The 144,179-nt window shown below is 43.5% G+C and overlaps 2 protein-coding genes across 2 annotated transcripts; both read left to right on the top strand.

Moving 5' to 3' along the window:
- Positions 1–36,850: 36,850 nt before the first annotated feature.
- Positions 36,851–94,026, top strand: HPSE (heparanase). The gene is made up of 12 exons (XM_049790258.1): positions 36,851–37,111; positions 50,762–50,907; positions 57,227–57,352; positions 68,805–68,978; positions 70,388–70,556; positions 71,684–71,731; positions 72,903–72,996; positions 74,801–74,907; positions 76,427–76,541; positions 78,088–78,206; positions 80,322–80,468; positions 93,838–94,026. Exons 1-12 carry the CDS (start codon positions 36,915–36,917, stop codon positions 93,995–93,997), a joined length of 1,602 nt encoding a protein of 533 aa, XP_049646215.1. The 5' UTR covers positions 36,851–36,914; the 3' UTR covers positions 93,998–94,026.
- Positions 94,027–103,534: 9,508 nt separating this feature from the next.
- On the top strand, positions 103,535–124,500 carry COQ2 (coenzyme Q2, polyprenyltransferase). The gene is made up of 7 exons (XM_049790278.1): positions 103,535–103,802; positions 109,290–109,456; positions 111,342–111,463; positions 112,675–112,760; positions 114,904–115,037; positions 119,231–119,419; positions 124,333–124,500. The coding sequence occupies exons 1-7, from the start codon at positions 103,535–103,537 to the stop codon at positions 124,480–124,482; spliced, it is 1,116 nt and encodes a 371-aa protein (XP_049646235.1). The 3' UTR covers positions 124,483–124,500.
- Positions 124,501–144,179: the final 19,679 nt, after the last annotated feature.

Here is a 144,179-nt window from a genome sequence, read left to right as displayed (position 1 = left end):
GCTGGGATGGATTTCAATACACTGTAGAGCCATGCGAATCTGCTTTGCTGTAATATTTGCAATAAACTTCATAAAGCACACACACAATACAAAACACACATTGGATCTGTTTCATGCCCAGCAGAGATTGAGATGTAACCACTTATACACATTCTAGTTTTTCAGGAACTTACACATAGTTGAGGAAGAGAGAGTCAAATCTGCAAAGCTGAGGAACATACAAAGAACATAGGTGGTATGTACATAGAGTAGCAAAGAAACATAATCTGGGTGTATTTTTTATTCATTTTTCTTCTTTTCATTTTGGGGCCCCACCCCACTGAGTTCAGGACCTAGTTCTGGCTCTGCACTCAGGGATCTCTTCTGGTTTAGGGGACTCTACGGGATGCTGGGGATTGAACCTGGCTCAGCTTAGAGGAAGAGTACATTTTCAGCAGTGGGAGAAAAAGGACTAAGTTACAAAAAGATTTGACACTTCTCTGACAGCAGAAAAGAGGCTAAGGTAAGTTCTTTGTTGGGCAAACATCCTCCTAAGAGGCTGACCAAGATCAAAACTACTGCACATCCCCTCAATAGGGAACTACTTCACACAAGGCCACAAAGAAGGCCAGGCACCTTCATGAACAACTGAACTAGCTCATGCTCTCCTAAGTACCCAATTGTCTCTCTCTTTTTTTTTTTTTTATGGTTTTTGGGCCATACCCGGTGTTGCTTGGGTTACTCCTGGCTATGCACTCAGAAATCGCTCCTGGCTTGGGGGACCATATGGGCTGCCAGGGGATCAAACCGCATTCCATCCTAGGTTAGCGCCTGCAAGGCAGACACCCTACCACTTGCACCAACACTCGCCCCCCACCCCCAGTTGTCTTGACTGATTGGGATATGTACTACATATGGTAGTGCGTAGGTACTATTCCTGCCTCAAGGTTTGCATTCCTTTAGTGGTGGTCCTTACGCACGTGCTTGCTGTGTGGTCAGTCTTGCAGAGGTACACAAGATAAGATCATGGTTCACCCTTTCTTGTGGTACTTGAACATACCTGACTGGGGAAGCTGGAACGTGCTTATGGGGACAGTGATGGTGGCCAGTAGTGCTACTAGATTGTGCTTGGCACATATGGGAACCAGTGAATTTGTATTCATGACCATATATTTGTGAGGCAGACACTTTGAAGCTTCTGTGATAACCCCTTTAGCCCCATTTTATTACTTTTGTGCGTGTGTGTTTTGTGTTTTTTGGTCACACCCAGCAGTACTCGGGTTATTCCTGGCTCCATGCTCAGAAATTGCTCCTGGCAGGCACGGGGGACCATATGGGACGCCGGGATTTGAACTGATGATCTTCTGCATGAAAGGCAAACGCCTTACCTCCATGCTATCTCTCCGGCCCCCCCCCATTTTACTACTTTAATAAATGTTTTCCTTTTTGGTGTTGTGAGGGGACAGGAAGAGTTGAACCACACCTGGAAGTGCTCAGGACTTAATCCTAGCTCTATGCTTAGGGATCCCTCCTGGTGGTGCTCAGGGAGCCATATGTAATATCCAAGAAAGAACTGGAGTCTGCCACATGAAAGGAAAGTGTCTTAATCCTTTTGCTATCTCTCCAGCCCTGTTTAGATTGGGGTGGGGAAGTGGCACGACTTATATGTGGCAGGCTAAGGTTTGAATCTCAGCCCATGCTTCTCCACTCCTGTGTGGCTGAAAAGCAGAAAACATTTCCTGACTGTTGAGGTAGTTCGGGTCTAGGTATTTGCCTTGCATGTGGTGGACCCCACTTTGATCCTTGGCACTGCAGAAGGTCTCAACCCTGATCATTGCTAGGTGTGGCTCAAAGCCCTACTTCACCTGGGATCTTATGTGAGAATCAAACTGTTTTTCCTGAAACAGGTTAAAAGCAGTTCTTCAGGCAGGTTAAAAGGTTAGGTACTTTTCCACTCTTAGCCAAAGCTTCCACTCTGAGCCAAGGCGTAGGGAGTTAACTTAGAAATAAAACCACACAGGGGCCAGAGAGATAACACAGAGGTAGGGCGTTTGCCTTGCATGTAGCCGACCCAGGTCGGATGGTGGTTCGAATCCTGACATCCCATATGGTCCCTGAGCCTGCCAGGATGCCAGGAGCAATTTCTGAGCACAGAGCCAGGAGGAACACCTGAGCGCCGCCAGGTGTGACCAAAAAAAAAAAAAGAAGAAAAGAAATAAAACCACAGAAGGAATGCAGGGATGTCAAGACCCTTCCTATTCTGTTAGAATAGAAGAACTAGATGGGGGGGGGGGGGCAGCGAGGTGGCGCTAGAGGTAAGGTGTCTGCCTTGCAAGCAGACAAGGAAAGGACCACAGTTCGATCACCCGGTGAGTAACCCCTGAGCATCAAACGGGTGTGGCCTGAGAAATAAAAAAAAAAAAAAAGAACTAGATGGATCTGGAATGTCCCACCTGATAAGGCCCCCTTCAACCAAAGTTAAAGTTAGATGAGTCAGAGAAAGTAGTTAAAACATCAATGCTAAGAAAAAATGTGCTTTGTGCGGGGAGGTGTTCAGGAGGCTATATGAAGTGCCATATTGAATTCAGATTGGTCATGAACAAGGTCAATGCCCTACCCACTGCACATCTACTCATCCCTATTTGCTTCTTTGTATTTATTGTTATTCCTATTTGTTTCTTATTTTAACTTCTTTTCCTTTTTTAACTTGCTTTCCTTCACTAAAAGGAGTTGTGCACAATATGTAGAATTCCCATAACTGAGCTTGGGGAAAAAGTAATGATTATCTGGGCTGGGTTCTTTTCCCTTTGGATAGGTACCAAAATTAAATAAATAAAATTAACACTGATAGCACACCTTAAGAGGCAAATATTGAATCCTTAGATAGACTGCAAATCCTATAGAAAATGACTTTACCTTTAGCATACTCTGTAACTGTCCAAAGAGAAAATGGGGCTGAAATCTTGCAGCTTTAAATTTAAACCTTGCAGGGTCAGAGAGATGGAATGGAGGTTAAGCATTTGCCTTGCATGCAGAAGGAGTTTGAATCCTGGCATCCCATATGGTCCCCAGAGCCTGCCAGGAGCAATTTCTGAGCATAGAGCCAGAAGTAATCCCTGAGCACTGCCGGGTGTGACCCAAAAACAAACAAAACAAAACAAAACAAAAATTTGACCTTGCGATTTAAAATACAGCTTTAAATTGAACTAAAGGCAAAGGAAGAAAGCAAGAATGATCTGGAGAATAATGTCCTTGTTGTAAAAAAATTAATTATTTTTCTTTGATTTTTGAGTAATATTTATTTAAGAGTAAAAAGCTTTCTTATTGCAAAACCAATATTCACTGCTGGTAAGTTTAAAAATAAAAGCCAAAAAAAAAAGGGGTATCGAAAAATTTTCCACCCAAAAGTAATTCATGTTGACACTTTCTGTGAACTCCTTCCTTCTTTTTTGCAAACATACATTTTAACAAGATAGTTCTGTACAGGCATAGAAGGTGTTATGTCAATCTGGGGCTCCACAGTTCCATGAAGCTTATGAAAACAATGGGAAAACAATGGGACTTTTTGTGCAGAAAATCCATCCAAGTCAATGTTCCAGATGTTTTCATTGTATATAGTCAATTCACAAGTGATAAAGGAAAAAAAATCCTTTTAAAGCCTTTATAAAGGCAGGATTGTTTTTTTTATTTTCCATTTATGTAAATGGAACTTTTATCAGAGGACTGAAGCAATAGTACTGAAGGTATGGCATTTGCTTTACATGCAGCTGACCCAGGTTCAATCTCTGGCATCCCACATACCAGGAGCATAGCAGGAGTGATCCCTGGGAGCAAAACCAAGAGTAATTCCTAAGTACCACCAGGTATGGCCCAAAAACAAAAAATTAAACAACCACCAAAAAAAGATTTACGTACTTATAAACACCAATTAAAGAAGTAGCTGGGGGGCCGGGAAGGTGGTGCTAGAGGTAAGGTGTCTGCCTTACAAGCGTTAGCCAAGGAACGGACCACGGTTCGATCCCCCGGCGTCCCATATGGTCCCCCCAAGCCAGGGGCGATTTCTGAGCACATAGCCAGGAGTAACCCCGGAGCGTCAAACGGGTGTGGTCCAAAAACCAAAAAAAAAAAAAAAAGAAGTAGCTGGGTCAGGGGCTCAGGAGAGGTAGATAGTAGGGGTTAAGCCAAGAGTTAATCCCCTGTGACCCACAATCAAACAAAAACAAACAAAAAGCAAACAAGAAGTAGCTGTTTCAATCAATGGTAAGGATCTACCTACCTAACAGCTTCTGTGGGAAGAAGAAATAGATTTTTTTAGGAAAGATAGAAGAATTTGGGGGAGAACTGGAGCTAGGACATTTTAGGAGGTTTGGTTATGCAAATGTGAACTGTCTTTGTATCTTCTCAGAGCCAGTAAACACCTCTAGCAAGCAGATACCTGAGAAGCAGAGGTCAGTGTGCTGTGTCCAGACACCAGGCCTGACCCTGAGAATACCTGGATCTTGGACTTTCAGCCTCCAAAAGAATGAGAGAATAAATTTGTTGGCTTAACTTACTCAACCTGTTGTGTTGATTTTGTTACTGCAACCTAGGAAAAATGACACAATACTTAATTTCTAGAAAATTAGTTGTTGTTGTTGGGTTTTTTTTTTTTTTTTTTTTTTTTTTTTGGTTTTTGGGCCACACCCAGCGGTGCTCAGGTGTTATCTGCTCAAAAATAGCTCCTGGCAGGCACGGGGGACCATATGGGACGCCGGGATTTGAACCAACCACCTTTGGTCCTGGATCCGCTGCTTGCAAGGCAAACACCGCTGTGCTATCTCTCCGGCCCCTTGTTTTGTTTTTTGGGGGGCCACACCCGGCAGTGCTCAGGGGTTATTCCTGGCTATCTGCTCAGAAATAGTTCCTGGCAGGTACAGGGGACCATATGGGACGCCGAGATTCAAACCAATCACCTTAGGTCCTGGGTCGGCTGCTTGCAAGGCAAACACCGCTGTGCTATCTCTCCGGCCCCTCTAGAAAAGTAGTTTGATGCAACCAGAGAGATAATGCAAATGGCAGAACATAGATTCAGCATATGCAAGGCCCTGGGTTCAATCCTCATCTCCTTGACCCTCAAGTTCTGTGGGGGTTCCCAAACAGGGAAGGAGTTTTCCAATGTTCCCTTGGCGTCCTGAGGCTTTGAGCACCAAATGTTGGGCAGAATCACTAAGGTGATTCTGGATGTCCAGGATCTCAAGTACTGCTGGGTGTGTGGTCCCATAAACAAATCACAACACTATTGGCCTTGGCTCCCCTTCCTCATGCTTGGCCTTTTAGCCTGTACAGGAAGGAACATGTGTCCTGCTCTTTCCAAACAGAGCCCAGGGGGAGGAAAAGGGGGAGTCAGGAACCAGCCCCCGGTGAACAGGCCTGACATGGGGAGATGGGGGTTTATAAGGACGGAAGGATTAAGAAAACAAGACACACACACAAAGAAAACCATGGGCCCAAGAGAGCTAGTACAGCGGTAGGGCGTTTGCCTTGCACCCAGCCAACCCAGGAAAGATGTGTTTGAATCCTGGCAACCCCCCGCCCCCGTACCTGCCAGGAGCGATTTCTGGGGGGAGAGAGAGGGGGGGAGGGAGGGAGGGAGGGAGGGAGGGAGGGAGGGAGGGAGGAAAAGAGGGAGGGAAGGAGGGAGAGAGGGAGGGAGAGGGAGAGGGAGGGAGAGAGAGAATATGGGAGAAGAGGCTAATAAAAATTCTCTGTGCATTGCTTTGTAGTAGACAGAAGTCTTACAGGACCCCCACCTATATCCTTGTGAAGTGTGTATACTCTTTTGTCCACTAACAATGGCTCCATGCAAGGAGGGCCTTCAGGCTGCAGAGTTCTTCAGTCCTGTACTTGAGAGCCAACCTGGCAGTGCTGGTTGGATTTGTATTCATAGATCTGACTGCAGTTTTGGTTTTTGCTTTGGTTTTTGGGCCACATGCTCCAGGGTTACTCTGGACTCTGCACATAGGAATCACTCCTGGCGGTGCTCAAGGGACAAAATGGGATTCTGAGGATTGAACCTGGGTTGGTTGCATTTCCCTATCACTGTACTTTGGCTATCAAAGGTCCTGCTTTGGAAACCTGGAATCTGTTTTAAGATTGTCAAAGGAGGGGCTGGAGAGATAGCACAGCAGTAGGGCATTTGCCTGGGAGGAACCTGGTTCGACTCCCTGCATCCCACATGGTCCCCCAGCCTTCCAGGGGCAACTTCTGAGTGCAGAGCCTGAGTGCCACTGGGTGTGGCCCAAAAACCAATCAATCAATAAATAAATAAAGTTAAAAAAATGATTTTGGGGGCCGGAGAGATAGCATGGAGGTAGCATGCTTTGCATGCAGAAGGTCAATGGTTCAAATCCCAGCATCCCATATGGTCCCCGGAGCGCAGAGTCAGGAGTAACCCCTGAGTGCTGCTGGGTGTGACCAAAAAACAAACAAACAAAAAAGATTGTCAAAGGAAAGCCAGAGAGAAATACAGCTGGTGTTAACGCAAACTTCGGACTGTTGGGTCCAAGCTAGCAGCCCAGGGATAAGACAAAGAGACCATCTGCAATGCAAGTCACAAAGTTAGGTTTTTTTTGTTTTTTTTTTTTTTTTTTTTGGTTTTTGGGCCACACCCGGTAACGCTCAGGGGTTACTCCTGGCTATGTGCTCAGAAGTTGCTCCTGACTTGGGGGATCATATGGGACGCCGGGGGATCGAACCTTGGTCCATCCAAGGCTAGCGCAGGCAAAGCAGGCACCTTACCTTTAGCGCCACCGCCCGGCCCCACAAAGTTGGTTTTTATTTGCTTAGCTAGCTAAGGGTCCAAGACTTTCACCGGGGAAGAGGCTTCCAGTCAAGGATCCGAGTCTAGGGGTGTGAGGATATATATAGTCATGGCCAAGCATGTCAGTGCTGAATGTACAGCATATAAAAGAGGTACACAATTCAAATGCCACAAGATCCTTAATTCATATGTTACAAGACTGACCTGTTAAAGCTTACCCTGAGTGCACGGACATGGAGTCTGGACGTGGGTGTGTGTTCTGGATCTTGTATCACCCTTTGTCTCCAACTCTTATTTGAAGAGCACGTTAACAAGCTAACAGAGAGTATACAGAAGCAGTTTTAGCAAAAGCAGAAACTTTCATGGGGAAAGCAGAAACCTAAGCTTCTATAGGACCACAGAGAACCAGTAGTGTTGGGACCTGGTTTCTGAACAAGGAAGGACACCATTTTGTAAAGGTCACATAGCAGGCTTCTTCTTAGGTTCTAAGCCATTTTGTAATGATCACATGGTATAGGTCTTCACAAGCCTATTTCCATAGACACTGCCCCAAGCTACCTGGCCATACCAGGTAGCCTATCAGGGAAGGACAAGGAAGCAGTAGGAAGATACCCCTAGACAATAGCCCATCATTTTAATGATTATCAGAAAGCTGGAACCTCCCTATATCCTTTTCCTATATAATCTTCCACATGACCTTGGGTGGCCTAAGGCCTTCGGGAGATGGCCTTAGCTGGCCAGTTTGGCCTTTTTTGGTAGATGCTTTAAAGTATTAAACATTATTCCAGTTGTATGGCCTTGTCCTTCAAGTCTTGGCTCTAGCAGTTGAATTGAAGAAACAGATGAAAGCCTGTTTTCAAATGTGAAGTGGCTTTTTTCAGGCCTTTTTAAAATATATTATCGTTGTTGTTGTTGTTGTTATTATTATTATTATTATTATTATTATTATTACTGTTATTGCTGTTCTGTAATGTTCGAGTTGCACTTGTTTTGTGGGGTGATGCTAGGGTTCATCTTGAGACATGCCTGCCCCTGAAGGCTTTTGAAAATAATATTCTTGGTGCTGAGGTGTTAGTCCAGGGATTAATGCTTGCCTTGCTTGTGGCCATCACTGATTACCGTATTTTCAGGTGTATAAGATGACCCCCTAATTTTACAGTCTCGGACCATCTTTTCTGTTACTCCATAATGTCTTGCTGCAGCACGGTGATTGTGTTCTTTGGCAAAGTTTACAACGTTCCTGTGCTGCAACTGTATGTACCACAGTGAGCCAATCACAACAAGCAAAGGTTCAAAGGTTATACTGTCATAGACTTCCTCTCCGACTCTGGGCAATCTGAGCAGGCTTTTTACAGTGTAGATTTGGGTGCAGAACATTGTATAATTTGCATGCATCAAAAGCCTGCTTGGATTGACTGAGTTAGAGAGGCGGTCCGAGCAGCCTTGCAGGATTGGTGCAGGATTGATTTGGAAAATTTGTTTTGTGGCAATATCCAGACGATTTTCGTTTAGCAGCATATCGAAACATTTTTCAGGATATACTCGGCGTATAAGATGACCCTGATTTTCGGTTGACTTTTTTTCATTTCAAAAGTCGTCTTATATGCCGGAAAACATGGTAATTCCCCCCCCCCCACACACACACACACACATACACACACTGCAAGTCCTCACCACACCAGAGGGCTTGAGACAATGCAGTCAACTGGCAAAGAATCACCAGATCATTCAGGGAATTGACCCCCAAGTTCTCTGAGTAGAACTTCTTATTTTCTTATAAGAAATAAGAAAAATTTTTATTTTTTTTCTTTTGTCGGAGAGTCTTGGTGTCTAGTGCAAGTCCCATGGTTCTGTAAAATACAAGTAGTAGAGGGGCCGGGGGGCAGTGGCGCTAAAGGTAAGGTGCCTGCCTTGCCTGCGCTAGCCTTGGACGGACCGCGGTTCGATCCCCCGGTGTCCCATATGGTCCCCCAAGCCAGGAGCAACTTCTGAGCGCATAGCCAGGAGTAACCCCTGAGCGTTACCGGGTGTGGCCCAAAAACCAAAAAAAAAAAAAAAAAAAAAATACAAGTAGTAGGAACCAAGGAATATTCAAGACAAATAAGTTGGTGTTAAATTAACCACAAGGAAAGTAGACCCCTCCTTTTCCATGTAAGAAAGGTTAAATAATTTTCTCCCTTAGAATTAGAAATCTTTGGATTAGACCTAAGACTTAGGTCAAATAAAGAAGGGGTAATAATATGGGTGATTATGGTTATCATACCTAGGACTGGGTGTTCTGGTTTATTACAGAATCCCTTTTTCTTCAGCATCAACTCTGCTTGTTGTCCTACTCTACTTTTTAGTATGTGCCTAACTCTAAAATTTTGTTACTTTTTTATTTGTTTGTTTGTTTGTTTTGGGGTCACACTCGGCAGCACTCAGGAGTTCCTCCCGGCTCTACGCTCAGAAATCGCTCCTGGCAGTCTCGGGGGACCATATGGGATGCCGGGATTCGAACCATCGTCCTTCTGCATGTAAGGCAAACACCTTGCCTCCATGCTATTTCTCCAGCCCCATAAATTTTGTTAATTTTTAAATAAATTGTAATTTAATCACTGTGAGGTACAATTACAAAGTTGTTCATGATTGAGTTTCAGTTATCCAGTGTTCAACATTCATCCCTTCACCAGTGCACATTTCCGGCCATCAACATCCCCACTTTTTTTTCCACCCTCCCCACACACTCTTTTTTTGCCCACCTTTTTCACTTCTAAACAACACTGTTTGCATTATGGTTACAGAAGGGGTATCATGCATATCACTTTACCTCATTTCAGCATCCAGTTTTTGTCCAGAGTGATCTTTTTTAACTATTGTTGTCGTAATGGTCCCTTCTCTGCCCTAACTGCACTCTCCTGCTCTTTGTGGCAAGTTTTTTTATCATGGACCAGTCCTCCTGACCCTCATCTCTTTGTCTTGGATATTATTACCAGACTATTTCTTTTTTTTTTTTTTTTTGGTTTTTGGGTCACACCCGGTGGTGCTCAGGGGTTACTCCTGTCTGTCTGCTCAGAAATAGCTCCTGGCAGGCACAGGGGACCATATGGGACACCAGGATTCAAACCAACCACCTTTGGTCCTGGATCGCTGCTTGCAAGGCAAACGCCGCTGTGCTATCTCTCCGGGCCCCAGACTATTTCTTTATCCACCCATCTGTTCTTAGACATTTGAGTTGTTTCTAGATTCCAGCTATTAGGAATAGTGCCGGGATGACTGTACAAGTACAAATGCCTTTTCTGCATTGTGCTTTTGGTTATATATAGGAGAAGTATTGCTAGATCTTATGGGATCTCAATTTCCAGTTTTTGAGAAATGTCCATATTGGCTTCCAAAATGGCTGGACCAGTTGACATTCCAACTAGCAGTGAATAAGATTCCCTTTCTCCCCACATCCTGCCAGCACTGATTGTTCTTGGTCTTCTTAATGAATAACACATTTCTTTACCATTCCTCCAAATGAAAACCACTGTGTTCTTTCCATATATATCAAATATAGCACTGTCCTGAACATAAGAGATCATAAATGCTTTTGAGTTAATGTTTTTATATTCTCTGGATAGATACCAAGAAGTGGAATTACTGAATTATATGGTGTCAACTAGAATATTGATTGTTTTAAATTAAAGAAATGGTGACTGCATGAGATCTTAAACATCTTTCCTATAAGGAGGAATTTTCTCTATTCCACCTTGAACCCACTGAAAGCATAAAATATATCTCTATGTCTAAGATCCTCCTCATACAGAGAGCTAGAAAGAAACCTTGTTGACAGAAGGGAACAAAAAAGCTGTGTGAACAAACTCTTAGCTCACTCACTGTTTCCAAACTTTTAAGAATTTCTTTATTTTGGCCCAGAGCAATAGTACAGCAGGTAGGGCAATTGGCTGACCTGGGTTCCATCTCCAATACACAACCAGAAGTAAGTCCTGAGCACTGCTAACTATGGCCCAAAAACAGTTAAAATTTTATTTGTTTTGTCTCTTCTTCTGATATATTGCTTTTTTTTGTTTAACATCTATATTAAAACTGCAGCACTATTTACCATAGCAAGACTCTGGAAACAACCAAGATGCCCTTCAACAGACGAATGGCTAAAGAAACTGTGGTACATATACACAATGGAATATTATGCAGCTGTCAGGAGAGATGAAGTCATGAAATTTTCCTATACATGGATGTACATGGAATCTATTATGCTGAGTGAAATAAGTCAGAGAGAGAGAGAAAAATGCAGAATGGTCTCACTCATCTATGGGTTTTAAGAAAAATGAAAGACATTCTTGCAATAATAATTTTCAGACACAAAAGAGAAAAGAGCTGGAAGTTCCAGCTCACCTCTGGAAGCTCACCACAAAGAGTGATAAGTTTAGTTAGAGAAATAACTACATTTTGAACTGTCCTAATAATGAGAATGTATGAGGGAAATGGAGAGCCTGTTTAGAGTACAGGCGGGGGTCGGGTGGGGAGGAGGGAGACTTGGGACATTGGTGATGGGAATGTTGCACTGGTGATGGGTGGTGTTCTTTACATGACTGAAACCCAAACACAATCATGTATGTAATCAAGGTGTTCAAAAAAAAAAAATAAAACTGGCTTCTTTGTTTTGTGGTGATTCTGTAGATCCTAAATGTTATGGCCTCTATGAACACAAAATTTAATTTTCTCTTGCTAATTTCTCTCATGTCCATTTTTTATTGAGTCATAAAAGGACCCTAAGAAGATAAAGAAAAGACCCTAGATGATTCTCCTACAAGTTCCAATCTGAAGAGCTTCAGGATGTGGCTCTATTTAGAGATCAGATCTTCAAAGAGGCAATTTAGTTGAAAATGGTCATTAGGGTGGAATTTTTTTGTTTGTTTGTTTTTGTTTAGAGGACACACACATTGGTGCTCAGGGGTTTCTCCTGGCTCTGAGTTTAGGGATCACTTCTAGTGAATTTAGAGGATCATATATAAGATGCTGGGTATCAATCTGTATTTGCTGTGTGTAAGGCAAATGCTATACCATCACTCTGGCCTCCAGGGTGGATTATAATTCAACAGGCCATCCTTACAAGAAGAGCAGATTAGGACAGACACACAAAGTAAAGGGTTGTGAAAACACAGGGACAAAGAAAACAAACTCCTACAAGCTGAGTAGAGAGGTAGCAAAAGAACCAATATCTCTCAGCTCTTTCCCCTCACACTTCCTGTCTTACATACAGTGTAGGAAGTAAGTTCTATTAGCGTAAGACATGGACTATGATATAACAGTCACAGAAAACTAGAACAGATAGACACATCACTTACAGTACAGAATACAATTCATACACAAAGCATTTAAAGTCAGAACGAAAATCCTCACAAAAGAAATGATGGGGGGGGGGGGGGAGAGACAGAGATAGAACAAAGGGTAAAGTGCTAGTAAGCCCAGACACCCCATACTCTCCCTATGCCAGGAATGACCCCTGAGCACAGAGCCAAGGTAAATCCAGATCACTGGATTCTTATGGTTTTTATGGTCCCCAAATAAAATGACCTTTGAGTTTGGTCCAAAAAAATGAAAGAGAATATATTTGGGGGGGCCCACACACAGTGATGCTCAGGGATTACTCCTAGTTATGCACTCAGAAATTGCTCCTGGCTTGGGGGACCATGTGGGATGCCAGGGATCAGACCCAGGTGTGTCCTGGGTCAGTCCTATGCAAGGCAAACGCACTATTGCTGTGCTATCGCTTTGACCCCCAAAATAAAAGAGAATTTTTGACATTCAATAACTAAGCTTTCAACCATTGTTCGGTTGATTTGCTGATTTTTCAGGTATTTTATGGAGCAGGGGTTGAAGCCACACCCGCTGGTATCCAGGGCTTACTCCCAGCTCTATCCCTGGACTCATTCCTGGTGATGCTAGAGAACCGACAGCCATGTGCAAGGTCAGTGCCTTACTCTTCCACTATCTCTCCAGCCTCCAATTACTATTCCTTATCTATTAATTCTTTATAGGACCCATTTACAGAAGTGATCAGGGGTCACCACCTTTATCCTTGAAGGCCATGTGGTGCAGGGGACTGAACTTGAACTTAAGGTTACACACGCACACGCACATGCACGCACGCATGCAAAGGAACACACACACAATTGTTTTACTAAAAATTGGTAAATTCAGAACACCAAACTTAAATATTATTGTTTTTTCTCCCCAATATAACCAGATGCAATAAATAATTTGGGGTATTGTTTGTTTCTTTACTTTTCTTGTTTTGTTTTGTTTTGTTTTTGGATCACTTCCAATGGTGCTCAGGGGTTACTCCTGGCTCTGTGCTCAGAAGTCACTCCTGGCAGGCTCAGGGGAACCATATGGGATGCTGGGATTTGAATCACCTTCCGTCCTGGATCGGCTGGGTGCAAGACATGCCCAACCACTGTGCTATCTCTCCGGCCCCTTTCTTTTTTTGAGGGGCCACACCCGGCTATGCTCAGGTCTTACTCCTGGCTCTAGACTCTGGGATAACTCTTGGTGGTGCTCAGAGGACTCTATAGGATGTCAGGGATCAAACACAGGTCTGACACATGCAAGGCAAGTGCCCTAGTCACTATACTATCTCTCCAGCCCTGACAATAAATACTTAACCCTTATTCACACAGGAACATGTGTCAAATGCAATCTAAAAATTGTGTTGTTTGGCTAGCTGACCTGGTCTGAGTTGAACAATGACAAATAGACCTGACTCATTTACACCCATTCACTGTTTTGGTGGCATTTTTACTACAGTGAGTGGTGTTTGTGACTACTTCCTGGGAATAGATAATGGGACAACCATGCAGCACCATACTGACCACCTTTTTTTGTGTCTTAGAAAGCCACAGGGGAAAAAAAATAAATTAAAAAAAAGATAGAAAGGGGCCCGGAGAGATAGCACAGCGGCGTTTGCCTTGCAAGCAGCCGATCCAGGACCAAAGGTGGTTGGTTCGAATCCCGGTGTCCCATATGGTCCCCCGTGCCTGCCAGGAGCTATTTCTGAGCAGACAGCCAGGAGTAACCCCTAAGCATCACCGGGTGTGACCCAAAAACCAAAAAAAAAAAAAAAAAAGATAGAAAGAAAGCCACAGAGATGGCTTTGTTTCCTGCACTTTTGCAGCAGGTGTTCTAGACACTGTATGTATGATCCAAAGGTACATGCTTATCATTATCACCATCTACTCCTGCTCTGATCTGGATGTGCTTGCCATTTCTCTCTATTCCAGGGTCCTGATTAGTAGTGAAGCTAATAACAGTATTTACCTCAGTAGGGTTTTATGAGAACTAAGTTAAAGTGCTATCAATAGTCTGGCACTTATCAGTGTTAGCTGTATAATAATCAGTGTTGAGTGTTTAAAGACAGAGGTGAGGGCCAGAGAGATAGCACAGAGGTAGGATGTTTGCCTTCCACGTAGCCAATCCGGGATGGATGGTGGTTCAAATCCTGGCATCCCATATGATCCCCGGAGCCTACCAGGAGCGATTTCTGAGCACAGAGCCAGGAGTAACCCCTGGGGGTTGCTGGGTGTGATCTAAAAACCAAAACAAAAAGAAAAAAAAATAGACAGAGGTGAGTGGGAGTCATTTTCTATGCTGAGTTCATGAGGTTCTGCAACTTTAGCTTCATGGATGTCCAGTGGTTTTCTTTTTTTATTTATTTATTTATTTTTTTTTTTTTTTTTTTTTTTTTTTTTTTTTTTTTTTTTTTTTTTTTTTGGTTTTTGGGCCACACCCGTTTGATGCTCAGGGGTTACTCCTGGCTATGTGCTCAGAAATCGCCCCTGGCTTGGGGGGACCATATGGGACGCCGGGGGATCGAACCGCGGTCCTTCCTTGGCTAGCGCTTGCAAGGCAGACACCTTACCTCCAGCGCCACCTACCCGGCCCCTATTTTTTTTTTTTTTTTGGTTTTTGGCCCACACCCATTTGACGCTCAGGGGTTACTCCTGGCTATGCGCTCAGAAGTTGCTCCTGACTTCTTGGGGGACCATATGGGACGCCGGGGGATCGAACCGCGGTCCGTCCTAGGCTAGTGCAGGCAAGGCAGGCACCTTACCTCCAGCGCCACTGCCCGGCCCCTCCAGTGGTTTTCATTATGAGTCTAGCTACTAAAAGACAGTCACGTTTCAGTTTCATTCTCTGATACCCTGGAAACTCCATCACTCCTAGAGACGTCTCTTCCAGTTTCTTCAGCAAAATATTTTTGGGGGAGAGGGCTTTGGATTACTCTTGACAGTGCTAATGGCCACTCCCATATCTGTATTCAGAAATTGTTCTGGGTTTCTCAGAGGAACATGCAGTGTCAGGAATCAGACCAGGGTTGACTGCATGCAAAGCTGACATCTTTAATCCTTGTACTGTATAAATATCTTCAACAAATTTTAAGAGATTGAGTGCTTTTATAAAAGTTCTTTAAGTCAGAGAAATAATACAATGTGTAGAGCACTTGTCTTGGATGCAGCTGATCAAGGTTCAGTTTCTGGTACCCTATTTGATCCCCTGAACCCCATTACGAATGATCTCCGAGCACAAAATTAAAAGTAAGCCTTGGGGGCCGGAGAGATAGCATGGAGTTAAGGTGTTTTCTTTGCATGCAGAAGGACGGTGGTTCAAATCCCAGCATCCCATATGGTCCCCTGAGCCTGCCAGGAGCAATTTCTGAGCGAAGAGCCAGGAGTAACCCCTGAGTGCTGCCGGGTGTGACCCAAAAACAAACAAACAAAAAAAAAGTAAGCCTAAACCATTACCAAGTGTGGTAATTATTATATAATTATTACATAGTAATAATAATAATGATAATAAAATCCCTTTCTGCATAATTATGTGGAGAAGTGACTGAATTGGTATGAGCTACCTCCCTGAGCCCTGTTTTCTGTGAGAGCAACAGGAGAATTCTCTTACTGAAAAAAGTGATTGTTTCTTTGTCCTTGTCTTTTAGAGAAAGAAAAATTAACTTAGGAGACTCAAGTCAGGAGACTGACACTTTATTTCTTTAATAAATTTATTTAGGGCCCAGAGAGATAGCACAGCGGCGTTTGCCTTGCAAGCAGCCGATCCAGGACCAAAGGTGGTTGGTTCGAATCCCGGTGTTCCATATGGTCCCCCGTGCCTACTAGGAGCTATTTCTGAGCAGACAGCCAGGAGTAAGCCCTGAGCATCGCCGGGTGCGGCCCAAAAACCAAAAAATAAATAAATAAATTTATTTTTAAAAATGCATCACATAGTTGACATAACTGATCATAATTCATTTGTTTCAAGATGTCCTAAAGCAAAGTTATTATTTAAAAAAAATGGAAAATATGGGGCTGAAGAGATAGCATGGTGGTAAGGCATTTGTCTTTCATGCAGAAGGTCATCGGTTCAAATCCCGGCCTCCCATATGGTCCCCCGTGCCTGCCAGGAGCAATTTCTCAGCATGGAGCCAGGAGTAACCTCTGAGCACTGCCGGGTGTGACCCTAAAACCACACACACACACACACACACACACACACACACACACACACACAAATGGAAAATATAAAGAAAAACTAAAAAAATGGAAAAGAAAGGAAAAAAGAAAACATTCAGTAGCAAGTATATTTGTGAAAATTATTGTGGCTCCAATGAACTCATTAAAACAATAGCAGAAGGTTTAGTAAGCTCTTTTTTTTTTTAAGTATAAGAGTTAAAAAAAAATACAGTATAAAAGGGATGAGAGTAGCAATTGTTGCTGTTTGCATAGGCTCAGCAAAATATGGGGGAAATAGAAAGGAAAAGCCTTGGCCTAAATACAAGGAGACCTTACCCCTGAAATATTCTGGCATAAGACCAACTCTGGGCACCAGACATACTCGGTTGTCCAACCCCTGAGTCATTCTCTGTGGTCCCAGTAAAAATTTTTTTGCACAATCATTGTTATTGGTGTTAGGTTTTTGTAGTTAGAGATCCTGGTTTCTGTGCATATCCTGCATCAAAATCAGGATGATGTAGAGCATTGTTTAGTTTCACCTCAGCATTAGAGGGCAATGCAGAGAGCCTTGCCCTGAAAGCAGGTTGTTGCTGTTGCTAAAGACTGACACTTTGTTAGAAGACAATAAGGAAGGGCCCAGAGAGATAGCACAGCAGCGTTTGCCTTGCAAGCAGCCGATCCAGGACCAAAGGTGGTTGGTTCGAATCCCAGTGTCCCATATGGTTCCCCGTGCCTGCCAGGAGCTATTTCTGAGCAGACAGCCAGGAGTAACCCCTGAGCAACGCTGGGTGTGGCCCAAAAAGCAATAAATAAATAAATAAATAAATAAGGACAATAAGGAAGAGGAAATAGTACATTCCAGGAGCTGCTGAGATGGTTAGCCTGAGAGTGGGGGCACTCACTGGTTTTTTTCTTTGTTCTCGTATTGGGCATCACCATCATCCCCTGCCATTGTATTCCTCCCCAAGCCTAGTTCTACACTGTACGTTGGTATCAGTGGGCTTCATACCTACAAATGAAGGACACAGAGAAGCAGCAGCTGAGACCGTTGGGCTAGACTCCTTTATGGAGCCACTGAAGAAGCATCTTAAACTCAGATCCCACATCCAGAGTGTTTCAGGTCCAGGCAGTTCCCTTATCTCTGTTGACATTCCAGAATTTCCTGGCAGGTTCCTACGGAGTGCATATGTCCTCCTCCTCTTCTCTGTGAGTCACTGTGACCTGCTATGAAAAGGTTCCTAGCCCGAGACAGGGTTGTTGTGAGGACATCAGGCCATAGAGTCCTCAGAGCCCACACACAAAGCTGCAGATTGCTGGAAGAACATGAGAAATGTGAGAAAAATTTGTTGATATCTGTAGGAGTCACATAAGGGCCTTGTTTTTTACCGCTTACACACACACACACACACACACACACACACACACACACACACACACACACACACACAAGTTATGACTGGGCTCATAAAGAAGTTGTTGTATTTTGGAGGACTACACCCAATGGTACTCTAGGATCTGTTTTCAGATCTTCCTGGTGGCTCAGGGGACCACATGGGGTGCCAGGATCAAATCCTGGCTGGCTGCATGCAAGGCAAACATCCTACATACTGGACCATCAGTTCTCAAGGGGCCACCTCGAAGTCCTGCATTGTAGACTTTCTTATGGAAGTGGCAGTTGTCTGTTGGCACCGTGAGAGAGTGATGCCATTCTTCTCCCATGCACAATGATAACTGAACAATCCCACAGAAACCACAACCAAACCTCTAAAGGTTGAGGACAGTTCCTCAGAAAAGTAGGATGGTTCTTTCCCTGGGCCTAGATCTTCAGTAATCATTTGAAAATTCATTTTGGTTTAGTTTGTTTGGTGGCCATACTTGGCTGTACTCAGGGATCACTCCTGATTATGGCTCATTCAGTCACTACAAATGAGTGAATCCAGCCCAGAACATGCAAGGCAAGAGCCCTACCTACTGTACTATCACTCTACCTCCCTGAAAAGAATGTTTTTAATTATTTTATTATTTTTTGTTTGTTTTATTTTGTTTTTTGGGGGCCACACCCAGTGACGCTCAGGGGTTACTTCTGGCTATGTGCTCAGAAATTGCCCCTGTCTTGGGGGACCACATGAGATGCCGGGGGATCGAACCGCAGTCCATCCTAGGTCAGCCATATGCAAGGCAAATGCCCTACTGCTGCGCTATCGCTCTGGCCCCGTAATTGTTTTATTTTTGTTTGTTTGTTTTCTACTTGCTTGGTTTGATGGGACACTCAAGAGTTGTTCAGGATGCCCGGATGGCACTTCTGGTGATACTCAGCCCACCAGAGCCTTAGAATGTGGTGCTACCCAGGGCCCTTTGGTGTCAGAAGCTCCCAGCCAACTCCTCAGTGTTTAGGAGCCTCCAGGGTAACACTCAGACATATTGCAGAAAGGTGGAATGTGGAGCCATACATCAAATTATGGTCAACCACAGGCCAGCACCCTAACTTCTATATTATTGGGCCCTGGGTTCTGAACAAGGAAGGAGGCCATTTTGTAAAATAAATAAATAATTAAAGCCACATGTTGTAGACATTTTAGGCTTTTCTTTCTCAAGCCTAAGTTTCCCTGCCCCCAAGCTACCTAATCATACCAGGTAGTCTTTCTGGAAAGGACACAGGAAAGTGGTAGGAAAGTACCCTAGACAATAGCCAATCAACTTAAAGATCATCAGAAGCTCAAACCCTCCTCACCCTCTCCCTATATAAACTGATTTGTGACCTTGAGTGGGGTCATCTCCTCTGTTTTTTTTTTTTGTTTTTGTTTTTGTTTTTTGTTTTTTTTTGGGTTTTGGGCCACACCCGTTTGACACTCAGGGGTTACTCCTGGCTATGCGCTCAGAAATCGCCCCTGGCTTGGGGGGACCACATGGGACACCAGGGGATCGAACCGCGGTCCTTCCTTGGCTAGCGCTTGCAAGGCAGACACCTTACCTCCAGCGCCACCTACCCGGCCCCATCTCCTCTGGAAAACGGCCCTGACTGATCAGTATGTGTTTTGTGTCTATTGGAATTATTGGAATAAAGTTTTTTTTGTTTTACTCCATTTGTATGACCTCACCCTTCGACACAGACCCTAACATTACTATATCCTCTACTCCCAAATCTGAACAACCTCTTTTTTGTTTGTTTGTTTTGGTTTGGTTTGTTTTTTGGGCCACACTTGGTGACGCTCAAGAGTTACTCCTGGCTATGTGCTCAGAAATCGCTCCTGGCTTGGGGGACCATATGGGATGCCAGGAGATTGAACTATGGTCTGTCCTAGACTAGCATGGGCAAGGCAGACACCTTACCACTTGCGCCAATGTTCCAGCACCTGAACAATCTCTTAAAGTTCTTTTATTAAGCCTGATCTTCCCTTCAAGCAGTGATTACTGGATCCGCCTCAGCTTCCCTTTGCTCATTTTGATTGGTGACTCTAAGGCTGGTGGAGGACAAGAAGGATCTCAGAGTACTAAGAAGAAAAAGTGGGCCCAAAGGCTGCTATGCAGAGCTCCTTAGCTGCTACAAAGCAGAGAATCCAGCTAGCTCTCTGGGGCCACCCTTTCCAGCCCTGATAGCAGAGAGAAACAAGAAAGGACCTTCACCATCAACCCTCTCCATTCTGACAGGGTGCTCCTCTAAAAGCAAGAGACCCTGACTGTTTTACTTCGTATCCCGGATATTGGCACAAAATCTCTCAAGTGTCAAAGAGGTCTATGAAAAGATCTGAACTCTAAACTGGATAGCTGAATAGGGATGTTACCAAATCCATACATCTCCATGGGAGGGTAAAAGGGTGTTTTGCTTTTTGTGTTGCTGTTGGGTGGAACACAGGCTCTCACACATATCAGGCACTGTTGTCTTAATATAAATCAGTGAGTCCTCATGTTGGTGTGGGAATGGTGAGGCCTTTCTCGGCTCGGCCTAGCTCCTGCTGCCCTTAAGCCCAAGGGTCTGAAAGCTGCAGGGTAATGGCGGAGATACTCACAAAGCAGTCCGATGAAGTTCCAGGAGTCAGCCAGCTTTATTTCACGGTCCCAACCTAACATAAACATTTCCTCACATGGCTTCTATACTAAGCCTTTTCCTAGCAGCTACTTCTCTATTCCTTCTGGCTCTCTAGGCCTCTGTCTCCCTTTCAGCGGCTTCTTCAGGATTCCTTGCTGACAAATTCCCTTTGGTGATGCTCAATTGCTGATGCGGAATCTGATACTGAGTCTCTCTGTTGATTCTCGCTTCTGCCACACTTCTCTAACTCTCCTTCTTAATCCCTCTCTCCCCCCCCATGCAGACTCCTCTACCAGCCCATTCCAGGGGTTGGGCAGTTCTGATCATTCAGGTGGGATAAGAAGTTGCGGGATAAGGATACCCACGAGGCACATGTGTGCTATTCCAGGAAGTTAATTCCCAGCCTCCAATAAGAGTTTTTAGTAAAATCAAAAGAAAATGATAATACGGTTCTATCTGCATATTCAATCGGATATATTTAGACTGCAGTGTCTTGTTTGCACTAGTGTTAATATTAGTGTTTTAGGAACACGATGTTACTTTCCTGTTCCAGATCCAAATGTCAGAGTCTCTCCACCACTGCCCCTAGGTGGTGGTGTCCCTTCCCTTCCACCTTCCAGTCAGTTTATACTGAGGTTGGTGGGAGAGGTGTGGGTGAGGGTAAGAAGCTGAAGTAGAGGCTGCTACTATCTTCCTGCATGATCCATGCCCATCTTCCAGTCAAGGGGAGGAGTAGGACTGGCAAAGTCGCCATTGGCACCTCTCATCGTGAAATTAATGTCCCACCAGCCCCACAAGGCAGCTGACAGGCTGCATTGAGGTTCACTTGGTCTGCAGGGAGAAGTCTTGATGGGAGTTTTGGCGAGTCAGAGCCCCAGGCTGGAGCAAGGACTCTTCACAAGAAAAGACAAGTCAGTCCTGACCCCCCACTCAGGGTTCCTGGCTTCATCTCTACCCCTGCAGAAGAAAAGTTTTGGGGGATGGGGCCGGGCGGTGGCGCTAAAGGTAAGGTGCCTGCCTTGCCTGCGCTAGCCTTGGACGGACCTCGGTTCGATCCCCCGGTGTCCCATATGGTCCCCCAAGCCAGGAGCGACTTCTGAGCGCATAGCCAGGAGTAACCCCTGAGCGTTACCGGGTGTGGCCCAAACACCAAAAAAAAAAAAAAAAAAAAAAAAAAAAAAAAAAAAAAAAAAAAAAAAAAAAGAAAAGTTTTGGGGGAGACAAATAGTGAAGTAAAGTAGTTTTATTTAAGAGAGAGAAGAGGAGATGGAAGAGGGAGATAAAAGAAGAGAAGGGGCAAAAAGAAGAAGGAAGAGGATATGGGAGTAGAGGGGAGAAGAGGATGTAGAGGAGAGGGGAGAAGATGAGGAAAAAGGAGAGAGAGAAGACAAGAAAGAGAGAAGGGGAGAAAGGGAAGAAATACAGGCATCTCCCAAGGGGACAGAACCTCTTGAAATGAAAGAAAGAAATGAAACATTCCAAGTTGAGATGTAAGTGACCCCCAGAGGAAGTGCATCATTTGCCTTGCAGTTTTTATTTTGTAGTTTTTCCTAAACTGTCCCTATTTGGGGTTTTCTATGTAGATAAGAGTCCGTTGCAAGAACATAGTCAGGGGAATAGTGTGCAGCTTCTGGAAGAGTCTTCTTTTATTATCTTCTCAGGTTTTTATCCTTTTGAAACTATTGAATCCTTTCCTTTCCTGAAGGGGTTCAATCTTCTCTGGTCAGTGCTTGTACCATTAGTCTCATCAGATCCTAGTTTCTGAAGCCATGGAGGGGGCCTGTAGGCCTCATGCCTTTATACTACTTTACATCACTCTGCTATGATCCTTCGTTTCATTTTGTTCATTAAGTTCATTAAGTTTAAAAATTTCCTCTGACTTTTGTTGCTGATACTATTTCTGTCATAAATTGGGGTCACACATTCTCAATGCTATGCTACATAGGGACTGCATGCTTGGTGGTGGGGTTCACTAGCTTTTAGGTATGGTAATAACAAAGGAGTCACACACACTTTTTGAGTTGCATGTTCACTCACACTGGGTTGCAGTGTGCCTGTGACCACACACTTTTGTCATGCTCCATGACATGTGGGGTCAGGAATTAATTTATGGCCTAATGGCCCTGTGTTTGCAAGGCAGGTACTATATTGCTTTGTTTCTGAGAAGTGCCAGGCCCTCTATGATTAAGGTCTAAAGAATGAAACTTGGGGTGCAGAGATATTATAGTAGGTAGGGAATTTTCTTTGCGCATGGTTGATGCTAATTTGGACCCTGGCACCTATATAGGGTTCCCCGAACCCTGCTAGCCATGATTCCTGTGCAGTGCAGAGTCAGGATTAAGTCCTAAGTATAGCCATGTGTGCCTCATAATGAATGAAGAAAGAAAGAAAGAGCGAGAGAAAAAAAAAGAAAAAGAAAGAAGAAAAAAGAAAAAAGGGAGAAAAGAAAGAAAGAGAGAAAGAGCAAGTAGCCTAATCTACAATGACAGAAGGAAAGTCAGTGGTTGCTTGAGTCAGGGTGGTAAGAAAGGATCATTCCCGCTATAACTAGAGTTTTGTGGGTGGCGAATAGGCATGCTATTTTGCTGTAGGTTTCTTACATATATAGATACCAGAATGTCATATTGCATATTGCAAATGTGCATCTTACATTTTGTCATTGACACTTCAATAAATGTTTTTTTGTTTTTATTGTTGTTGTTGTTGTTTCTTGGGTCACACCCAGCAGCGTTCGGGGGTTACTCCTGGCTCTATGCTCAGAAATCGCTCCTGGCAGGCTCGGGGAACCATATGGGATGCCGGGATTCAAACCACAGTCCTTCTGCATGCAAGGCAAATGCCCTACCTCCATGCTATCTCTCTGGCTCCCTCAATAAAGGTTTTTTTAATTTCTTTTTGTTTTTTTTTTTTGGTTTTTGGGCCACACCCGGTGACGCTCAGGGGTTACTCCTGGCTATGCGCTCAGAAGTCGCTCCTGGCTTGGGGGACCATATGGGACACAGGGGGATCGAACCATGGTCCGTCCTAGGCTAGCGCAGGCAAGGCAGGCACCTTACCTTTAGCGCCACCGCCCGGCCCCAGGTTTTTTTAATTTAATTTAAATTTAATTCTTAGAGCTAGAAAAAACCCAGGGGCCGGAGAGATAGCATGGAAGTAAGGCGTTTGCCTTGCATGCAGAAGGTTGGTCGTTCGAATCCTGGCATCCCATATGGTCCCCTGAGCCTGCCAGGAGCGATTTCTGAGCATAGAGCCAGGAGGAACCCTAAAAAAAGATGGAAACAAAAATTAAGTAGAAAATATAAAAATGGGGCCAGAGAGGTAATAACTTACTTTGCATTTAGCTGACCCAAGTTTGATCCCTGGTACCCTACGTGATCCTCCAAGCCTACCAGGAGTGATCCCTGAGCTCAGAATCAGGAGTAAGCACTGCACACTGTCAGGTGTGTCCCAAAACAAAACAAATTAAAATGATGCTATTTGCATGCAAATATGTCCTCCTATTGCAACTTAAAATAACCTACATTAAGTCAGTGGGGTTGACATTTCCCTTAGCCAAGCAGGATGATATGGCTACTTTGAGAATAGTTACAAAAATAACTAGAAAGCCCACTAATGAGATAAATAAAAAATAGAATTCTAGATGTCGTCGGGAAGCTAAAATCCTGCTCGGGATGCAAATTGGGCAACTTGAAAGAAAACTCAACTTATTCAAGCCTCCAGGGCACCATTTCAAGAATGATAATTCTAGTAAAAGAGGGCAAACAGGATTTTAGTAGATGGAAATTTTTAGACTGCTTTCAAAAGCTCTAATCTGTGCTCAGGGAGTACAAAGAAGAATCCAGATAGAAGAAATAGGCAGGTCGATAGCGAAGAAGCAGCTGCCAGGTAAGTCTTAGAGCTCAGTTTCTGAGGCAGGTCTTAAAAATCGTCATTGTAGGAGTGAGCCTAAAGCATTGATTGAAATGAGGCGCTGATAATGGTCAGTCAGTAATGGGACTTTTGTGGGTTTCCAAGATACTTTCCTGAGCTTGGAACTAAAGTCCCAAAGCTGCAGAAGTGAGGTTTGGGCAGAGATGCTCACACCCAAACCTTGTTCATCTGGAGTCCTCCTGTTCCCAGCTGTCCTCACTGCTGACTGAAAGGTTTTCCCACCATTGAGGCACTAAGAATGGATCCACAACACCCTTCAGGCAGAGAAAGTCCTCGTTTGTGCAGAAAGGTCTTAGGAGAGAAGGAGAACATTTATTTATGTATGGAGAATGTTCATGACTGTAAATCCCAGCTAAAAGGGACTAACTGGGGCCAGAGCGGCAGGTAGGGTTTTTGCCTTGCCCACTGGCCAACCCGGAGTCGATTTCCAGTATGGCCCATGATCCCCTGATCACAGCCAAGAATGACCCTTGAGGACAGAGCCAGGAGTAACCTCTGAGCACTGCTGGGTGTGACCCCCCCATACCAAAATATTTAAAAAGAAACTGACCTTAAGTTTATATCCTGAACTGGAATCAGGAGACTGAGGAAATGGTGGTGGGGGGGGGGGGCTTCCATGGCAAGGAGGGCATGACTTTGTATTTGCTCTTAAAGTAGTGATGGGCTTCTTAGAAAGGGGGGAATTGCTATAGGTCATTGATGAAATTAATTTTGAGAAATTAGTATTCAACTCTATCCAGCTAGATTATCACTCAAACTTGATGATAAATTTGTCATTCAAACAAATTAATCAGAGCTTCAACCGCTTAGGGAATTCATAGGTTTAAACCAGGCAGTGTTAATAGAGTTCTTTTAAAGGAGAGGAGAAACCTTCCTACCATGTGTCATTGAGTATAACATCTTGTTTGTTTTGTTTTTGTTTTGGGGCCACACTGGCAACACTCAGGGACTACTCCTAGATCTGAGCTCAGAAATTACTTCTAGCAGACTCAGGGGACCATGTGAGATGCCAGGGATTATACCCAGGTCAGCCATGTTCAGGGCAAACTCCCTAATAACTGTGCTATTGCTCCATCCCTAGAGTGGCACTTATTAATGATGTATATGGCTGTCCTCTACTTTTTTTTTTTTTTTTTTGGTTTTTGGGCCACACCCGGCAGTGCTCAGGGGTTACTCCTGGCTGTCTGCTCACAAATAGCTCCTGGCAGGCACAGGGGACCATATGGGACACCGGGATTCGAACCAACCACCTTTGGTCCTGGATCGGCTGCTTGCAAGGCAAACGCCGCTGTGCTATCTCTCCGGGCCCCTGTCCTCTACTATTTTAAGAAAGGTTAAAAACATAGAATTAGTTATCACAAGTTGACCTTTATTGATGTATTTTTGATAATTCTATTTTTCATTATTTTGTTTTATTAGACCAAGTAATAGACAATTAATTGGCTAACCCTGCCCAGGGGCAGGCTGGGGGTGGAAGGGAATCTGGGGATATCAGTAGAAGGAAGAGGACATTGGTAGTGGGATTGATGTTGGAATATTGTACACCTGAAACAACTCTATTATGATCAACTTTGTTAACCATGGTGTCTCAATACGCATTCCTGAAAAAATATTAGTATAAAAATGATCAAAAAGCTAAATATTTCCTAAGCTTTTAAGAACTTAGCCACAGCTTTGAAAGCATGCCTCTTTACAAACATTACACAATGTCAACACTCACCTCAAGGAAGAATTTTTTTCTGGAGTAGGTGCCTTTAAAACAGGGGTCCTTAAACTACAGCCCAAGGACCACATGCAGCCTGCAGAGGACATTTCCCCAGCCTGTATGTTGTTTTTGCCACCGCTCCCTATCCTGCTTAGCAGCCAACTAGTTCCAGGTCCATAGTGCACAGGTATGTGTGCCTCACTTTCCAACTCCCCTCCTTCTCTCTGTCTCTTGACTCCTCCTCTCAGTCTCAGGTAGGGGGTCCTTAAACTATGGCCTGCTGAAAGCAGACCATTAAAGTACTGGTTCCCATTAAAATACTAGTAAGTTTGTTGATTTAACTTTGTTATTCATTTCAAATATTGTATTTCATTAAACCCTGTTTGGGTATTTTTACTTCAAAATAAGATATATGCAATGTGGATGCCCAGGGGTTACTCCTGGCTATGCACTCAGAAATCGCTCTTGGCTTGGGGGACCTTATGGGACATTGGGGATCGAACCTAGGTCCGTCCTGTGTCAGCCGCATGCATAGCAAATGCCCTACTGCTGTGCTATTGTTCCAGCCCCAGTTTTGTTGTATTTTTAATAAATAAAATAGTGGTTGATAACAAAAGAATATAGATAGAAGAGACCACTGGAAGTTGTGTATAAGTCAAATATTTAACAAACACATACTTGGTATTTTTTCTTTTCTAATTATACAACAATATTATAGAATTAATTTTTCTGCCAATCAAGGGGATTCCCTCCAAAGCACTAATTTTCCCCAAAGTGCTCTATAAATGCCATTATTTTCAATGTATGTCAAGAAGTATACGAAGATGGAAAACTGCACTGTGGTAGAATGCTACCTCCGATTAACCTCACATAATTTCCTGAATGGATTTGGGTTTACGTTTTGGAAATACAAGCTTTCTTCTTCTTTAAGAAAAATACATCCATTCTCTGAGGTTTTGAGCTGGGCTGCTACTTGTTTAAAAGGAAAAGGCGGGGGTGGTGGGAAGGATGTGGTGAAGTTGGTGAAGATACAGACCTTCAACTATAGAAGAACAAGTTCTGAGGTGCTAGTGTAAAATATGGTGATATATACATAGTTGATATCACTATATGTTATCAGTAAAATTTGCTTAAAAAGTAGAATAGAAAGGAGGGTAGGATGGAGGAAGGAAGGAAGTTCTATCATATCACCCCAGTGTACCTTTTGATTGTCTTATAATTTTATTTGTTTTTTTTGTTTTGTTTTGTTTTGTTTTTTTGGTTTTTGGTTTTTGGGCCACACCCAGTGGTGCTCAGGGGTTACTCCTGGCTGTCTGCTCAGAAATAGCTCCTGGCAGGCACAGGGGACCATATGGGACACCGGGATTCGAACCAATCACCTTTGGTCCTGGATTGGCTGCTTGCAAGCAAACGCCGCTATGCTGTCTCTCCGGGCCCTTATAATTTTATTTACTTATTATAGTCATGGTTTACTTAATTGTTATTTGGCAACAGCAGCCTGCATATAGTAGTAGTTCCTATCAACAATATCATATAGCCTGGGTTTGTAATAGATTATATTAGTGTTTCTTAAACCATGCTTAAACCTTTTTCGACCTTATTTCTTTTCTTTCTTGAGACACTCATGTCTGATTAATTGACCCTTATTTTGTGATGTGGTTTTCTAGTTACACTTTTTTTTTTCACCTGTGTGCCCCCACATAGTATCCTGGGAGTCAGAGAGGGTTTTATGGCCCCTCATTGAGAATGGCTAGTTATATCATCTACCTTTCTATTAATTATATTCCAATGTTTGCACAACAGTGGCATTGTCTAACTATGTACTTCTCAGAATATCACTGTTGTTAAAAAGCTGTGACTATCTGTCTCAATAAAGCTGAAGTAAAAAAGATGTAGAGCAGTATTTCATTTGGGGAGCACAGTTAGTGCTACTCAGGGGTTACACCTGGATCTAGACTCAGTAATCACTCCTGGTGCTCTGGAGACCATTTGGGATGCTGAGCATGAAATCTAGATGGGCAGATTGCATATCCTCTGTGCTATCACTCTCGTACAATTTTAGTACTAGTACTTAAGTACTAGTATATTGTTCCTGAAGTGTACTGGACATTTTACAAAGGAATCAGTGAGACTAAAACTCTTCATAATAGTTATTTGTTTCTTTCACTTTTATCATCTCATGAGAGTATAGTGTAGTTTTTCAGTATAGTGTAGTTTTGCATGAAGTGTCATAATGGAATGTCCAAAGAAGCTGATAGGAGATCAACTATCATCTAGTAAGTCATACAAGATATTTATAGTATAAAACAATGCTATTTTATTACTCATTTTCTTGTCTTATATAGTTATTTTTCATAAAGATGTCTTATTGGGCCCGGAGAGATAGCACAGTGGCGTTTGCCTTGCAAGCAGCCAATCCAGGACCAAAGGTAGTTGGTTCGAATCCCGGTGTCCCTTATGGTCCCCCGTGCCTGCCAGGAGCTATTTATGAGCAGACAGCCAGGAGTAACTCCTGAGCACCGCCAGGTGTGGCCCCCCCCCCCAAAAAAAAAGATGTCTTATCGTTGGTGCCGGAGAGATAGCATGGAGGTAGGGTGTTTGCCTTACATGAAGGACGGTGGTCCTGCCAGGAGTGATTTCTGAGCATAGAGCCAGGAGTAACCCCTGAGCGCTGCCAGGTGTGACCCAAAAAATCAAAACAAAACAAAAAAAGTCTTATCATTGATAGGAAATATGCTTATTATAGTTATTTTTAAATATCACAGAATAAACAAAAATTTTGAGATCCTAATAGTATTTTGGTGGTTTTTGGCAGGCTGCATCACAGCAGTGCCTAGAGTCCACTCCTAGCTCAGTACTTGGGGTCATTCCCAGATGTGCTCAGAGGATTCTCAGTGCCATTGAAAATCAAATTCAGGGCTCCTGTATGCAAGCCATATATGTTGAGCTCTGTCTTTGGCCTGAGATCCCAATAATTGGGTGGAGGGCTGGGTCACACCTGTGATGCTCAGGGGTTACTCCTAGCTATGTGCTCAAAAATTGCTCCTGGCTTGGGGGACCATATGGGATGCTGAGGGATCAAATTGCAGTCCCCCTGGATCAGCCATGTGCAAGGCAAACGCCCTACCACTGCGCTATTGCTCTGACCCATGAGATCCCAATAATTTTTAATAGACTAATGGGGTAGTTAAATTTTTTTCTTTTTTTGTATTTTTTGGCCACACCCAGCAGCAGTCAGAGGTTACTCCTGGCTCTGTGCTCAGAAATTGCTCCTGGCTGACTAGAGGGACCATATGGGATGCTGGAGATAGAACAAGGGTCAGCCATATGCAAGGCAAATTCTCTCTCTGCTATCACTTCAGCTCAGGTAGTGATAGTTTTAAAAAATTTAGCAAAACTATCAAGATTTTATTTTTCGGGGCTGGAGAGATAGCACAGCGGCGTTTGCCTTGCAAGGAGCCGATCCAGGACCAAAGGTGGTTGGTTCGAATCCCGGTGCCCCATATGGTCCCCCGTGCCTGCCAGGAGCTATTTCTGAGCAGACAGCCAGGAGTAACCCCTGAGCACCGCTGGGTGTGGCCCAAAAACCAAAAAAAAAAAAAATTTTTTTTTCACACATATAATTTGGTGGAGGGGTTAGGCTTAGAGACTACTCTTTGTTCTGTATTCAGGGATCACTCCTGGTAAGCTCCATGAACCATATAGGATGACAAGAATGAAACTGAGGCTAAGTGCACATACTATCTCTCTGACACCACACTCGACAAATTTTTGGAAGAAACTACAGCCAGGACTTGAGAGATAATACAGTGGGTAGAGTGCTTTCATTGCATATTGCCAACCCAGGTTTCATCCCTAGCACCCTATAAAATCCACTGAGCATGATCAAGAGTAATTTCCTAGTGTAGAGCCCGGAATAAACCTTGAGCTTATTGTGGCCCCCAAACAAAAACAAACAAAACATAAATAAATGAAACATTAGACCTAGTTCTACTTAAAGCATGGGATGCAAAGTATTAAATTTAAAAATATAATAACTGTCAGAGCCAGAGCAGTGACGCAAGCAGTAGGGCATTCATCTTGCACGCGCTAATCTAGGACGGACTGCGGTTCAATCCCTGGTATCCCATAGGATCCCCCAGGCCAGAAGTAGTTTCTTTTTTTGTGGGGGGGGGGCACACCCGGTGATGCTCAGGAGTTACTCCTGGCTATGCGCACAGAAATCGCTCCTGGTTTGGGGGACCCTATGGGATGCTGGGGGATCGAACCGAGGTCCCTCCTAGGCTAGCACTGGCAAGACAGACACTTGACCACTCCGTGACACCGCTCTGGCCCCCAGGAGCGATTTCTGAGTGCATAACCAGGAGTAATGCCTGAGCATCACTGAGTGTGGCCCAAAAAGCAAAAAAAAAAAAAAAAAATATATATATATATATATATAAACACATATATATATAATAATTGTCAAGGCATTTAGTTGGAGGGTGGGTGGGATAGGGTCACAAGATGGTGGGAATGCCTAAAATCCTATTGCACATAATTTCACATTATTATAGATTTATATATGTCAGATATAAAATAAGTTTCATATATATTTTCTAGCAATGAATGCCCATTTGGCCTGATGTAATCTGAAGAGCATCAGTTTGCAAATACAGATTTGTCTCTAGAATCTCAATGAATGATTTCCCTCCTGGTTGCAAATGAAGTAAGTTAACTAGGCCTATATTTCTTTCTTTTTTTTTTTTTTTTGGTTTTTGGGCCACACCCAGCGGTGCTCAGGGGTTACTCCTGGCTGTCTGCTCAGAAATAGCTCCTGGCAGGCACGGGGTACCATATGGGACACCGGGATTCGAACCAACCACCTTTGGTTCTGGATTGGCTGCTTGCAAGGCAAACACTACTGTGCTATCTCTCCCGGGCCTAGGCCTATATTTCTAATCAGTAATATTTTCCAATTCATATTCATTATGTAAAATAATGACAAAGTTTGATGTAATATTTAAATAATTACTAGATTAGACTCTCAACCAACTACTCAGTCATGGTGCTGAAACAATCACTCATCTAGCTGGCTGATCCCTATCTGTACCCCAATATGTGGTGGTCTGGATGCTAACTAGAGCCTCCACAAGGTCTTGGTCATCAGGGCTAAAATCACCTCTTCCATAAGGACTCTTTGTGACACAAGGAAGGCCAGTTCTATATTATTCTTTATCCAGAGTTCACAAAAAAACAGGAAACGCTCTCATTTCTTCTTCATAGTGTTTATTTTTTGGTTTTGTTTTTGTTTGTTTGAGGGCCACATCTAGCAATGCTGGGGATCAAAGCAAGGTCATACTTGTGCAAGGCAAATGCCTTACTAGCTATGCTATCACATAGTGTTTATCTTCTGAGTGGTTCCAAAACGACCTGGCAGTAGTCAGGAACTAAGAACACAAGAACCAGCCTACATCTACTATTCGACCGGAACATCTGCCTAGCCATTTCCTTACTTCTGGGCATTTCTGGAACTGTCTGTTATCTGCTGAGTTCATATTATTTACACCCTTTTAAAAAAATATAAATTCTTTTTTTTTTTTTTTTGGTTTTTGGTTTTTGGGCCACACCCAGTGGTGCTCAGGGGTTACTCCTGGCTGTCTGCTCAGAAATAGCTCCTGGCAGGCATGGAGGACCATATGGGACACTGGGATTTGAACCAACCACCTTTGGTCCTGGATCGGCTGCTTGCAAGGCAAACGCCGCTGTGCTATCTCTCCGGGTCCTAAATTCTTTATTTAAGCACCATGATTACAAGCATGATTGTAGTTGGGTTTCAGTCATAAACAGAACACCCCCCTTCACCAGTGCAATATTCCCACCGCCAATGCACCCCCTTCTCAACCCCTGCCTGTATTTGAGACAGGCATTCTACTTCTCTCACTCATTAAGATTGTCATGATAGTTGTTAGTGTTATTATTTACGCTCTTTATAGACTCTGGAGGTAAACATATATAATTGTTCCTTTATTGGGCTTTTAGAGGGTTGTTTGTTTTGTTTTTGGGGCCACACCTGGCAGCGCTCAAGGATGACTCCTGGCTCTGCACTCAGGAATCATTCCAGGCAGGCTTGGGGGTTTGGGGGACCATATAAAATGCCGAAGATCGAACCCGGGCCCTTCCCAGGTTGGTAGCATTCAAGGCACAGCCCTAGTGCTGTGCTATTGCTTTGGCCCGTGTTGTGCTTTTCTTTTTTTTCTTTTAGGATCACACCCTGTGACGTTCAGGAGTTACTCCTGACTAGGCATTCAGAAATCGCTCCTGGATTGGGGGACCATATGGGACACTGAGGATCGAACAGAGGTCGGTCCTGGGTGTGCCACGTGCAAGGCAAATGCCCTACTGCTGCACTGTTGCTCAGGCCCCCCCGTTGTGCTTTTTTTTTTTTTTTTTTTTTGGTTTTTGGGCCACACCCGGTAATGCTCAGGGGTTACTCCTGGCTATGCGCTCAGAAGTCGCTCCTGGCTTGGGGGACCATATGGGACACCGGGGGAATCAAACCGCGGTCCGTCCGAGGCTAGCGCAGGCAAGGCAGGCACCTTACCTTTAGCGCCACCGCCCGGCCCCCCGTTGTGCTTTTTTGACATGAGTATCATTAGTAAGGTTTTCATCATGCCAGAGACAGGTGGTCAGAACTGGGTAGCTGACTTTCCTCTTAGGGAATTAAAAGGAATCCCTCAGCAATTCTCCTCCTTGCCTATCTGGTTATTGTAATAGCCGGGATAGATGAGTGATAATTCTAAGAATACTCTCCAGTTTCTCTGACATTCTTTGACTCATTTATTGGCTTTCTTACAGTCACAGAAAAGGGTGCATATTTGTTGAGTATGCACAAGCTGAGTTTAATAGAAGAAAATTAAATGGGCTGGAGCGATAGCACAGTAGTAGGGAAAATGCCTTCCAAGCGTTAGACTCGGGACCAACCCGGGTTCTATCCCTGACATCCCATATGTTTCCCGGAATCAGCCAGGAGTGATTTCTGAGCATGGAGCATGGAGTAAACCCTGAGTAGCTCCAGGTATTAAACCCGGGTCTGCCTCACTTAAGGCAAATGCTTTACCTGTTGTACTATTGCTCTGACCCCAAATAAAGTATTGATAATAAAAAAATCTCACCTATAAGGGCCGGAGAGATAGCATGGAAGTAAGGCATTTGTCTTGCATGCAGAAGACAGTGGTTTGAATCCCGGCATCCCATGTGGTCCCTCAAGCCTGCCAGGAGTGATTTCTGAGCATAGAGAGCCAAGAGTAACCCCTGAGTGCTACTGGGTATGACCCCCCCAAAGCAACCAACCAACCAACCAAACATAAAAATCTCACCTATTGAACAACTTAGCCTTATATTGCACAATGAGCTCGATGTGTTACAGATTCTAAGATGGTAAAACAAACAAACAAAACACAGGGTAAGATCTGGAGACCTAGAACAATGGGTAAGGAGCTTGACCAATCTAGGTTTGATTCCTGGTGCACATATAGTCCCTACCAGGAGTGATGTCTCAATGCAGAGTCAGGAAGGAGTAAGCCCTAAAATGCTGGGTGTTCAAAACAACAAAGGCGCCAGAAAATATGCACCTTACGGATGAGGAAATTAGGTATTACTCAGCTGTAAAGTTGAGGGAGGTTGAAAATGATTTTCACACAGACATTCCACACCATTTCCAAGCTGTAAAACTAGGATGTATGCAAAAGGGTTCTAGCTAGATGTATATAGGTCGGAACTTGTTATAAAAATAGAAGGTGTGGTCTGAGGATATTTATTCAAGGGCTGGAGCACACTATATATTCTAGGCTCCAAGTTCAATCACCAGCATTTCATGGCACCACAACATCTATCAGGATTGGTCCTGGCGACCTCACAATCCCACTGAGGAAGGCCTGATAGACTCCAACATCACTGGACCCAAGCACTGAATTGACTAGCCCCACACAAGTAGACTGAGCATCACTGGATGTGATCTCTGGGTTCCCTGAGTGATCTCTGGGTGTCCTTGGTATGGACACCAAGTTTCCCCCAAATGCAAGGCATCTACAATCAGTATTCCATTGTGGGAGCTCCCCAAATCCTTGCAATTTTTTAAATTTCAGACAGCTAATTTGTTTAGGTATATTTGTCTTTGGGTCTTAAGAAATGGATGGAGTTTAGTATCTATCATTCAGGCACCATCTTGCAGTATAAATCAAAATCTCTTTCCTTTCATTGTGAATTAGTAATGGTTTGAATGTGCCACTGTCAATTTATAATTAATCACTTATTAAAGAATATCCTGGATGTTTATATACTTGGCAGATTTGATTACAACTGAGCCTAGAGCAGAAGGGACTCCATTTTGTCACCCAGTTTTAAGGGTTCCATTTCCTGCTTCTAGGCTGTTTCCATTTGGAAACTCTCACAGTTCTCTCTCAGCTCCCAAGCCATTAGAAATCCTAAATACTGCCCCAGGACACCAGGTCACAGCAAATATCTTGTTAGGGCTAAGATAGCAAGAACTGTGGAAAGTCCCCTAGACATCAGCCAATTAGTGCCAATAACAGGATAACAGAATGAATATGCCTTTTGTGCAAAACCTTATATAAACTTGTAGCCCAAAGGGGCAGGGTTGCCTCCTGCGAGAGGTGGCCCTGATAGGTCAGTCTGTAGTTTGTTGATAGACAGGAATAAAGCTTTTCTTTGCTTTGTTTCCATTGCATGGCCTCATCCTTCAAATCCCCGACCCTCACAAAAACAAAGTATCTAGTTATAGCATCTCTCTGAAATGGCGATTTCTCTTGTTACCACCTATTCCTACTTCCTTTGTTATCCGGACATAGTCAATTAGAGCAATTTACATCCAGGATTCAGAAAATCGTTTGATGTCAGTCCCCAGATTACCACCCATGCCAGCTGAGTTTTCTCACTTCCTCATCTCTGTTCTCCCAATTTCCATATTAGGAACTCACATGAGGACTACCCACGCTGACTGTTCACTTCTCAGGATGCCATGAGAATTCGGGACTCAGGAACCTTGCACTGATCCACTTTCCAAAATACTCTGAAAAAATTAGTGTGCTCTTTGTCCCACAACAACAGGGACCAGGAGCCTGTACACTTTGGATGTGATGAATAAGCCCTAGGCATTGAGTATAACCCCTGCTCGCCACACCCAAATCAAGTAAAAGAAAGAGAAGTTCCAAGGCTTTGGCTCTTTCACCTGCTTTCATGTCTGCTGCCATGTGATGTCCTGGTGGTGATTATTTTGCTTATTAAATGAATTTTTTTTCTCAACTTGCAAAATAGTAAAATACACAGAACAGTTCCCCAACGATGGCTTGCTTCTTCACCTAACTCTACTTTAAGTTTCAAGATGTTTTAAACAGAATGGTGAGAATTAGCTACACATTCCAAAGACCTCTATTATTTTTTTTTGGGGGGGGGGCCACACCCGGCGGTGCTCAGGGGTTCCTCCTGGCTGTCTGCTCAGAAATAGCTCCTGGCAGGCACGGGAGACCATATGGGACACCGGGATTCGAACCAACCACCTTTGGTCTTGGATCGGCTGCTTGCAAGGCAAACGCCTCTGTGCTATCTCTCCGGGGGCCCAAGACCTCTATTTTTAATTGTCGCTTTATTGGTAGCACAATCATGGAATGTCCTAACATGGCTTCTTTTTGTGGGCTGAGCCCCAATCTGTAATGTCCATGGGCTTTGGGTTCAGGAATCAGTATTGGCATGCTTCAGGAGCCAGGCATGAAACCAGATTTGGCCACATGTAAGGCAAACTCCTTAATCCCTATATTAAGTTAAGGAGCATCTACAAGTTTTGCGTGTCATCTAGTTAGGGAGCAAATGTTCACTAGATGACTTCTAAGACCATCACCTCTGCGTCTACAATATTTGTATGTAGGGGCTGGAGTGATAAATCGGTGGTAGGGTGTTTTCCTTTTCCAGGGTCAACCCGGGATGGACCCGGGTTCCAATCCCCGGCATCCCACTTGGTCCCCTGAATCTGCCAGGATCAATTGCCAGGAGACCCTGGCTAAGCGCAGCTGGGTGTGGCCCAAACACAAAAAACAACCAAAAATTTTTATATCTAGCATTTGAGGGCAATATGAAGCAATAGTCAGTCACGGGGACAGTCAAACAGTGCTGAATTTTAGCAAATTAGCTGTGAGAGGGGGTCAGAGGGAACCTCAGTAAGTCCGGAGGAGATGAAGGCAAAGTTGTTGGGGGGTAAAGTTTGGCATTATTTTACCTGAGACAGGCTAGGATCTGGGATCACAATCTTCACCGCCCTAGTAAGGACCTCTGAGTGTGTTCACAGCTGCAGAACTGGGATGTCAAAAGAGAGTCACAGGCACTTCGCAGAGAGTGTGGGAAAGGAATGTGGGAGAATACAGATAAGACACCTCTTGAGTAAGCCCCGAAGTGCAAGGTGCTTGTTCCAAATAGGGGAGCATCCAAGGAGAAAGGGGGGGAAGCAAATCTAGGTGGGGGGACCCTGTTCCAAATAAGAGGGACAATTCCACATCAAGTCTGCATCAAGGGCTCCGCGTCCTGCATTTCAGAGGTTAACCTAGTAAAAAAAAAAATTGACACCTGATAAATGATTGAAGAAGTCGGGGGGGGGGGGGGTTGGTGGGGGTTAGACTCCCTTGCGGGGTCCGGCTGGGCCCGGGTGGGCAGGCCCGTGACCAGACGGCGCCTGCGGGCTCCAGGCTTCTGCAAATTTGGGGGGTCACCCGGTTCCCGAGCAAACTTTCGCTCGACGGCTTGCAAGTCCCCCAGATCCGGAGTCCACGCTGGGAAGGGGAGCTCAGAGCCTCTCCCCAGGCTGCTTGCACCGCGCCCGGGCCGGAGGATTTCGCAAGCGGGCGGGCCGGGGGCGGGGACGCAGGGCGGTGCGGACTCGCGCGCGCGGGGGGCCCTGGAGCGCTCCCGGGCCCGGGAGCGCCTGCAGGTGGGGCCGCGATGCCGCCGTCGCTGCTGCTGCTGCTGCTGCTGCTCGAGCTGCCGCCGAGCATTCGGGCCGGGAGCCCCGGGGCCGAGGATGCGGCCGAGCTGGACTTCTCCACCGCCGGGCCGGTGAGCCGCGTGAGCCCCGCGTTCCTGTCCGTCACCATCGACGCCAACCTGGCCACGCACCCGCAGTTCCTCGCCTTCCTGGGGTAAGCGCGGACCCGGCCCAGGCGCGCCTTGGCACTCACTCCATCGCGGAGCGCACTCTGTGTCTGTCCGTCTGTCTGTCTCTGTATCTGTCTGTCTATCTCTGTCTGTCTGTCTCTGTCTATCTGTCTGTCTATCTCTGTCTGTCTGTCTCTGTCTATCTGTCTGTCTCTCTATCTGTCTGTCTGTCTCTGTCTATCTGTCTGTCTCTCTATCTCTGTCTGTCCCTGTCTATCTGTCTGTCTCTCTATCTCTGTCTCTCTATCTCTGTTTCTGTCTGTCTCTCTATCTCTGTCTCTGTCTCTATCTGTCTGTCTCTCTATCTGTCTCTGTCTGTCTGTCTCTGTCTCTATCTGTTTGTCTCTCTATCTCTGTCTGTCTCTGCCTATTTGTCTGTCTCTCTATCTCTGTCTGTCTCTGTCTGTCTGTCTCTCTATGTCTGTCTCTGTCTGTCTGTCTCTGTGTGTCTATCTCTGTCTGTTTCTGTCTTTCTATCTCTGTCTGTCTCTATCTGTCTGTCTCTCTATCTCTATCTGTCTGTCTGTCTGTCTCTCTCTGTCTGTCTGTCTCTATCTCTGTCTCTCTGTCTCTCTATCTCTGTCTGTCTCTGTCTGTCTGTCTCTCTGTCTGTCTCTCTGTCTCTATCTGTCTCTGTCTCTCTGTCTGTCTGTTTATCTCTGTCTCTGTCTGTCTCTCTGTCTCTGTCTCTTTATCTCTGTCTTTCTCTCTATCTCTGTCTCTGTCTGTTCTCTATCTGTCTCTGTCTGTCTGTCTCTCTATCTCTGTCTCTCTGTCTGTCTCTGTCTGTCTGTCTCTCTGTCTCTGTCTGTCTGTCTCTCTATCTCTGTCTGTTTCTGTCTCTATCTCTGTCTATCTCTGTCTCTCTGTCTCTGTCTGTCTGTCTCTCTATGTCTGTCTGTCTGTCTCTCTATTTCTGTCTGTCTGTCTGTCTCTCCTTCCCACCATCCCACAGTGCGCTGTCTCTGTGGGTCTCTGTTTCTCTCAGTCTCCTTCCTCCTCTATCCTGCATCACATCTTCCCTCCTTTCATTCAACCACCTTACCTAATTCCTGTTAAGATCTGGGGGTACACTTATTTGAAACTTTCCTGTGCATGCGTTGTCAGCGGGGCCTCCTTAAAAGGGAGCTCAGGAATTTGAGGGAGGAGATGATTAGAAACAGACTTGGAGTTTCTTAAACCCCATTAGGAAGATGGGGGGAAGGGTTGATTTAGTTTTGTGGCTATCCCTGGCGATACTCAGAGGTTACCCCACGCTGGCTCTGAACTCTGAGATCATCCCCTGTCTGGGCTCGAGGGACCCTGTGGGGTCCCAGGACCGAACCTGCGTAGCTTTCAAGGTAAATGTCCTATCCGCTGCACTATCATTAGGGCCCAAGATTTTTTTTTTTTTGATGTTAAATGGAAAGGGCCTCGGAGGAGAATAAACATTACTGCATAGCTGTATGATTATACATTTCTAAATGCATGATTTTTTTTTAACGCAATAAGGTTTAAGAGCAGTTTGAGGTTCACAGTAAAATTGACTGAGTTCCCATCTTACCCATTTATTCCCATCCTGGTTTTTAGATCACACCCTGCAGTGCTCAGGGATTACTCCTGGCTCTGCATTCACACTCCGGGGACCATATAGGGCTTCAGGGATTGAATCCCCTTTTGCAGCATGCAAGGCAAGCACCATGCCCCTGCACTATCTCTCTGGCCCCCGTGTTATCCAATTTTTAAAAAAGCAATCCGAAAACCCTTGGGGCTGGAGATATAGTACAAAGATTAAGGTTCTGTCCTTGCATACTGAGATCCCAGTGAGAGGTGGGATTTCCTACACCCCTACCATCCCCAACTCCTAACACTGCTGGAAGAGAGTAGCTAGAGGAGAGAAAAGGAGAAAAATGTGAAGTTTGCAATGACTCACAGAACCTTAAGAAAATGATCACTGGGGTCTAAGTGAGAGTACAGCGAGCAGGGTACTTGCTGGCATGCAGCTGCTTCCTGGATTTCATCCCCAGCATCCCTATGGTCTCCCAGTCCTGGCAGAGTAATTCCTGAGTGCAGAGCCAGGAGTAACCCTAGAGAGCATCACTGGGTGTAGCTCGAAAATAAAAGCAAAAAATTAGTCACATGTAACACACAAAACCAAAATATGATCACCTCCAAATAAGATACTCTCTAAAAAGATTGAACGTGGTTAGATCCATGGAGTTATGGTGCCTGCAGGCTGAACCCAGAAAGGAGACTGGGAGCTGCAGGGTTCCAAGACGCCACACCTCAACTCTTTTTTTTTTTGTTTTGTTTTGTTTTTGGGCCACACCCGGTGACGCTCAGGGGTTACTCCTGGCTATGCGCTCAGAAGTCGCTCCTGGCTTGGGGGACCATATGGGACGCCGGGGGATCGAACCGCGGTCCGTCCTGGGCTAGCGCAGGCAAGGCAGGCACCTTACCTCCAGCGCCACCGCCCGGCCCCCACACCTCAACTCTTAGATGGAAAACTGGCCATTGGCAAACACCTCCATAAAGTCTCTTCCGAGCCCACATGCTCCATTTCAAGGCTTATTTCATAACCTGAGTCTGCCAATAAAAGCAGGTAGCTGGATATTGAAAAGATCGGCATCTGACCACCCTACTTGTTTACCAGGTCTGCCAAAGCTGGGCAGCTTGGTGTTTATAGGCTGTGTGGCATTACCAAGCCTCTGTGTCTTCTCCATAGAATGAAACTTCAAAAACCTTTCGATGGGGTTGTTATGTAGGTCTGATGAGGCGATTAATAAACATTGTGCTGAGCGCTGTGTTTTTGACACAGAAAGTGTTTAAATAAATTGCTGCATCCTGGGAAATGACATCTGGTGTGTGTGTGTGTTAGTTAATCTCCTGTGGCAGGAAAGAGAATTTCCTGGTTGGGAGGAGTCCCAACTTTTTGTCCTTCCTCTTTAGCTCTTTGGGAATGGGAAGCTGAGAGAAAGAGTGAAAGATACTCTGGAGAAAGCTGGGTGTGTCTGGGACCCCCACCCTTCTTTGGCAGTGATTTACTGAAAATGGGGATTAAATAATCTTTGGGATTTGGGCCACACCTATAGTGACTCCTGACTGTTTAGGGATCATAGAGGTCATTCTTGGGAATACCTGGGAACCATGTGCTGTGCTGGAAACAGGTCAGCAATTTGCAAGGCAAGCTACCCCTGAACTGTTTCTCTGACTGGTCCAGTAGGTGAACGTTTGCGAAGTGTAAGAACTTTGGGCCGGGCGGTGGCGCTGAAGGTAAGGTGCCTGCCTTGCCTGCGCTAGCCTTGGACGGACCGCGGTTCGATCCCCCGTGTCCCATATGGTCCCCCAAGCCAGGAGCAACTTCTGAGCACATAGCCAGGAGTAACCCCTGAGCGTTACCGGGTGTGGCCCAAAAACCAAAAAAAAAAAAAAAAAAAAAAAAAAAAAAAAAGAACTTCTATGCAACTCTGTTTTCTACCAGTTCCCAAGGAAGGAAGGGTATTTGGGGATCCCTATCTAAGCAACAAGCCCAAAGGAAAGTACCCTCAAAAGTACCAGCACTGATAACCAGCCAGTTGAATCAACTAATTAACTAGCACCCACATCTGACTACACAGGGGATCTTCAGTCTATAATAGTTAGGATATTCTTTTTGCTTTTTTTTGTTTGTTTGTTTTTGTTTTTGGGTCATAGCCGGCAGTGCTCAGGGGTTCCTCCTGGCTCTACGCTCAGAAATCGCTCCTGGCAGGCTCAGGGGACCATATGAGATGCCGGGATTCGAACCAACGACCTTCTGCATGCAAGGCAAACACCTTACCTCCATGTTATCTCTCCAGCCCCCTTTTTTGCTTTTCTTAAACAAAGTCCTTAATAGAACTCTTCTGGCCCAACCTAGTCTACCCAACCCTGCCCATGGCCTTTTTGTTAATGCCCGAAGGATAATAAAAAACAAAAGATGGGGGCTGGAGAAATAGCATAGAGTTAGGGTGTTTTGCCTTGCATGCAGAAGGACAGTGGTTTGAATCCCGGCATCCCAATATGGTCCCCCGAGCCTGCCAGGAGCGATTTCTGAGTGTAGAGTCAGGAGGAACCCTGAGTACTCCCAGGTGTGACCCAAAAACCAAAAACCCCCAAACAAACAAACAAACAAAAAGATGCCTGGAAACAGCTATTTTGTTTGTTTGTTTATAAATCACAAGTGGGATTCTCTCAGTCTATCCCTCTGTTCACAGACCTTTGTCCTCAATGCTCCTCCAGAAATCTGCAAGCATATTCTAAAAGACCTTGACACCTTATTTGAGACTTGACTGAATTAGGATCTGAGCTCCCTCTGTCACAGCTCTGGGTAACTGCCAGAGTGAAGGGTGAGACGGGCTTTATTTCAAAATAGTTCCTCAAAAATAAGGATGCTAAGGCAAAAAAGGCACGAGCTGAACAGATGAAAACGGAAGTAAGAAGGGAAAATAAAAAGAACTGATACCAATTGAAGCCTTGTCATAAGTCAGGTCCTGTTTTATTGTTTGGTTTGGTTTGACTTTGAGGCCACACCCAGTTGTGCTCAGGGCATGCTCCTGGCTCTCCACTCAGGGATCACTGCTGGCAGAACTCAAAATCGTATGGAACTTGGGTTGTCCATATGCAAGGCAAGTACCTTCCCCACTATACTCTCTTCAGTCCCCAGGCCCTGTTTTAAGCATATCCCATTTCATCCTTGCTACACCACAGTTCTAATCTCAATATTAAAAGTAAAGAAGTTTCTGCTCAAGCAGATTCAATAACTTGCCCAAGATCAGCCAGCTAGTACACGAAGGAGCAGATTTTGAGCTCAGATATAAACTCTAAAGACAACAGTACACAAAAAGAAAGTGACATGTTCTATACAAAAACTTATATTTATAAGTAACATAACATTGTGTATATTTATGTCATATAGCATATTGTATATATACATATTTGGGGATCAAGGATCAAATGGAGAGCCTTACATGTGCAAGGTATATGTTTTACTACTGAGCTATTTCTTCCACTCTTCAGTTTTAAAGAAAACAGGGGGCCCGGAGTGTGATAGCACAGTGATAGGGCATTTGCTTGCATGTGACTGACCTTGGACGGACCTGGGTTCAATCCCCAGCATCCCATATGGTCCCCCAAGCCTGCCAGGAGTGATTTCTGAACGTAGAGCCAGGAGTAACCCCTGAGCCCAAAAACCAAAAACAAATAAGTTAAATTAAAAAATAAAGAAAATAGGGCCCGGAGAGATAGCACAGAGGTGTTTGCCTTGCAAGCAGCCGATCCAGGACCAAAGGTGGTTGGTTCGAATCCCGGTGTCCCATATGGTCCCCTGTGCCTGCCAGGAGCTATTTCTGAGCAGACAGCCAGGAGTAACCCCTGAGCACTGCCGGGTGTGGCCCAAAAACCAAAAAAATAAAAAATAAAAAAAATAAAGAAAATAGGGGGTGGGGCCGGGCGGTGGCACTAGAGGTAAGGTGCCTGCCTTGCCTGCGCTAGCCTTGGACGGACCGTGGTTCGATCCCCCGGCGTCCCATATGGTCCCCCAAGCCAGGAGTGACTTCTGAGCTCATAGCCAGGAGTAACCCCTGAGCTTCACTGGGTGTGGCCCAAAAACCAAAAAAAAAAAAAAAAAAGAAAGAAAATAGGGGGTGACATGGTAGAAGATTGATTGTCCAGAAGCAAATTGAGATTGCTGTTATAGAAGGAAGCATTAGCCTGAAAGTACAAGAATTAGGGTCCAAACCTGATTAAATGTCTAAAGAAACCTAAGCCAATTTGATCAGATAGCATAGTTCCCATCTCCCATGAATGCAAACATACATGTTTGGTTTTTTTTTTTCTTCACATTTTTTAGTAGCGAGCACAGCACAGGTAAAGAGAGGGTGGCATTGGCATTTTTGCAGGTTTCTTTCTCTGAAGAAGTGACTAATTACAGTTCTTTTAGAGCCCTATTCTGCTGAGTGTTGAGCACTGGGAATTGGAGACACTGCATGACTGTCAGTTTTATCTGGGAGCTATATACGGAGTCTTAAATTTTCTTTTTTGTTTTGTTTTGTTTTTGAGCTAGTGCTTAGGACTGACTCCTGGCTCTGCACTTAGAGATTACTTTTGGTGGGATCAAAGGACCCTATGGAGCCAAGGATTGGACCTAGGTCAGCTACATGCAGGTCAAGCACCCTAGCCATTGTACTATCTCTCCAGCCAAAAAGTTTGTGGGGCCCAAGTGATAGTTCATGCATTTGCCTTGTATGCAGTCTACTCAGGTTTGATTTTTTTTTTTTTTTGGTTTTTGGGCCACACCCTGTGATGCTCAGGGGTTACTCCTGGCTATGCGCTCAGAAGTTGCTCCTGGCTTCTTGGGGGACCATATGGGACGCCGGGGGATTGAACAGCGGTCTGTCCTAGGCTAGCGCAGGCAAGGCAGGCACCTTACCTCCAGCGCCACCACCCAGCCCCAGGTTTGATTTTCAACATCCCATATGGTCCCCTGAGACCACCAGGAGTGATTCCTGAGTGCAGAGCCACGCCCCAACACAAAATAAAAAAGCTGGGAAAAAGGGGTTTTTTGTTTGGTTTTGTTTTTATTATTTTATTTTTGAGTTTTGGGTCACACCCAGTGGTGCTCAGGAGTTACTCCTGGATCTGCACTTAGAAATCATTCCTAGCCGACTCGGGGGACCATATGGTATGCCAGGAATTGAAACGGGGTCTGTCCTGGGTTGGCCTTGTGCAAGGCAAACACCCTACCGCTTTGCTATCGCTCCAGCCCCTGGTTTTGGTTTTAAAATCAATCTGGTGATGCTCAAGACTACTACTCGAGGATTGATTATTCATGGCAGGCTAGGACAAGACTAACTACTCTTAGTGTTGGGAGCTCGTCTGAGCACTGCCCTGAGTCAACTCTGAGCACTGCTGGGGTGTGGCCCCAAAACAAAACAAAATGAAAAATGATTTATAAGTAGCATTACCATGTTCATAAACAAAGTTGCTTTTTCTTTGTTTTCTTTTTGGTTTTTGGGCCTCACCCGGCGTTGCTCAGGGGTTACTCCTGGTTGTCTGCTCAGAAATAGCTCCTGGCAGGCACAGGGGACCATATGGGACACCGGGATTCGAACCAACCACCTTTGGTCCTGGATTGGCTGCTTGCAAGGCAAACGCTGTTGTGCTATCTCTCCGGGCCCGCAAAGTTGCTTTTCATGTTTGAGAAGATACCTATTACTGATGTCAATGCACATTTTTTATTACAAGTGTTAGAAAGAACCGCAGGCCTATCATATGGGCCCAAGAGACAGAAACCCAAATCCTAGGAGTAAGAGACATAGAGAACTACCATCACATAGATTCACAAGGAACCTGGAGATAAATTTCCTATGGTTCCCCATTTTTCCCAAACCTTTCTTTGCATTCCCAAGAACCTGCAGGTGGTAATTCTGCTCCTCTGTAGGATCCTGCTATCTCCCTGCACAAAATAAGACCAACCCTCCTTGAAGCCCTAATCTAACCACTAGAGTAGCCTTTTGTGGAAAATTTGTCCTTCCTCCTAAAACTTTTCCCCATCCTCAGTACAGCTGCTGGATGGAGGACCCTGCATGCCTGAACTTCAGACCCCTATTCACTCCCGTATGGGCCTCTTTTTTAGGGCCAATTTCTTGGTCTCCTTTTGCTCGAGCTCTTCATCAGCAAAATGAGGATGATGATGATGACATTTACTTAACTGAATTGTCATGGGATTAAGAGAAATCAGTTATGCCTAGTTTTTTATGCCAACAATACCCAGTTGGTAAATCATGACGCCTGGTGTGTGGTTCATGGCCACCGTGTTTGGCTTTATTAAACCTCCCAGTCACTTGACCCACTGTTCTGAAGCCCCAGAACATCTCACAGCTTCTTCTGCACTCTTACAACATCCAAGATGACTTCAAGTTCACTTGAATAAACGATCTCCCAATTCCTTCACTCCTACCGTTTTAATTTTATTTATTTTTGAGGGGTAAAGTAGGCCACGTAGCGGGCTACTCCTGTGCTTGTGTTACTCCCAGAAATGTTCATAAATCATAAAGAGCTGGTATCCAACTGGCTTTGACTGCAAGACAAGTGCCTTAACCGCTATGCTATTCTCTGGCCAGTATATATATTTGTAACTTCTCAGGGCTTATTTCTGGCTCTGCAGTCAAAGACCACTTCTGGTAGGACTCAGAGGACCAAATGGGGATTGAGCCCAGGTGGACCACATGCAAGGCAAGCATCATACTTGCTGTAATATCTCTCTGGACATAAACTAAAAAAAAATTTTTTTATAGTTTTTCGGTCACACCTGGCAGCACTCAGGTTTACTCCTGGCGCTGTGCTCAGAAATCGCTCCTGGCAGGCATAGGGAACTATAAGGGATGCCAGGATTCAAACATCTCTCCGTCCTGGATTTTTTATTTATTTATTTTTTTTTTTTGGTTTTTGGGCCACACCCAGCTGTGCTCAGAGGTTACTCCTGGCTGTCTGCTCAGAAATAGCTCCTGGCAGGCACGGGGGACCATATGGGACACCGGGATTTGAACCATCCACCTTTGGTCCTGGATCGGCTGCTTGCAAGGCAAACGCCGCTGTGCTATCTCTCCGGGCCCTCCGTCCTGGATTGACTCTTGCAAGGCAAACAGCCTACCACTGTACTATCTTTCTGGCCCCTAAACTAAAAATTTTAATTAAATGGTTTTGTTTCTTACAATTTCAGAATCAGCACAGAACCCCTCCTCTTTTCTTTTCTCTTTTTACTTGGTGCTATCTTCTGAGTGGATTTGCCCACTTGCCTAGCTCAAATGGCTCCTCCTCGCTGCAGCTTCAAACTTAAATCAATGGCTCTTTGGGAGAACAGAAGATGAATTTACGTCCTCTGCTGGATTCTGTGGGGTGAATTCTTCTGCTCTGGCCAATTTCAGCGTGCAGATAGTTATAGTTAGTTCACAGAATTCCTCACATCTTAACAACTGGCTCTCACAAACCAGTACCAGCCCAAACTTGTCTACCAGCACACCCTGTGTTAGAGCCAGACATAAACCTCACTCACTTTTGCACAAAAGGTAAAATAAAATTATTGTAGTCCCCTCCCCCCACTGTTATAGAAATGAACTGTCTGCAGCTGTTTTTAAGTATTTGTTTTTTATTTCCATGTCTTGTGCTGATGGATTGTTTTTCTTTCCTTTTCCTATATATGCCTTTGATCACCGGTGGGTTTTGTTTTGTTTGTTTGTTTATTTTGCCATTTTATTACTGTTTAAAACTAGTTTTTGTCATGTGAGGGTAACAGTGGTTATATTTTCACAACATGAAAATGTTCCACTGCACAGGAGATAACAAGAGAGGTCTTTAATTCCAATACTTTGAAACAAACACACGATTGTCTTCCTTTGGCAGGCAAGAACCATAGTATTGCATTTTCATTTTGAACAGAAAACAGTCTTTGCCCTCACTTGCCCTTTCAGCTGCTGGGCCCCATTATTCAAATATACTTAACAAATATTTATTAAGCACCGACTGTGTTCTCAGTATTTACCTAGTTGCTTATCGACTGAAATAATTTGCTAGACAGACCAGCCTTGTCAACTTTCACTGAGTCCTACTAAATAAAGAAGCTTAGAGCCGGAGAAAATAGGACTTGCATGGATTGTGGGGCACTCCTGTTCAGTTCCCAGCACCATATGTGGTCCCCAGAATCTCACTAGGAGTAATCCCAGAGTACGGAGCCAGGAGTAAGACAGGCATCAAGTGTGGCCCCAACATCCCCAACCTGGAAAAAAGAAAACAAAATAAGGAACAAGAGCAGGAATGGAGGATACCTGGGATGGTTCAGACACTGCTTCTGGAAGTGGACCAGCATCGTTGTTCCTGTGTGTCCCAAAATCTTAGCCCTGATGCTGGTTCCCCCCAGAGCCTGCAGAATACCAGTCTTCTCCTCATTGCTGACCACAAGCATGCACTAGATATGCCTAAGTAAGCTTTCTCTGTTATCAGATACTATGCAATGCAAGGGCAGAAACTCAGTGCCTCGCCTAGGCTGTGGGACAGGACCTGCAAAGGGGATCTTCCTGAGAAACTGGGGAAGGGGTGACTAGTCTGGCTCTTTTCTTTCTTTAGGTTTTGGGCCACACCCCTAGTGCTCAGGACTAATTCCTGACTCTGTGCTTAGGGTCCTCCCTGATAGTGCTTGGGGGACTACAGAAGGTGCCAGGGATCAAACCAGTTGAATGCAGGCAGCAAGTTCCTTAACCTTCGTGCTCTCTAATTCTCAAGTTTCAGTCACTGGCATGGGTCTGGATCTCAGGGACCACAGGGAAGTAGAACAGAATGAAACATCTGCAGTTTCAGAGCCAGCGACTGCTGAAGACACTGCACTCTGCTTGCTTCCATGGTCTCCTGAGCTACAAACACAAAGACCTGTTCCTGCTGCCACTGGCCTCCCAGATTTCCACAAAACAGCCCAGCCTTTTCCCATCCATCTTCATTCCTTGGTCTTTTTATCATCTCAGTCAGAGGTCACCATCTTCCCAGAGTAATGGGAAAGTAATCACCCAAAATCACCTAAACACCAAATCTGTTATTTCTTCTTTTGTTTTTCTTTGGGTGAGGGAGGGCCAAACCCAGCAGTACTCAAGGTGTGGCCCCCTGGCTCTGTGCTGAGGGATCTCTCCTGGTGGTACTTAGGATGCCATATGTGGTGCCAGGGATTGAACAAGGGTTAGTTTCGTGCAAGGCAAGTGCCTTATCTACTGTATAATCGCTCCAGCTTTGGTTTTATGACTTGAGTGAGCCATAGAATATTGTGGCCAGCTGTGTGATTTCAGAAGCGTTATGGCAGGTGTCCCTGTATCTGGGTTTCTGTTTGCTTACTTAAAATTTTTTAAATTTATTAAAGATAGTGATTTGTAAAGTTATGGATGGTTGACGGTTTTTTTTGTTTTTTGTTTTGTTTTGTTTTGTTTTTTTTGGGGTCACACCCAGCAGCAGTCAGAGGTTGGTTACTCCTGGCTCTATGCTCAGAAATCGCTCCTGGCAGGCTTGGGGGACCATATGGGATGTTGGGATTCGAACCACCATCCTTCTGAGTCTAAGGCAAATGCCTTTCCTCTATGCTATCTCTCTGGCCCCGATGGTTGAGTTTTAACATATGTTCTCACACCAATCCTACCATCAGTGCCAACTTCTCTCCACTAGTGTGTTTGCTTTTCCTTTCACTTCATGACATCTTAATCTTTCTAGGAGAAAGGAATATAAATCATCATTCAAATTTCAGTCCATAATACTTAGTACTATTCTGAGCACATAATAGGTTGTATCTAGGGAGAATTGAAAATTCTTTAAATTCAGGGAATTAGGATTTTCTATAGTTTTGTCCTCTGATTTACATTTAAAATGGTTTTCCTTAAGAGGGTGAGAAAGAATCATAATATTTTTTTTGTTTTTGTTTTTGGGTCACACCCAGCAGTGCTCAGGGGTCACTCCTGGCTCTGCACTCAGAAATCGATCCTGGCAGGCATGGGGGACCATATGGGTTGCCAGGAATTGAATCTCCGATCGTCCTGGATTGGCTGCGTGCAAGGCAAATGTCCTCCTGTTGTGCTCTCTCTCCAGCCCCAGAATTCTTTTCTTTTTTTTTTTTTTAAACTTTTGGGCCACATCAATGGTGCTCAAAAGTTATTCCTGACTCTTAGTTATCCCTGCTGCTTAGGAGTGACCCCTGGCAAGTTGGTACCATATGGAGCTGAGACTGAACCTGGGTTGGCCCAATCCTAAATTATTTATGTCTCTGGAATTAAAATTTTGAAGATAATTTATTTTTCAAAGAGACAGTATTATTTTGCCTCTATTTTTTAATTTGTTATCTCTTCTGTCAATCATAAAGATTGAGACTTTAAAAAACATTTTCTTTCAATCTCCTTTTTATTTTTCCTCATTGTTGACATTATTGCAATGAATGGGATTGTACAAGCTGTGGATCTGACAGGTGTCTCTCTCTCTCTCTTTCTCTCTCTCTCTTTCCCTCCCTCCTTCCCCCTCGCCCTCACTTTCCTCTTTTACTCCTTCCTCTCCTTTCTTTTCTTCCTTCTCTTTTTCTCTCTTTTTTTCCTTTTTTTTGTTTTTCTTTTTTTCTTCTTTTTCTCTCTTTTACTCTTTCTTCCTCCCTCCTTTTCTTTCTCACTCTTCATGTATTTATTTATTGTTTTTTGGGCCACACCCAGCAGCACTCATGGGCTACTCCTGGCTCTGCACTCATATAAATAGCACCTGGCAGGCTTGGGGGACCATATGGGATGCCGGAATTCAAACCACCGTCCTTTTACATGCAAGGCAAACACCCTACCTCCATGCTATCTCTCCGGCCCCTCACTCTTCTTTTATTTCTTTTGCTCCCTCCTGTTATTCTTTCCTTCCAAATATCTTATATGCAGGTAATACTATCCAACAGAGCCACAACCCAAACTCAGATTGCTCATGCCTTGCCTTTTCTTTTCCTCCCTCCCTCCCACCCTCCCTCCCTCCCTCCCTCCCTCCCACCCTCCCACCCTCCCTCCCACCCTCCCACCCTCCCTCCCGCCTTCCTGGATCATATGGGATGCCAGGGATCAAACCTGGATCAGCTTTGTATCTTTTTGTTTGTTTGTTTGTTTTTGGGCCACACCCGGTGACTCTCAGGGGTTACTCCTGGCTATGCGCTCAGAAGTCACTCCTGGCTTGGGGGACCATATGGGACACCGGGGGATCGAACCGAGGTCCATCCTAGGCTAGCGCTGGCAAGGCAGACACCTTACCTCTAGCGCCAAGGCGCTGGCCCCCTGGATCAGCTTTGTGTAAGGCAAATGCCCTGCTTGCTATTCTATCCCTATGGCTCCACTCACATCCTGAGCACCACCAAGAGTGATTCCTGAGGAGAGCCCTGAGCAACACCAGCTGTGACCCTAAAATCAAATAATAGTAATAGTAAAAATATAAATAAATTAGTGGCTAGAGTGATAGTACAGCGGTTAGGGCATTAGCCTTGCTTACAGTCGACCTGGGTTCTATCCCTGGTGTCCCATATGGTTCCCCAAACCTGCCATGAGTGATTTCTGAGTGCAGTCAGGAGTAACACCTGACTGCTGCTGGGTGTGGCCCCAAAAGCTTAAATGTCTAAGAGGATAGGAGAGGAGGAGGAAGGAAGGGAAGGAGAGGAAAGGATTTTTGAAAAAAAAAAAAAAAAAAGGTCCCGGAGAGATAGCACAGCAGCGTTTGCCTTGCAAGCAGCCGATCCAGGACCAAAGGTGGTTGGTTCGAATCCCGGTGTCCCATATGGTCCCCCGTGCCTGCCAGGAGCTATTTCTGAGCAGACAGCCAGGAGTAACCCTGAGCATCGCCGGGTGTGACCCAAAAACAAACAAACAAACAAACAAACAAACAAAAAAGTTCCTGCCAGATTTAGAGCATCAAATTACTTTTTGTGTCAGAAACAAGCAGCCCATTAGCAAGAATCAAATGGAGACCAACTGATTCCCCCAACCCAGCATTTGACTTCTCCCTCTACCTACTTGTACAGCTAGATATTAAAAATCTGTCTCTCAAGAGAGTAACTGAATTCACCGGAGAAAATTAATTTTAATTTCTTGATTACCTCCTAACAGTTCTCTAAGGCTTCGTACTTTGGCCAGAGGTTTGTCTCCTGCATATCTGAGATTTGGTGGTACCAAGACAGACTTTCTAATTTTTGATCCCAAGAAGGAACCAACCTTTGAAGAAAGAAGTTACTGGCAATCTCAAGTCAACCAAGGTGAAACTTTATTTTTTAATTAAAAATATTATCTGTGGGCCGTAGCGATAGCACCGTGGTAGGGTGTTTACCTTGCATGCAGCCAACCTAGGATGGACCTGGGATCAATCCCCAGCATCCTATATGGTTCCTCTGCCCCTGCCAGGAGTGATTTCTGAGCACAGAGCCAGGAGTAACCTGAGTGCTACCAGGTGTGGCCCAAAACCCTAACTAGCTAACTAGCTAACTAACTAGCTAACTAACTAACTAACTAACTAACTATTTTTTAAAAATATATTATTTGTTAACTCTTACATAATATTGATGCCTTCTAAAATTCTCCCCAGCCTCTGTGCCTCTCTGCCTGTCCCTGAAGCCTTAGTTCTACTGTCAGAGTTCAAGGATTTATTTTCATGCGTGTCATTGTGCTCTCCCTTGCTTTTGTTTCTTTATTGACCGCAGATGAGGGAAGTTATCCAGCATTTTTTCTACTCTTTTGACTTACTTCACTTAACATGACACCCTCCAGTTCCACCCATGTGGTAACAATATGCAAAAGTTTGTCTTTCCTCATAATTGGGTCATATTCCATTATGTCTATGGACCACAATATCCATACACCAGTTGTTAGTCACTGGGGTTGTTTCCGGATTTTAGCTCTTCTAAGTAGCACGGCAATAGAATACAAATGAGCCTATTTCTGTATTTTTATTTAGATTTTATTTGTTTATTATTTGTTAATTTATTTACTTTTAAAAATAATTTCTTTATTTAAGCACTGTGGTTACAAAAAAAAGAAAGAAAAGCATATTTTATTTGGAAGTACTAAGGAAGGGGAGGGGAGAAAATAGGAAAGAGAGAGAGTAATGAATTATGTGCCCAGAAGAAAGCATGGGCTTCTCCATAGGTGGAGACTTCCCCAGGACAGAAACAGGCATCCAAGTATAAAGACATGAAATTACACTTGTCAAGGGAGGAGATGTGGGCAACGTGTCCTCCAGCATTATGTATCATGTCTATCTAAGCTATTTCTCTGTCCCTTATACCTTATCCTGTTTCTGAAAATCATTTTTCCTCCAATTCTTATCATTGTTATTTACAGTAGAGTTAACAATAGAGTTCCAGGCATACACTGTTCCAACCCCAATTCCACCAACAAAATGATAGCGTCTCTTCACCAAAATCTCAAATTCCCTCCATTCCCAACTCCTTTCCACACACACACATACACAAAGACACACACACACCCTTGGCAAACTTGGTCCTCTTGGCTGGTTCTCAGACTTTACTATTATTTTTTTCTTTTTTGGTTTTTGGGTCACACCTGGCAGTGCTCAGGAGTTAATCCTGGCTCTGCACTCAGAAATTGCCCCTGTCAGGCTCAGGGGACCATATGGGATGCCTGGGAATTGAACCACCATCTATCCTGGGTTGGCCGCATGCAAGATAGACGCCCTACTATTGTGCCCTACCCATTGTGCTATCTCTCCACCCCATGCTTTACTATTATTAGCCTTTGTTGCTCCATTTATTATGTGTCTTTTTTATATTCCACATATAAAATAGATCATTTTTGTATTTGTCATTCTCTCTCTGACTGATTTCATTTAGCATCATACCTTCTAGTTTCTTCTGCATTACCACAGATTACATGATTTTCTTTTTCTTTTTGTTTCTTGCTGCTGAGTAGTATTTTCTTGTGTGTATACGTGCCACCATTTCTCTGTCCATTCATATATTGTTGGGTACTCGAGTTATTCTAGGTCTTCGCTATTGATTGAATAGTGATACCATGTATGTAGGAAGGCAAATGTCTTTTCAAAATAGCAAGTGGAATTTTGGTGGTAGAGCAATAGAGCAGCAGGTAGGGCATTTGCCTTGCTGATCCTGGTTTGATCTATGGCATCCTGTAGTCCTCCAAGAGCACTGTCAAGAATGATTCCTAGGGGGCCGGAGAGATAGCACAGCGGTAAGGCGTTTGCCTTACATGGAGAAGGACGGTGGTTCGAATCCCGGCATCCCATATGGTTCCCCTGAGCCTGCCGGGGGGTGATTTCTGAGCATGGAGCCAGGAGTAACCTCTGAGCACTGCCCGGTGTGACCCAAAAACCAAAAAAAAAAAAGAATGATTCCTGAGTGCAGTCAGGATTGACCACAGAGAATCTCCAGGAATGGCCCAAAGCAAAAATAAAAAGGGATGGGACTCTGGGTCATGTGGAAGCGCAATTCTTTCTTGCTTATTTCCCAAAGTCTCCATTCTGTTTTCCCTAGAAGTTGAATAAGGGTCCCTTTTCATAATGCATTTTAAAAGCTGATGGGATGACAGGGATTAAGGCTTATGCCTTGAAATCAACAAACTCCAGCTGGATTTCCAGTACCATAGTTTCTCAAGCACCCCTAGGTGTAGCTCTAGATGAGAATTGGGCATGGTGAGCCTCAGCATGGCAGGGCACACGCAATGCATAATCTTCAGGTCTTCTGTTGAACTCCAGCCCAGTTGGCTGAGTAGAGCACCAAGCCTGTTTGGGAGTCCCTCCCTAAATGAATGCATTTTAAAATAAATTATTCAATGATACTAAAAATTTAGGGGCTAGAGAAATATACAGTACTTGCGTGTATATAGTTGACCTGGATTCAATCCTGACATCTTGTATGGCTCTCCTGATCCAACCAGAAGTTATTTCTGAGCACAGAGCCAGTAATAAGTCCTAAGAACAGCCATATATGGCCTCAAAACAAAACAAAAAAATTTTATTACTTACAGATGAGTACCTGGCATGAATTTCAGTATTCAGATTCCTGGGCCCCAATAAGAGATTCTGATTTTAGAATAAGAGTCTAAATTCCTGAGGTTCACAAAAGCTCTTTAGGTGATTATAACATTGGTGTTCTCTGAGCTTCCTTAAGAAACCTGCCATAGGGAGCTAGGAAGATTTTTTCATGTGTATTTTTAAGTATACAGAAATCAGATAGATGTTACATCAATGTCTTTGTTAACTGACATTGAAGGCCTAAGCAATAGTAAGTAGGTAGAGAATTTGCCTTGCATGCTTCTAATTTAGGTTCAATCCCCAGCATCCAATATGGTCCCTTGACACTGATCCATGAGCCAGAAGTAAGCACTGAGCACTGATGGTTGTGGCCCCCAAAATAAAACAAACACCCAACAGTGTCCAGAGAGATAGTACTAAGGATTAAGGCACTTTCTTTGCATGTAACCAACCCAGGTCCCAGCCCTAGAACTATATATTATCCCTTGAGTCCTGCCAGGAATGATCCCTGAGCATAGAGCTAGGAATAAGCCCAGAGCAAAGGTAGGTGTGACTCAAAACAAACAAACTCATATACACACACAACCAGCTGTATACATCCTTGATTTATAATCATGTGTATACTTTTATATTTATGAGCAATATTTAATTTCTCATATATTACATGTTTTTCTTGCTGGGGATCGAACCTGGGTCAGTCACGTGAAAGGCAACTGCTCTATCTGCTGTACAAGGCAATTGCCCTGTCTATTATGCTTCATAAATATGCTTCTCTGGCTTCATAAATTACTTTATTTAAAGACCATGTATGACATAGTAGATCGTAATACATTTGTTTCCAGGTAAGTGAGAGTGGAATTATTAAAAAAAAATAAGAAAAGAAAAAAAGTACAAGAAAATGTGTGAAAATTATTGTCTCTTACTATAAGGTCATTAAGTCATTGTCATAAGGTTTAGTAAAATCTTGTTACTAGTTGGTTATTTTGTTACTTATTTTATTTCTGAACATTACCTGGGTTCAGATATACATGGCATTGAAAGCAGTGTTTCTACGGAGATGACAGTACTTAAAAAATTGGAGTTGTGGGGGCTGGAAAGTGGCACAAGTGGTAAGGTGTCTACCTTGCCCTCGCTAGACTAGGACAGAAACAGTTCAATCCCCAGTGTCCCATATGGTCCCCCAAGCCAGGAATGATTTCTGAGCGCATAGCCAGGTGTAACCCCTGAGCATCTCTGGGTATGGCCCAAAAACAAAACAAAAAAAAATGGAGTTATAGGGCCAGAGCAATAGCACAGTGGTAGGCATTTGCCTACCTGGTTTGATCCCCGGTGTCCCATATGGTCTCCTGAGCCAGGAGCGATTTCTGAACACATAGCCAGGAGTAACCCCTGAGCGTTACTGGGTGTGGCCCCAAAACAACAACAACAACAACAATTGGAGTTATGTGGCCATCAGTGCAGCCACATGATTTGCAAAGTCCAAGCACTAATCATGATACTGTGACTTTTGTGGGCCATGTTTTCAGCTACCGTATCTTCCAGAAGTACAAGGAGGAAGAGGGTACCTGCATCAAAAAAAAAAAAAAAAATTCTAGTGATGTCATCCCAAATACCAACAGACCTGAATTTTGGTCAGAGTGTTATCTTTACAGAGAACCATGGATTAGTGGTGAAGCAAAGCCATTGGCAAAGTGGTAATTGTGGGTGTTCGGTGCAGCAGGCATGGTTTCGGCAAGACAGGGACCTGGCCTGCCCTCTCCTTCTGAGACTGTCAGTTTAAGCTGCATGGCTAGTGTATCCATGATTTTTGTATGGCTTGATTTATATCTCTTTCAAGAAAAGAGTGAGTTTGTGGATCTGGCTGAATGCAGACATGGAGACTGCAATTCCAAAGTAATTTCTTTTATAGAGAGGAAGAAAACAGGAGAATTCTCCTGTTTCTGAGTCAGAAATTAGAATAATTTATGTTTAGACTTGGCCCTTTTCCACCAGTGCTATGGGTTCAAAGGGTCAGGTAGGTTTAGGCTGGAAGTAAACCTGCTCCTGGATTGATTTCTCCCTCATGTGGCCAGGATGAGGATGGGACTTGCATTAACCACGCGCCTCTGAGGCATCCTTTGTGGGCACAGGGATCAATGAGGTCCCTGTGCCAAGAGCCCTGCCAGGCAGCTTTCCAGGTAGGAAGTCATTAGCAGGGCAGCCAGCAAGCTGTCTGTTGTCTTATGATAAAAGGCTCATTTTGCTTAACATGTCACTGGTGGGGTTTCCACAAGCATGTGCTGTGGTCACCACATATGTGGATGCCAAATTGGAAAGAAAACAAGTCAGCATTTCCTCTCCTATCCTTAGGGCCGAAGGAACTCAGGCCAATGTCAAGAGAGTTCATTGCGGGCCCGGAGAGATAGCACAGCGGCGTTTGCCTTGCAAGCAGCCGATCCAGGACCAAAGGTGGTTGGTTCGAATCCCAGTGTCCCATATGGTCCCCCGTGCCTGCCAGGAGCTATTTCTGAGCAGACAGCCAGGAGTAACCCCTGAGCACTGCCGGGTGTGGCCCAAAAACCAAAATAAATAAAAATAAATAAATAAATAAATAAATAAACAAAAAGAGAGAGAGAGAGTTCATTGCATCAAGAGTCTGTATATGTTGAAAGTGGATCTTTTTTTAAATTTTGGTTTAGTTTGGTTTTGGTTTGGGGCCACACTTGATGCTCGGGTTACTCCCGGCTCTGCCATCAGGTTGTGCTCAGGAAACCATATGGGATGCCAAGGATTGAACCTGGGTCAGCTTCATGCCTGCAAGGCAAGTGTTCTACCCGCTGTACTATTGCGCTGTCCCTAAAATGGAACTTTTTTTTTTGACGGGGGGGGGGGGGGGGGGACACCCAGCAGTGCTCAGGGATGACTCCTGGCTCTGCACTCAGAAGTTGTTCCTGGCAGGCTCGGGGAACCAGAGCCTGAGACTGAACCTGGGTCTGTCCCAGGAGGCTACCTGCAAGGCAAACACCTTACTGCTGTGCTAGCACTCCGGCCTCCCTAAAACTGAACTAATGATGGGTTCTTCCGTGAGGTTCTCAAAGGTCAGTGTTTAAAGAACTTTCTGAATTGTTAAATAATGTGGTTCCACCCTGCATGTGTCTCTGTCCCTAGCATATGCATCAAGTTTCTCATGAAGCCTAGCCCTTGCTGAGGTTCTAGTAGTGGGTGGTGTATCAGCAAATGTGACACGAGCCATATAACATATTCTCTGGGGCTGGAGAGAGAGTACAGCTGCTTAGGTTTTTGCCTTATATGTGCCTGACCCGGGTTCAATCTTCAGCACCCCCATATGGTCCTGAGCATTTTTTAGGAGTAATTTCTGGGGGCAGAGCCAAAAGAAAGCCCTGAATATTGGAAAGGGGGAGAAACAAAAACGGAAAGAAAAAAAAAAAGAATGTAATTTCTCTTTAATCCACTTTCCAGAATCTTCATGATCTTATTTTGGGCTGATAAAGTTGCTAACTCAAATATATGAGTTTTCATATATATGATTTGTGACCATAGACTCTCACAACCTTTTCTTCCATTTTCAGATATTTGCAACTCTCAAGCCCTCCCATCTGAAGTGGAGAAGAGGTTACAGCTGGAATGGCCCTTCCAGGAACTATTGCTGCTCCAAGAACAGTATCAGAAAAAGTTCAAGACTACCACATACTCAAGTAAGAAATATCTGGAAGCCTGGGGTTGTTTAGCTCCCAAGCATATAGACCTTTTGGTTTTTTGTCTTAGAGCCACACGTGGCAGTGCTCAGGACTTGTGTTCAGCGGTTATTCCTTACGGATTCAACAGGCCATATGGGATGCCAAAGATTAAACCTGGGTCATCATGCTCCGTACCCTGTCCCACAGTTTGACTTTTAGAACTTGCACCTGACTTAAACGAGCCTTGCAGTGGTTGTGTAAGTTGCTTGATACCCAGATAGTATCAAGGGTAAGTGGGATATCTAGAGCCTCAATCTTCTTTTTGGTGCTGATTTATAATATTTGTTTGTTTTTCCTTATTTATTTATTTATTTATTTAGGTTTTTGGTTTTTGGGCCACACCCAGCGGTGCTCAGGGGTTACTCCTGGCTGTCTGCTCAGAAATAGCTCCTGGTAGGTACGGGGGACCATATGGGACACCGGGATTCGAACCAACCACCTTTGGTCCTGGATCGGCTGCTTGCAAGGCAACTCAACTGTTTTCCTATTATTTAACTGATTTTGCCTACATGTCACAGAGTCAAATAGGAATCCAGTATAGAAATCCTTCAGTTCTATGCTAACAGTGATCTTTCCTGCTCTGAACAACCAGCAAGTTGAGGACAATAAGAATGCATTACTTGTGTAAAATAGAGGGTGGCATCAGAGACGTGGCTCATCTGTAGATGACTTGCCTTCCATGAGCATTTTAGCCCCAGCACCAGAAAAAAAATTAGGATCCAGAGAAATTGTTCTCTGAGTGAGTCCAAGTTTGGCATGTGCAAGACCTGAGTTCAATCCCCAGCACCGCAGGTTATAACCCTGATCACCCCAGCATTGCTAAGCCAGAGGCAGGAATGATTGGGCATGGGACCCAGATTCTCAAGCACCTCTACAAAGGCCCATGGAAAATAAATACTAAAAAATTAAAATAGGAGGGGCTAGAGAGATAGCACAGTGGTAAGGTGTTTGCCTTGCACTCAGCCAATCCAGGATATACAGTGGTTTGAATCTCTGCATCCCATAGGATCTCCCGAGCCTGCCAGGAGCGATTTCTGAGTGCAGAGCCAGGAGTACGCCTTAGTGCCACCAGGTGTGACCCAAAAAAACAAAAACAAAACAAAACAAAAAAGAAAGAAAAAGAAAAAACGGGGGCCGGATCGATTGCACAGCGGTAGGGTGTTTGCCTTTTATGCAGGTGATCCAGATGAGCCTTGGTTTGATCCCCAGTGTCCCATATGGTCCCTCAAACCAGGAGTGATTTCTGAGAGCATAGCCAGGAGTAACCCTTGAGCATCACTGGGTGTGACCAAGAAAGGAAGGAAAGAAGGGAGGGAGGGAGGAAGGAGGTAGAAAAAAATGAAAATACGAATAATGAGGGGCAAAATGTGAGGCTCCTTATCCTTCTTTGTTCATTTCTAGGAACTTCTATGGATTGGATTCTCTGCAGGAAGGAAATCTTGGGCCACACAGTTTTCTCCTTTTCTTTCCTCTGTGCTTTGCAAACACAGGAATTTCTTGACTTTCTTAGGAAAGTTTTCAGTCTTCTCAATGGGACATTGCCACATGGCGCTTGATTCAGTTTTCATTTCCCCTTTCCCTTCCATCAGTACCACTGTTATGACCTGGGTTGCACCCACTTTAGCCTAGGTGTTTCCCAAGGTTGGTTGCAGTGCTCCTGATTGCCTACACTTGGCTGTGACACCAGGGTTCCTGAATGCCAGTGCTGGGATCGCTCTCGAATGTAGGCGTGTGTGGTGACACTGGGTTTTTTGGACTCAGGGCCTTCTGTGTTCATAGCAGGTGCTCTACCGCTCTCACTGTTGCCCAACACCAGGAGTGTTTGTGTTTGTTGGTTTCTATTTGGGTGCCACACCTTGCTTTGCATTTAGGGTTTGCTTCAGCAATGCTCTAGGGACCTACAAAATGCAGGGATTGAGCCCAGACCTCCTACCTGCAAAGCTTGCGCTCAGCTCTTTGAGCTCTCAACCTGGCATAGTGATTTTTATTTTTAGCCATTGTCAGAAGCAATTCTTATTTAAATAAGCTTTTACATGAAAGTATGTTTGTACCCAACTCAAGGATCACATTGTCCCAGATCTCAGTTAGAAAATAGTCTGCTTATATATACCCTGTACTGCTCTTAGAATGAGACTTTCGAAAATCAGATGTTTTGAAGCTAATTTGGATTAGTTGACATTGCTAAGAGCTTACTCTTAAGTTAAATGGCCTGTTTACTATGTATTAGTTTTCTATTTAGTAAACTCAATAATTTACTATTGAGTTAATTTGCAGAGGAGGGGCTATGCCTAATGTGTTCAGAACTTATTCCTGGTGGAGCTCCAGGGATCCTGTGATGTGTGCCGATCTCTGTGATGATACCTCATTGTTGTTTTGATTTGCATCTCTCTGATGACTGGTGATGTGGGACATTTTTTCATATGTTTAGGCCATCTTTATTTTTTTTCTTTGAAAAAGTTTCTGTTTATCTCTTCTTCCCATTTATATATAGATTTTTCTCTTGTTAAATCCTACCAGTTCAGGGCTGGAGAGATAGCATGGAGGTAGGGTGTTTGCCTTGCAGGCAGAAGGATGGTGGTTCAAATCCCAGCATCCCATATGGTCCCCCATCCCCTCCCCCCCCCGAGCCTGCCAGAAACGATTTCTAATCTTAGAGCCAGGGGTAACCCCTGAGCGCTGCCAGGTGTGACCCAAAAACCAAAAAAAAAAATTTATCATGCTCCGTACCCTGTCCCACAGTTTGACTTTTAGAACTTGCACCTGACTTAAACGAGCCTTGCAGTGGTTGTGTAAGTTGCTTGATACCCAGATAGTATCAAGGGTAAGTGGGATATCTAGAGCCTCAATCTTCTTTTTGGTGCTGATTTATAATATTTGTTTGTTTTTCCTTATTTATTTATTTATTTATTTAGGTTTTTGGTTTTTGGGCCACACCCAGCGGTGCTCAGGGGTTACTCCTGGCTGTCTGCTCAGAAATAGCTCCTGGTAGGTACGGGGGACCATATGGGACACCGGGATTCGAACCAACCACCTTTGGTCCTGGATCGGCTGCTTGCAAGGCAACTCAACTGTTTTCCTATTATTTAACTGATTTTGCCTACATGTCACAGAGTCAAATAGGAATCCAGTATAGAAATCCTTCAGTTCTATGCTAACAGTGATCTTTCCTGCTCTGAACAACCAGCAAGTTGAGGACAATAAGAATGCATTACTTGTGTAAAATAGAGGGTGGCATCAGAGACGTGGCTCATCTGTAGATGACTTGCCTTCCATGAGCATTTTAGCCCCAGCACCAGAAAAAAAATTAGGATCCAGAGAAATTGTTCTCTGAGTGAGTCCAAGTTTGGCATGTGCAAGACCTGAGTTCAATCCCCAGCACCGCAGGTTATAACCCTGATCACCCCAGCATTGCTAAGCCAGAGGCAGGAATGATTGGGCATGGGACCCAGATTCTCAAGCACCTCTACAAAGGCCCATGGAAAATAAATACTAAAAAATTAAAATAGGAGGGGCTAGAGAGATAGCACAGTGGTAAGGTGTTTGCCTTGCACTCAGCCAATCCAGGATATACAGTGGTTTGAATCTCTGCATCCCATAGGATCTCCCGAGCCTGCCAGGAGCGATTTCTGAGTGCAGAGCCAGGAGTACGCCTTAGTGCCACCAGGTGTGACCCAAAAAAACAAAAACAAAACAAAACAAAAAAGAAAGAAAAAGAAAAAACGGGGGCCGGATCGATTGCACAGCGGTAGGGTGTTTGCCTTTTATGCAGGTGATCCAGATGAGCCTTGGTTTGATCCCCAGTGTCCCATATGGTCCCTCAAACCAGGAGTGATTTCTGAGAGCATAGCCAGGAGTAACCCTTGAGCATCACTGGGTGTGACCAAGAAAGGAAGGAAAGAAGGGAGGGAGGGAGGAAGGAGGTAGAAAAAAATGAAAATACGAATAATGAGGGGCAAAATGTGAGGCTCCTTATCCTTCTTTGTTCATTTCTAGGAACTTCTATGGATTGGATTCTCTGCAGGAAGGAAATCTTGGGCCACACAGTTTTCTCCTTTTCTTTCCTCTGTGCTTTGCAAACACAGGAATTTCTTGACTTTCTTAGGAAAGTTTTCAGTCTTCTCAATGGGACATTGCCACATGGCGCTTGATTCAGTTTTCATTTCCCCTTTCCCTTCCATCAGTACCACTGTTATGACCTGGGTTGCACCCACTTTAGCCTAGGTGTTTCCCAAGGTTGGTTGCAGTGCTCCTGATTGCCTACACTTGGCTGTGACACCAGGGTTCCTGAATGCCAGTGCTGGGATCGCTCTCGAATGTAGGCGTGTGTGGTGACACTGGGTTTTTTGGACTCAGGGCCTTCTGTGTTCATAGCAGGTGCTCTACCGCTCTCACTGTTGCCCAACACCAGGAGTGTTTGTGTTTGTTGGTTTCTATTTGGGTGCCACACCTTGCTTTGCATTTAGGGTTTGCTTCAGCAATGCTCTAGGGACCTACAAAATGCAGGGATTGAGCCCAGACCTCCTACCTGCAAAGCTTGCGCTCAGCTCTTTGAGCTCTCAACCTGGCATAGTGATTTTTATTTTTAGCCATTGTCAGAAGCAATTCTTATTTAAATAAGCTTTTACATGAAAGTATGTTTGTACCCAACTCAAGGATCACATTGTCCCAGATCTCAGTTAGAAAATAGTCTGCTTATATATACCCTGTACTGCTCTTAGAATGAGACTTTCGAAAATCAGATGTTTTGAAGCTAATTTGGATTAGTTGACATTGCTAAGAGCTTACTCTTAAGTTAAATGGCCTGTTTACTATGTATTAGTTTTCTATTTAGTAAACTCAATAATTTACTATTGAGTTAATTTGCAGAGGAGGGGCTATGCCTAATGTGTTCAGAACTTATTCCTGGTGGAGCTCCAGGGATCCTGTGATGTGTGCCGATCTCTGTGATGATACCTCATTGTTGTTTTGATTTGCATCTCTCTGATGACTGGTGATGTGGGACATTTTTTCATATGTTTAGGCCATCTTTATTTTTTTTCTTTGAAAAAGTTTCTGTTTATCTCTTCTTCCCATTTATATATAGATTTTTCTCTTGTTAAATCCTACCAGTTCAGGGCTGGAGAGATAGCATGGAGGTAGGGTGTTTGCCTTGCAGGCAGAAGGATGGTGGTTCAAATCCCAGCATCCCATATGGTCCCCCATCCCCTCCCCCCCCGAGCCTGCCAGAAACGATTTCTAATCTTAGAGCCAGGGGTAACCCCTGAGCGCTGCCAGGTGTGACCCAAAAACCAAAAAAAAAAATTTACTAGTGCCTTATTTGTCTAAGATATTGACCCCTTATTAGATGGATATTGAGTGAATAATTAATCCCAATTTGTGGATTGTAGCTTCACAATATCTTTGTGTCCTGGTCATCATTTCCTTTGAGGTGTAGAAGCTTCTTAGTTTTACGTTGTCCCATTTATTTATCTTTGTTTCCATTTGCTTGGTCATGCTTGGGTCTGGTGTTTTAGCCTTGAAAATTCCTTTAGCATAAATATCATAGCAAGTTCTCCAATCTTTTAGCCTGAATACCTACATATTAGAGTGGCAAGTGTCTCAGACTAAGACAGGCATCTTAGTCAAGTCTTAGTCAAGATTGGTAATTCCTGAGCCACTTGAAGTAGCATTGAACGATGGAAGAAACAGCAAACCTGTCTTGTGGCAAGAGCACACTAATTGCTTAGTGTCCTGCTTCCTTAAAGCAGGTGTCCCAGAAGAGGTAGTTATGTTTTCTAATTATAGAACTCCTTTGTGCATTGTACATAAATAGAAGATAGCAAAGCTATTTATCAGGAGAATATAAATGCATACTATAAACTTGTCGAGCAGGAAAAGGAAGCTATGTTACAGCATAATTTCTGTAATTCTGGGTGTGGCTTCAGGAAGAATTATTATTATTATTATTATTATTATTAATTATTATTAAAGTCATCATACTTAATGAGCTTCTTCTTTGCTCTCTTTTCCCACCTCTCCTCCTCCTCCACGCCAATACCCACTCTCATGCAAATATGCCCTGTCTAATGTCTGAGAGAGAAGCAGGGACAGCATCTAATGTGTCCTTTAGAAAATTTTCATCCCAAGGCTTTCTCTATCTTTTTAGAGTCAGAGAGAAAAGACTGGATGGTGATGGGGAATCAGATAATAGTTGGGAGATTTTTTTGTTGTTTTGTTTTTTTGGTTTTTGGGCCAGGCTCAGTGATGAGTAGGTATTACTCCTGGCTCTGCGCTCAGAAATCACTCCTGGCATGGGAGACCATTAAGGTCACCGAGAACCAAACAGAGATCTGTCCTGGGTCAGCCGCGTGCAAGACAAACACCCTACCACTGTGCTACCTCTCCGCTCCCTAGTTGGGATTTTTTATGTTCACATTTTGAGAAGACAGAGGCTAGATGTGTTTATTTATTTGTGTTTATTCCCTTCCCCCTTCCTTCATTTTTGGTGTTGAGTTGTTACAAAGATGACTGGCTTTCTGGCACTTATTTTTTTTTTTTTTTTGCCACACACCCCGCAATGTTCAGGGATTATTTGTGGCTCTGTACTCAGGAATTACTCCTGGTAGGTTTCAAGGAACCATACAGGGTGCCAAGGATCAAACCTGAGTTGGCCACATGCAAGACAAGTATTATGCCTACTATATACTATCTAGCCCTTAAGCTTAGAACATTTTTTGTAGGGGAGGAGGGCATACCTGATGGTGCTCAGGAGCTATTTCTTTTGTTTTGTTTTGTCTTTTGGGCCACACCCGGTAATGCTCAGGGGTTACTCCTGGCTATGTGCTCAGAAATCCTCCTGGCTTGGGGGACCATATGGGACACCAGGGAATCAAACCACGGTCCGTCTTAGGCTAGCGCAGGCAAGGCAGGCACCTTACCTCTAGCGCCACCACGCCTGCCCCTCAGGGGCTATTTCTGATGGTGCTCAGGGGCTAGCCAAGAGAGACCTTGGCTAGTGCTCAGAGATCATATGGTGCCAAAGATGTGGTTCACTGTGGTTCACCACAGTTAGCGTGGTATAAAGCATGCACCTTATCCCCTGCTCCTCCCTACGAGGGGTGAGTGTTGGTCACATTTAGCAATAAACTTTGAGTTTATTCAAACATTGAGTAAGGCAGTTTACTCCTGGCTCCGTGCTTGGGAATTGATCCTGGAGGGTTCTGAGGATTGGGGATTCAACATAGGTTGACAATTGCAAGGCAAACACCCTACGCACTATGCTATTGTTCTGGCCCATGCCCCCTGTTTTTTAAAGTGAGCTTGAGCTCAAAACTATATTGTTCTTATTTTTGGTGCTGTTACTATATATGCTATAGGGGCATATGATAGAATTCAAGCTGTGTAAATGCTGACTACAATGGAAAAAATGAAGCAATGCAGGAAGAGTAAATGGTATAAATGGTATAAAATGCAATACATGGCATAAAATATGGTATAAAAATAGTATAAGAATATAAAAATGGTATAAAATGCAAGCATTCTGGGTGTTTTAAAATTGTTATAATTTTATACAGGAGTCAGGAAATAACAGTGCTTTAGATTTATAAGGATTTTTTTGGAGGATGGATTTGAGCCACATCTGGCTGTACTAGGCTTACTCCTGGCTCTGCACCCAGGAATTACTCTTCCTACCTGATATCCTATATAACTATATAGCCCCAGATTATTTTGTTTGTGTTCAGAAGATACTCTTTGCTCTGTGCTCAATAAACACTCCTGGTGGTCCTTGGGGGACCATATGCGATGCGGGGGAACAAACCTGAGTCGGCTGAGTATAAGGCAAACAGCCTACCTACTGTGCTATAACTCCATTTCCTCCAGCCCTAGATATTTGTTTTGTTTTATTTTGGTTTTATTTGGGGGTCACACTTCGCAGTGCTCAAGGGTTACTCCTGGCTCTACACTCAGAAATCACTCCTTAAAATAAAAGATATTAAAATAAAAAAAATCGCTCCTGGCAGGCTCGGGGTACCATTCGAATCACCGTCTTTTCTGGGTTGGCTGCATGCCAGGCATTACTACTGTGTTATCTCTCTGGCCCTTAGCCTGGGTTTTTGAGGCAGGATGGGATGATGTTGGATGTGTCACTGCAGGTTCATAGCTGAAGATTTTGTAGAGTAGAATAGGGGTCCCTTCAATCATACAGTCTGAGAGGGTGGACCCTGAAATCAGACTTTAGGATTCCTGTTTCAGGACACTTTCCACACATGTTTTGCCATATGCGAGCCTAGAATGTAGCTGTGATTGTAGCAGTCAAATTGCCTGTCAGCCAGAGCCTATGAACATGAATGCCATCAAATAGCTGTGTAATGTCGGGCAAAATACTTCACTTCTATTCCTTGTAGGAAAATGAGAGTGGAGATTTGGGATGGACTCAGTCCTAAGAGTGCATCAGACCCTGCCTCTGAGATCTGGTGGATTGTTGAGCCACAGGACTCAGCATTTCCAATGTTCATAGCAACAGACTGGTGAAGGTGTTAACAGCCAACAGGAAAAGTACTGAGAAGGCCTGGTTAGAAGGCAGATCTCCTCAGCTCTTATCAGCAGCATCAAGTCCCAGGGTTTCACTCCTGGGACCAGCCAGGTAATTCAGGCTGAAGACTGAGCTAAGCAAGTGCAGTTATTTTCAAGAAGAAAGGGTCTACATTGCCAGAGTGACAACTAAAGCAAGGGCTTTTTGTTTTTATTTTAGCTCAGAAAGTTTGGATTTCAGAATGGATTTCTGCTTTAAAAATGACAAAACAATGCATGCTGGGAACAGGGGTGGAAGGAGGACAGCACTGGTGGTGGGAATGGCCCTGATTCACTGTCATTGTATACCTTAAATATAATGTGAAAGACTTGTAATTCACATTGGTCACAATAAATATTATTTAAAAAAGATGACACAACAGGGGCCAAAAAGTTAGCACAGTGGTAGGGTATTTGCCTTGCATGTGACCGACCCGGGAGGAACCCTGTTTGATTCCTGGCATCCTATATGGTCCCTCAGCCTGCCGGGAGTAATTTCTGAGTGCAGAACCAGGAGTAATCCCTTAGCACCTCTGGGTGTGGCCCCCAAACTAATCAATTAATCAATAAACAAATAGAAGCAGTAGGTTAGCAGGCAGGATGTTTGCTTTGCATGCAGCTGACCAGGTTAGATCCACTGCACTTGCCAGGAGTAATTTCTGAGTGTGAAGCCAGAAGTAACCCTGAATTTCTCCAGATGTGGCCTCCTGCCCCCAAAATAAGACTAAACAGGAACTGAAGAGAGCTCAATGGGCTGGAGCACTTGCTTTGCTTGCAGAAGGCATGATTCCACACCAGCTTCATATGGTTCCCCTCAACATTGCCAGCAGCTGTCCCCCATCCCCAGTAAGCCAGTGTTGGTGCTCAAGTACTGAGAAATCAAATGTAAACAAATGACAAAATATGTTTAAAGACTTCAGAGCTGTTATATTTGTAACTTTCTATTTCAACTAATGCTACATTAAAAATATTAAATTAGGGGCCGGAGAGATAGTACAGCAGTAGGGTATTTGTCTTGCATGCGGGCGACCCAGGATGGAACCGGTTTGATCCCCAGCATTGCGTATGATCCCCCAGCCTGCTAGGAGTGATTTCTGAGTACAAAGCCAGGAGTAACCCCTGACTGCCGCTGGGTATGACTCAAAAACCAATCAATCAATAAAGTTAAAAAATTAAATTACTTTCTGAAATTTGACTGTTTTAACATTAAGATTGTTATTGGGCTGGAGAGATAGCACAGTGGTATGGTGTTTGCCTTGCACACAGCCTATCCAGGATGGATGGCAGTTTTCGAATCCCAGCATCCCATATGGTCCCCGTGCCTGCCAGGAACGATTTCTGAGTGCAGAGCCAGGAGTAACCCCTGAGCGCTGCCAGGTGTGACCCAAAAACCAAAAAAAAAAAAAAGGTTATGTTATTGGACCAGAAAGATAATACAGAGGTTAAGGCATTTTTTGTATGTTCCTAAAGATAACCCAAAGTCACTCCTTTGCACAGAGCCCCTGAACTCTGTTAGACACTTCAGAACCCCCTAGACCAAAAATAAAATAAAATTACATCGTTGTCACTCTCAGAAATTAACCGTAAACTAGAATTATGATGAAAAATCTCTGTGGAAAATTTCCCAGGTTTTTTTTTTGTGTGTGTGTGGGAAGTATTTTTTTGGTGGTGGGGAAAGGGGCATATCCAGCAGTCCTCAGAGGCTACTTTTTTTTTTTTTAGCTCTGTGCTCAAGGAATTACTCTTACCAGTTCCCAGGGGATCATACTTGCTTTGAGAGATCAAACTGGGGCTAGTTGTGTATAAGACAAGCACCTTGGGGGCCAGAACGATTACACAGCACAGTGGTTGGGCATTTGCCTTGCACATGGCTGATCCAGGTCGGACCTTGGTTCGATCCTGGCCTCTCATATGGTCCCCCCAAGCCTGCCAGGATCGATTTCTGATTGCATAGCCAAAGTAACCCCCGAGCGTCAGAGGGTGTGATTAAAAAAAAAAAGCACCTTAACAACTATGTATTATCTGTCTCCTTGGGTTTTTTGTTTGTTTGTTTGTTTTTTGTTTTTGTTTTTGGGTCACATTTGGCGGCACTAAGGGGTTACTCCTGGCTCTATGCTCAGAAATAAAATCTGGAAGGCTCGGGGGAACATATCGGATGTCGGGATTCAAATCACTGACCTTCTGCATGAAAGGCAAACTCCTTACCTCCATGCTATCTCTCCAGCCCCTCCTTGTTTTATTTTTATATATTTATTTGGCTTTGGGTCCACTCCTGACAGTGTCTGGGCTTATTCCTGGCTCTGCACTCTGGAAACAATCGTAGCAGGGCTCAGGGGAACATACTGGGGATCTAACCTGGTCAGCCTAGTACAAATCAAGCATCATACCTGCCATACTATCTTTCTGGCCCCCTTGTTTTATTTTTAAATTTATAAGTTACATACATTAATTTGTAGGATTTATTTGAAATAGAACTAAATTTACAAAAATAAGTGTGATAGCATTTGTGAGCAGAGTTATTGGGTTATGAAAAATAGAGCTTATGTCAGCCAAGGGTGAGATGAGCACTAAGGAAGCCATGCAATTCTTATTCTTCAGAGCCCCCTATTCTTCAGAGCTCAATACCTGTTTGCCAAACGAAAATTTCTAGAATGGTCTATCCACAGTTAAAGCAAATGAACTCACAATGTTGTATGTTTTAATTTCCCAGTCTAATTTTATTGTATTCATTCATTAGGACTGGGATTCCTTGATTAAATAACAGAAATGCTCGTTCTGACAGATGGGGCTGGAAACTCTTTCTTCTCAGAACTGTGGCCTGATGATTACCCCACCATTGAATGCAGCCTTTTCCTTTCAGAGAGTGCAGTGGACATGCTGTATACATTTGCAAATTGCTCAGGACTAGACTTGATCTTTGGTCTAAATGCACTACTGAGAACCACAGACTCTCGGTGGAACAGTTCCAATGCTCAGCTGCTCCTAGACTATTGCTCTTCCAAGGGTTATAATATATCCTGGGAGCTCGGCAATGGTGAGTACTTCTGGGATCAATTTGTTAATAAAGTTTCCCTTTAACATTGCTTCTTTCTATTTATGATCTTTTTTAATATTAGGAAATGTACTTCTGTCTCAGCACATTTGAGCCAGTGCTGGGCAATGCAACTTTGGGTAAGAAAATGCCTTCTGTAACCCAGATTCTGGCTAGTCCCAGGTTATGTTATGTTTGCACTTAGCGCAGCTCATTGGAACCAACAATTTCCATAGCTCCCAGACTCCATGTGGAGTTTCAGGGTCTCCTTGGGCCTCTTTTGCCTACCAGGCTAGACTCAGCGAACTGTCCTCAGTTCACTTTGACCATTTCCTTTCTCTGTCAACTTGTCAATGAATCTCAGCACCCACTGATCCCAGCTCCCAGGAATTGCTCCAGCTGGCTCCCCCATGGGGTTCTATTTGGGTCAGGTTTCTGATGGTCTCCTTTATAAGCTGAGTCTAACTAAAGTGCTAGTGATTCTTTCAAAAAAAAAAGATATTTATTTCTCCCAAAGGGAGTGACCTCTATAGCATTTGTGACATAAGCATATAAATTTTGCAATGATGTATATTATACTTCTGGATAGAATAGCCACAATATAAAAACTGCTTTGATTTTTAAAGGTTTGGGGGTGAGGGACATGCCTGGCATGCTCAGGGCTTACTCCTGGCTCTGCACTCAGGAATCACTCCTAGCAGTGCTTGGGAGATCGTCTGTGGTGCAGCATATTAGGCAAGTCTCTTGACTGCTGTACTACCTCTTGGGCTACCCACTTTTTTTTTTTAAGAATGTAATGTTCTTTTCTTTTTCTTTTCTTTATTCCTTCTTTGCCTTTTGTGTTGTAATGGTTTGTTTCCATGCTTTCCACTCAAGGTTGATGAACTTGGTTGTGGAAATCAGCTTCATGTAAGGCAAAAGCCCTACTGCTGTACTATTGCTCTAGCCCCCATATTTGTTTTTCAATAAAATTATTTTTTTTCTAGGAGCTGAGAAAATAGTCAGCTTTGCACATTGTCAGCCTGGGCTCAATCCCTGGCGTCATTTGGCACCCTGAGCATTGCCATGAGTGATTTCTTTTTTTCTGTTTTTGGGCCACACCAGGCAGTGCTCAGGGATTACTCCTGGCTCTGGGTTCAGAAATTGCTCTTGGCAGGCTTGGGGGGACCATATGGGATGCCAGGGATCTAACCTGGGTCCATTTCAGGTCAGCTGCATGTAAGGCAAATGCCCTACCACTGTGCTATCACCCTGCCCCATCGCCCATGCCATGAGTGATTTCTGAAGCAGAGCCAGGTATAATCTGTGAGCATTGCTGGTTGTGATTCAAAAACAAAATAAACAAGTAAATAAATTTTAAAAACTTTTTTTGTTCTAGGCAAATGATTATTATGCAAATTGCTCTTTTCCAGAACCAAACAGTTTCTGGAAGAAGGCTGGTGTTTCCATTGATGGCTCACAGTTAGGAGAAGATTTTGTTGAGTTGCATAAGCTTCTAGGAAAGTCCACTTTCAAAAATGCAAAGCTCTATGGTCCTGATGTTGGCCAGCCTCGGGGAAAGACAGTTAAGATGCTGCAGAGGTAAGAGCTGAAAGTAGCAGAAGCATTTCTCTTAAAAACAATCTCTCCCCACCACCTGATGGGGCCAGAGTGGTGGCGAAGTGGTAGAGCATTTGCCTTGCGTTTGCTGACCTAGGACTGACTGTGGTTCGATCCCCGCATCACATATGTTCCCCCAAGCCAAGAGCGATTTCTGAGCGCATAGCCAGGAGTAACTCCTTAGTCACCATGTGTGGCCCAACTCCCCCCACTAAGTGGATGGTCTTTTCTTTGCTTATGGAGGTCTCTAGGCAGTGCTCAGAAGGTCCAGGGCTTTGGAGGGAGGGGGTTCATGGAGATTCTTTGCCAACTGGTCAATAATCAATACAAAAATCTGAGGATCTAATGCTACTGGGACTCCTCAGTATAGGGGATATCAGGGTCATCCCCCTGGTGCTGAGTCTCCAGGGTCATACACAGCTTTGCTCAGGAACCTCCAAACCTGTATCCCATTGGTGCTTGGGGGAGTGAGTCATGTGATGCAAGGACTAGAAGCTGGGGAGGGTGCATGCCTGCCAGGTACCCAAATACTTTGGGGCAAATGGCACTCAAGATAAAAATGTATGGGCCCGGAGAGATAGCACAGCTGCGTTTGCCTTGCAAGCAGCCGATCCAGGACCAAAGGTGGTTGGTTCGAATCCCGGTGTCCCACATGGTCCCCCGTGCCTGCCAGGAGCGATTTCTGAGCAGACAGCCAGGAGTAACCCCTGAGCACCGCCAGGTGTGACCCAAAAACCAAAAACCAAAAAAAAAAAAAAAAAAAGATAAAAGTGTATACTAAAATGAAGAAGTTGGACTAGGGAGAGAGTATTTCACAGGATTTGATCCCTGGTACCCCATATGGTCCCCAAGTCTGCCAGGAATGACCCCTGAGCGCCGAGCCAAAGAATAAGTCCTAAGCAGCACTGGCTGTGGTCTGAAAAGAAAACAAGCAAACAAAAAATATAATGAGGAAGTTTGTGTTGGTCTGACCTTAAAGGAGTAAGCAGTCCATTTCTAGGGAATGCAGATTTTGTGCACATATCTTGTATGTATTGTGTGTATGTATACACACACACACATATATTCTGTATATATTGAGCACTGCTAACATGAGCACTTCTTCCTAGTTTCCTAAAGACTGGAGGAGCTGCGATCGACTCCATCACATGGCATCAGTAAGTCAGTATCCTTGTCTGAGTTCCAAGAATACTTTTACTTTTTCCCTGTTTTCCAAAGTTTATATCTCTCTGGCCCCTTCCCAAAGTTTATTTCTAATTCACTGCCAGTTGACCTAATAATCCAAATAGGAAATACAATCTCAAAATTAGAATTGTAGGGGCCGGAGAGACAACATGGAGGTAGGGCATTTGCCTTGCATGCAGAGGGGTGGTGGTTCAAATCCCGGCATCCCACATGGTCCCCCGAGCCTGCCAGAAGCGATTTTTTTTTTTAGATTCCAAAGGATCCTTTATTAAAATATCTAAAAGAGGTCTGTAAATATTTCATTTTCTTTTCTAAAAGAGTTTGGAGTTTTCAGGTGAGAATGTGGCGCCACCTTCAGCCCCCTGCAGAGGCAGTGGCGGTGGGTGGGTGGGTGGCACTGGCTGGGCTGCACCCCCTCAAGCACAACCTGGGGACCTTGGTCACAGCAAGGAAGGCAAAAGGCTGCCAGGCTGTCCCCGCACTCAGAACTCCCACTCCAAGGCCTCCTCCCTGTTGGCCGCCCGCTCCAGCCGGTACAGAAGCGATTTTTGAGCATAGAGTCAGGAGTAACCCCTGAGAACTGCTGAGTGTGACCCAAAAGCCAAAATAAATTTAGAATTTTAATATTAATAAAGCAAAAGTTTAACATTATATGGTGCCAGAGCAATTGCACAGTATGTAGGGCATTTGCCTAGCATGTGGCCAACTGAGGTTTGATCCCTGGCATCCCATGTGGTACCCCAAGCCTGCCAGGAGTAATTTCTATGACAGAGCCAGGAGTAACCCCTGATGGATACCAGGTGTGCCCCCAAGCCAAATAAAAGCTTGACATTATTTTAAGTAATGTGGGAATTTCTACAAGAAACATATACCATATAATTTAGCTCATGGAACAGTAAGTGGCTAAACTAAGTATTCTTGACCAAAAAAATGGTAAACTTGTGCATGGGGGACTGTGTTTGTTGCTGCATATTCTTGAGGCACAGAACGGACACCCCTACCCCCACCTGGCTCTCTTCTCAGTAGAGTCCCTACTTTATCTACCAAAGGAGTGGGAGGAGGAAGAAGAGGAAGGTTGGCCATTCAAGGTTAAAAGCAGAAAGTCAAACTTGTTTGTTTTCTCCATTTTTCCGGATAATTTAGCTACTATGTGAATGGAAGAATTGCTACTGAAGAAGAGTTTCTAAATCCTGATGTTTTGGACACTTTTGCTTTATCTGTGCAAAAAGTTTTCCAGGTAATATTCAAATTTTTTCTTTTGATTAAAAAAATAAGAGTCTCTCTTATGTAGTTTAACTTCTAACTTCTAAGTCTAACTTTTAAGTTCTAAGTTCTCTGTGCAAGTTTCCTAATTATGCCAAACCCACTCTACCCACTAGCAGTGGTCTGACCTTCGCTATTGACAAGAAGTAAAGAATACTTCTAGGTTGGATTTTTTTTTATTTTCTTGGTGTTTTGTTTTGTTTTGTTTTGTTTTGTTTCCTTTGAGGCCTCACCTAGTAGTGCTCAATAACTATTCCTAGCTCTGTACACATGAATGACCATATAGATAGAGCGTAAGGGATTTGAACTGTCAGTGAAATGCAAGACAAGTATCTTACCCCTATGTTCTGCACTACCTCCAGCTCTAGAAATTAGCCATACAATTGAGTTGGTAGGGGAGATAAGCCAAAATTGGGGGGGTGTAGGGGCTGGAGATATATCATGGTGATAGGGCACTTGCATGCAAAAGGACGGTAGTTCGAATCCTGGCATCCCATATGGTCCCCTGAGCCTGCCAGGAGGGATTTCTGAGCACAGAGCCAAGAGTAACCCCTGAGCACTGCCGGGTGTGACCCAGAAACTAAAAAAAAATAATAATAAATTGAGGGATGGAGATGGTATACTGGTTGGTGTTGAAATTATGTGCAAGGCTTTTATTTATTTATTTGTTTGTTTGTTTGTTTTTGGTTTTTGTGCTCAGGGGTTACTCCTGGCTATCTGCTCAGAAATAGCTCCTGGCAGGCACGGGGGACCATATGGGACACCGGGATTCGAAACAACCACCTTAGGTCCTGGATCGGCTGCTTGCAAGGCAAACGCCGCTGTGCTTTTTATTTCTCCAGGCCCTTGCAAGGCTTTTTTGTTTGTTTTGTTTTGTTTTGGTGCCACACTCAGAAATACTCAGTGGTTACTCCCGGCTCTCCACAAAGGAAATACTTCTGAAATATGTGCATGAAATACCAGCACTAAGAGTATTGCAAATCAGGGGGCCAAAGCTATAGCACAGTGGTAGGGTATTTGCCTTGCATGGGGCCAATTCAGGACGAACCCAGGTTTGATCCCTGACATCCCATATGGTCCCCCCCAAGCCTGTCAGTAGCAATTTCTGAGTGCAGAGTCAGGTGTAACCCCGGATCACCGCCGGGTATGGCCTAAAAACTAAAACAACAACAACGAAAAGAGTATTGTAAATTACAGAAATGCAACCAATTAAAAATACTTTTTTTTTTTTTTTTTTTTTTTTTTTTTTTTTTTGGTTTTTGGGCCACACCCTGTGACGCTCAGAAGTTGCTCCTGGCTTCTTGGGGGACCATATGGGACGCCGGGGGATCGAACCGCGGTCCGTCCTAGGCTAGCGCAGGCAAGGCAGGCACCTTACCTCCAGCGCCACCGCCCGGCCCTAAAAATACTTTTAATGGACTTGCAGTAAAATAAAACCTCTTATTGGCTGTAAGGATGGGCTGATATACATTCCACCTACACTTGGTTTTTTCTTCAGTTAATTTGCCTGAGGCCAGGTTGGAACAATAGTACAGCAGGTAGGGCAACCAGAGGTCTATCCCAGGTGAACCTTAAGAAGGAACCAGCAAGGTGTGGCCAAAAAAAAGGGGTGGGGGAGGAGTGAGGAGGAGGGAAAGAAAGAAGGAAGGGAGGGAGGGATCTGAGACCTAAGACTAAGAGACCCGACACCTTGACAGGTGCAGATACGGGGTTCAGGTTGCCAATTTTTGTAATTGGCTAACTTGCTTGCAATTACCAGAGATTTTCCTGTTCTGCAGGTTGTGGAGGAGATCACACCCCACAAGAAGGTTTGGTTGGGGGAGACCAGCTCTGCCTATGGCGGTGGAGCCCCTTTGCTGTCCAACACCTTTGCTGCTGGCTTTATGTAAGTGATGGGTCCTTGCCTCAAGACATGACCATAGGGTCTCTGATCCTTCTGATCCTCTGAAATGCCTGATCAGCCAAAAACTGGGTCAAAATCTGGTCTAAAACCCTACCAGGTTTTGTAAATAATCATTTTCTAGTAAAATGCTTTACTAGAACTTGGGCATTTTGTGTACCCCAAATTGATCAATGGATGAATGTTTTTAGAGGTTTATTTATTTTTCTTTGTTTTGGACCATACCCAGCCATGCTTAGGCTCTGTGTTCAGAAATCACTTTTGGCAGGCTCGGGGTACCATATGGGATGCCAGGAATCAAATCTGGGTCAGCTGCCTGCAAGGCAAGTGTCCTACCCTGCTGTTCTCGTGCTCCATTGCTCTGGCCTTTGAGGCTTTGTTCTTTATGATGCATAAATATGTCAAGGATGCCTTTCCCCTAAAGAAGTTTGTTGTAAAATGTTTAAATAAAGAGAAAAAAAAAAAAGGCAGTATCTCAAGTTTTGCATCTAAGAAGGAAACTACACACAGAGACTCTCAAGAAGCTACGAATGGATTTAAAGAGTCACTATATTACCTCATTGTCCAACCACCCCCAAATCAGTTGCTTTTTTGGGGGGCCACACCCAGCGGCACTCAGGAGTACTCCTGGCTCTGTGCTCAGAAATTGCTTCCAGGGGCTGGGAAGGTGGCGCTAGAGGTAAGGTATCTTCCTTGCAAGCGCTAGCGTAGGATGGACTGCGGTTCCATCCCTCGGCATCCCATATGGTCCCCCCAAGCCAGGATCGATTTCTGAGCACATAGCCAGGAGTGACCCCTGAGCATGAAACAGGTGTGGCCCAAAAACCAAAAAAGAAATTGCTCCTGGCAGGCTTGGGGGACCTTGGGTTGCTGGGAATCGAACCCCACCTGTCCCAGGTCGACTGCATGCAAGGCAAATGCCCTACCACTGTGCTATCGCTCCAGCCTTAAAACCAGTTGCTTTAAACATCTGGTCAAGCTACATTTCTTTAACTCTATTAACGTGCTTAACCCCAAACATTCTATATCCTTTTATTAAGACTTATTCTACCCTCATTCTTACAAACCCGGAATAATTTCGTTTTGTTCATGGGAACATGAGGATTGGATAAAAGGATGCAGGTGTTTATTTTGCCTTTTGCCATTAACTAATGCTAGGTGTGGAGTTACATAAAATAGAACCGTGACTTCACTTACTTCATGTCTACTACTACTGACTATGCACAGCCTTTTCTTCAGACCTCTCATGAGATGTGGATGGGAGGTCTACGGGGATGGGCATATATCTATGCCTCGTAGTAGAGAGTATCTCTGAGCAGAACACTGGGGTGGTGGTGTTCTGGGAACTGTTTTCATGTAAATGTGGGAAGAGGTGAAGGAAGGGATAGTTTTTTTTTGAAGGACTCATTTTCTGGTATCCACACACATATATAAGTCAGCATAGTGAGTAGTTACATGATCCTCTTTTCCAAATTTGAAGAAAGCTGGCCTCTCTCTGTTCCAGGTGGCTGGACAAATTGGGCCTATCGGCCAGAATGGGCATAGAAGTGGTAATGAGGCAAGTGCTCTTTGGAGCCGGGAACTACCATCTAGTGGATGAAAACTTTGAACCTTTACCGGTGAGTAAGCATTGTTTTCCTGTTTCTGTAACCCCTTGTACTAAACACCTAGAATAGGCAATTCTCTCAATCACATAGCCAGGAGTAACCTCTGAGCGTCACTGGACATGGCCCAAAAAAATAAAAACAAAAACAAAAAATAATAAGAAAAAAAAAAAGGCACTATGAGGACCAAAGAGATAGTACAGTGGTGTAAGGCTTTGCACATGGCTGACCTGGGTTCGATTTCCGGCATCCCTTATAGTCCTCTGAGTCCACCAGGAGTAATTCCTGATTGTAGAATCAGGAGCAACCCTGGAACACAACTGTGTATGGGCCCCCTCACCAGATTGAACCCACATCAGCTGGGGACCAAAGTCAGTTTGGCTGCATTAAAAGCAAACATCCCACCCTCTGTACTATGGGTCTGACCCCCATAAACTTAAACTTCAAGGAAAACTGGTACTGTGCATTAATGGTTTAAAATCTCACTGTAAGAAATGGCTAGCTTTTGATGCTGGAGAGATAATACAGGGTCAATTTTGGTTCAGTCCTAGCACTGCATATAGTCCTCTGAGCCCTGCCAGCAGTGACCACTGAGTACAGAGCCAGTAGTAAGGCCTGAGCTGGGCCGGGCGGTGGCGCTAAAGGTAAGGTGCCTGCCTTGCCTGCGCTAGCCTTGGACGGACCGCGGTTCGATCCCCCGGTGTCCCATATGGTCCCCCAAGCCAGGAGCAACTTCTGAGCACATAGCCAGGAGTAACCCCTGAGCATTATCGGGTGTAGCCCAAAAACCAAAAAAAAAAAAAAAAAAAAAAAAAAAAGTAAGGCCTGAGCTGTGCCCGATATGACTCCAATCCCCCCCCCTAGTAATTGGCTATTTTGTTAATAATACTCAAAACTTTTATTAATAAAGTTTCATTTCCACCTTGCCTCCAATTATACCTGGTAATAAATCAGAAAATATAGTTCGGGACTAGAAAACAATACAAGGGCTAAGGCTCTTGCCTTGCACAAGCTGACTTGCATTTGATCTCAAACACTGCATAGAGTCAGATATAAACCCTGGACATAGCAATGTGTGTCCCCAAACCCAAAAAGAGGAGCAGGAAGAAGAGGGTAAGAAAGGAGGAGAAGGAGGAGGAGGAGGAGGAGGAGGAGGAGGAGGAGGAGGAGGAGGAGGAGGAGAAAGCCACTTAGAAGATTTGAATGTACATGGACTCTATTATGCTGAGTGAAATAAATCAGAAAGAGAGACGCAGAATAGTCTCCCTCATCTATGGGTTTTAAGAAAAATAAAAAAAAAGACATTTTTGTAATAATGCCCAGAGACAATAGAGAGGAGGGCTGGAAGGACCAGCTCATGACCAAAACGTAGCCAGAAAAGATACTACCCTCCAATCATGGTGGTATTATGGCCCCAGTGATGAGTCCTGCTTAAATAGCTGCAAGAGTTGATAATGTAGGATAATTATTTTCTCAATACTCTTTTGGTTAAATAGAGACATTTGTTTGTTGTCTATTTTAATGTTTGACATTTTTTTCTTTTGCCACCCTCCATCACTAGGATTACTGGTTATCTCTTCTGTTCAAGAAATTGGTGGGTACCACCGTGTTAGCTGCACAAGTGAAAGGACCAGACAAAAGCAAGCTTCGGGTATATCTGCACTGTACAAGCATCAACGAGTAAGTATTTCACTTACTTTGTACAACCATCAGCACACAACTTTCTAGACTGACAATCTCTTTTTATATTCTAGCGATAGGGAGATAGGTTTAGAAAGATGAAGGATACTTTGCACACAGCCAGCCAGGGTTTGATTCTAGATACTGTACATGTTCCCTTGTGCACATACTCTATATGTTCTTCAAAAACAAACAGAAAAAGAAATGTAAGCTTAAAATCTTCTTTATTTGTTCTATCGTGGAGCCACGCCCGGTAAAGTTCATGATTTATTTCTGGCTCTGCACTCAGGAATTATTCCTAGTGATGCTATCTAGGATGCTAGGATCCAATCTGGGTTGGTTATGTGAAGACAAGTACACTATCTGCTGTATTTTTGTGAGTGATTATACTATTGAATGACTGCAAGTGAAAATACCTATGAATATGAATTTATATGAATGAATAATATATGAGTCTACTTACTCTCTTGCACTATGTCAGATCAATTTAACAATGATGAATGAAAAAGAACACAACAAAGGAATGTTGTACAAAGGGATACAAAAGAACACTCCAGAATGAAGGAGTAAAATACTGGTTTTTGTTTGTTTGTTTGTTTGTTTGGTAGATGGGTTGGTTGGTTTTTGGTTTGGGGGCCACACCCAGCAATGCTCAGGTTCTGCACTCAGAAATCACTCCTGGATTGGGGAACCATATGAGACGTCAGGAGATCGAACTTTGGTCCGTCCTAGGCTAGCTTGGGCAAGGCAGACACCTTACCGCTTGCATCACTGCTTCAACCCCTCATTTACAATTCTGGTGTGGGGAAACCCAGTGGTTAACAGAGATTTAAAAAAAATAAAAGATGAAATAGTTTGAAAGGATAAATTTTGAAAAGCTTCCAAAGTTTTAATTTTCTTTCTCTCTCTCTCTCTCTCTCTCTCTCTCTCTCTCTCTCTCTCTCTCTCTCTCTCTCTCTCTCTCTCTATATATATATATATATATATATATATATATATATATATATATATATATATTGGTTTTTGGGTCACACCTGGCAGTGCTCAGGGGTTTCTACTGGTTCTACGCTCAGAAATTGACCCTGACAGGCTCGGGGTACCTTATGGGATGCCGGGATTTGAACCACCATTCTTCTGCATGCAAGGCAAACACCCTGTCTCCATGCTATCTCTCCAACCCCTGTAGTTTATAATTTGAATTCACACAAATCCATACAATTTCTTTAATTTAATTTAACCATCTTATGTGGCTGATTGGTTTCCCAACAACTCAACTCAACCTGGTAATGAAGCAAAGGTCACTACAGCCCAGAAAAAAAAGTCATGTAGGTGTGGAGAGCAATCTTTGCCTTCTGAGATTCTTTACTGTGAGAAAAGGCAATGATCCTAGTGGGCCTGGATAAGAGTTAGGGCTGACTTTCTTTTCCTTGCACAGAACCATCCCTTGCTTCAGCTAGAGTCCACAGCTCCCTGAGAATTCAGGCAATGGGGAGCAGTGCCTGTATCATGTAGATCAAATGGATTCCATGTTCAACTTGATAGCTTCCACTAGGGCTGTTGGGACATGAGCATCTGTGTGTGTAGGTAATCATAGAATTTACTAGTCCTTATACAACCTGTGCACTACCCCGGTGACCAAAGTGGAACAAGGAAAAAGTCAAAACACTCTTTTTTTCTCTAAGCTACTTTCCTTGTTCCCCACTTCATCCATGTCAGTTGTGATACTTGGGTGACCAGTCAGAGATCAGATAACTTGCAAAAAAATGTTCAAGGTCCCCCCCCAGGAACGTACTGTTTGATAGCACTTACTTACCTCAACTCCTGAACCTTGTGAAGGATAAAAATGGCCCCAGACTACTGAAGGAGCCTTCTCTAAGTTTTCTGCTGTGTCCTCTGATCAGTATCCTCTTAAATAAAATTCTACTTTGTTCTTGAAAGCAAAGCAAAACAAAGTAAAACAGAACCACTTGAGTAGTCTAATACTACCATAAAGTAAAAGCTATGAAGGGGTCCATTATTATGGTAGATTCTAAATCTTAATATCAATGATAAATAAACTTAATGAAATGCTTAACATTGATAAAATATTTTACTGAATAGCTCATTTGTTTTCAGCTCCAGGTATAAAGAAGGAGATTTAACTCTGTATGCCTTAAATTTACATAATGTTACCAAGTACTTGCAATTGCCAAGTTATTTATCTGACAAGGAAGTGGACAAATACCTATTAAAACCTTCAGGACCTGATGGATTACTTTCCAGGTGAGTGATTTTCCTTATGCATTTTAAGCTGTCACCAAACGCACTGGTATTTATCAGAATAGAAAGAGCAAAACAAAGTAGCTATTTCAAGTTCTAACAATTCTTGATTTGATTTTTGTGAGGAAAGGGGAAGCACACTTAGTGATGCTCAGGGATTACTCCTGGCTCTGCACTCAGGAATGATTAACAATGCCAGAGATTGAACCCAGGTCAGCTTCATACAAGAGCCTTTTCTGCTGTACCATCTCTCTGGCCCCAAGTTCTGGATATCTATAAAAATACAGGTTAAAAAAAGGGTCCAGGAGGTGGTAAGAAGTAGGACGGGGCTGGAGAGATAGCATGGAGGTAAGGTGTTTGCCTTGCATGCAGAAGGACTGTGGTTTGAATCCCAGCATTCCATATGGTCCCCTGAGCCTGCCAGGGGCAATTTCTAAGCCTTGAGCCAGGAGTAACCTGAGCGCTGCCAGGTGTGACCCGAAAACCAAAAAAAAAAAAAAAAAAAAAAGGAATTAGAGCGCATGCTTAATATATGCTGAATCTGGGCTTGATCCCTGTCACCACATGGTCCCCTTGCATTTCAGGCTACAGTTCTGCAATACAAAGTAATACAATACAAGGTAAGCCCTGGGGTTGTAGTGACAGCACTGAGGTAGGGCATGTACCTTGCACAACTAACCTGGATTTGATTCCTGGCATCCCATATGGTCCCCCAAGCCTGCCAGGAGTGATTTCTGAGCACAGAGCCAGGAGTAACCCCTGAGTGCCACCGGGTGCCCCCCACCCAAAAAAAAAAAAAACCGACAAAGTAAGCACTGATATTATACATTCTGGTTTTGGGGTCATACCTGGCAGGGGTTAGGTTACCACCCTGGTCTGTGCTTAGGGACAGAATCCCATTACAGGGAAGGCTTGCCAGTCTGGCAGTCTGAGCAGCTGCCTGAATATATATTCCTCTATATAAGGAATGGGAGGGATAGTATTGTGGGTGGGGGCTTGCCTTGCACACTACTGACCCAGCTTTAATCCTTGGCACTCAATATGATCCCCTGAAGACTTTCAGGAGTGATTCCTGAGCATAGAATCGGGAGTAAGCTCTGAGCATTGCTAGGTCTGGCTGGCACAAATGCCACCCATCCTCCCAAAATGAAAATTTTATGAAAGCTACCAATTGTCTCACATTAAACAACTAAATAAACTCTATGTTCAAACAATGGAATCTTTGTGCAATTATCAGAATAACGTAATGAAAATAATCATATGATTTGATAGTGAGTAAAGGTTAGAATCTCCTGAGTGCAGAGCCAAGAATAATCCTTGAGTACAGCCAGGTAGAGAAATGTGTCCCAAAGGCCAAAAGAAAAAAAAGAGAAAGAAAGGTTAGAATGTGTTAAGAAAAAAAATTTCACATATTCACTTATTGACAACAGTTGTAGTATAATTATTTTTAATGTCGTAATGTATGGTATATACATCAAGATATTAAAAATGGTTATTAGTTGCCATAATTTGGAATGGGAGAGGTGGGGGGTGGAACTCACAACCCCACACTGCAAGGCAGGGGCTCATTTCTTTTTGTTTGATTGTTTTTGGGCCACACCCAGCGGTGCTCAGGGGTTACTCCTGGCTGTCTGCTCAGAAATAGCTCCTGGCAGGCACGGGGGACCATATGGGACACCGGGATTCAAACCAACCACCTTAGGTCCTAGATCGACTGCTTGCTGGGGGCTTATTTCTACTAAGCCCCATTTCCAGACCCCAACTGTTACTTCTGTGACACATTCTGTGGACTTTATAGTTCTATCTCTCTCTGGGCTATATTTAAAAGTTTTCAGTTATTTGCCACCGAATAAAATAACTACAAATTTAGATGTTATTCAGGTATATTACATTTTTGTTCCATAAATATCTGTGTTTTATAAAATTATATATCATAACTGTTGTGTATGTAAATATTTTGGGGGATTACTATGTTGCTCACCCTAATCTGATTAGGTGATTGTGCCCTACCCTAGGGTGTGACCTGGCATTCTGCCCCCACCCTAGGGTAGGACCTGATTCTGCTTCCACCATTGGTTGGTATCTGATCCCACCATTGGGTGGGACCTGACTCTGGACTATAAGAGCAAGGGTCTGTGGAAGGCGAGAGGCTTTTTGCTGGCTGGAACTGAATCGGAGTCTTTGGACTTCAGTTTTGTCCATCCGAATAAAGCAAATATTTCCACGAGCCTGATTGTCTGCGAGCTGTTTACCCGCCGTTTCACCTCAGAACCGTGGGCTAGACAGGGTGGCAGACACGTGCTCCGAGCTGGAAGAAAAGGGCCTCATTCTCCATCCTTCCATCAGTCAACCTCTTCAGGGGCTGTCCTGCTACATAATGACGCCCGGACAGGGACCTGAACCCTGGACCCTCAGAACTGTAAGTGAAATATTTCATTGGAAATTTCCTATGCTGACCATCAAATGGTTTCTGTGGTTAGTCATGTGGATTTTACCACCCTTAGTCTTACGCATTGGTGCTCTAGTATACAAGTGGATCATTCCATTTTGTTTAAAACTAATTGGTTTTGATCTAAGGACAATCACTGCAGTTGGATGGTTGTGGTCTATATTTCAAATGAAAAGTGTAGTGTCTCTAGCCATCATAGTTTGTGGAATTTCTGTGTTGACTAACGTTATTATTATGAGCATAGTTATTTGCTGTTATTTCTATTTAGGAAATAGAAAGTGTAGAAATGGTGAGGCTAAAACCAGTATAGATAATAAGGAAATTTATCTGACGAAAACTCAGACCAAGGTGCAGGCTGACGAATCCAGCCCCACCATCAACAATATAGAAATTTTTGCTGGAAGAAAAACAACTCAGAATGTTAAGCCTGATTCTAGTGAATTGCTTGACAGTAGTGACTCAGATAATGATCTACCTCCAGTGCTAACTCCACGAAGTATGCCTCCTTCTAGTCACAAAATTGAATCGCAGAGCAGAGCAGATTCAAAAAATGAACCACATGCTCAGTCTCAGAGCTCTATTCAGAGTAATTTTGCTAATCAGGCCTTATCCCCTATAGACGGGGTAAATGTTTCTAACTATGTACCCTATCAGATGGAAGAATTAGATCGGTTTAAAAGATCATGTAAAGAAAATGGGCCAAAATCGCCATACAGTGTGGAGTTATTAAGACTTTGGAGTCATAACTCATCTTGGACTTTGTATGATTTTAAAAGAATCGCTGAAATATGCCTGTCGTCTAAACAGCGAACTGAATGGGAAATGTACTATTCAGAAGGCGTAAAAGCTAAATTATATAGTCCGGATGGTATGAAAAAGCAAGTGGCAGGTGTTACTCTATCGTATGAATTATTGATGGCAGAAAATCAATTTGCAAATATTCAGACACAAGCAGCTTTACCTAAGGAAATCTTAAATTTAATCAGGGAGATTGCATTGTCAGCATGGGAAAAAATTGATTCTAACAGCATTGGTAGAGGAAACTTTTTAAAAATTACCCAAGGCCCTTATGAGTCATTTGCAGAGTTTGTAGGTAAGATTAAAGATGCTCTGAAGTTACAGGTGGAAGATGAGGAGATTAGAAACTTCCTAGTAAAATCTGTGGCCTATCATAATGCAAATTCAGCCTGTAGATTAGTATTGAATACATTAAATGAAAAGTCAGATCTGAATGATTACCTTTATGCCTGCCGGAATGTCTATGTGGAACCCCAACCCCCACCCCACTCAGACTCAGTACAAACCTTCCCAGTTACCAAGGGAACAATGTCTTACTCCCCTCGGGGACAGAACACTTTCCGGAAACCAGGTCTTTGCCCAAAATGCAAAAGGGGTCGCCACTGGGCGAAAGATTGCAGATCCAGAAACCTCATTAATAATAACCTAAGTAGAGGTTTTAACACAGTCCCCAGGAGGCAAATCACCTGCTACCATTGTGGAAAACAGGGACATATCAAAAGAAATTGTCGTCTCCTTATAAATTCAGCTCCCCAAGAACACACATACAAGATGCAGGGAAACGCCCACAGGGCCTCCCCCCAGGCCCTTCCAAATCAGGGGCAAAGTTCACAGACAATAATCCTTCCAAGCCCAGCCCAAGAAAATTCATCACGATAAGGGAATTAATCCACTCTACTTCAGGGAGTGCCGGATTAGACATATTATGCCCAGAGGACATTACAATTTACCCAGGAGCATGCCCTTACATGTTAGAAACTGGCATTGTAGGCCCGCCACCCCCAGATACCATGGGTTTGATTCTTGGCAGAAGTTCCCTCAACATAAAGGGTATATCAGTAATCACTGGTGTCATTGACTCAGATTCCATGGGAGAAATCATTGTAGTTATTACTGTACCAGTTACATGGACCTTTAAAAAAGGAGAAGCGATTGCCCAGATAGTAATAGTGCCTTATGTCAAATTTGGGACTTCAGATAAGACTAGAATTGGAGGTTTTGGAAGCACAGATCCGGGTGCTGCTCAAAACCCAATCGTGGCTCTGGTTACTAAATGTAAAGATGAACACCCAATGATCAAACTTCACTTGGAAGGCAAACCCTTTGATGGAATGATAGATACGGGTGCTCAGGTTACCGTAATTTCTGATAAAGAATGGCCAGAAAATTGGCCTCTTCAGGAAATCCCGTATTCCCTAGAAGGAATAGGAGGCCTGAGTTCCTGTCTGTTGAGTACGAGGACTATACTATTTTACGGCCCAGAAAATCAAAAAGCAATAATCAGACCTCACGTGGGCCCATTTTCACCATCCCTGTGGGGCCGTGACCTACACAAACAGTGGAAAGCAGAATTCCACATCCCATTAGCTCCAGAAGAGCCCGAACCTTCTTTTGATTTAAAAACCCAAAATTTTTAGTGGGGGCCACTACCGTAAAAACACCAGCACCAATAAAAATAAAATGGAAATCTGATGAACCAATTTGGACAGGTCAGTGGCCCCTTAAAACTGATAAATTAAAGGTGCTGACAGAATTAGTGGAGGAACAGCTAAGTTTAGGACATATTGAACCATCTTTTTCTCAATGGAATTCACCTATATTCACTATAAAAAAGAAATCCGGTAAATGGAGACTTTTGATGGATCTTAGAGCTATAAATTTATCCATGATACCTATGGGCAAATTGCAGACTGGTTTACCATCACCTGTAGTTATTCCAAAGGAATGGCCACTAATTATAATTGATCTGAAAGACTGCTTCTACCATATTCCTATCCACCCAGATGATAAAAAACGTTTTGCATTCTCAGTTCCTTCTCTCAATAATACCCATCCCTGCAGACGTTTCCAATGGACTGTTCTCCCCCAAGGCATGCTGAATTCCCCAACCATGTGTCAGTTTTTTGTAGATAAGGTTTTGAGCCCTGCTCGTGAAAAATTTCCTCAAGCCATGATATTTCATTATACAGATGATATCTTGCTCACAATGAACAACGAAACAGATTTACAGGAATTATACTCTTATGTTACTGACTGTTTACAAACATCAGGACTGAAAATAGCTTTAGAAAAAATACAGATAATGCCACCGTATCAATATTTGGGTTTTATTTTGGACCGGACGTCTATACGTCCACAAAAATTTTCTATCAAAAAAGAAAACCTCAGAACGCTTAATGATTTTCAGAGACTTTTAGGTGACGTAAATTGGCTCCGCCCTGCACTAGGAATCCCAAATGCAGAGTTATCTAATCTGTTTAAAACGTTGGAGGGTGATCCTGCTTTAGATAGCCCGAGAAATTTAACAACAGCTGCAAAAAATGAATTGGACATCTTCTTGAGCAGATTACAAAAATCGTTTCTCTCAAGATTCATCCCAGGAGAAAAGGTATTACTGTTAATCTTTCCTACAATAGAAACCCCCACAGGGGCCTTGATGCAACAGTCAGGACCTTTGGAATGGGTGTATTTACATAACAAACAACCTCGCTCAGTTGTCCCCTACTTACAACTGATTTCAGAGATTATTATCAAGGCAAGACTCAGATCTATATCTTTACTAGGTTTTGATCCAGATATAATAGTTTTGCCAGTACCAAAAAAGGAAATTGAGTCAATATTGCCAATTAATGAATCTCTACAAAGGGCCCTCTCAGATTTCACAGGAGAAATATCCTCCCATTATCCAGCAGGAAAAATTTGGGACTTTTTAAAGAAAACTCAGTTTGTTATTTCTTCAATTGTTCGGGATTCCCCTATTCCCAATGCCAAGGTTTTTTACATTGATGGATCCCAAAATGGAAAAGGAGGAATAACTGGAGACAACATTAATATGACCATAGATACCAAATATAAATCTGCACAGAAAGTTGAATTAGCAATGTTAATTTACCTATTAGAAAATGTATCTGAAGCCATGAATATAGTTTCTGATTCTTTGTATGTGGTAAATTTATGTCATGTGATAGCCACTGCATCCCTTAATGCTAATAACCCGATCATACAGGACTTACTTAAACAATTACAGCAGCTTCTTCAAAAACGAACTGAGCCCATCTTCATCACACATATTAGAGCCCACTCAGGTCTTCCAGGACCTATGGCTCAAGGAAATAAAACTGCTGACTTGCTAGCAATGCCTATATTTAAATCACCTGTAGAGGAACATTCAGCCCTACACACAAATGCTCGCCGTTTACATGTGAATTACCAAATTCCATGGAGGCAAGCTAGAGAAATCGTAGAAAACTGCAACGTATGTGCACCGTTAACAAAAAAGACTCACATAGCAGGAGCAAACCCAAGAGGCTTACAGTCTAACGAACTTTGGCAAATGGATATAACTCAAACAGATTTATTTCCAAGGAAACCTTATCTTCATGTTGTGGTGGACACTTATTCTCGGTTTATGTGGGCAATTCCCATGTCTTCTCAAAAATCTAAGGCTGCTTGTAGTTTTCTTTTACAATGTTTCTCTGTGATGGGTATTCCATATTCTATAAAAACTGATAATGGGCCAGCCTATGTTAGCAAAACTTTTGAATTTTTTTGTAAGGAATGGCAGATAAGACATCTCAGAGGAATTCCTTACAATTGTAGGGGACAGGCCATTGTAGAAAGGACTCACAGAACCTTAAAAACTCAATTACAAAAAAATAGAAAAAGAGGTTTACCACCAACGGATTTGCTGTCTTTGACTCTTATCACACTAAATTACTTTAACTTACCCCAAGGGGAAAGCTACACTGCAGCGGAAAGACATTTTAAAGAAGATATTCAGAGACAAGAAACAACCCATAAACCTATTTGGATCAAGGAGGATGAAAAATGGATAGCTGGCTATCTTCTCCTAAGAGGAAGGGGTTATGCCTATGTTTCTATAAATGATGACCCTCCCAAGAAATTTTGGGTTCCATTACGTCTTGTTAGAAATCGGGCTAGCACAAATGATCAGGTTCAGACTACAAACTCCCCTTCAGAGAAAAAACAGAATACTTCAGACACTAACAGCAGTAATATTACTAAGGTCTCTGGGGCAGGGAACGATTTAGCTGTCACACACCATACAATGAGTGAGACTGATGGTAGTGATAAACCCTTACACTCCGAGATGCAAAAGGAAAGACAGGAACCTGTCTTAACTGGGCTCCAAAATATAGGAAACTCTTGCTACATGAACTCAATATTGCAATGCTTGTATAATATTTCAGACTTAACTCAGTATTTTTATAAAGATCATTATAAAAAGGATATTAACAAGAAAAATCCGATGGGGCATGAAGGTAAATTAGCCGAAGAATTTGGTCGGCTCATCAAAACCATGGGAAATGGATTTCATAGATATATTAACCCTGAAAGCTTCAAAGTAACAATTGGTTTACTTAATGACCAGTTTGCTGGACACAATCAGCAGGATCCTCACGAACTACTGATGTTCCTAATAGAGGGATTACATCAGGACTTGCTTACTGTAAATCTAATGACAGACAAAACTACACATCTCATGGGAAATGAAAATTATGAACAATTTAGTCCAGAACACCAAAAGGCTCATAAATCTATTATTTATGATCTCTTTCAAGGACAATTCAAATCTATACTCCAGTGTCTCACTTGCCACCAAAAGTCTGAGGTTTATGAGACATTTGTTCATTTGTCTTTGGCTGTTACATCTACAGATAAATGTACATTACAGGAATGCCTCTCTGAATTTTTTAAAGAAGAAGAATTAAGAAATGACAACAAAGTTCTGTGCAACAGTTGCAAAAATAGAAGGGATTTTTCAAAGAAAACGTACTTATGGAAACTGCCACCAGTACTTATAATACACTTGAAACGTTTTGCTTTTGATGGCAAACAAATAAAAAAATTGCATACTTACGTAGATTTTCCTTTAGAAGACCTCAATTTAGAGGAATTCACTTCAGAGAATAAAAGCAAGATTAAGAAATACAACTTATCATCGGTGTCAAACCATTATGGTAAAGTTCACTATGGACACTGTACTTCATACTGTAAAATTGCTGCAAAACAACACTGGATAAATTTTGATGACAAGAAGATCAAAAAAGTCCCTAATACATTGGTGAAATCCACAGCAGCATACATCCTGTTTTATACTTCTTAGAGATCTACAATAAACACCAGATAATCATTTTACTTCCTTATCAGTTGCTATTAATGCTCTAGGATTCTTTCCACAGGCATGATCAATGAATATAGATTGAAAATCATGAATCCCCAATGTGTTTCCTTGTAGGATGGATTTATGTCTTAATTTCATTATTGCTCTAGGTCTCAGTTAATCATGAAATTTTACAAATTAATTTAGTCAAGGTTCACCTGAAAGAGAAATTTCTCATCATATTAATGTTGTTTTTCTTTCTAGGTATACTCATTTAACGACTTTCACTCTTTTTATTTTAACATCATTGCTTTATTTCCCTCAATTTAGGTTTTAAGACGCTTACATAATGATAATTTTAGGTGGACTTTCTTCACAGTGCTTCTTGCCTATGATTGATTATCATAAAGTTACTGTTATACAATAACTTTGTATATATACTGATATACACGTATAGTAGAGTTGTCCATGTTTGTATTATGCATGAAATTCTCTTTCAGATCTGCTAGGCAAAACCATAAAAAAAAAATTTTTTTGTGAATTTGAAATGATTTATCTAAACAATTGCCGGCTATTACATTTTAAGGAGCTTTTAATTGATTCAGCTGAATTCTCTTTTCTTTTGCTCTATTTTGGATCCTTTCCAACAAATATTTTTTAGTATGAGTGAGTGTTATGGCCATATTTTTTGTGAAGTCTGTGTGTGTATGTCTTGTTTAGTGTCTGTCTGTTCTACATATTTTGTATATAGTTTCCTTTTTCCTAACTTTATCTTCCCCAAATTAGTCTTCCTTATCCTTCCTTCTCTCTTCCTAGTCCTTAACATTTTAATTTTCAGGATTTCACATGTGCAACCCATCTCCTTCACCCACAACTACAAGCTTCCTGATCTCGGCGGGAAGAAGAAATCCATGACTGTTGGAGTTTTACACCATATATGCTGCAAACTTGTTGGAAATGAAGCCACCTGGGATTTGTATCACAATGTAACACCAGAGAAAAGATCCATGGACAAGACCCACAGTCTCTGGATCCCAGTTAAACTGTGCTATCTGAATTTCTGGTTTTCCATCCACATACAAAATGCTATTGTTGACCGTTTCTACAATGGCTACCCCAAGATTGCACCGATCCCAAAGGAAATACAGAAGCCCAACCAACTTATGATGTAATGATGTAACGCTTGGGGATGCCCCAACACATGGATGACTGTACTGGCCTTCCTTCTTCATTCAGCTTGATGTTATCTCCTGTACAAGGCTTCAACCGGCTTTTCCAGACCCATCAAGTGTCTTCTGCCGGTCTTTTTGGAGTTCCAGACCCCTCATATTTACAGATTGGTATTGAACTCTGTAGAAATTACATCTGTTGTTTTTCCTATAACTGTAATCCTTTGAAGTTATGTTTGGTACTACGCTTCTTTTGACTATCGTAATTAATGTTTTTCTATTTTAGTTTTTAATATTAGGAATCGATGTTGTATTACATTAAGGTTTTGCTTTCTTGACTTTAGGTTTGTGAGTTATATATTATTGTCTATAATTTCCCAAATGATATTTTTGTCTGTTCTCAGGGTTTTTTGCGTGGGCGCATCATAGGCAAAATACTAGGTTTATAGAAGGTTCCATCCATTTTGGATGGGCCCTCAAGTTGTTTATTTACACAGGGAGGGTCTCTGCCTTAAACATTTTGTTTTGGTTTGTGACTTAAGCTCCCATCTATAAATAGTCGACATCAATTTCAGACATCTTATGGACTTCAGACCGGATTAAGAACTTGGACTAAGTTCAGATACCTATTGATCATCATTGCAGTGGCTCCCCACTGTGCAGAGGGTGTATGTGCCACTTCTTCCGAAATAAAGGCCTAGTTCAATGCCCTCAAAGATGGGCTTTCTGGTCTACCTGAACTTGAATGAAAATGGAGCTGGAGAGATAGCATGGAGGCGAGGCGTTGGCCTTTCATGCAGAAGGTCATTGGTTCAAATGCCGGTATCTGCCAGGAGCAATTTCTGAACGTGGAGTCAGGAGTAACTCCTGAGCACTGCCAGGTGTGACCCAAAAACGACCACCACCACCACCTACAACAACAAATAAAGAAAAGGTGCTTCTTCTTGCCTGCTACACAACCTTTCTGGTGTCTCTTTGAAAGATCTATGTACGTTTTAGATTTATCTTCTCAGGAGCTTGTAGTTGATTCCTTGATACATGTTTCTGGTTTTAGACACCCTGTGCTTAGGTTAGAAGTTTTTCTTTACATTTTCCTGTGATGCGCTTATGCAAACAGCCGCTCTTTTATTATTGACTAATTTTTCTTTTAATAATTGTAGACAATAAGTTTAATTGTAAACAATTAAGTTTGTTTACTAAAAACAAAAGGGGGAATTGTTGTGTATGTAAATATTTTGGGGGATTACTATGTTGCTCACCCTAATCTGATTAGGTGATTGTGCCCTACCCTAGGGTGTGACCTGGCATTCTGCCCCCACCCTAGGGTAGGACCTGATTCTGCTTCCACCATTGGTTGGTATCTGATCCCACCATTGGGTGGGACCTGACTCTGGACTATAAGAGCAAGGGTCTGTGGAAGGCGAGAGGCTTTTTGCTGGCTGGAACTGAATCGGAGTCTTTGGACTTCAGTTTTGTCCATCCGAATAAAGCAAATATTTCCACGAGCCTGATTGTCTGCGAGCTGTTTACCCGCCGTTTCACCTCAGAACCGTGGGCTAGACAGGGTGGCAGACACGTGCTCCGAGCTGGAAGAAAAGGGCCTCATTCTCCATCCTTCCATCAGTCAACCTCTTCAGGGGCTGTCCTGCTACAATAACCATTTTGGGTTTTACAAGTCTTATAAGACTGTCAAAACTACTCAGAGCTCCCATTTGTAAATATGAGACCCCCTGGTCAAACACCTCATTTATAAACTTTCGGAATACAATTTATATAATGTAGGCTGCCACACACAAATAAAAGGTTTGAATGGAAAAGGTCTTGACTTTTTTTCCTGTTTATTAATTAATGTTCAGTACTGTGATTTTCAGTATTGTTAATGGTAGAGTTTCATGTATATAGTGTTCCAGCATCACACCTTCCACCAATGTCCAGTTCCCTCTACCAGTGTCTCAGCACCCCCACAACTCACCCCTCATCACGCCTCTTCCTCCACCCCCACAGTAGTAGACTCAGTTCTGTAACCAATTCTCAGGGTTTTTTTGTTTTTGTTTTTGTTTTGTTTTGTTTTGTTTTTTGGGTCACACCCAGCAGCGCTCAGAGGTTACTCCTGGCTTCATGCTCAGAAATTGCTCCTGGCAGGCTCGGGGGACATATGGTGCTAGGATTCAAACCGATGACCTTCTGCATGAAAGGCAAATGTCTTATCTCCGTGCTATCTCTCCGGCCCCCAATTCTCAGGTTTTATTATCAGTTCTCAGATTCCGTTGCCATTTGTTATTCCCTACTATGTTTCTCTATATCCCACATATATATGAGAACATTCTGAATCTGCCCCTCTCATTCTGACTAACTTCACTTAGCATGACACTATACAGCTGCATTTATGTAGTGGTAAATTGTATGATGTCGTCTTTTTTATAGCTGAGTAATATTCAATCACATATATACTCCACAGTTTCTTTACCCAGTGGGATGCTCTTTTCTTTATTCTGAGATGCTTGGGTTGTTTCCAGACTCTGACTGTTATGAATAGGAGTGCAGTGAACATAAGGACGCAAATATTTTTTAAAAACAGGACCCTTGGAGTAGATGCCAAAAAGTAGAATAGCTGGGTCACTTTAAAGACAAGTTCCAGCCAACCCAGGACCGATGTTGGTTCGAATCCCAGCATCCCGTCTGGTCCTCCTTGCCTGCCAGGAGCGATTTCTGAGCACAGAGCCAGGAGTAACTCCTGAACGTCGCCGGGTGTGACATCAAAACCACCCCCCCCAAAAAAAGATAAGTTCATATTGGGGCTGAAGAGATAGTACAATGGATAAGGCACTTGTCTGGTATGTGGCTGACCCAGGTTTAATCCCTGGCACCCTATACGGTCCCCCATGCACTGCCAGGAGTGATTCCTGAGTGCAGAGACAGGAGTAACCCCTGAGCATTGCTGGGTGTGACACACACACACACACACACACACACACACACACACACACACAGTATTCATACTATTTTCCCTTTATTATTGGACAGTTTCCTTTTTGTTTTTTGTTTTGTTTTGTTGAGCCACACTTGGCAGCGCTCAGGGGTTATTCCTGGCTCTACGCTCAGAAATTGCTCCTGGCTCGGGAGACCATATGGAATGCCAGGGATTGACCCCGTGTCTGTTCTGGGTCAGCCGAGTGCAAGGCAAGCAACCTACTGCTGTGCTACCACTTAGGCCCCTGAAAGTTTTTTTAATTTATTTACTATTCTAAATTTTTCAGTGCTTAGGGGCTCAGGTGAATCCTCACAAAGACCTGCAACTCCCGCGTGCAGAGCAGGTGGTCCCGTCCTCTGAAGGTTTCTTGTGTGTGTGTGTGTGTGTGTGTGTGTGTGTGTGTGTGTGTGTGTGTGTGTGGTTTTTGGGTCACACCCGGCAGTGCTCAGGGGTTATTCCTGGCTCCAGGCTCAGAAATTGCTCCTGGCAGGCACGGGGGACCATATGGGACTCCGGGATTCGAACCGATGACCTCCTGCATGAAAGGCAAACGCCTTACCTCCATGCTATCTCTCCGGTCCCTGACGGTTTCTTTTTTTAAGAGTAGATGGGACTGACTTGAAATGTCTTTCCTTCTGCAGATCTGTTCAACTCAATGGCAAAATTCTGAAGATGGTGAATAATGAGACCCTGCCAACGTTGATAGAGAAACCTCTCCGCCCAGGAAGCTCACTGGGCTTGCCAGCTTTTTCATATGGGTTCTTTGTGATAAAAAATGCCAAAGTGGCTGCTTGCATTTGAAAATGAAAGGCATGCACTGGTTCTGAGATTTAGACTTTTCAAGTTGAAAAGGATAAAGCAAAATACAAGTTACTGGAAGGTAAAATTTACCTTACAAACACTGGTGAGACAGGGCTAGAGCAATAGTACAGTGGATAGGTGATTGTCTTGTACATAGCCAACCTGGGTTTGATACCTGCATTGATTATGGTCACCCAACAGTGCCAGGAGTAATTCCTGAGTGCAGAGCCAGGATAACCTCTTGAGCATCTTCAGGTGTGACCCAAAAATCTGGGTAAAAAAATAAAACTTTGGAGACTTTGGCACATCTTTTGTACTAGCCAAATTTGGCACAATCTTTTCTTCTCCCTAAGTAGCCTACTAGTAACTAACATTAACTACTAGTAATAGTAGTTAATGGTACCTTATGCCAAACATAATGGCTGAATACTTTGCATGTACTAGTTTTATTTGTTATTAAAAAAAGTCAATGAATGTTCCTCATACAGCCAAGAGGCGCTCAAAAATCACTCCTGGCAGGCTCTGGGGACTATATGGAATTCTGGGAATTGAACCAAGATTAGCCATATGCAAGGTAAATGTCCTAACTGCTGTACTATCGCTACGGCCCTAATCTGGTTTTTGGTGAGAAATTGTTCGAGAGGACAAATAGTGATATGATCCTATAAAAACTGATTAATGACAACTCAGAGGGAAAGGATTATGTAAACTTCAAGTGAAAAATATGTGAAATAGATTTTTAAGTGAAAATTATGTGAAGTAGGTTTTCTATAGGAGAAATTTGTTTTGTTTATTTGGGGGGGGTTATACTTGATAGTTTTTAGGGGCTGTTACAGCTTTTGTGCTTTGCATTTGCACCAGATATGGTTCCTGGATTAAATTTGGGTCTCCTGCATGCAAAGAGCATGCTCAGTTCTTTTGGCCCATTTTCCACCTGAGAATTCTTTTTCTCTTTTGCTTGTTTGTTTTGTTTTGTTTTTTTGGGGGGAGTCACACCAGAATTTCTCAGGAGACCAGATCAATGCTGGGATCAAACTGAGTCAACCGCATGCAGAGCAAGAACCTTAAATCTCTACAGAATCTCTGATCCTCTAGAGAAGAAATTCCAATTCAGCACATTGTAACCATCTGTTAAAAGTTTACCTTTATTTTCCTTTGAGTTCTTGTTTTAGTTCCAAAGCTTTGGGCTGCAAGTAAGAGAAAACCCTGATTTATTTCCAAGTCTTAAGGACATTTATAGTCCCACATAACAAGCCCACAGAAGGTGGACTCTAGAGCTTGGTTTTTCACCATCTCTGATCTGCCACCTCTAGTGTTAACTTCATTGGAAAGCTGGTGGCATGATGCCAATAAATATTTTAAGAACCCAGCTAAATAGCAGACCTATCAGTAGTTCACAAAATGGTGAACAGATTTTTTATTTTCTTCCTCATAGACTTGAAAAGCAGATTCCATACTTATTGGATCTGGTACGAATTGGGGGTTCCCCTATGGCATGTTCTATCAGAAGAGCCCTTGAATCATCTTAGGATCTTTGGGAATGGAGGGATAACAGTGTCACTATTATATTGACAAGATGCAGTTTTCTATTGCTTCAAAATGTTTAAAAATAGAACCATCTTACCTTTACTCTTTGTCTGCTCTGAATTTTGTCTCAATTAAAAGTAAGCACATTCGTAAAGTACCGAAGCTAGAACTTTGGATGCTTCGGTGTCTTTAACTTTTATATGTATGTGGTTTATATATTTTCACATAAATAAAGTAATTTTATAGCCTATGTATTGTGTCATTGTTCTTTTTGATATGGCAGAGTTATATCTTTGGAAGTCTTGTTTCCTTTTATTGCTTTGTTCTCTGGCTTCTGTCTTAATCTGTCCATTTAGGGTTTACAACATCAAAAGAGCTGAGTGTGAAGAAAAGAGATTGAGGTTATTGAATACTGTTTCCCACTTCATTATGTATATTCAGTCATAATGAAAATCTTGTTTCCTTATCCATTTTCTGTCTCCTCTGCCATTTAGCAAATTTAAGGCCTAATTTCTCACTACTATTATTACAAAGATATCCTATTATTCCCCCAGCTGTGCTAAGAATTCAAAAACGGCAGGCCAGAGGGTAATCAAGGAAGTAAAACATTTATCTTGCATGTAGCTGCAGTGGTCATGACCTTGATTCGAATCCCCAGCACCAGGTATGATCCCCCTAAACACAGTAGGGGATCAGTCCTAAAATAAAGCCAGTAATAATCTTGAGCACAAATGTGTGTGGCCCAAATCCCCACCTCCCTTTTCCCAAAACTTCTTAGTTTCATGTTTACTCTGTACATCCTTACCTGGCACCTACATATTTCTTCAGTCTCTTTTATTTTCTTTCTTTTATGGCTCACACTCATCGGTACTCAGGATTCATGGGTATCAGGGATTATACCTAGAGCTCTGAAATGCAAAGTGTGTGCTCCAGCCCTTTTCACTATTTTTCTAGCCCACACTCATGTCCCTTGAGCTATCTGGGAAAGATGGGTATGGAATCCTTTGAAGCTCAATCTGGTCACTCACCCCAATTACCCAAGCCACATGTTGACTAAGAAATCTGAACAGGAGCTGGAGCCATAGCACAGTGGATATGGCATTTGCACATGGTTGACCTGATACTTCATGTGGTCTCTCAAGCCCAACAGGAGTGATCCCTGAGCACCTCCAGATATGCCCCCCCAGATAAAAGAAAACTGAATAGATAGCCCCTCTACACTTAGACAGTTTTCCTCTGCCTGCTAGCCTTTTACCCACTCCAGCTCGGAGCACACATCTGCCACCCTGTTCAGCCGGTGGTTCTGAGGTAAATGCAGTGGGTAAAAGGCTAGCAGGCAGTCAGGCTTGTGAAAATATCAGCTTTATTCGGAGGACAAGACTGAAGCCAAAAGCCTCAGCACCAGTTCCAGACAAAAAGCCCTTCGCCTTTCACAGACTCTTGCTTTTATACCCCAGAATCAGGTACCACCCTAGGGTGGGAGCAGAATGCCAGGTCACACCCTAGGGTAGGGCACAATCACCGATCAGGGTGGGGTCAGTAACATAATAATCCCATTGAAATGTTACATACACAACAAGATAGAGGACCCAAATACAGTTTCTTTGGGGTTGTCTCAGGAAGCAAGTGTGGACCATCCGGAAGAGTGAGAGGGGATTGGAGAAAAAGCTGAGTTTGACTTTCTGCATATGCTTCAGCAGACAAAGAGAAAGAACTCTGTTCCAACAGTGCCATTGAGAAGCAATTGGGATGGCTTCCAAATTTTTTCTTTTATTATTCTCATAATTCAAAAGAGTTGTCACTTTTATGGTTGCTTCATTGTCAATTTCAACTTTTATAAAGAATACAGACTTTGCATAAAATTGTTTTAAAGTCTGAGGCTATTATAACTAATGATGATAATCATGACCATATGCTGGGACAAAAAACATGCTTCCAAAGTCAAGAGGAAAGAAATCATACCAAATACCTTCTTAGGCCATGAGGCACTGAAAATAGATATTCACCACAAACAGAAATAGTACACACATTTGGACATTAAATAGCTCCTTACTGAACAGCCAGTGGGTCAGAAAGAAAATCAGAAGACACCTAGAAACAAATGAGAATGAGGACACTAGCTACCAGATTTGTGAGACTCAGAAAAACAGTACTGAGGAAAGTTGAAGCTTTCATTTGCAATCATTCATCAGAAAAAAATAAAGAACCCACATAAACAGCTTGACTGCATAACTTAAGAAACTGGAAAACAGGCCCGGAGAGATAGCACAGCGGCGTTTGCCTTGCAAGCAGCCGATCCAGGACCAAAGGTGGTTGGTTCGAATCCCGGTGTCCCATATGGTCCCCCGTGCCTGCCAGGAGCTATTTCTGAGCAGATAGCCAGGAGTAACCCCTGAGCACCGCCGGGTGTGACCCAAAACCAAAATCAAAACAAAATAAAACAAAACAAAAACAAAACAAAACAAAAAAAGAAACTGGAAAATGAGCAACAAAATCACCACAAAGAAGGCAGCTGGAAGGAAATAAAAAAAAAGTGCAGAAATTAACAGGAATCATAAAAAACAATACAAAGGATCAATGAAACCAAGAGTTGAATCTTTAAAAAAATATGGATTAAACAAGATGGATAGCAAGGCTCACAAAGAAAAATTGAGATCATTGAATAAAAAACAAAATGGGGGAAATCACAACAGACACAATAGAAACTCAAAAGATCATCAGAGATTACTTTGAGAACCTCTATGCCGTGAAACAAGAGAGACTAGAAGAAATGGATAAATAGGGCCAGAGAGACAGCATAGTGGTAGGGTGTTTGCCTTGAATGTAGCCGACCCAGGATGGACGTGGGTTTGATTCCTGGCATCCCTTATGGTCCTCTGAGCCTGCCAGGAGTAATTTCTAAGTGCAGAACCAGGAGTAACCCCTGAGCATCACTAGGTGTGACCCAAAAACCTAAAACCAAAAAAAAAAAAAAAAAAAAAAGATAAATTTTTGGATTTCTATAACCTTCAGAATACCTAAACAGACTATCACTATTGAGAATATTGAAATGGTAATCAAAAGTAAGCCCCAAAATAAGTCCAGACCCAGATGGATTTACTAGTGAGTTCTTTCAAACCTTTATTATTATTTAAAAAAAAAACTTGGGCCGGGCGGTGGCGCTGGAGGTAAGGTGCCTGCCTTGCCTGCGCTAGCCTAGGACGGACCGCAGTTCGATCCCCCGGTGTCCCATATGGTCCCCCAAGAAGCCAGGAGCAACTTCTGAGCGCATAGCCAGGAGTAACCCCTGAGCGTCACAGGGTGTGGCCCAAAAACCAAAAAATAAATAAATAAATAAATAACTTTATTTATTGATTAATTAGTTGATTTCTGAGCCACTCCAGAGTAGCTCAGGGGCTACGCCTGGCTTTGCACTCAGAAATCAACCCTGGCAGGCTGAGGGACCATATGGGATACTGGGATTTCAACTGGGTCCCTCCCGGGTTGGCTGCATGCAAGGCAAATGCCCCACTGCTGTGCTATCTCTCTGCCTTCTTTCAAGCCTTTAAAGAGGATCTACTGCCAAACTTTTTCAGGCTTTTCCAGAAAATTAAAGCAACAGAAACACTCCCAAATAGTTTCTATGAAGTAAATATCATCCTAATACCACAAATTGACAGACAACCTAAAACAACAAGAGACACCACACACAAACAATTACAGATTGAAATCCTTGATGAACACAGATGAAAAGATCCATAACAAAATACTAACAAATAGAATCCAGGGCTGGAGCTATAGCACAGTAGGTAAGACTCTTGTCTTGTACGTGGTCCTCTGAGGTTCCATCCTCAGCATCCCATATGGTCCCCCAAGCCTGCCAGGAGCGATGTCTGTGCACAGAGCCCCTGAGCGCTACTGAGTGTTGCCCAAAAACCAAAACCAAACAAACAAAAGAAAACTCAAATAGAATCCAACAATTCATCAAAAAAGATCCTACAACATGACCAAGTAGGATTTATCTTAGGGATGCAAGGATGGTTTAACATCCATATCAATCAACATAATATATACCATATCAATAAAAGAAAAATAAAAATCATATTATTATATCAATAGATACAGAGAAAGAATTTGATAAGATCCATTCATGATAAAAAAAAAACTCTCAATAAGGGCCGGAGAGATAGCATGGAAGTAGGGCATTTACCTTGCATGCAGAAGAACAGTGGTTCAAATTCCAGCATCCCATATGGTCCCACGAGCCTGTCAGGAGTGATATGAGCATTGAGCCAGGAGTAACCCCTGAGCATTGCCGGGTGTGACCCAAAAACCAACAAAACAAAACAAACAAACAAAAAACTCTCAATAAAAAGGGATTCAAAGAAACTTAAATAGTCAAAGCCATTTACTAAAATTCCATAGCAAGCATTACTCAAAGGGGGAAAATCTTAAAACCTTTTCTCTAAGATTGGGCACAATACAAGGTTGCTCATTCTCACCACTTCTATTCAATATAGTACTGGAATCACTTATCTTATTAGGCAAGGAAAAGATATCAAGAACGTCCAGATAGGAAAGGAAGAAGTCAAGTCCTCACTGTTTACAGATGACATACTATATTTAGAACATCCTAATGACTACAATAATGCTTCTAGAAACACCCATGAAGACCCAGATCCCTAAGAGAAACTGCAGCCTTAGAAACTCTTCTTGCAAATGTAAGAACTCCCATCCCTTTAAGCTAAATCTACTCAGAAAAATGCCCTAACTTTTTATAACTTGTGGAGGTTAGGAAGGAAAAATCCATGTCAGATGGCTGGGTCAGCATGACTGCCTTTCTGAAAATTTCCTCATCCCCAGAGGCAGATTTACAGGTCATTAGTCACATTGCTTTATTTGTGCTCACTATGTATTTTGGCTGCAGAAGGGTGCAGTGCCTGGATTACTGTTTAGAAATGCTCTTGGAGTCTCTGAGCTTCAAACTGAGTTTATCCATTGGAAAGATACAGCAGCACCACAGGAAAAGTCAGCTGCTCTCCTAGAATTGGTCCCCCAAGTAGTGCCCCATATGCCACAGCCAACTGACAAGACTTCATCAGACCCATGAGCCACTTGTTCCAGTATATGGGGCTTGGATCAGGAAAGGTAGGCTATCTACAGCCCACATGTTTATAGGGAACCTTGTGCTAAATCTTTCTTAGACAATCTGATTCTGGGTGGGGTTTCCTACACAGATTTGCTTCCCTGCTCTCCTCCATTGAGTCAGACCTCCACTGGACTATAGCTCTGGGCCCAGCTGTTCATTTTTATTGTTGTTTCTTTTTTTTTTGTTTTGTTTTGTTTTGTTTTTGGGTCACACCCGGCAGTGCTCAGGGGTTATTCCTGACTCCAGGCTCAGAAATTGCTCCTGGCAGGCACGGGGGACTATATGGGACACCGGGATTCAAACTGATGACCTCCTGCATGAAAGGCAAACATCTTACCTCCATGCTATCTCTCCGGCCCCCTTATTGTTGTTTCTGAGCTTTTTGTAGGAGGACAAAACTATGCCTTTTCTGAAACGACAAACTCTGCCCACCCTGCATTTCTACCTGGAAGCCCTTACTGGAGGCTGGAAGCCATATTGTGCCCTAGTGTTCCCACCTTCTTGTCTAGAGTACTCAGACTCCACTACTGAAGCTTCTGTCATTCTGTGCGCTGATCAGAGCTGGGAATTCATGTCTTCTGCCTGGAAGGATACCTACCAGAGCCCCAGTGCCCGGCCATAGGATTTTACTACTCCACCCACCACACTGATGGGTGATGGGGAAACAACAGTCTTTGTTTTGCTTTGCTACATCCAGCAATCCAGAAATGCTCAGGGATTATTCCTGGTTTTGTATTTAGGATTACTCTTGGCAGTGTTCAGGGGACCATATAGGGTTGCTGAGGATTAAACCTGGATCAGCTGCATGCAAGGTTAGGTACCATTGTTCTGGCCCAAAGTACAAGGTTTTAATTCAGTGTCAGAATAACCTCATAAAAGCCTGGACACAACTCCTGAGCACCACAAGATGTGACTCTCAGTCCACCCAAGCAGGAAAATGGGGTGTAGCATTAGCAACCCACTCTGGGACCCTTCCCAATTGGGAAACTTCTTACTTCATACCTGTTTCCCACCCCGACTATTTTTGGTGGGCAGTGAGTGTTCAGGTTACTATACCTGGCTGCTGGGAGTCAAACTGGGCTTGGCCCCCTGCTGGAAAAGTGCCCTACCCCCCCCCCATATTATCTCTCATTTCTTTCCCTTCTTTAAATAAAAATACTCATGTTCAGCCAATTTTGCTTATCACTTGTTTTCAGTCTTTGGTTGTAGAGGCAAAGCAACAGTAGTCGTCCCTGAATTACCAATGGAGCTTGATTAGCTCAGTCATTGAAGAATTTTAAGGAAAGGAATTTCAGAGGTCATTCCTGGCTCTGCGCTCAGAAATCACTCCTGGCAGGCTCTGGGACCATATGGGATGCTGGGAATTGAGCCACGTCTGTCCTGGGTTGACCGAGTGCAAGGCAAACGCCCTACTGCTCTGCTATCGCTCCAGCCCCAAGAAAGGAATTTCAAGCCTAACCTAATTTCTCCAGAAGACAACACTGAAATGAAAGACTTGCCCAGGGTCACTCAGGAAATGATTAAAAGGGGTCGCATTTTATCCAGCACATAGGGACAGGCAAGAAGTGAGGTAGGACTAAAAAGTGACCTTTTTATGAATGCCAGATGCTCCCTATCTTTCCATTAAACAAATACCTTCAAGGACCAGCAAAGCTCAGATTTTATGTTGTGTAAGAACATGTCAATTCCCAAGTACGATTTTGTTTGTTTGTTTTTAATTTGTATTCTTTCACTTTGGGGCCACTTCTAGCAGAGCTCCTAGTTCTGAGTTCAGCAATCACTCTTGGTGGGCTTGGGGGTCCATAATGACACGCCAGTGATGCAACTGGAGTCAAGCACCAAACCCGTTGTACTACTGCCCAGCACCCAAATGTTACTATTTTAATATTTTATTTGTTTGATTCTTTGTTTTTTTGGGGGGGGCCACACCCAGGGTGTCCTCCTGGCTCTGATCTCAGGGCTTACTCCTGATGGGTTTGGGCTATCAAATGTAGTGCCAGGAATGGAACCTGGGTCAGCAGTGTGCAAGGGCAGCTACTATGTGCAAGACAAGTGCCACAAGCGCTCTACAAAGCAAATGCAGCTATGGCTCAGGGGGTCTCTCCTGAGGGACTTGGGGAAGGAAGGCCAGGAATTGAACCAAGTCAGGTACGTGCAAGGCAAATGCCAGACCCATTGCATTATTGCTCTCAGTTAAAAAAAAAAACAACACAAAAACTTTAATGTCCGTTCCTGAATCTGGCTTGCTTTTAAAGCTACATGTGGCTGCGAAGAGCTAGGCAAAGGCCTCTGCATCTGGAACATATGCTTGGCATGCAGGAGCTGTGGGTCCAGGTGATCCAAAACAGGTTTAGCAGGAAGATGAGTCTGCAAATGAGATTTCTTTTTTTTTTTTCTGAAATAATATTTCATTTAAACACCTTGATTACAAACATGATTGTAGTTGGGTTTCAGTCATATAAGGAACACCCCCCCCCCCATCACCTATCACCAATGGCCCAAATCTCCCTCCTCCCCTCCCCAACCTGCAAATGAGATTTCTGGGCTCAGGAAGCCTCCCGGCTTTTTATTTTTTCTTTTGTTGTATTTTTGGGCTGACGCTCAGGGGTTCCTCCTGGCTATGCGCTCAGAAATCGCTCCTGGCTTGGGGGGGACCTTATGGGACGCCGGGGATCGAACCACAGTTGGTCCAAGGCTAGCGCGCGCAAGGCAGACAGACGCCCCGCCCCCGATGCCTTCTATTGGCCGCAGGTGTCGGGAGGGCAAGGCTAGGGGCGCTCACGCCTGCGCACAACGGGCGGGCGTGGACGTCGTCGAAGACGTCGCCGCGTGGCCACGCCCTTCTCGTGACGTCAGCGCGTCAGACCACGCCCACCGACGCCATGCTGGGCGCGGGTCGCGCGGGACTCGCGCGGAGCCTGCGGGTGGGCGCTCGCGCGTGGCCGGGCTGCTGCTGCTGGGGCCGCTCGGTGGGCGTGCTGCGCGCGGCGGCAGCGCCCGCGGTGCCCAGCGCCGGGGACAGACGCCCTCCCGCGGCCGGGCCGAGGCCACCCTGGCGGCACCTCAGCCTGTCGGCCGCGGCGGTGGTGGAGTCGGCGCCCCGCCCCCTGCAGCCCTACCTGCGCCTCATGCGGCTGGACAAGCCCATCGGTGAGTGCGTGATCGGGCGCGGGGCTCCTTCCCCACCCAGCCCTGCAAGCTCGAGCCCTGCGAGCCCGGTTGCAAGGAGATCGGGGGCTTCTTTGGGAGCAGATGCACGAGCTGACGGAAGGAAAAACACACCCACAAAACGCTTGATCGTGCAAGCCTGGTTTGCAAATGGCAAGCTTTGCAAATTGAGCAATGTTTTTGGGGTCCTTGCAAGGAGATCGGGGGCTTCTTTGGGATCAGATGCACGAGCTGAGGGAAGGAAAAAGACACCCACAAAACACTTGATCCTGCGATCCTGGTTTGCAAATGGCAAGCTTTGCAAATTGAGCAATATTTATGGGGTCCTGCAAACCCGGTTGCAAGGAGATCGGGGGCTTCTTTGGGATCAAATGCACGAGCTGAGGGAAGGAATAACACACCCACAAAACGCTTCATCCTGCAAGCCTGGTTTGCAAATGGCAAACTTTGCAAATTGAGCCATGTTTTTGGGGTCCTTGCAAGCCCGGTTGCAAGGAGATTGGGGGCTTCTTTGGAATCTAAGCGCACGAGCTGAGGGAAGGAAAAACACACCCACAAAACACTTGATCCTGTGATCCTGGTTTGCAAATGGCAAACTTTGCAAATTGAGCATTGTTTTTGGGGGTCCTGCAAGCCCGGTTGCAAGGAGCTTGGGGGCTTCTTTGGGATCAGATGCACGAGTTGAGGGAAGGAAAAAATACCTACAAAACACTTCATCCTGCAATCCTTGTTTGCAAGTTGCAAACATTGCAAATGGAACAATGTTTTTGGGGTCTTCTTGTTTCTTTTGTTTTGGGGCCACACCCGGCTGCGCTCGGGGTTCCTCCTGGTTCTGCACTCAGAAATCGCTCCTGGTTTTGGGGGACCATGTGGGACGCCTTGAATCGAACCCAGGTCCATCCTGGGTAGGCCTTGTGCAAGGCAAACTAATGCCCTAACGCTGTGCTATCCATCCATTGCTCTGGCTGGCGCCTCTAATGTTTTGCATAAGTTTGACGTTTCCGTTTGGGTCATTCCGTAGTTCCGCAAGGATCCCAGAGTAAAGATGCAGAAGACACTCAGCCTGAATCTCTCTCTGCAAAGCTGCGCCAGAAGGATCTCATCTTCTGGTGCCGAACTCTTGCACCCGTTCCCTTGCACTATCTCTCACCATTGCCCTTTTCCCTGGCACCATCTGCAAGGTAGATTTCATGGACCTGAACCCGCAGGTGCAACACTGCAAATTGCTGGCTGTTCGCCCATGCCACCTAGTGGAGAATTTTTTTTAAAAACAATGTCCATCTTTGCACATAAGTTTCTGACCCCCATCTTTCATAATTCACCGCCCATGCATTTCTTGATTGGCTTTTCTGGCAAAGTAGAAGTGCCTGCCACGTCTATGGGACGCGAGTGAGCCCATGTTATTCCTGTCATTACTGTCAATGAGAGTAAGTTTCTAAAACTTAGCTTCATCTCTGAGATAGAAGGAGCAATGGCAATTCCCTGGTTTCAAGGAATCCCTAGTCCGATGGAGGGAAAAAAAACCTCTTGAATGTACTGGAAAAACATGGAATCAACATGATACAGATGATAAGAAGGGGACGCAACTACTGTGTTATCTACATGGCTGTGAAAAGTTTCTAGAGCTATTTGACTATTAAATGTTAGGTACATTTTTTGCAAAGGAGAGAAGAGATCCAATTGGAGAAAATAGATTTTGCAAAGACCTAAGAGAATGGAGAGTTGAATCACTAAGGATATAATTTGGAAGGCCAGAGAGATAAAATTGGTTAATAACGGTAGACGGGAAATTGGAATTCAGAATTTACCTTTTAGGACCCCCTCCTCATCTGTTGCAGTGTCCTATACATTTGTTAGCTTGTGAATACTGGAACTATAGTACATTTATGACATTATGATGTTTATGCTTTTCTTGTGGCCAACCGGGATTTGTCTCCGGCACCACCAGAAATGATTCCTAAGCGCAGAGCCAGGAGTAAGTCAGGAGTACCACTGGTGTGATTCCAAAACCCAAAACACGGGGCGGGAGAGATAGCATGGAGGTAAGGTGTTTGCTTTGCATGCAGAAGGTCGTTGGTTCAAACCCCGGCATCCCATATGATTCCCTGAGCCTACCAGGAGCGATTTTGACCATAAAGCCTGGAATAACTTGTGAGCGCTGCTGGGTGTGACCCAAAAACAAAAAAAAGCAAAAACAAAACATAATTAGTCAATCTTCATTTGTTGTGGTAGGTTCCAGAAACCATGACTATATTAAATGAAATGACTGTTAATAAAATTAGGCCCTGCGATGCTTTTATTTTTTTATTTTTTTTTTTCAGTTCAAATTAATACTTTTTTTTTTTTTTTTTTGGTTTTTCAGGCCACACCCGTTTGATGCTCAGGGGTTACTCCTGGCTAAGGGCTCAGGGATTGCCCCTGGCTTGGGGGGACCATATGGGATGCCGGGGGATTGAACCTCGGTCCTTCCTTGGCTAGCGCTTGCAAGGCAGACACCTTACCTCTAGCACCATCTCACCTGCCCCATGAATACTCATTTTTTTCCTTTATCTGTACTTACATAGTCGTTCATGATTGAGTTTCAATCTTACAATGTATACCACCCTTCACCCTTGAACATTTCCTGCCACAAGTGTCCCCAGTTATCCCCCTTTTGCCTACCTCCAAGGCAGGTGTTTTACTCCCCCCGCCCCCTTTCTCTCTCACCTTCCCTTTTTCTTTTTTCTTTTAGACACTGGTTTGCACTGTTAAATGAAGGGGAGTACCCTGTATATCACTTTATCTCCATTCAGCACCCAGTACTTGTCCAGAGTGCTCAGTTTGAACTATCATTGTCAGTGGTCCCTTGTCTACCCTAACAGCACTGTTCCACTATTTATGGCACACTTCCTACCATGTACTAGTCCTCCTGGTCCTCATTTCTATTGTCTCTGGATATAATTACCGTGCTATCTTTTTTTTTTTTTAGATCCACAAACGACTAAGATTATTCTGTGTCTGTCCCTCTCCCTCTGACTCATTTCACTCAGCATAATACTCTCCACACCCATCTATGTATAAGTAAATTTCATGACTTAATGTTTCCTAACAGCTGTATAGATGTACCACAGTTTCTTTAGCCACTGATCGTTCTCAGGCACTTTAGTTATGTTCGGATTCTGGCTATTGTAAACAGTGCTGTGATGAACATAGGTGCAGAGAGTTTTTCTGCATTGTGTTTTTGGGTTTCTAGGGTATATCCTTAGGAATGGTACTGCTGGATCATATGGACACCCAATTTCTAGTTTTTTGAGGAATATCCATATTGTTTTCTAAAACGACTGGACTAGAGAATTCACCCACCAGCACTGAATGAGAGTCCTTTTGTCCCTGCATTCATGCCAGCACTGTTGTTCTTGTTCTTTGCCATATATTCCAATCTATGTGATGTGAGAAGACATCACATTGTTTTGATTTGCATTTTCTTTGTTTTTTTTTTGTTTTTTTTTTGTTTTGTTTTTTTTGTTTTGTTTTGGGGGCCACACCCGGTGACGCTCAGGGGTTCCTCCTGGCTATGCACTCAGAAGTGCTCCTGGCTTGGACCATATGGGACGCCGGGGGATCAAACCGCGGTCCATCCAAGGCTAGCGCAGGCAAGGCAGGCACCTTACCTCTAGTGCCACCGCCTGGCCCCAGTTGATTTGCATTTTCTGATGATTAGTGATGTGAAGTATTTTTTCTGGTGCCTTTTGACCATTTCCTCTTCGAGGAAATATTTGTTCTGTTCTTCTTCTTCTTTCTATATTTGGATGAGGTTAGATGCTTTCCCCCCCCCTGAGTTCTGCCAGTGCCTTGTATATCTCAGGTATTATCCCCTTATCAGATGTGTATTGAGAAAATAGTTCCTCCCTTTCCATGGGTAGTCTTAGTGTCCTAGTTACTTTTTTTTTTTTTTTTTGGTTTTTGGGTCACACCCGGCAGCACTCAGGGGTTACTCTTGGCTCTATGCGCAGAAATCGCTCCTGGCAGGCTCAGGGGACCATATGGGATGGTGGGATTTGAACCACCGTCCTTCTGCATGCAAGGAAAATGCCTTACCTCCATGCTATCTCTCCGGCTCCTTAGTTACTTTTGAGGTGTAGAAGCTTCCCAGTGTAATGTAGTCCCATTTGTATATCTTTGTTTCCACTTGGTTGGTCTGTGATGCCTTTTCATTCCATATGGAATGTTTTTCTAAGTCAACATTATAATGCCATTTAAATTAAACATGTACCTGGAGGGCCCTGTTACACATATGATAGAAATTCAAGATGTACAAATATATATATTTTATATGTAAAAGATATGTAAAATGCGAAAATTTTAGTCTTTCACCCCTGTCTCTTCATCATTCAGTTACTCTTTCCAGAGGCAACTTCATTTTTTCCCTTTGGTCTTGATTTTGAAACTCATCAACAATGCTCAGGGCTTATTCCTGACTCAGTGCTCAGCCAGTACTCCTCAGATATTGCCAGGATATGGGGCATTGAACGTGGGTCGCCTGTGTGCAGTGCAAGTGCCCTCCCTGCTGTTCTAATCTAAGATATTCTTTCCAACATGGTTTATGAGTATGCTGACATGCAAGTATGTGTTTTAAATATGTGCGTGCATGGGGCCAGAATGATAGCACAGCAGTAGGCCGTATGCTTTGCATGGGGATGACCCAGGACAGACCCATGTTCGATTCCCAGTGTCACATATGGTCCCCCAAGCCTGCCAGGGGCAATTTCTGAGCACAGAGCCAGGAATAACCCCTGAGCGCCATCGGGTGTGGCCCTCCCAAAAAAGTGTGCATATATATATACATAGACAATCATATGTAAAGACAATTTTAGTCCTCCACTGGAACTGGCCTATAAATGCAGGAGTATGTCTGTTTCCTGAGCCTGTCATCATTCAGCTTTGAGTTTTACTGAAAAGATGGGTGAAAAGCTTTTACCTCAATGTCATTTTGGTGAGTATGAACTAAGTATCTCAGAACTTATTATCTTTTCATATGTATAAAAGCTATTTGTGGGCCTGGAACAGTATTACAGCAGGTATGGCACTTGCCTTGCACACAGCCGATCTGAGTTTGATCCCCAACATCCCATAAGGTCTCCTGAGGCTTTGGGGAGTAATGTCTGAGTTGGGAGCCAAGAATAATCCCTGAGCACCACCAAGTGTTGCCCCAAAATACCAAACCAACCAATCATACAAACAAAGCTCTTTGTGCTTCTTTTTCTGTGAACTTCTATTATTCTTTTTGTTCTTAAATCTGATTACTGGTCTTATTTCTTCTAGGATCTCTATGATCTACACTTATTAGGTAGACTAGTCCTTAAGAACATAAGTTGCCAATTTAAATGTTATCATGCTGTATGTGTTTGCTTTATCTTTGGGATGCAGTATTTTAACAAATGAAGACAGTAAAAGTTTGTCCTATTTTGTTGGTTTGTTTTTTTGACTTAGGAACCTGGCTGCTGTATCTGCCATGTACCTGGAGCATTGGGCTGGCTGCTGAACCAGGTTGCCTTCCAGACTGGCACATGTTATCTCTCTTTGGCATTGGAGCTGTTCTGATGCGTGGAGCTGGCTGTACTATTAATGACATGTGGGATCAGGACTACGATAAAAAGGTAGCTCTATCCTGAAAAGGAAAGGAAGAGAGAGCAGTTCTTCTGTATTCCACAAAGTATCATGATAACGTCTCTTTTGAATGATAGTCATCACTGAAATTCCCATCAGTCTCAGTGAAACACAGCTAAACACAGCAAACTTTGTCAGTATAAGAGCCGCCTAGGGGGAAAGTGTGGAGTTTACAAAATGAAGTCAGGGTATAGGATGCTGAGTCAGCATGTATGGGGTAAAGGTGCAGAATCTCTGCTGAAACTTTCAGTGCCCAAAGAGCAGTTATCCCTTCCTTTGCGATATGTTGGAGTTGTTCCAAATTTTTACATAGATCAAATTTTCATAGTATCCCAGTATTATAAATCCTTCCTTTTCTTTCCTGTTCTCTTCATTCTCTTCCATGTGTCAAGAAAGGAAAAGTCTGACAGACCTTTTTCTTGGATATCAAAGTGTATTATAAATTATGTCAGCAACATTTTTTCTGTAAAAGACCAGGAAGTTGGGGCCGGAGTGGTGGTGCAAGTGGTAGGGCGTTTGCCTTGCAAGCGGCTAACCTAGGACGAACTGCAGTTCGATCCCACAGCATCCCATTTGGTCCCGTAAGCCAGGAGTGATTTCTGAGTGCATAGCCAGGAGTAACCCCTGAGCGTAAGGGGTGTGGCCCAAAAACCAAAAAAAAAAGTCATACAAAATATATTTAAAATAGATAATATTTATTGCTACTCCTATGCCTTTAAAACTGCATTTATTATAAGAGCTATTGTTACCTCTTTTTTTTTTTTTTCTTTTGGTTTTTGGGACACACCCCTTATCTCAGGGGTTACTCCAGGCTATTTGCTCAGAAATCGCTCCTGGCTTGGGGGACCACCCCTGTTCGTCCTAGGTTAGTGCATAGCAAGGCAGACACCCTACCACTTGTGCCACTGCTTCGGCCCCTCTTTGTTTTTTCTTTAACATTAACTTGAGCTCAAGATAGAGGGGTAAGTAATTTGCAAGACTACACATAGCCAGCAAGTGTTGGATTTGGATTCTGTTATCAGACTGTCTGATACCAAATACTGAGTTCCTAAGTTCTAGCAGTATTGAGAATTGTTTGTGAGGGCCAGAGTGATAGCACAGCAGCAAGCATTTGCCTTGCACGTGGCTGACCCAGGACAGACCCGGGTTAAATCCCATATGATCCCCGAGCCTGCCAGGAGTGATTTTTGAGTGCAGAGCCCTTGAGCGCCAGTGCCACCTGGTGTGGCCCAAAAACAAAAACCAAAAAAATGAAAATTGTCGGGGCCAGAGCGATGGCACTGTAGTAGGGCACTTGCCTTTCACACGGCCGACCTAGGACGGACCATGGTTCCATCCAAGCCAGGAGCGATTTCTGAGTACATAGCCAGGAGTAACCCCCTGAGCATCACCGGTTGTGGCCCCCCAAAATAAAACAAAGAAAAAAATGGAAAAGGAAGCTGCTTTTTTGTCTATGGAGATAAAAGATTGAAGGATAAAAAATGAGCCGGGGGGAATCTTTAGTTCTTTTCAGGTTATTCTATATCAGGGGTCCTCAAACTTTTTAAACAGGGGGCCAGTTCATTGTCCTTCAGACTATTGGAGGGTCTGACTATAGTAAAAACAAAACTTATGAACGAATTCTTATGCACACTGCATATAATTTATTTTGCAATGAAGAAACAAAACAGATACAAATACAATATGTGGCCCGCAGGCCATAGTTTGAGGACCACTGTATCTAGATAAACAATTATTTCTTGGCATTATTTCACATTTTTGTTTTCTTGTTTATTTCATTTTTTGCAGTAGAGCCTAACATGATTAAATGTTTTAATAAATGATTGAACCATTTTTAATTTGCTTGAGGATAAGATTCTTTTTATTTCTCTTAAGGTGACAAGAACAGCAAATCGCCCTATAGCTGCTGGAGACATTTCAACTTTTCAGTCTTTCATTTTTCTCGGGGGACAGCTGACCTTAGCTTTAGGTGTTCTTCTGTGTCTGAATTACTACAGGTATAGTAGATGTGCTTTTCATAATCAGATTTACATCTCGCCTCTGAAACAAAATCAGTGGGATTGCACTAAAACCAACATGCCTTTGTAACACAGTTACGGGCTACTTACTGTGCATCTGCCTGTAGCTTATCAGTTATAAATCACTGTGTAAAATGTGCTTTAGTCACGCTTCCAGACAAAGGAACTCTGGCCCCAGCATTTTCGGTTCATTCTGATCTGCCATCAGTCTGGGCACGACATTATCCCTAAGAGACAGGGCACAGTCCTATTCTAGTGCATATTTTTGACTTTATGAAGTAGAAGCAGAAGTAAGGTGGTTTATTTTGCAAGAAGAGGGCTACCCAACCTTGTCATTCTCAGAGTCATGCCACGAATCAGTGACAAAGAATATATGATGGGAGGAGACTGAACAGAGCATATGCTTGCATGTGGGAGTGCAGCTTCCATCCTCACCACCAGATGGTCCTGAGCACCAAGCCTGGAATCAACCCTGAGCACTGCTGATGTCCCCTCAGAAAGAGGCAAGAAGCAAATGCTTCAGTGAGGAGCAAAGGAAAATGAAGAGGAGGAGATCAATGATTAAATATGACTTTACAGACGGTAGACTTCATTGCTTTCCACTTTGGACAGGCATTCCTGCCTAGGGGATGGTGTTAGGTAATGCATCACGGTACCTAAGAACCTCCTGTATTGCCTTCTTTCCTCACACTCCCTACATGCAAGGAAGGGAATGCTGGCACCGAGACTCCTATTAGGAAGGCCCAGCTTACTCGTAGACTTTAGACTTGCAAACAACCATTAGAGAGACGGTGGCTTCTGGTTGATTTGAGCCAGACCACTTCTACTGTGTATCCTAGCAGTGTTGCTGTGTGACACTCGTCAGCTACTTCATTTACTTGGGCGTTAGTGTCCACACCTTCAAAATAATTAAGACAATAAAACTATCTGCTCTTAGGGTTGTGGTGAAAATTATGAATCGTGCATAAAGCTCTTAGAGCAGAGTTCAGTATATGTGGGCATGTTATGTTAGTTATTACAATTTTGTTTGTTTTAGAACATTTAAGATATTTTTAGGAAGAGTTTTATATTAACAAATACAGAATCTAAGATAGAAGCATCTTTCCCCAATGAGTGCTACTATTATTTGGTGACGTCTAAGAGATGATGGTTTTATCTTTTTGTTTCTTTTCTTTTTTTCTGAATTTCAGCATCATGCTGGGAGCATCATCCCTGCTTCTTGTTGTCACCTACCCACTGATGAAAAGGATCACCTACTGGCCTCAGCTCACCTTGGGTGAGCCATGAAATCATTGCAGCTATTTTTCTCCTTTGTTACTCTTATGCTGTACATGCTGTACTTTAATGTGTAAAGTATGAAAGAGCAAATCTGTGACATTTTCCAAACCTAGAATAGATTTTCCTTACTTTAAAGACTGAAAGGAGTGGCTCAACAGGCAGCACATGTGCTTGACTATCGAAAGCCCAAAGCCTTACCACTGGGTAGATAATCACCAGTAATGCACCCTTTTCCCTAAAACTGCTGAGTGTGGCCTCTATTTAAACAGAAATGTTACTGATAGGTACTTCAGAATTAGTTGTATGGAGGGCAGAGAGATAGCATGGAAGTAGGGCATTTTGCCTTGCATGCAGAAGGATGGTAGTTCGAATCCCAGCATCCTATATGGTCCCCCAAGTCTGCCAGGAGTGATTTCTGAGCATAGAGCCAGGAGTAAGCCCTGAGTGCTGCCGGGTGTGCTCCAAAAACCAAAAAAGAAACAAACAGAATTAGTTGTAAAAATACCTACTTTGGGGACTGGAGCAATAGCATAGTGGTAGGAGTCTTGCACAAGGCCAACCCAGGATGAACACCAGTTTGACTCCCATATGGTTCCCCGAGCCTGCCAGGAGCTGTTTCTGAGCACAGAGCCAGGAGTAACCCCTAAGAGCCCCTAGGTGTGACCCCCCCAAAAAATAAAGACTCATTCACCATCTTGAAGGAGCTAGAGAAAGGTACAACAGATGGGATATTTGCTGTAGTACAATGTGTTGCGTGTACATTCAGCAAGACTGCACAGAAGAAGGAGAAATTTGGGGTGAGAATAATAACACAGCGATTAGGCATTTGCCTTGCATGTGCCGACCTGAAATGGACCTGGGTTCGATTGCCCGCATCTCCAGGAGCATTTTATGAGTGCAGAGCCAGGAGTATCCCCTGAGCACCACCAGGTGTGCAAATATTCCACAAAGGGGAGGAAAAGGACTCCTGAGAAAAGATGTTTGGGACCCATTGAGACTTACTTTGTTTCGTTTTGGGGCCATACCCAACTATGCTCAGGGCTTACTTCTGGCTCTGCACTCAGGGACACTGTGTGGTTCCAGAATCAAACTGGAGTCAGCACCTTGCAGTCAGCCATAAGCAAGGCGAGTACTCTACCTCTGTACTTTCTAGCCCCGGACCTACTGTGCCTGGGACTTCCAAGGGAACTGCAGGTGGCGCTATCCATCACCCAGCAGTACTCAGGACTTACTCATGGCTCTGTGTGCAGAGATCATTCCTGGCACGTATACCATTTGGGGTGCTCGGGTCAAACAGCAAAGCTAGTGCCTACCCACTATACTATGAGTCCCCAGTGAATGTTTCCTTACAGCCCTCAGAGAGGATGTGCTGATAGAAGAAAGAATTCTTTGTGTGTATTCCCCAGCAGTACTGGAATCCACCAGGCTGCATTCAGAGGTGCTACAGTGGAAACATGTGGTACAAAGTGGAACTTGGGCCTGCGCATGTCAGGCATGTACTCCAGTTCTTGGAACTCACTACTTGGCTAGTCTGAGCTCTTCTGTCTAAATCTTATTTTTATGGTTTATGGGGAGGTAGAGTGATGGAGGAAATAACCCAAAATTTTGACTCAGACCTAACTAAGTGTATATCTGGCAGCTACTATTTGTTGCCTGCACGCATTGTATTGGGTAGAATAAATGTTCTCATGAAACCACTTTTCTTTTATCAATAAGTTTATTCTTTCTATTGGAAGAATAATTACATTGTTGTAATTATTGATTATTAATCAACCTCTTTGATTCTCATTCCCCCCCTCCCCAAATAACTACCGCAGTGTTGAGAGAACTTAAGGAAGAGACAAACAGAAGCTCCACAGAACCAGACAAGCAGAGCAGGCACCTAACATGGGCATCCATCTCCTCTTTGGAATAATGGTTTTTGGGTCACACCCGGCAGCGCTCAGGGATTACTCCTGGCTCTGCTCTCAGAAATCACTCCTGGCAGGCCCAGGTACCATATGGGACGCCAGGATTCAAACCATGTCTCTCCTGGATTGGCCACGTGCAAGGCAAATGCCCTATCACTGTGCTGTCTCTCCGGCCCCTCCTCTTTGGAATTCTAACTCAGTCTTCCCTCTCCCTGTGTTTGACTCATTTAGGGATGACTTTTAATTGGGGGACATTACTTGGCTGGTCTGCTGTCAAGGGCTCCTGTGATCCTTCAGTTTGCCTGCCTCTTTATTTTTCTGGAATTATGTGGACCCTCATATATGATACTATCTATGCCCACCAGGTAAAGCCATTATATCGTTAAATTGTCTTTTCAGTTTACATATGGCCAACATTTACCATTCGACTTGTTTTAGGTATAAAACAGTGTTTGGTGTATATGTATTACAAAATGATTTTCACATTGGGTTAATAGATCCATTAGCACCAGAGATATGATTTTTCCCCTGGTTATGATAATAGTCTTAAAATTTTATTTTAGGCACCATGGTTTACTACAATATTGGGTTTTAGTTTTGGGGAGACCACACCGGTGCTACTCAGCTTACCCCTGGCTCTGCACTCGAATTACTCCTGGCACTGCTGGGGGACTATGTAGGATGCCAGAGATTAAATCCATGTTGGCTGTGTGCAAAGCAAACACCCTACCTGTTGTACCATCATGCCCAGCCCCTGATTTTGTTTTGTATTTGTTTTGAAGCTACATCTGCCATGCTCAGAGCTTATTCCTGCTCAAGGATTAATCCTGGTAGAGTTTGGGGACATTACAATAATGGGCTTGAATTCAGGTCAGCTGTGTGCAAGAAAAATTCCCTACCTGCCTTGTCCCTAAATAACAATACTGTTAAGGGTAGTGGTTTTTTGTTTGTTTGTTTGTTTTAATTCTTTTTTTTTTTTTTTTTTTACTTTTTTTCACACCCAGCAGTGCTCAGGGGTTACTCCTGACTGTCTGCTCAGAAATAGCTCCTGGCAGGCACGGGGGACCATATGGGACACCAGGATTCGAACCAACCACCTTTGGTCCTGGATCGGCTGCTTGCAAGGCAAACGGCGCTGTGCTATCTCTCCGGGCCCTGTTTGTTTGTTTTATAGGAAGCAAAAAAACTTTATTTTTTAAAAATTCACATTTATTAAAAACAGCAATTTCTAGCAAATAATATAAAGAATTTTTTTTTTTTTTTTTTTTTTTTGGTTTTTGGGCCACACCCGGTAACGCTCAGGGGTTACTCCTGGCTATGCGCTCAGAAGTCGCTCCTGGCTTGGGGGACCATATGGGACGCCGGGGGATCGAACCGCGGTCCGTCTCCTAGGCTAGCGCAGGTAAGGCAGGCACCTTACCTCCAGCGCCACCGCCCGGCCCCTATAAAGAATTTTAAATTAATTATTTCAAAGTATGTACACTATTGTATAAGTGAACACTTGAACTGTACAAATTTAAACAGATATTCATTTAGCAAACAAGTTGGATCACTAGTACCTACTCAGCACTTCGTAAAGTATTTCAGTGTTTCAGAAATAACATTCAAAACACAAGAATTTGTGCTGTCAAATTTTTTACTCTTAATTATACACTCTGTACTGTACATCAATTAAATCAGTCATAGAATTATACATTAATCATGCCTTTATTTCTTTCGGTGGAAAGGCTATTAAAAATCAGATGTACATATAATACACAAACTGGGCGTTTTAGTTCATCAAACGTGTGTTTAAAAGTCAGTGGAAATAGGTACAATCTTCCAAATTCATTCATGTCAAAGAATGAGTATGGACCCTCTTCAACACCATCACAAGTTAAAACAGACTTTGTACAGAGCCCAGGCAGGCCAAGTCACTGGAGGTGGCACTTCCTGGTGTATAGGCAACATTGCCCAGTCCTCCTTGGGCTCATGTCTACTATACTGGAGTCTGAAATACTCCGAATTCCTTTGGAACCAAATAACAGGCATTTACTCCATCAAAGCATCCCATGAGGAATGAGGTATTGGCAGAGCACACACCTGCAATGCTCCCTGCCATTGTGGGTGGTTTGAGGGGCACAATGTCTCAGTCCTCAGAGCTCTGCTGAAGGGTAGTGTTTCTTAAATAAATCATTCCAGCTCCATATCCTCTAACAGGATTTACCCTCCACCATTGTTTCACTGTTTCCATCATTCTGTTCCTCTCTGCACCCCATGCTAAGCTTCCTATTAGAGATCAGTTCTGATGAGAACTTTCTTGGGCCAAAGAGATTACTACAGTGCATAGGGCATTTGTCTTGCACATGGCTGGCCCACCTTTGATCCCCAAAACCTATACAGTTCCCAAGGCCTCCTAGGAGTAATCCTTGAGCATAGAGCCAGGAGTAAGTTCTGAACATCGTCAGGTGTAGCTCAAAAAATAAAAATGAAAATAGATCATTGTAACAGCATTATTAACTCTAGACATGATCCTGCACATCACATTTCAGAACTTAGCCTGTTTTTTTTTTTTGTTTTTTGTTTTGGTTTTTGGGCCACACCCGTTTGACGCTCAGGGGTTACTCCTGGCTATGTGCTCAGAAATCGCTCCTGGCTTGGGGGACCATATGGGACGCCGGGGGATCGAACCGCGGTCCTTCCTTGGCTAGCGCTTGCAAGGCAGACACCTTACCTCCAGCGCCACCTACCCGGCCCCAAGCCTGTAATAGAAGTTTCTACATTTTACTTACCCAAATCCTTTTTATTCTCTCCCCTCCATTACTCGTCTGCCCTATTACTTCACAATCACTGGTCTGTTCTGTATCTTTAGTTACCTTGATTGGTAAATGATGCTGCAATGAATGTTGGGATGCATATATTTTTGTTTTGTTTTGTTTTGTTTATTTAGCTTTATTTATTTATTTATTTATTTATTTGGTTTTTGGGTCACACCCGGCAGCGCTTAGGGGTTACTCCTGGCTCCACTCTCAGAAATTGCTCCTGGCAGGCTCAGGGGAGCATATAGGATGCCGGGATTAGAACTAATGACCTTCTGAATGAAAGGCAAACGCCTTACCTCCATGCTATCTCTCCAGTCCCCCCATTTAGTTTTTAATACATTTATTTTACACTTTTTTTGTCTTGCTTTATTTTTGGCTCTTGCGCCACACTCAACAGTGCTTAAGGATTTTCTCCTGGCTCTGCACTCAGGGATGTGGGATTTCGGTGACCATATGGAAATGCCTGGGATAGACCCACTTAGACCCTGTGTAAGAGAGTGTGAAAGGACTAAGCCATGGTTGCTGATTTGCATTGCCAGGGAACACCTGCCCGCTAGGTGTCACTGTGCCACCACTAATCCGACTTTAGCAAAAGCATCTTGAGTACAGGGAAGTAGAAGGGAAACAAGTGAATATGGTCTAGACTAATGAGCCTTCCCCAACACATGTGCATTTACATACACACGCACTCACACAGACACAAACACCAGTATGTTTAGCAGGATTAGAACGAAATGTACGGAGAATATAATGGAGCTCAACATCTCGATAGATTTTTTTTTAATTTGTTTTATAACTTTGGGACCTTGTTTGCTTGTGCTCAGAGCTTACTCCTAACTTTGCACTCAGGAATCACTCTTAAGAGCTTGGGAAACCACCTGTGATGCCAGGGATCAAATCTCTGTTGGCAGCGTCCAAGGCAAGCATCCTGCTGTTGTATTGTTGCTCCAACCCAACATCATGATGAGATTAAAAATACAGTGATGGGACCGGAGAGATAGCACAGTGGTAGGGCATTTACCTTGCAGGTAGCTGCCCAAGATGGACCTGTGTTTGATCCCCGGCGTCCCATATGGTCCCCAAGCCAGGAGCTATTTCTGAGTGCATAGCCAGGAGTAAACTCTGAGCGTCACTGGGTGTGGCCCAAAAACTAAAAAAATAAAATAAAAATACAAGGACGGGCCAGAGCAATAGTACAGAGGGTAGGGTATTTGTCTTGCGTGCAGCCAACCCAGTTTTGATCCCTGACATTTCACCTGCCAAGAATGACCCCTGAGCACAGAGCCAGGAGTAACTACTGGGTTAACTAAGCACCACTGGGTGTTACCCCCCCCCCCAAAGAAAATAATACAGTGGCATGCAGAAATGCAAAGTACTTTTAGCAGTATTATTCAACTCTTGCTTTGACCTGCACATTCACTATCATGAAAGTTTCCACTTCTACATTGCTGCTATCTCTTCCAGCTGATGGTGCGCTTGTGTGTTCTTAAAGATTGTGGGCCAAAGTACAGTGGGTAAGGCATTTGCCTTGTACATGGCGTACCTGGGTTTGATCCCCTCAGCATCACCAGGAGTAACCCCTGAGCATGCCGGTTGTGGCAAAGAATGAACAGACCAACAAATAAATGAGTGCTTTGTCGTCTAGGGTTGGTTCGAAACCACTGAATATTAAACACATTGAGTATTAAAGTGATGAATGTATGGTTTGCGAATTAAGTCTCCTTAACAGCCAATTTCTTGTTATCCCCTAACGTTAGGACAAGAGGGACGATGCTCTGATCGGCCTGAAGTCCACGGCGCTGCTTTTCCGGGAGAACACCAAGCAATGGCTGACTGGCTTCAGCATGGCCATGCTGGGCGCACTAGGCCTGGTGGGTTTGAACAGCGCCCAGACTGCACCATACTATGTTGCACTGGCTGCCACAGGCGCCCATCTGGCTCACCAGGTTGGACATTTTCCTTATATTTTCCTTCATCTTTCCTTAGCATAAATTATAAAAATTATTTAAAGTGGTGCATATACCAAGCAGAGTATAGTATAACCCACAGCTTAGCTTGGGCTGCTTTGAGCCCCTTTCCTCTATAACATAAACCTTAAACTCAGTTTTTCTCCTGAGATATTCCTGGGATAAATTGATTCAAGTCCAATATTTTAGCCATGTCTGAGGTTATAGCAGTGGTTCTCAAATAGTGAGACATGTCGGGTGGTGGGGGGTGCGAGGCTCCATAAAGGAGGGTGCCTTTGACCTCGGCAAACACTGTCATAATAAGCTAAGTCCCATATTTATGTCTCTGTATGTCTCTGGAGCTGAGAGTTGCTGTGTCCTGCTTCAAACCCCGCTTCGAAAAGCTTTGCATTGTAAAACGTGCTTATTGTAGCCATTAATCCAGACATCACCTCTGATTAAAAAAATCTCAAATTATTTTATATATTTTTGTTTTACAGGTTAAAGTTTTTTTTTTTTTTTTTTTGGTTTTTGGGCCACACCCATTTGACACTCAGGGGTTACTCCTGGCTATGAGCTCAGAAATCGCCCCTGGCTTGGAGGGACCATATGGGACACCGGGGGATCGAACCGCGGTCCAGTCCGTCCTACGCTAGCGCTTGCAAGGCTGACACCTTACCTCTAGCGCCACCTTCCCGGCCCCTAAAGTTTTTTTTAATAAAGATACTATTTACAGTTGCGTGGGGGGGTGCAAAAAATGTTTTCTTCTTCCTGGGGGGCATGACAGAAAATAATTGAGAAGCACTTGGTTATAAGTTAAATCGCATTACTTTAAAAGAAGGGGCCAGAGCTTAGTACAGGTAAGGTAGGGCATTCGCCTTGCACATGGTAGACCTAAGTTTGGTTCCTAACACCCAATATCACCAGGAGTGATCCTTGAGTGCAGAGTCAGGAATAAGACCTGAGCAACAAATGAAATAAAAATTAATCCAAAAGCAAATAGATTGCAAATTTATATTTTTCAAATGAGAGATTTAGATGAATGTGGGGTTGTTACTAAAACAATTTCAGTCTTACTCATGAGAGTTTAAGACCAGATAAGATAGGTAAGGCTGTTTGTCAGGGTTCTGCCCAGAAAACTGGGAGTTGTCTTTCCTGTTACTGCCTAGTGCTCTGGTCCAGTCCCTGTGGCTTTTACTGTGAATGTGCATTACTTACTTCCTTAAAATGAATGATGGGAATGTTGCACTGGTGATGGGTGGTGTTCTTTACATGACTGAAACCCAAACACAATCATGTATGTAATCAGGGTGTTTAAATAAAATTTAAAAAAATGAATACCCTAAATCTAATTATAATGAAATTTATCACTAGTAAATGGAGTTTATTTATTTTTTTTGGTTATTTTGGGTCACACCCAGCAGCATTCAGGGGTTAAAGTTGCTCCTGGCAGGCCCAGGGGACCCTATGGGATGCTGGGTTTTGAACTGGGGTCTGTCCTGTGTTAGCCCTATGCAAGGCAGAGGCCTTACCGGTGTGCTGTTGCTCCGACTCCTGGACTTTATTCTTGATTGGTTAGTCTGCTATTTTCATTGAGCAAAGGGGGAAATATTGGGTATTCTCTTTATATTTATTCATTTTTTTGGTTTTGTTTTGGGGCCACACTGGTGGCACTCAGTGGTCAGAAATAACTCCTTTGGGGCCAGCCAGAGCATTAGCACAGCTGGTAGGGCGTTTGCCTTGCATGTGGCCAACCCGGGTTCAATCCCCAGCATCCCAGATGGTCTCCCAAGCCTGACAGGAGTAATTTTTGAGTGCAGAGATAGAAGTAATATCTGAGTGTTACCGGTGTGACCCCAAAACCAAAAAAAAAATTACTTCTTGTAGTCTTGGAGGACCATATGAGATACTAGGGATCAAACTTTGGTAGGCTGTGTGCAAGGTAAATGCCTATCCACTGGCCCCTCGTTATTTTTGTGTGTATTTTTTGTTCGTTTATTTTTAGGCCACACCCAGCAGTGCTTAGAGATTACTCCTGCCTCTGCACTCTGGAGTCATAGAATGCTGATGATTCAACCTGGGTCGGCTGTGTATAAGCAAATGCCCTACTTATTGTACTATTGTTCCAGCCCTAAATTTTTGGGGTTTTTTTTGTTTTGTTTTGTTTTTGGGCCACACCCAGTGTCACTCAGGAGTTACTCATGGCTATGTGCTCGGAATCGCTCCTGGCTTGGGGGGCCATATGGGACATTGGGGGATCAAACTGTGGTCCGTCCTAGGCTAGCACATGTGAGGCAGATGCCTTACCGATTGTGCTACTGTTCTGGCCCCTAAATTTTGTTTTAATGAAGCAGAATTGTTTAGTTTGTTTGTTTAGGCTTTTGGGCCACACCCGGTGTTGCTCAGGAGTTGATCCTGGTTCTGCACTCAGAAATCACTCCTGGCAGGCTTGGGTAACCAAATAGAATGGGGATTAAACCCAGTTGGCCACTACCAGGCATATGCCCTACCCACTGTGTTATCACTCTTGCCCCGGGGTGTTTTGTTTTGTTGTTGGGCCTCATCCATCAATGCTCAGTGGTTATAGTCAAACCTAGGTCAGCCGTGTCCAAGGCAAAATACCTGCTCTGCTCTCTCTCCTACCTAGCAAGATAGTTTTTATTGAACATAACTTGCTTAGAAAAATGTGAGAGGAGAGAGGGGTAAATGTGTTGAAGAGAGAACATGGTCTTCTGAAGAGTGAAAATAGCAATCGAAGGAACAAAGACAAACAAGGGAAGGCATAGGCCTGAAGAGCAAACTTCCTTTTTTTAAGTTTTTTACCCCCCTAGAGTTTCCATTTGTTACTGCAGGCTTACAGTGATGGCAGGAATCCACTTTAAATAGCTATTTTTTTTTCTTTATTTCTCCATGACCCTGCATTTCCCAGGAAGATTTCTTTTCTCCCACCCCTCCCCCAACTGTTGTATCCTTCCACTCACATAAACACAATTTTTTTTTAGGTCTTTAGGCCACACCCACTGCCAGGCCAGTGGCACTCAGGGGTTACTCCTGACTCTGTGCTCAGAACTCGCTCCTGGCAGGCTTGGGGGTGGGGTGGGGCGACCATGTGGGATGCCGGGAATTGAACCCAGGTCCTTCCCGGGTTGGCCACATGCAAGACAAACAGTCCACCAGTATGCTATTGCTCTGGCCCCTCCACAATTTTTTATAAAATTTTGTTTTGTCTTTTAAACAGCTTTATATTCTTAGTGACCCCATGTTTGACCTATTTTATGTATATCACAGCGAGTTATCACTGTAAATGAGACTTGCCTGACACAGTAAAGATACCTAAAATGTGCCATCCGTAGAGTGACCCCCATGCTCAGCACTGTCATGTTTGCTTTGCAAGGGAAGCCAAGAGATAGGGAAGGGGGTTTCCAGAGTTCTGTTTTCTTCTCTAGGAAAAATTTCTCTGCTTGCTTTTCTGCTTCTAACTCAGCTCCTGGGCGTTGGCATCTTTGGTTGCTTGCTCAGAATGCTGGGTGCTATTTAAACATCTGGATATTAGAGGAACGCATAGATTCTGCGAAGTATTTAAGACTTATTTTATATTTTAGGTTTTTGGTTTTGTTTTGGGCCACACAGCATGGTATGGCTAGGTCAGATCTTATTATAGGCTCTGTCCTTAGGAATCCCTCCTAACAGTGCTGGGAATGGAACTGAGATAGGCAGCATGTACACAAGTGTGTATATCATCTCTCAGGCCCAATTTGTTTTAAATTGCATGGTGTAGTCCTCTGTCCAGTCCTTAACCCAATGTTTAAGATGAACACAGCCTTCTCTCTCATATTTAAAGAGAAAGAAAATCATGAGGACTTTGAGTTCTGCAGAGCACAGGAAAAATAATTTGGGGAGGGCCGGAGTGATGGCATATTGGTAGGACAGTTGCCTAATTTGCATAATACTGACCCAGGATGGACCTGGTTTTAATCCCTGTCATCCCATATGGTCCCCTGAGCCTGCCAGGAGCATTTCTGAGCACAGAGCCAGGAGTATCCCCTGAGAACCTCTGGGTGTGGCCCCAAAGCAAAACAAAAATAGTTGGGAAAATGAGGGATGCGAGTGTTAAGTCCGGAGGAGGATCCAGGAGCCCCTCATGAGATCTTGACATGCTGGCAAGGCTCCTCAGAGAAGAAAGGAGTGTGTCAGTTCTTGTGGCAGGACTCTTTCTGTGTGGACACAGGTGAATCTAATGTACATGGGGACATTGCAGGCCTCCCTGAGGTTGTGGGGAGGAGTTGCTCTGGGGACCTAGTGGGAACAGCTCAAGGATGTTCAGCTCTTTCAGCACAGCACATATTTCATGTAATCATCCTCCTGGAACAGGTCTCCAGTTTCTCTTGTTGATGGAAGAATAAAGCTGGAAGAGGAGGGTAGTGGGTTTGGAAGCCGATTTTCTTTTTAATTGTTGTAAAAAATCAGTATAAAAAAGAATTCTCGGGCCCAGAGAGATAGCACAGTGGTGCTTGCCTTGCAAGCAGCCGATCCAGGACCAAAGGTGGTTGGTTCGAATCCCAGTGTCCCATATGGTCCCCCGTGCCTGCTAGGAGCTATTTCTGAGCAGACAGCCAGGAGTAAGCCCTGAGCACTGCCGAGTGTGGCCCAAAAACCAAAAAAAAAAAAAAATTCTCTAAATAGAAATAAAAGGACTGTGGGACGCCTCTCAAACGTCTGCACAACCCTAAGGTGATGAAGGAAGACCCAGCTCAGCTGATACCTCTGAGAAGCAGTAGATTTTTCCATGCTGGGAAAATTCAGCATTTCCCATTGCTTCTCATTATCAAACAGGGACTTGCATTGCTCAGTGTCTTTCTGATGCTCAGAATACATGTTCAGTACTAAGACATTGTTCTGTTCTTCTGTTACAGATTTACACTTTGGACATCCACAGACCTGAGGATTGTTGGGGAAAATTTGCCTCCAACCGGACAGTAGGAATCATCTTGTTTTTAGGGATCATCCTTGGGAATTTGTGGAAAGAAAAGACAAATGAAACAAAGAAAAATCATGAAAATTAGCAAGGTTTTCCCCTAGGAATTCTTTTTTTTTTTTTTCAAAGGCATTCGGCTCTTTAATGTTGGTAGGCCAGGGAGGGCACTGGATGGAATTCCCCTAGGAATTCTTAAACAACCTTTATAAAATACTCAGGTCTTGTTAGCATATAATTTTATTTTTATGTGTAATATTATGATATGTTAATTTAAATATTGAGAATCAGAGGATAGAAATTTAGAGTATATTGCCTAGATTTTAATTACGATATTTATACGAAAAGTATTCCCTGCCATTGAGATTAGAAACTTTAGAATGACTTTTGAAGGGCTCAGAGAGATAGCACAGCAGTAGGGCATTTGCTTGCACACGGCCGATCCAAGATGGACCCGGGCTCAGTTCTCCGCATCCCATATGGTCCCCTGAGCCTGCCAGGAGAGATTTCTGAGCGCAGAGCCAGGAGTGACCCAAGTGCTGATGGTTGTGGTCCAAAAACCAAAAAAAAAAGACTTGAAATGACCTTGAATATCTAAATTGATATATTCTGTTCATTGTAATTTTCATCTACAATTGCAGGAATTATATGAACTTTAAAAAATAGATGTTTGGAGGGGCCGGGCGGTGGCGCTAAAGGCAAGGTGTCTGCCTTGCCAGCGCTAGCCTAGGACGGACCGCGGTTCGATCCCCCGGTGTCCCATATGGTCCCCCAAAGCCAGGAGTGACTTCTGAGCGCATAGCCAGGAGTAACCCCTGAGCGTCACTGGGTGTGGCCCAAAAACCAAAAAAAATAAAAAATAAAAAAAAAATAGATGTTTGGAGCCGGAGAGATAGCACAGCGGTGTTTGCCTTGCAAGCCGCCGATCCAGAACCTAAGGTGGTTGGTTCGAATCCCGGCATCCCATATGGTCCCCTGTGCCTGCCAGGAGTAACCCCTGAGCACCGCTGGGTGTGGCCCAAAAACCAAAAAAAAAAAAAAAAAAAAAAAAAGAAAAGATATTTGTGTCATCAAAATGAATGTAGCAAACTGGACTTTATTGTAGCAAAGTAGAAACTGCTGAAAAAGTTGGGATTCATTCTTTTATTATGTATGGCCTTTCCATTTTTATATTTTAGGAGAACTTAAAGAACTTAAAAAAGCAAATAAAATTGTTACTTATTGTACCCCATTGTGTACTGCTTTTTTCCCCCAGCTTTGACATTTATGTGGGAGGTCCAGTGGTCAGAAGAGGCAGATAGGCCCTGACAAGGCCTTTGGGTTTTCTTTTTTTCTTTTCTTTTTTTTTTTTTTTATCACACCTGGCAATACTCAGGGCTTGCTCCTGGCTTTCTGCTGAGGGATCACCCAAGGTGGGGCTCGGGGGACCATCTGCAATGCTGAAGATCAAACTGCAATAGGCCACTTACATCTCTCTAGCTCAGTCACGGGGACTTTAAAATGTTCTAGGGGCCGGAGAGATAGCAGGGAGGTAAGGCGTTTGCCTTTCATGCAGAGGTTGGTGGTTCGAATCCCAGTATCCTATATTGTTCCCCGAGCCTGCCTGGGCCAATTATAGAACCAGGAGTGGCCCCTGAGCGCTGCCAGGTATGACCCAAAAACAAAACAAAAAAAGAAAGAAAATGTTCTATTCTTTTATAAAACTTTTCAAATTTTATTTTTTAATTATTTGTTACCGGGTTTGGGTCACACCCAGAAGTGCTCAGGAGTTCTCCTAAAACTGTGCTTGGAAGATCATGTAGTACCTGGGTTCAGATGCCAGCTTCCTGCAAGGCCCTATCCCGCTTACACTATCTCTCAGGCCCTCTTACCAGATTTTGAGGTCTAAGTTAATGGTGTACTGATAAAGTGGACTTGCTATTCCTTGTCCTGATTACTGTTTTCTTGACACACAAACCAGAATGGATTTCTCAAAACCTATTTAAAGTCCTATTTAGGCCTTGCTTTGGTCCCTCCAGGTCATCCCAAATCACTGAGGATAAATGAAAGAATCCTGCCACCAATAGGCCATCTGAGATCTGGTCCTGCTGGTGACTCCTCACCCCCTCTACAGTCCTGTTGGTTTTCCTGGGCTTTAATTCTGGTACTGCCCTAGGATTAATGCAAGTTAATTCTATCTTGATTCTAATCCCCTGCATGTGTTCTTCTGTATTTTAAAGTTTATTTAAATGTATTCTTAATTTATTATCTTGTATCTTAAAGCATCTAAATCTTAACCTCAAAACACAATTATAGGGGCCGGAGAGATAGTATGGAGGAAGGTCATTTGCCTTGCATGCAGAAGGACGGTGGTTCGAATCCTGGCATTTCATATGGTCCCCTGAGCCTGCCAGGAGTGATTTCTGAGCATAGAGCCAGGAGTAACCCCTGAGCGAAGCTGGATGTGACTAAAACACACACACACACACACACACACACACACACACACACACACACAATTAGAGAAGAATGACTTTTTCTTTTATTTGACTAAGTTGAGAACATTAATATAGATCAAATCTTAGAACTAATAAAGCTTTTTGCAGCCATTTTTGGTAAATAGGAATGGGAGAACCTAGGTAAAAATTCATAGATTTCCTTACTTTCAAAGGATGGCTGAAATTAATTTATTTTAGTTTTTTTCTTTTAGGCTAAAAAACGTAAAGGGGATTGAGAGATAGCACAGTGAGATAGCATGTTTGCTATGCATGTGGCTGACCCAAGTTAAATTCCTGGCATCCCAAAAGGGCCTCTGAGCACTGCCAGGAGTTATTCCTGAATGCAGAGCCATGAGTAACCTCTGAACGTAACCGGGTGTGACCCAAACCCCATAGTGCATAATCCACAAAAAGTATAATGATTTAGAGGTAGATGGGGAAAGTTAATGATTAGCCTCTGAGGCTAGAGAAAGTACTGTGGAGATGGCTGGCCCAGGTTTGATTCCTGTTACCACATGGTCTCCTTAGCCCTGCCAGGAGCATTTTCTAAGTGTAGTCAGTGTTCACTCTGAGCACCTCTGGTTGTGACCCAAAAACAAACCAAAAATGGGGATAGCCCTCTAAAATCATGGACATATACGAGTTTAGAGTTGGAAAGTATACCAGTCACCTTCTGCTCTCAGGCTGTGTTGTGGATCTAAGCATTAGAGTTGAAGTTATTAGTCTTGTCTAGGAAACTCTGTAGAGGCCCATGTTTCTACTTGCTACTTTTTAGCATGAGGCTAAAAAGGAAGTGTGAAAGCATGATAAGTTATCTCTTCTAAGCCTCTGGTAAAGGTGGAGCTGGGGAGAGAGCTACTGGAAATCCAGGTGCAGAGTCTAAAGATGACGTCTCCAAAGCGGCCTCACTCACCCTCTTGAACTTTGATTGATGCCTCCTTGCCTGTTCCAGATTACAAATGCTTTGTCAGTCAGGTCACACCTAACTCGCCCTTACCTTGGGCTTGGTGTTACTTCCTGTTTAGAGGTCACACATCACACCCTACCTGAATGCGGTTGCTGAAATGATGAGGCTTTGGCTGGTAGAATAGGCAGGAGGCAGATAGGCAGGCATGTGAATCTTCCCTCGGGAGACCACAAAAAAGAGTGCTAAATCATGTCCACTTCCTTATCTGCCAAACATGAGCAGTGGTGAACATCAAACAGTTGTCTGTAAAGCTTGTTATGAGCTAATTTTAAATCCTACCCCCCCCCTCCACTGAGAAAGTATTTGGTGAGAATATTTTTAAACAGATGATTCCTCTAAAAGGACATCAGGGTGGACCCAGGACAGGTGTCCTTAGATAAGGAATAGCAACCATTCGTACTATTTGTACATAAGTCATGTGAGTAATTTTATTTTTGTATATGTGCATCAAGATTTTTCCTTTTGCTCTATTTATGGTTGGCTCCTAACACTAGCCATAGCATATAATTCCAAAGATTTTCTTCAGACCAAACCCTCTTTCACCAACGTTTATGTTAAAATGTTTAATTTCAACATTAACAACTCATAAAATTGCTTACTTAAATTATTATTTAAGTAATTAGAAAGATTGGTTTTTGGGGGGATGGATTGGACCACACCCGGCATCCATCAGGGGTTACTCCAGGCTCTGCGCTCAGAAATCACTCCTGGCAGGCTCAGGGAACCATATAGATGCTGGGAATCGAACCTAGATCTGTCCCAGTTGGCAGTGTGCAAGGCAAACGCCCTACTGCTGTGCTATCACCCTGACTCCTAGATTGGTTGTTTTTTACCTTCCTCTTACTGACATTTGCTTATCTGAACCTCAGAAGAAATCAACCCTGCCCACATCCTGAATCTCAGAGTTAGGACCTCCAGAACCATGAGAAAATTACTTTCTTTTCTTTTGTTTTGTTTTTGTTTTTGGGTCACACCCGGCACTCAGGGTCTACTTCCTGTCTCTGTGCTCAGAGTCCCTACTGGCAAGCCACATGCAAGGCCTTATCACTGTGCTATCACTCCGGCCCCTACTTTGTATGTTTGTTTAAAGATTTATTTTTGTTTTGTTTTTGAGCCACACCCAGAGGTTCACAGGCTTACTTCTTTTTCTGCATGCACTCAGGTATCACTCCTGATAGGGCTTGGGGGACCAGATGGGATGCCAAGGACCAAACTGGGTTCTGCCTCATGCAAGACAAGCTCTACCCACTGCACTAACAAAAGTTAGTTTGAAATGAGTTTGAATGTTATGCTTGGTATTTGCTGAATAATAGCTAAGTAAATTTCTTGGTGCTTATTTATCAGTGCTCATTTAGGGCAGTACTGCCCTAACAATTTAGTACAAAATTCTCATGTTGTTGCAGAAAAAACACCTTGCAAATGTGGTACAATACAGTGACTCTAAGTCAATGATATTTTGAAAGCACTTGATGAACTTAAAAATATGGATCCTCAGGGGACTGGGGAGATAGCATGAAAGTAGGGTGTTTGCCTTGCATGCAGAAGGATGGTGGTTCAAATCCCAGCATCCCATATGGTCCCCCAAGCCTGCCAGGAGCGATTTCTGAGTGTAGAGTTCAAGAGTAACCCCTGAGCGTTGCTGGGTATCACCCAAAAAAACCAATATATATATTGTTTACATATGATTGTAAATTTTTTAGGAATATTAGAAAGATAGGCATTTTAAAAGTTCTCCTAATTTGGGTTGGAGAGATAAATACAGAAAATTAGACATTTGTCTTGCATGCTGCTGACCAGGATTCAATCCCTGGCACCACTTACAGTCTCTTAAGCCCCTCCAGGGCTCAGCGCAGAGCCAGAAATAAATTTAAAAAAAAAATCTGTTTTTTTTGGGGGTGGGGTGGGTGGGTTTGGGTTTTGGGTCACACCCGGCAGTGCTCAGGGGTCACTCCTGGCCCTATGCTCAGAAATCGCTCCTGGCAGGCACATATGGGATGCCGAGATTCGAACCATCATCCTTCTGCATGAAAGGCAAGTGCCTTACCTCCATGCTATCTCTCTGGCCCCTGACCCCCGATTTTTAAGAAGTTTTTCATGGGTTAAAAAGTCATTTTAGGGCCTGGAGAGATAGCACAGCGGTGTTTGCCTTGCAAGCAGCCAATCCAGGACCAAAGGTGGTTGGTTCGAATCCCGGTGTCCCATATGGCCCCCGTGCCTGCCAGGAGCTATTTCTGAGCAGACAGCCAGGAGTAACTTCTGAGCACCACCAGGTGTGGCCCAAAAACCAAAAAAAAAAAAAAAAAAAGTCATTTTATATGACAGAAAATAAGTTAAGTAAAATTTGGGTCTGAAAGATTGAGGCAAGAAGGTGGCAGCACAGGAAGGCAAGTGGCCTTTTCTCCTTTTGGTCTCCAGGGGCACAGGCTCAATCCTTGCTTCACTTAGTGTGCATTTTACCCTCCCTTTTTGGGGGGGGTTTTGGGTCACACCCAGCAGCACTCGGGTTACTCCTGGCTCTCTGCTCAGAAATCGCTCCTTGCAGGCACAGGGGACCATATGGGATGCCGGGATTCGAACAACCATTGGTCCTGGGTCAGCCTCTCCCAAGGCAAATTCCCTACTGATGCGCTATCCCCATCTTAACCTTTTAAGTATAACTAAGACCATGAATTAAGTTATTGAAAAAGTAAGATAAAAGAAAATCACTCCAGCGTTGAGCTTCCAGAGTCCTGGTTGGTACCAGAGAAGGCTGAGGGAATTTAAGTCCTGCAGGACAAGAATCCAAGAACGCAAGGCAAGAAGTTGGTCAGGTCCAGCCAGCCTCAACATCTTCCAATGAAAGATCCCAGACAAGTTACCTTGTCTTGCTGTGGTTTGATCGCTCTTATGAGGCTACAACAGGTACCCTTATCAAGAACTTCAAAATATGCTTCCATCAGCTAGAGTGAATTTTCTATGACAATGAGGACTTTATCTTAGTCACTAAACTCTTCCCAGTACGTCATACCATAGATACCTAAATTACAAAGTATTTAGAATTCATTGCATGTAGTGAACTAAGCAAGATTTAGAAATAGTATGTCTGGAGGCTGAAGAGATAGCAGGTAGGGCACTTGCTTTTCATGTGGCCAATCTGGGTTCAATTCCTGGCACTCCATATAGCCTCTCGAGCCCACCAGGAGTGATCCCTGACTGCAGAGTAGGAATTAGACCTGAGCATCACCAGATGTAACCGCTCCCAATCCAAGAAATAACACTTGTAGGGAAGGTGAGAGGGACATTGGGATCCTTTGGGGAGGGAGGTAGATACATTAATGATGGTTATGGTATTGAAATTATGTGCATGAGAAACCATTTATTAACCATATTGTAAGCCACAGAATCTCAATTTAAATTAAAAATTAAAAATCAAAATTTTAAATTTAAAAATAGGGGCTGGAGAGATAGCATGGAGGTAGGGCATTTGCCTTGCATGCAGAACAGTGGTTCCAATTCCGGCCTTCCATATGGTCTCCTGAGCCTGCCAAGAGCGATTTCTGAGTGTAGAGCCAAGAGTAACCCCTGAGTGCTGCCGGGTGTGACCCCAAAACAAAACAAAAATTAAAATAGGAATAGTAGGGGCCGGAGAGATAGTATGGAGGTAAGGCGTTTGCCTTTCATGCAGGAGGTCATCGGTTCGAATCTCGGCGTCCCATATGGTCCCCCTTGCCTGCCAGGAGCAATTTCTGAGCATGGAGCCAGGAATAACCCCTGAGCACCACCGGGTGTGACCCAAAAACCACCAAAAAAAAAAAATAGGAATAGTATTGTTCAAGAACATACAAAAATTCACAACATGAGGTGCCAGGTTTGATTTTGGCATTCCAAGTGGTCCCCCAAGCCTGCCAAGAATAATTTCTGAGCTCAGAGCCAGGAGTAACCCCTGAGCACCGCTGGTGGGTGTGGTCCCCCCAAACAAAAACAACATGAAAGATTCATAAAAGTAGTTTCACTACACACATTAAAACTGATAATACAGGGGCCAGAGAGATAGCATTAAGGTAAGGCATTTGCCTTTCATGCAGAAGGTCATCAGTTCGAATCCGGCTTCCCATATGGTCCCCCGTGCCTACCAGGAGCAATTTCTGAGCATGGAGCCAGGAGTTTCCCCTGAGCACTGCCGGGTGTGATCCAAAAACCACAAAAAAAACCAACAACAACAAAAAACAAACCAAAACTGATAATACATGGCAAAGACTAAAGGAAATAGAGTGTAAAATTGTAAGAAGGTCCTAAATTTCACATTTTTTTGTTTGTTGTGAGGGTCACAATTGGCATTATCCGGGGATCATGTAGTGCTAGAGATCAGACCCAGAACCTCACGTGTACAAAGCACCTGTTCTACTTAAGCCAGATCACTGGCCCCTGATTTTGTGTGTGTGTGTGTGTGTGTGTGTGTGTGTGTGTGTGTGTGTGTGTGTGTGTGACACCTAGCGATGTCTGTGAGGGTTACTCCTGGTTCTGCTCAGAAATCACTCCTGGAAGGCAAGGGGGACCATATGGGATGCCGGGATTTGAACCATCATCCGTCCTGTATCAGCTGGGTGCAAGGCAAACACCCCAGCGTTGTGCTATCTCTCTGGCCTGAGTTTAATTTTAGGGGTCTTTTTGTTTTGAGGCCACACTCAGCAGTGTTCAGGGGTTACTCCTGGCTCTGTGCTCAGAAATTGCTCCTGGCAGGCTCAGGGGACCATATGGGATGCCGGGGATTGAACCCAGCCTGTACTGGGTCGGGAGCATGCAAGGCAAATGTCCTTGGTGTGCTATCACTTTGGCCCCCTGGTTTTTATGTTTTAGATTAGTCTAATCTATGAATACAACCTTTATTTCTTCCAATATTATTTTACTTTTTTTGTTTTGAGTTTACACTCAATGATGTTATTCTTAATTCTGAACTCAGGAATCACAGCTGGCAGGGCTCAGTGGAACCATACAGAATGGTAGGAACTGAACCCAGTTTAGCATGCAAGGCAAAGGCACTAAAAATACGGACTGATATACTATTGCCCCAGCCTATACTTTAAGTTTTTATAATGCACTTAAATTTTAAAATAGTCGTTACAAAAATATAAGATTATTATGTTAAAAAATTAATTCTAAAATACAATATGATGTTGAAAGAGTAACAGAAGAGTTTGCTTTACATTTTCCTGCCTCCTTGATGGGCTTACATCTGGAGAAGAACTACTTAGAAAGAAAATAAACCCTAACAGATGTTAAAGTTGAGAAATCACATTGGTTTCCAGAAAGTCAAGCTGTAAAACTGAAATATTTCTCCCTGAGGCCCAACGTATTTTCGTAACCAGCGATGTCCAAAGCCTTCTTGCTGGTAAGCAAGAGCCAACAGCCCTTGCCCAATGAAAGGCAACCAGGAAGAACAGTGTTACCTGGCTTTGCACAGAACAGCACAAGGACAGCAGCCCTGGATGCCTGGTGGCTGAATGAACAAGACTTTGAGAGAAGGAAGGGGCTAGAGAGACCACCTAGTGCAATGAGTGATCAGTGAGTATCCAGAGCTTGGGCCAAGCAGGAAGAAATACATTTTTCAAGTAACATCTTTTATTTTTCAGTGCTGGTAATTCAGCCAAAGTTTTTACATATATAAAAACAAGTGCTGTACAGTTACCCTATATCCCTGGCATCAAATAAACCTTCCACAAACCTCTACTGGATAAACGAGGAAAGCTGAGATTATTCCATTAACCTGGGTAAAGATATCAGAATCCTTCCTGGCACCTCCACTCACCCTTGAATCCTTCCCTCTGAGCCTCCTTTTCCTGGTTAAGGGCACCCTGGCTGAACTTTGGAGGATCCTAGGAATACTCAGAATCAAAAAGTGTAGAGCCCTTGATTTTGTGTATGAGGACATAAGGACCTAGAGAAGTTCTTCATTCATACTCAGTCTATTCTTGCCAGATGAAAATCAAAATACAAACAGGGTTGGAGAGATACTTCAATAAGACTAAATTGTATAATAGAGGAGACCCAGGATGGAACCTCATGGTCGCCTGAGTGGCACTAGAAGTCCCCAGCAGATTTAAAATTAGGAGTAGCCTCTGAGCAGTACTGGGAGTGGTACAAAGATTAAAAGTAAATAAAACGTGGTTACAAAGATTAAAAAGTAAATAAAAAGATTAAATAAACAGTGTAAGTCATATGTAGCTAGTAATCATATATAACTTAGAGCAAACTATGACTTTTAAGTTTATATCTTTCCCATTTTTTTTTAGTTTTCTTGTTTTTGTTGTTTTGTTTTGTTTTTGGAATCACCATGCTATGCTCAGGCTGTCTCTGTGGTAGGGAACACTCTAATGGGCTACCCGGGATCAAACTTGCGTTGATTCACATGCAAGGTGTATCTGCTGTTCTGTCTCTCCAGTACCAAAGTTTCAGCTTTTTTATATGTAAAATGGGGATTAGATTGGCAGTAGGTTCCTCTTCGATTTAGAAGAGTCACTTTCACCCAGGTCAGTGCACCCCGAAAAGAGCATAGCCACACATTTCTTATAGTCAGCGAGCCCCACTGCAATACATTCTAAACACACACACACACACACACACACACACACACACACACACACACACACACACACACACACACACAGGGGCTGGAGCAATAGCAAAGCTGTAAGGTATTTGCCTTGTACACAGTCAAACCTGGATGGACTCCAGTTTGATTCCGGCATCCAATATGATCCCCTGAGCCTGCCAGGAGTAACCCTTGAGCGCCGCTGGGAGTGACCCAAAAACTAAACACACACATACTGCAGATATCACAATGGGAAAGCAACACAGAACCTCATGATGCTTAGTGCACAAAGATGGTAGTTTGTTGTTTTAATTTAATATGTATAGTCTATAAAGTCCTAGTGTTGGGGTGTGCCCTTTCTCAACACAGTGCCTTTACCTCTTCTGCCGATGGATCTGGAGAAGAGTAGTAGCGGTGAAATAATTTCACAGGCAGTCAGTTAAAGTTTTATAGGACTCAGCTTTATTTCATGGCCCTAACCGCCATGTGCATTTTCTCACATGGCTTCTATGCTAAGCCTTTTTTTTTTTCCAGGAGCGATTTTTTTTTTATTTAAACAACTTTATTACATACATGATTGTGTTTGGGTTTCAGTCATGTAAAGAACACCACCCATCAACAGTGCAACGTTCCCATCACCAATGTCCCAAATATCCCTCCTCCCCACCCGACCCCCGCCTGTACTCTAGACAGGCTTTCTATTTCCTTCGTACATTCTTATTATTAGGATAGTTCAAAACGTAGTTATTTCTCTAACTAAACTCATCCCTGTTTGTGGTGAGATTCATGAGGTGAGCTGGAACTTTCAGCTCTTTTCTCTTTTGTGTCTGAAAGTTATTATTGCAAGAATATCTTTCATTTTTCTTAAAACCCATAGATGAGTGAGACCATTCTGTGTCTTTCTCTCTCTCTCTCTCTCTCTCTCTCTCTCTCTCTCTCTCTCTCTCTCTCTCTCTGACTTATTTCACTCAGCATAATAGATTCCATGTACATCCATGTATAGGAAAATTTTATGACTTCATCTCTCCTGACAGCTGCATAATATTCCATTATGTATATGTACCACAGTTTCTTTAGCCATTCATCTGTTGAAGGGTATCTTGACAGTTTCCAGAGTCTTGCACAAAGAATGAGAACAAGCAGTGTTGGCGGGGATGTGGGAAGAAAGGAACTCTTATCCACTGCTGGTGGGAATGCCATCTAGTTCAACCTTTATGGAAAGCAATATGGAGATTCCTCCAAAAACTGGAAATCGAGCTCCCATACGATCCAGCTATACCACTCCTAGGAATATACCCTAAGAACATAAAAATACAATACAAAAATCCCTTCCTTACACCTATATTCATTTCAGCACTATTTACCATAGCTAAGCCTTTTCTAAGCAGTCACTTCTCTGCTCCTTCTCTGGCACTCTCTGCTTCTGTATCCCTTTCAGCTGCTTTCCTTGTGTCCTCACTGCCTTCTTTCCCCAGCCAGGACATTTAATTCTTTATTCCAAACTGCAGACCCCTCCCAGGTGTGGGTGGGTCTGACCATTCAGGTGATTAACATTTCAATATAAAATTCAGGGCATTGGGGAAGGGGTACCTCACAGTAGTTCTGAAAACCCAACTAGTATCAGCCACCTATGTAGTCTTTCCAATGAGGACTTTAGAGAGAAATGTTAAGGATAGTCAAGGAGCTCAAAGAAACCATGGAACTGACAGTCAATAAGACTTAAGGGGATATGAGAGTAGAAATGAAAAGACTTCAAACAGAAATGAGAACTAAAAAACTTAATTGGCAAAATGAAAAATTCATGGAAAAGTCTCACCAGCAGAGTTACAGCTGCTGAGGACAAAATCAGCGAGCTTGAAGAAAAGATGCATACCACCACCAGTCAGAAGTAGAAGATAGAAAAGGGTCTTAAAGTAAAGGAACAAAATATGAAAAAATTCTCAAAATAAGTGAACAGACAATACATCTTTGGGATAAATTCAACAGAAACAACATAATCATTGGGGTCCCAGAGAGCCAGGAGAAAACCCCTATGAAGAAGCAACAGTCAATGACATTGCTGAGAAGTTTCCAGACCTGAAGACTACATGCACCCACATCCTGGATGTTGAAGAGAACCAGCTCAAAGAGACCCGAATATGGGGCTGGAGCGATAGCACAATGGGTATTTTTTTTTGTTTTTTTGTTTTTTTTTGTTTTTGGGCCACACCCGTTTGACGCTCAGGGGTTACTCCTGGCTATGTGCTCAGAAATCGCCCCTGGCTTGGGGGGACCATATGGGACGCCGGGGGATCGAACCGCGGTCCATTCCTTGGTAGCGCTTACAAGGCAGACACCTTATCTCTAGCGCCACCTTCCCGGCCCAGCACAATGGGTATTTATATGGCACATCTCATGTTGGTATAAGGATTGAGGCTGGAACAATAGTATAGTGGATAGGACACTTTTCTTGCAAGGGACGCACCTGGTTTTAATCCCCAGTCCCACATAGAGTCCCCTGAGGCTCACCAGAAGTTGTCCTTGAGCTTAAAGTCACAAGTAAATTCTGAGCACTGTCAGAGGTGGCCCCAAACCCAAGATAAAATAAAATAAAGGACTCCACAGGAAAAAAAATCTCCACTCATCTTTTGACTTGAGATTTAAATTTATCACCAAATAAATAAATAAATAAATAAATAAATTCATCACCAAAGTACACCTCCATCTACACTCAGGTTAGGCAGCGTAAATATTGAACTGCCTGTGTGACATTTGTCCTTGTGTGCTGGTGGACATCTTCCCCCACAAGTTTCACATGGACCTCCAGATTCAGCCCCTCCAGCAGACTTCTGGCTTCCACCCTGCCTGCCCGAACCAGTATTATCCTTACTTCCTGTTGCTTTGGCCAGATCTCAACTTCTTGACTTCTCTTTCCTCTATAGCCAACCCCCAGAACAGCCTCTCAGATCTCCCTTCAAGTACATGTTGAATCTGCCCTGCCCTGGCACCCCATCCTCTTGCTGTGCAAGTCTCTGCTGCCTGCTCACTGTTATCTTCGGCTCTCCCCAGTGAGGCACAGGCTGGTCCCCTTCTTGCCTCTGTGCACAAATTCTCAAGGGCTCCTCATTCTTCACAGGGCCCATCCATAGTCCGAGGTGCTGTGTCATCTACCAGACAACCCAGCTTCTTTCTCTCTCCTCTGTTCCAGCTGCTCTGGTTTTGGGGGCAAGGCCACTTGCAGGGGCTCCAGAATACTGGTCCCCTCACCTCCTTCATCTTTTACCCAAGCTGTCACTATCCCTGACAAACACTGTCTCCTCCTTTTTCTAAAACTCAGTGTTTGTCATTAACAAACTGGTCAACTCCCCTTTCTCATTCCCTGCTTTCTTTCCAGGAAGGCAGACTGTTTACTTTGCTTTGCTTTGTTTACTGTCCTCACCCTCTGAAGCGAAGCTCCATGGGACGCAGCTGTTTTCCAGTTTTATCCATTCTTTATCTCCAGTGTTGGGGAAACACACACAGAGTAAAAGCTCTGTACATATTTGTTCAAGTGACTCATGCATCGCAGAGCTTTTAACAGCATATTACATTCTTATTCAATATGATCCTTGTTGCAGGCATTCTTTTTCTTTTCCAAATTATTTCTTTTCCTAGAAGCGAAAATCAAGAGTTATTACTACGTCAACCTTGAACAGAGGTGGACCAAGCTGTTTAAAAGGAAATGCTGGGGAATCTGACTGCTGGTCTTGTTTTCACAGACCATCCAGACCTCATTCTACATTCAAGCTATTCTCATTTACAGGTATCAGAATTATAGGACTCAGGGCAAGGCCTTTTACAATACTGCACAACTGCTATTCAAAGAGAACATGTAAACAAAAGAAGTATGCGAGTGTTCCTAGCTGCAAACTAGTCAGTTTATCAGAGAGCACCAGCTCGCACAAATGCTGGGGAAAGTGGACTGAAGAGTTATAGTTTATTGCCACTCAGCTTTAAATCCATCCTTTGCTATGTCTGCAGTGACAGTTGAATCCTAAAAGCGGTTGGTTCTCTTTTGCAGTGAATGAACCAGACTTTGCCGACAGGGGTGCTAATGAGACACTTCAGGAGGATGGAGAGCCCCTTTTTGTTCCAGGGGTTGTTCTCTTGGCTCTTTTGTGGTCCCTGGTTGTCAGCTGCATGAAATGTAAACATCCCCTAGCTCTTTGTCAGCTGTTCTGAACAGAGTAAGAATTATGAACAAATCTAAATGCTTTCACCCGAACGCCCCAACCTAGATATAGGGTTGTATTTGGAGACAAGGCCTTTAAGATGTAACTAAATTAGGGGGTTATTTTGTTTTTATTTGGGGACCACACTGAGCTATTCTTAGGACTTACTCCTGGCTCTGTGCCCAGCGATATTCCTGGCAGTGCTTGGGATCATATGGGGTGCTAGGAGTTGTACCCAGCCAGACACATGCAAGGTAAGGGGCTTCCGCACTATATTATCACTCCTACCCACTGCCAAATGCAATTAAGATGGAAAACAAAAGCAGTAGGAAAGGCTCTAAATCATACAACTGACCTGCTTAGATGAAGAGGTTGGGGAGTCTTAAATTGGTTCAATGGCATATGTGACTGGGTGGATCCATCCCTAGGACCCCTACATGCATGCCACAGAGTCTTAGCAGTTAGGCTGTTTAAACCTGGCAGTTCTATGATTTGTGATTGCCCCCTGGTGCTACAAGCAAGATCTGGCTGCATTGCACCAGGAGTGTGCAAAAGTCACAACTGAAAGGAGAATACTCCCCTCTCCCCTACCCAAGGGTACATCACTAAACAGATATATGAGCGCTGCAGCCAGACCTGAGACCCTCAGTGAATAAGCGTGTGAAGCACAAGGCCACTGCATGAGCACTAGGGAGGAGTGTGTGAAGATCACAAATCCTACTTTCCAGCCCCCACCAACAGCACAATCAAGCATGACCCCAGTTATGTAACAACAGAAGGAAGGAGAGGTGGGGGAAATTTTAATAAGTAAACATTAGACAGATAGTCTGTCCTATTAAGAAATTTGCCTTGTGATGATACTGACGCTGGTTCAATCTCCCTACTCCACATATGTCCCCCAGCACAGAATGAGGAGTAAGCTCTGAACACTGCTAGTTGTGACCCATCACCCCTGAACTAAATATTTTTAAATATGAATAAAGAGATAATATGCCTTTTAAAAAATGATTAGGACTCAAAGACACCAAAAAAAAAAAATAGGATACCAAAACAAGCCAAGCAATGAGGTCTAAGAAGGCATTGATTGTGAACTTTCAACTGCCACGTTTAAGGAAACAAGGTTTTCTTGTGCGGGCATCCAGGGTGTAAGGGCAGCCCTAGCAAACTAGCCAAGTAGCTCTGAACAGAGATCACAGAACCTTGGCAAGCTTTCAACCAACTGCCCAGCCATTACTCTCCGCTGCAGTGATTCTGACAGCCAGCTGGAAAAGGGCTTCATAGTGCCTTACTCCCTGCCCAAACTTGCCACCAGTCATTCATGTGTCTTTTTGCAGAGGTTTTCTGTCTTGTCAGTTCCAAACGTAGCTTCATAGTCAACTGCAGTCCTCCCCAACCTGCAAGCAAGGGACACCTTAGCCTCCAGTAGAATGACCAGGTGTCTTGATTTGCCCAAGACGGAGGGATATGCTGAAATACAGGACTTTCTATGCGGCCACTCATAAATTCCAACAAACCAAAATACTCCTCAGGCAATAACCTGGCCAGCAAAGCAGACAGATTAATTTCTCAGATGTTATCTAATTTGGATTCTGCTTCTGGATAGAATGAAATGTGTTAACTAATAGGTACATTTTAAAGATAAAATACAATCTAAATTTTACATGTTCTTTAGCCATTAGTGTTGATTCCAAATAGAAGGCTGAGGACATGCTTCATAAGTTCCATGGGATAGTTCATCCAAAGTACACTGCAATCTTGCAGGTCAGAATGACATAAAGTTTATAAGCAAATATGACTCGAAAATAATTTACTCAGATTATCAGAATGCCTTACTACCAATAAAAATATACAACCCTTAATGATAACAACTGTTATGCAAGTTTTATATCTGGCCAAGATGGAATATGTTTTTATTTTATTTCACCTCACTGAACTTTTGTTATTGAAAATAAATTAGTTCAGTTTACTTTTTTGGTTTCCTTTGGGCCCCACTTGGTGATGCTTAGGGGTTAATTCTAGCTCTGTATTTAGGGATCAGTCCTGGTGGTGCTCAGAGGACCATCTGTAATGCCAATGTTTGAATGCAGATTGGCCATATGCTGGGAAGTGCTTTACCACTGTACTATCTCTCTAGCCCTCAGTTTATTTTTTAAACCCTTTTTATTTATTTTTATTTTATTTATTTTATTTTATTTATATTTATTTTCCCTTTATTTTGAGGGGAGTTACATCTGGCAATGCACAGGAACTAAGCTCAGTGCACAGAAACTAGCTCAGTGTTTGAAGTTTATACCCAGTGGTACTCAGGACAACACATAATTTCAGAGATTGAATTCAGGACTTCGATATGCAAAGCATGTACTTCAACCTTCAGGTCATTTCCCTGTCCCTACCCCTTTATGGTTTGTTTTTTTTTTAAACCCCTTCATTTCTTGGCATAGAAAGACTGAAAATCATTCAAAGTGTAAAAATAGAACAACATATAGAAGAGAAAAAAGTTATTTTTAATCTTGAATCACAGACTTAAACTTCTTGAACTTCAAAACAGCAACCACTTGATCTTGATCCTGCAGTTACATAATAGAGAGGTGGTGTATGTAATAGAGTAAAAATAATAGTAGAAATGTAAATATATTTGCTACTACATTATTCCTTTTTTGTTTGTTTTAGTTTTGTGCCACACTGGCAGTACTCAGGGCTTACTCCTGAGTAATTTGGCAGACTTGGGGGATCATAGGATGCTGGGAACCAAACCCAGATCGGCCACATGCAAGGCAAATATCCTCCCCGATGTGCTATCACTCCGGTTCCATGAATTACTTCCTAAATGAAAGTGCAAATAATTATTTTTGAATGTGCAAATAATTTTTGGGGGACTCATATCCAGTGGCGCTCAGAGGTTACTTCAGGCTCTACGCTCAGAAATCACTCCTGGCAGGCTCAGGGGACCATATGAGATGCTGGGATTCAAACCACCGTCCTTCTGCATTCAAGGCAAATGCCTTACCTCCATGCTATCTCTCCGGCCCCTGAAAGTGCAAATAGTTTTTACTGAAAGAAATTTAGGAAGAGATGTGAGGGGGAGATAAAGAGAAAAATATGTGTTCAAGAGAACACCTGGGTTTCTCTAGATAAGGGAAAACAAAGGAGAAAAAGAGAGCAATCTGTTGAAGAAAGAATATAAGCTTGCAAGAAAAAAGCTTCAGATGTATTTTCTCTTTTTTTTCTTTTTTTTTTCTTTTTGTTTGTTTGTTTGTTTTTGGGCCACACCCAGCGACGCTCGAGGGTTACTCCTGGCTCCAGCTCAGAAATAGCCTCTGGCAGGCTCAAGGGACCATATTGAATGATGGGGAGCCGGTGTGTGTGTGTGTGTGTGTGTGTGTGTGTGTGTGTGTGTGTGTGTGTGAAATCCAGGTCTGTACTGGATTAGCTGCGCAAGGCAAAACCTTACCGCTGTACTATCTCTCCAGGCCCCTCAGATGCATTTTCTTTCTTTCTTTCTTTCTTTCTTTCTTTCTTTCTTTCTTTCTTTCTTTCTTTCTTTCTTTCTTTCTTTCTTTCTTTCTTTCTTTCTTTCTTTCTTTCTTTCTTTCTTTCTTTCTTTCTTTCTTTCTTTCTTTCTTTCTTTCTTTCTTTCTTTCTTTCTTTCTTTCTTTCTTTCTTTCTTTCTTTCTTTCTTTCTTTCTTTTTTTTTTTGGTTTTTCGGGCCACACCCGTTTGATGCTCAGGCTAAGCGCTCAGAAATTACCCCTGGCTTGGGGGGACCATATGGGACGCTGAGGGATTGAACCGTGGTCCTTCCTTGGCTAGGGCTTGCAAGGCAGACACCTTACCACTAGCGCCACCTCGCCAGCCCCTCAGATGCATTTTCCTAAGGGAAAAGGAAAGAGAATGACTTTGGTTTGTGGCAGACTAAATTTAAACTGATGGCAGGACTTTCAGGTGAACTCAGAGTGGAATATTTAGGCCCAGAAATCATAGGAGAACAAAAGAACAATAGGTAGGGCACTTGCTTTGCACATGGCTGCCAAATAACTGGGCTTTTGCGGGGGGCGGGGGGAGGCACATCCTTTGACGCTTAGGGGTTAATCCTGGCTATGTGCTCAGAAATAGCCCCTTGCTTGGGGGGACCATATGAGGTGCCCGGGAATGGAACCGCTGTCCGTTCTAGGCTGGCGCTTGCAAGGCAGATGCCTTACCTCTAGTGCAACTTCTCTGCCCCCTGGAAAGTGCTTTTTGAATTTGGATGATGTGATATCTAGTAGCAAAAAGCAGACTGCAGTGGATTTAAGGTAAGCAAGAAAATCAAGACAACCTTTCAACCTTTTTGGTTTTGAATTGGGGAAAGAAATAGGACAAGAGTTGACAACTGAGGACTGTTCTGGGATGCTGGGAAACTTGAGTGGTTGTAGTTGTTGCAATGAATTTGACTAACTTCAGGTTCTGAGGAATGATAAAAAAAAAAAAAAGAATAGTTCACTGACTCCTGGATGTCTTCAATTTTACAGTTTTAGATTTACCATACACATAGGTATTTTGCCTAAGGCTGATTCTTTAATGGACTCAACAGGAATGAGTACAAAAGGAGACCAACAAGAGCACTCTAGCACCCACTACCCCATTAAATGCCCATTTATTTTATTTCCATCCTTAGGTATTTTTGCCGTATGATTGGACGTGCCCTTTGCAATATGTCAGGTTGTGTATATAACTGAAGGACCAATTAGATATTGATTATTGGACCCTTTCACCTTTCTTTCTTGGTTACATTAATCCCTTTAGGAGTGTGTGCTTTTAAATACTTTTAGGCCTGTGTAGAAGAGGTCCATTTGTTTTGTTTTGCTTTGTTTTGGATTCACGCTAGGCAATGCTCAGGGCTTACTCTTGGCTCTAAACTCAGAGGTCACTGTTGCATTAATTATTAATTATAAAGTCCTACTGGTGCATGGATGGATGGTGGATGGTGGGGCCTTTCTCAGCCCAGCCAGGTGCTTGAAACCTCTTCAGTCCACAGGTCTGTTGGTATCAGGGTAACGGCAAAGAAATGACCCACAGGCTGTCAGACGAAGTTTCAGGAGAAATCCAGCTTTATTACAAGGCTCTAATTGCCATGTGCATAATCCTCACATGGCCTTTAAACTAAGCAGCCTCTTTCCTGCTCCTGCATCCATCCTGTCTCTCTTCTCTCCTTGCTGCATCTGCCTCTCTCCCCACTCCTCTCCGCTGCTCTTAATTACCAACCACAGACCCCTCCTAGCTGTGGGAGGGTCTTACCATCCAGGTAAGTTAGGCAGGTAGTTGGGGAAGGGGTAACAGGTCACCCTGGAGGGCATGGAGAACCATATGTGGTGTAGGGAATTGAATACAGGTTGGCCATAGGCAAGGCAAGCACCCTACTTACAGTGCAATCACTCTGTTCCTAACATTATCTGTGTTTGTGTTAATTCACAAGAAAAATGATCTAGACATATTTCACCCTCTCCAACATGGGATGACAAACCAAACAATCCCTATAACCTAGTTCTATCAAAAGCACAAAACTCCAAGGGTACTATCTATATATCTTCTAAGAATTCCCACTAGCAA

Source organism: Suncus etruscus, chromosome 16, assembly GCF_024139225.1.
Source record: "Suncus etruscus isolate mSunEtr1 chromosome 16, mSunEtr1.pri.cur, whole genome shotgun sequence".
In the NCBI taxonomy this organism is placed as follows: Eukaryota; Metazoa; Chordata; class Mammalia; order Eulipotyphla; family Soricidae; genus Suncus; species Suncus etruscus.
This window is presented reverse-complemented; position numbering and strand designations above follow the sequence as displayed.

Bases quoted from the DNA above. Each gene is read 5' to 3' on its own strand.
- HPSE (XM_049790258.1), top strand. From the start codon at position 36,915: ATGCCGCCGTCGCTGCTGCTGCTGCTGCTGCTGCTCGAGCTGCCGCCG. The intron at 72,997-74,800 runs GTAATATTCAAA...CCTGTTCTGCAG, and splicing joins CTGTGCAAAAAGTTTTCCAG to GTTGTGGAGGAGATCACACC. The intron at 76,542-78,087 runs GTGAGTAAGCAT...CTCCATCACTAG, and splicing joins AAAACTTTGAACCTTTACCG to GATTACTGGTTATCTCTTCT.
- COQ2 (XM_049790278.1), top strand. From the start codon at position 103,535: ATGCTGGGCGCGGGTCGCGCGGGACTCGCGCGGAGCCTGCGGGTGGGC. The intron at 103,803-109,289 runs GTGAGTGCGTGA...TTTTTGACTTAG, and splicing joins GCGGCTGGACAAGCCCATCG to GAACCTGGCTGCTGTATCTG. The intron at 115,038-119,230 runs GTAAAGCCATTA...CCCTAACGTTAG, and splicing joins ATACTATCTATGCCCACCAG to GACAAGAGGGACGATGCTCT.